The sequence below is a fragment of the Trematomus bernacchii genome, unplaced genomic scaffold (assembly GCF_902827165.1).
Source record: "Trematomus bernacchii unplaced genomic scaffold, fTreBer1.1, whole genome shotgun sequence".
Lineage (NCBI taxonomy): Eukaryota > Metazoa > Chordata > Actinopteri > Perciformes > Nototheniidae > Trematomus > Trematomus bernacchii.
The window spans coordinates 143,033-287,211 of record NW_022987792.1 but is presented as its reverse complement, the minus strand read 5'-3'; the positions used below and the strand labels follow the sequence as shown (position 1 = coordinate 287,211).

Genomic DNA, 144,179 nt, shown 5'->3' with positions numbered 1-144,179 from the left:
CGAGAAGGGAGACTGGGAGGAGAGAAGAGAACAAGTGTGAAGGGAAGGAAACGAGAAAGGGAGACGGAGAGGAGAGAAGAGAACAAGTGTGAAGGGAAGGAACCGAGAAGGGAGACGGGGAGGAGAGAAGAGAACAAGTGTGAAGGGAAGGAAACGAGAAGGGAGACGGGAGGAGAGAAGATAACAAGTGTGAAGGGAAGGAAACGAGAAGGGAGACGGGGAGGAGAGAAGAGAACAAGTGTGAAGGGAAGGAAACGAGAAGGGAGACGGGGAGGAGAGAAGAGAACAAGTGTGAAGGGAAGGAAACGAGAAGGGAGACGGGGAGGAGAGAAGAGAACAAGTGTGAAGGGAAGGAAACGAGAAGGGGAGGAGAGAAGAGAACAAGTGTGAAGGGAAGGAAACGAGACGGGGAGGAGAGAAGAGAACAAGTGTGAAGGGAAGGAAACGAGAAGGGAGACGGGGAGGAGAGAAGAGAACAAGTGTGAAGGGAAGGAAACGAGAAGGGAGACGGGGAGGAGAGAAGAGAACAAGTGTGAAGGGAAGGAAACGAGAAGGGGAGGAGAGAAGAGAACAAGTGTGAAGGGAAGGAAACGAGAAGGGAGACGGGGAGGAGGGGAGAAGGAGAACAAGTGTGAGGGAAGGAAACGAGAAGGGAGACGGGGAGGAGAGAAGAGAACAAGTGTGAAGGGACGGAAACGAGAAGGGAGACGGGGAGGAGAGAAGAGAACAAGTGTGAAGGGAAGGAAACGAGAAGGGAGACGGGGAGGAGAGAAGAGAACAAGTGTGAAGGGAAGGAAACGAGAAGGGAGACGGGGAGGAGAGAAGAGAACAAGTGTGAAGGGAAGGAACCGAGAAGGGAGACGGGGAGGAGAGAAGAGAACAAGTGTGAAGGGAAGGAAACGAGAAGGGAGACGGGGAGGAGAGAAGAGAACAAGTGTGAAGGGAAGGAAACGAGAAGGGAGACGGGTAGGAGAGAAGAGAACAAGTGTGAAGGGAAGGAAACGAGAAGGGAGACGGGGAGGAGAGAAGAGAACAAGTGTGAAGGGAAGGAAACGAGAAGGGAGACGGGGAGGAGAGAAGAGAACAAGTGTGAAGGGAAGGAAGGGAGACGGGGAGGAGAGAAGAGAACAAGTGTGAAGGGAAGGAAGGGAGACGGGAGACGGGGAGGAGAGAAGAGAACAAGTGTGAAGGGAAGGAAACGAGAAGGGAGACGGGGAGGAGAGAAGAGAACAAGTGTGAAGGGAAGGAAACGAGAAGGGAGACGGGGAGGAGAGAAGAGAACAAGTGTGAAGGGAAGGAACCGTGTGATGACTACTTCCATTCTGGAGAGGATCACAAATACATGGATCCTGAGATTGAAGCTCAAGCCGGTGAACCAACCCAGTCTCACGGCATTTTGTGTTATTAGTCACGAAATTAATGTAATCTATTGATTCGTGTTCACCAACACGATTTTCACCTTTTTTTCGTGTCACACAGAACGATTTTAAATGCAATGTATTTCTATTGGTAGTATGTTTCGTGCCTGCAACACGTCTTTTTGTCCGGTCGGGTCTTGGAAGACCAGAAGCTGTGTGGTTCATAAAAACATGTTCTTACTCAATATCTTACCCTAAGCCTAACCCTATCCCTTTTATTTTAAATTGTATAATGTCTGAGTTTTTTTGCCGTCAGTGAGGAAAAGAAATGGCTCAGAGCCTCAGAATACTGACATCTGTATTTTATGTCATCTCTTTTTCCTTCTAATTTGTTATTATTTGGTGCAGGCACGAAACACACTACCAATATAAATACATTGCTTCTAAAATCGTTCTGTGTCAGAATACTTAAATCTGTATTTTTTTAAATGTCTTTTTCCTTCTAATTTGTTATTATTTACATTGCTTTTAAAATCGTTCTGTGTGACACGAAAAAAATGGCGACATCGTGTTGGTGAACACGAATCAATAGATTAATTTCGTGACTATAACACGAAATGCCGTGAGACTGTGTTGGGTGAACAGTGAGATGTTCCTAACAGATACCTTGTACTGCAGTCGGTGCCTCCTTCCCTTCAGGTGCATGTCTTTAGCGTTGGGGTCGTTGAAGCTGCACTCACACAGTTTACAGTGGAACCGGATCACTTTGCCGTCATCGTTTCGGACCTGAAACACACACACAAAATGTCAGGTAAAAACACATCGTGCGAGACAGTGAACGCAACACTCCCAATCCTTTATCATGAGACAGGGACTCAACATATATCATGTAAAAATGAAATACACTAGATTCCAGATTCAAGGCTTTATCATCATGTGCTCAGCAGCTAGTGTAGACTTGGCAATGAAAAACTGAGGTCCCAGGCTCCAACAGAGCAACATGAATATATAGGACATACAACAGATCAAACAGTGCAAGAGAATGTTGTGAGATGTGCAGGTAATACAAATAAAATAGAAATAGTGCAAGAACAGTTTATATACAAGTGAATGGAATTATATAGGGAGGCGTGTGGCGCAGTGGTCTAGTGCGTTTGCGTTGGGATCAGGGGTCACAGGTTCAAACCCCACTGCAGTCAGCATGTCGTTGTGTCCCTGAGACACTTCACCCCACATTGCTCCTGTGGGGATTGTCCACAGTATTGAGTATGTAAGTCGCTTTGGATAAAAGCATCTAACAAGTAACATCTAATGTAATGTAATGGAATATATATTAGATAAACAATGAATGTTTTTGGATGTTCTTTAAAAAGTTCAGGTGTTTAATAGTCTTAGTCTGTTGACTGGTGTCAGCGCCAGAAACACTTTTTAGGAGCAATGCGCTCATGGTATAGATGTGGCGCATACATCTTAGTTCCTACTCTTTCCCCTCACCCTATCCTAAGGGAGTGCATGTACGTAGACACGTTGTGCCTCTCCACCTCTGTTCCTTACTTGCTACCCTCTCCCCTCACCCTGTCCGTCCTGGGAGAGGGATCCCTCCTCTGTTGCTCTCCCTGAGGTTTCTCCCATGTTCCCCTTTAAACTGTGGGGGTTTTCTCTGGAAGTGTTTCCTTGTACGATGTGAGGGTCTAAGGACAGAGGGTGTCGTATTGTCATACTGATATTCTGTACAAACTGTGAAGTCCACTGAGACAAATGTAACATTTGTGATAGTGGTGGTCTAATGGATAGTGAGGTGGGCTGAAGATCGCAAGGTTGTGAGTTCAAATCCCGCCTGGAACACCACCACTAGTGTGCCCTTGAGTAAGGCACTTAGCCCTCAGTTACTCCAGGGAGAATGTCCCTGTAATTGGTAATTGTAAGTCGCTTTGGATAAAAGCGTCAGCTAAATGAAATGTAATGTAATGTTGGGCTATATAAATAAACATTGATTGATTGATAGTCTAGTCCCAAGCTACACAGTAAGCTCATATTAAGTTATAACCACAACTACTTTAACATTATCCTATATTTATATTTAGTTAAAAGTATGTTGGTCTATTAAAAGTGTATACCAGCTTATTCTGTATATCTATATTGTGTATTTGATAGAGATCTTCTATAACATAAATGTTTCTACAGTCAATATGGCGTTTCTACAATTTTATCCTATGTTTTTATTGTGTTTTATTGAGTATTGTGTTTTTAGCACTTCTTAACACGTGGCTTGTGTGGTCATTTATTCTTTTATGATTCCTATGATGTTTTAATGTTTTGTGACTGTCTGTGAAAAGCGCTATATAAATAAATGTTACTTTACTATGTTTGTATTCTGTTTTTAATTCATGTGCAACGCCTTGTTTACATATTTATCCACAATCTCTCCACTGTTCTTCTCACCTCCTCCACGTAGTCGTGTCCCACAGGCTGGATGTCCCCCTGTCCTCCAGCTCTGTCCCCGTCCTCATCGTCGCTCTGAGGCTCCATCTTCTGAGCTGACACCGGCTCATCCACCTTAGAAACAACCACAACCACCGGAGGAGGAGGAGGAGGAGCCACTGGAGCGCTGACCGGCTTATTGGCTGCGTGGCAGGAAGAGATAATGAAGAGAAATTAGGGAATGCATTTAAGGGATGCTAGAGAACTCTTTAGGCTCATCTCAATTGAATATTTCACCTCCTCCTTTCCCTCACTCGCGTCCCTTCCTTGCATCTTAATTCCTTCCGTCTAAACTAATATATTTTACTCTTAATGAAGCACTTTAAACATGTAATGACTCTGATCATCCTTTAACGGTTAGATCAGCTGCAGTGAGCAGAGAATGTGAAGGTGGGGGCGGAGCTCTGAGTCAGCACAGCTGCAGTGAGCAGACGGCTGTGAAGATGGGGGCGGAGCTCTGAGTCAGAACAGCTGCAGTGAGCAGACGGATGTGAAGGTGGGGGCGGAGCTCTGAGTCAGCACAGTCGCAGTGAGCAGACGGCTGTGAAGGTGGGGGCGGAGCTCTGAGTCAGCACAGCCGCAGTGAGCAGACGGCTGTGAAGGTGGGGGCGGAGCTCTGAGTCAGCACAGCCGCAGTGAGCAGACGGCTGTGAAGGTGGGGGCGGAGCTCTGAGTCAGCACAGCCGCATTGAGCAGACGGCTGTGAAGGTGGGGGCGGAGCTCTGAGTCAGCACAGCCGCAGTGAGCAGACGGCTGTGAAGGTGGGGGGCGGAGCTCTGAGTCAGCACAGCCGCAGTGAGCAGACGGCTGTGAAGGTGGGGGGCGGAGCTCTGAGTCAGAACAGCTGCAGTGAGCAGACGGCTGTGAAGGTGGGGGCGGAGCTCTGAGTCAGCACAGCTGCAGTGAGCAGACGGCTGTGAAGGTGGGGGCGGAGCTCTGAGTCAGAACAGCTGCAGTGAGCAGACGGCTGTGAAGGTGGGGGCGGAGCTCTGAGTCAGAACAGCTGCAGTGAGCAGACGGCTGTGAAGGTGGGGGGGGGAGCTCTGAGTCAGCACAGCCGCAGTGAGCAGACGGCTGTGAAGGTGGGGGCGGAGCTCTGAGTCAGAACAGCTGCAGTGAGCAGACGGCTGTGAAGGTGGGGGCGGAGCTCTGAGTCAGAACAGCTGCAGTGAGCAGACGGCTGTGAAGGTGGGGGCGGAGTTCTGAGTCAGAACAGCTGCAGTGAGCAGACGGCTGTAGAGCTGGGGGGCGGAGCTCTGAGTCAGAACAGCTGCAGTGAGCAGACGGCTGTAGAGCTGGGGGGCGGAGCTCTGATGCGCGAGGAAGCGGAGCTCTGGAAGTCTCCTCCCTCACCCCTCCTCGACTCCTCCGTGTGCATTACAGCGATTGGGACGTCCTTCAACATGGCGTGTCTTGATCGATTTCCAGGTAAAATCCCGGAGGAGGGGGAGAGAGGAGTCGAGGAGGGACTTTGAGATGAACCTTCTGAGTCTAGTTTAGCTAATTTCTATGTCTAATTCTATTCAAAGTCTGGTGAATAAACATTGAAATATGAGTTATTTAGGAGGCGGTATATTCCATCAGAGGGTGTAGTATCTTTGGAAAACGCTGACATGAAACCTTAAAGATGTTTGAGGAGGTAGATATTATTATTATTATTATTATTATTATTATTATCGGTTTGATACTAAGACAAACATCAAACCGCTATTCTGAATTTCACCACTAGGTGTCGCAATTTCTTCAAAACCAACAATTAATCATTCCTTCAGTGTTTATTCAAGTCTGATGTAATGATGTAAGTGTAAAGGGAAGGGAATGAGAAGGGAACGAGAAGGGAGACAGAGAGGAGAGAAGGACAAGTGTAAAGGGAAGGGAACGAGAAGGGAGACGGAGAGGAGAGCAGGACAAGTGTAAAGGGAAGGGAACGAGAAGGGAACGAGAAGGGAGACAGAGAGGAGAGCAGGACAAGTGTAAAGGGAAGGGAACGAGAAGGGAGACGGAGAGGAGAGCAGGACAAGTGTAAAGGGAAGGGAACGAGAAGGGAACGAGAAGGGAGACAGAGAGGAGAGCAGGACAAGTGTAAAGGGAAGGGAATGAGAAGGGAACGAGAAGGGAGACAGAGAGGAGAGAAGGACAAGTGTAAAGGGAAGGGAATGAGAAGGGAACGAGAAGGGAGACAGAGAGGAGAGCAGGACAAGTGTAAAGGGAAGGGAACGAGAAGGGAGACGGAGAGGAGAGCAGGACAAGTGTAAAGGGAAGGGAACGAGAAGGGAACGAGAAGGGAACGAGAAGGGAGACGGAGAGGAGAGCAGGACAAGTGTAAAGGGAAGGGAACGAGAAGGGAACGAGAAAGGAAACGGAGAGGAGAGCAGGACAAGTGTAAAGGGAAGGGAACGAGAAGGGAACGAGAAAGGAAACGGAGAGGAGAGCAGGACAAGTGTAAAGGGAAGGGAACGAGAAGGGAACGAGAGTAATGTAATGGTGCTAGATGCAGAGGTAGTAAGTAACAGAGTACATTTACTCAGTACTGTTCTTGAGTAAACTTCTATATAGCGCTTTTCTAAAAACTCAAAGACGCTTGGACCGAGAATAAAACTAAAAACGAAGAAAAATACAGAAAGAGACAAACCAAAACAGACTCACAGATGACAGTTATTTTGGAGGGAGCTGGCCTCTTGACAGGCGCTGCTGCTGCCGTGGTTTTGGCTGCCAGCTGTCTGGGGGGGGGCAGGGTGGGCAGCAGCAGCAGTGGAGACGGGGGCAACAGAGGCTGTGGAGGGGGCAGGTTTCCCAGCTGTCGAGGTGCTGAGAACTGGAGCTGAATTCACCAGCACCGGCTCAGTGGAGGGGATGGGTTTGCCCAGCTTGGTGTGAAGTTTCACCACCTACAGAGAGACGGGAGGAGAAACAAACTTTAAAGCTGAGGCAACTAAGCAGCACTACATCACCATCAGGTCTCATTATTAGGGATGGGAATGATTCATCGAAAATTCAAAATGATTCAGGTATTCGAATATGAGTTAGGAATATTTTTATTATCATTTTTATTTTCATTTTTATGGGAGGGGTACCTAAGTTGATTACCTATTACCAAATGGATTAATTAAATGTATACGACAGTGCCATTTTAAATATCTTAAAGGGGACCTATCATGCAAAATGCACTTTTTGATGTCTTTTCTACATCAACATGTGTCCCCGGTGTGTCAGGGAACTCACGCAGCGTCAGAAAATAAAACCCTCTCTCTTTTCCTCCGTACCCAAATCTCTAAAAACGGGGCTTCAACGGAGCTGATCCAGATTTGCGTCCGATATGACGTAATATCTGAAATGTGGACCCACGGCCCTATCAGAAAGTTGCTATCAGAAACAATGCCCGACTGTTTTGGACGTAATATGTTCGGTGTTCACATTAGCATGGCTAACACTCAGAGCTAACCTGTACTGGAGAGCATGTGTGTAAAGAAGCAGGAAATAAAAAGGAACTCACCTTGTGGTATAACCGGCAAGAGAGAAAGCCTTTGAGCTCCATACTGTTTCAGAAATAATCCTTGATAACCCATGATATGGCGTTTCATCACGGCAGTATTTGCCGGTAGAATCTCCCGCATAAGCTCCGCCCCTCTTTTTTATCAATTTCTCTTTCTTTTCTTTTTTAAAGCTTTATACCCCAAATCAGCACTTTTGAAACAGGAAGTGAAATAGAGGGATATGAGGCATGGCTAGAATGGGTGATCTGTTTGGTATTTTGAGCAAAACACTTCATAGACATGTTTTTTATATATATTTATATATCTGAGACCTATGCTATTGCCTAAAAATAGCATGATAGGTGACCTTTAAGAAAAAGATAAAAGAAAAAAAAACATGTGTAACGTTACACTCTAACGGAGAGTCCTACACAACAAATGAAAATGTATGTTTTTTATTTTTAAACATTAAAAAAAATAAAGAAAATGATAGGATATGTAAATTTGGTTAACGGTTTTTTTGGGGGTCGAATATTCGAATATAAATGCTTTCAAATTCCCATCCCTACTAATTATTAAAGCATGTTAGTTTAATCTTTTCTACAGCACCTCACCTCTAGCTAGAAGAGAACTCTAAGATATTATTTTTAAGGCGAGACACTTAAGGTGAATAGGGTAATTTTTTTAACTTAAAGATATCAGCTAGAAATTTCTCCAGTTAATGACTTACATTAAGACAATTGTTGTTTGTATTACAAGTTTTCTGAAATAGCATGTTTAAATATGCAAATGAGCCATAATCTCATTAAATATGCGCACATTTTAATACATTTCAGGAACACAAATCTGAACATTGGATAAAGCCAGGTTCAAAATTCTTGTTTCATTTTGTAGTCATATTAGAATCTAAAGTTTCTACAGAAGGGATTTTGGATATCTCTTTTTTTATCACACCATAAATCAGAAAATACTGTCAACAGCTCTAAAATATGAATTTTCGCCATGTTTTTAGGTATAAAATGTTATATAATTCAGGCTATGAATGATATATGAACAAACCCTTCTGTAAAAACCTTCAGAATATTGATAGGAATATAACTGGAAGGTAAGTGCTACTGAAGTTAGTCGGGCCGAACCACGGCCCTTAGCGGTGATATAATGAGCATATACCACGGCCTGTCGTGAGCTATTGCTTAAGTATATTTAGCAGTAGGTTGGTTTATCTTAGTGTATTTCATGCTGTGTGCTTTTATACTGTGTACACAAATAAATGTATATTTTTTATTGTTAATATGTATTTAATTAATCCTTTTTTCTCTTTACAGTTTCATGTGCAATGCCTCGTTCACATGCTGCTTGATCCAGATTAAATTACGATTTAATATAGCACATCTAATCTAGTCTACTAACTTTTAGGCACATGAAGACAGCGGTACCACAGCTTGGTTGTCCTCACGTTAAGTAATGATATATTGTAAATAAATATACTGTTTGTTCAACTAAAACTCCTCCTCTCTGCCCTCTTTCTTGCAGTCTTTGCAGTCTTTTACCTTCTGGTGTTTGGCCCCTCGGATGTGAGCAGCGTACGCGTCCACGCCGGTGCAGGCCACGTCACACAGCTCGCAGCGTAACTGAGTCTGAACGCCTCGGGGTCCGGTGCTTCCCCCCGTCTGACCCCCAGACTTCAGAGCTGCCTCCTTCTTCTTATGCTTCTGACCCTCCAGGTGCTCCCGATACGTCTGAAGCAGGAAATCACAATCAAAGGTTGAAGCGTCAAAATGCACATTAAGATAAATATCAGCATGTGAGAATATCCACTCCTCATTCAAGAGGCCGTTCACTCACTTGCTTTCCAGCTTTCAAACAATACATCATATTTGTGTATTTTTATTTACGGCTGTCGTGATCACGATTGTTTTGCACACGTCTCGACTTTAAAATATAATACACTGTAGGATGCCATATACTCATTGTCCTAAGTGTTTTTGTTTTTTTAGCCTTTAAGGTTATTTGTATATTTACATTTAAATGTGGTGTAAATACTTATATATCCTTATAATCCTTATATATTTATTTTGTATTAGTTACTTTGCCACTTGTTTTTTTAGATTGTTTATGCTCCAGATACCAAAGCAAATTCCAATAAACTTGATTCTGATTTTATTCAAAGCGTGCCTTGAGGTTTTTTTAATTAATTTTCTGACATGTGTGCGTTTATATTTTATAACTACATCTTCCTAAAAACAAAAAAGTCCTCAAACAAAAAATGTATTCAATGTGAATCCAGAATGCAGCGGCTCGTCTGGTCTTCAACCTTCCTAAATTCTCCCACACCACACCGCTCCTCCGCTCCCTTCACTGGCTTCCAGTAACTGCTAGAATCCACTTCAAGACACTGGTGCTAGCGTACCATGCTGTGAATGGATCTGGCCCTTCCTACATCCAGGACATGGTTAAACCATACACCCCAGCACGTGCACTCCGCTCTGCATCAGCCAAACGGCTCGCTGCACCCGCACTGCGAGGGGGACCCAAGTTCCCATCAGCAAAAACACGTGGGTTTGCTATCCTGGCTCCAACATGGTGGAATGAGCTCCCCATTGACATCAGGACAGCAGAAAGCTTACACATCTTCCAGAGCAGACTGAAAACTCATCTCTTCGACTCCACTTCGAGCAATAGAATGACTAACAAAGCACTTGTATACTAATAAAGGACTGGCTTATCTAAAGCCTGTTGAGTAGCACTTGAAATGTTTTGGCTCTATGAAACCTGATGTACTTATATGATTCTGTTTTCTTCAAGTTTGTATCTTCTTGGTCGAATGCACTTATTGTAAGTCGCTTTGGATAAAAGCGTCAGCTAAATGTAATGCAATGTAATGTAATGTAATGTGAATAAAACCGACTTTCTTTAATGGATATATACTTGAATGCTTTTTTTTTAAGGCTAAACGACAACAAACAGGGATTGAAGCAAACCATATCCTGTAACGCAACATACAACAATACTATTTAATATATTTTCAATACCATAAATATTGTCTTTTATGCTTTATAACGCTCTGAAGTTATTGGAATTACTCTAGTTGGAAACTATGCTAAGCAGCTGTAACAGGAATGCACGGGTTGGGCTCTGGTCTGCTTTAAACTCACGGTGGGAGCTGCAGAGAAATCTGAGTGGGAGACGAGGCTGTGCTAAAAACTTTTTAAAATGAAAAACTGCATCTTGATCGCTGGCTACTGTCTGAGTGTCAGTTCGCTTGATTTGACAAGCAGTGGCGTTTTCTATGAGCATTTTAAAAGGTCAATTTCACATGCCATCATCCTCATTTAGTTTATAAGAAGCAGAAACGGTGATTGAACAATATGAAGGAGATTTCAGCAACGCCTTGTGCATAATATTGCACCTTAAAGGCAGTCAGAAAAAAGCAACAAAAAACACTTTGACACGCAGAAACAAATCTGCTCCACTCCTTGTGATCGTTTGACCACCTTTTTAAAAACGGAAAACTGCTTTCCATTTGGGAGCAATAATCTGCTGGGCTTGAACCGAGAACCGTACATGTAAAAGGGTTTTGTTGAAGGCTGGGGCGAAATTAGGCTGAGCAATAACAGTCGGGTACAGAGAACCGTAGAAAGTAGTCAGAAGCAGTAGAGCTGACAACGCAGAGGGACTTGAACGAACCGTAATCGCACACTGCTTCAGAGGCATAAGCCATTTGTATGTTGTTTCTTTATACCGGCTGTCAGGTGTATTCAATCCATAGGCTACACAAGCTGTTATATCAGACTGTCACGTTAAGAGCATATTGAAAAACACACTGGTAAAATATGCCGGGATAAAACGGCTTATGCCAAAATGATAGGAACAAGTAGTCAGGATAATGACACTGGCTTCGGTGGCTATGCTAACATCAGCTATGTCATACCAGAGGAACTTTATTTATGGCACTATCTTGACAAACATTGTCAATTAAAAATGAAAACACATTGATTTATGGGGAGTTCTGCATCAGGTAGTGTTGCTTGTGCGAAAGTCAAAATGTGTATTATTGCTTTCCAGCAGCCACTTCTGTTAGCAGACGGTTGGCTAATTGTTCCTGTTGTTATTTACGCTGGAATATCAGCTACGTAAATGGTGACGTCACGACCTGGCTCCACTCCAGATCTTGGTGTTGGAAAACCAAACCGGTTGGCAAAAGTTTAACCAACTGCAAAACAAACTAGCACAGAAACTAAAACGGAAAGCAGGTTAAAACTCGGGCCTTGGACTCAGGTCCACAAGTATATGGTAAAAATACTTCATGCAAAAGTACTATTGAAATTTGAAGTGATGTACCTGGGGAAAGTAGACTTGGATATAATGGATAATGACAATATCCATTGTCATCCATCTGGCCTTAAGACCCTCTTCTTTCGGCAGGCCTTCCAATAAACGTTGAGCATGGTACACCTGGAGTACTGCCATTTTTATCGCTATCTCCGACTTTTGTTTTTATTTATTTATTTTTATTTTTATTTTTATTATATATTTTTATTTTATTTTTATTTATTTATTTTTATTTTTATTTTGTTATTATTATTATTATTGTTATTATTATTATTATTATTATTATTATTATTTGTTTAATCTCTCAAATTGTATCAGTGTCCTTTGTTGTGAAATACTTCGAGATTTGTCTTGGCAGATGAGAAGCGCTATATCAATTAAATGTATTATTATTATTATTATTATTAATAACTACATTTTTAACATTTTAAGGATGGCAACCAAAAAATGTATAACGAGGAAGTGGACGAGCCAAGAGGTTCCGACGGAGGGAGAGTGGATGGACGTGATTCATGAGATATATGTAATGGAAAAGTTGACATATGCACTGATCTCCCCTTTCAAAACCGTCACTCTAAACAAAGCTAAAACTGACTTATTAGATCCGAGGTATGTCTTCTTAAATACTATAATGTGGTACCTGGGGTCCTGCACAGCTGATCTTGCAGATGTCGCAGTAGTGGAGCTGGGGCTGCTTGGGGGGGCCTTTGGGCTTCTGTAGCTTGCTCTGGCTCAGGTGGTAGTTCGGCGGCTTCTTGTAGGTATTTACGGTCGGAGCCGTCACCATGTTGCTGCCCGAGTTGCTCCAGGAAGAGCTGGTCAGCTGTTTGTGAGGCGCCTGCAGGGGGGGCTGCTGCTGCTGCTGCTGCTGCTGCTGGGGGGGCTGCGGCTGGGAGAGGGTCTGCTGGGCCGGCTGGTAGTAGGAGGGGGTCGGAGTGGAGGTGTAGCCGCTGGAGTCATAGCTGGAGTAGCTAATGCCTGAGAGGGAGGGAGAAGAGCATACACTGATCTGTACATATTTATACGTTTTCACAGGATTGTTTCTACTTTACAGGACCCAACTCGTCATAGATTTGTTCCCATCTTGCAACTTTCTTGTATTGTGTCGTTGTAAGTATGTTGTCTTTTGCATTGTTAGAGGAGCCAGAGACTTCAGATTTTCATTGCCAACAACAACGCTGTAGCTTTTGGGTTTTTCATTTCGCAGCTGTTTTCAATTACTGTTAACCGTCAGAAATGCAATGTTATCCTTTTGATTTGTCATTCTCCTGTACAGTGGTAAGTTGACAGTTGACACACAAATGATTAGGAACTAAATGAATGCATTTTTATTTAAATATTTGCTATGATTATGATCAGACTTCAGGTTAAAGTAAAGAGCTTTATAAGGAACGTGTGCAGATTCACAGTTAGTAAAGGCCTGAAAACAGTTCATACTATTTAACAAAAAATATATATGCATTTCCCTGGGACAAAGGAGAATACATTGGCATCGGCTGAGACATTTGACGATGCATCCCTAGTTCATCAGAATTCAGTATCGAATTTTACTAATGTATTCATATGGAGCATATTGGACACAAATGTTTCATAGAGGAAGAATTAAAGGTCTGATCTGTGGTCTGATCTGTGGTCTGATCTGTGGTCTGATCTGTGGTCTGATCTGTGGTCTGATCTCTGCTCTGGAGTTACCTGAGTAGGTGGTGGCGGCCACAGTGGAGGGGAAGGAGGAGCCCAGGGTGTAGGAGGAGATGGGGGTGGGCGGCTGCTGCACGCTGGTGGAGACGGGGTAGATGTTGTAGCTGGTGGAGACCGACGGGGCCAGAGGCTTCAGGGCTGTCACCTGCCTCTGGGGAGGGGGCGGCTGGCTGTACACCGAGGAGGGGGCCGGACTGTAGGCGCTCTTTACTCCCACTGGAGAGGGAGAAGGAGAATATATTTATGTTGCATTGTTGGAGGAGTCTGTGACTTTTCATTGCATATCTACACTGTAGCTACACCTACACACACACACACACACACACACACACACACACACACACACACACACACACAGCACACACACACACACACACACACACACACACACACACACACACACACCACCACACACACACACACACACACACACACACACCAAGCAACACACACACACACACAGCACACACACACACACACACACACACACACACACACACACACACACACACACACACACACACACACACACACACACACACACACACACACACACACACCACACACACACACACACACCACACACACACACACACACACCACACACACACACACACACACACACACACACACACACACACACACACACACACACACACACACACACACACACACACACACACACACACACACACACACACACCACACACACACACACACACACACCACCAACTACAGTATGTGCAATATGTGCAAAATAAATATATTTGCCATTAATAACTGTGCAATATATACCTGGCTGCTAAATTGAACTGATTCTGAATAAAGCCCCTTGAACATTAAAGGTGGAGAGGAAGGGCATTAGAGAGCAACAGAGATCCTTCCTCTGGGACTGTCAGAGTTTTTTGGCAGCACAGGAAGTATCTTCATTTCAGAGCAAATGAGCAGCAGGACACATTTTACATTCTGTGTCTCATATATCAGCCTGCAGGAGGGAATACAGGGAAATAATACCAGAGGACAGACGACCCACAAACACACCGGCAACACTAAGCAGTCGGGATTAATTACTAATGTGGACGACCCACCATCTAAAGAAAAGAGGAAAAAAACGTGATACCACGTGTTTTTTCAACTGGTCAGGCCTCGGGACACACTTTTTCCTTGGTCAATAAATCGCGACCTGAAATGTTGAACCATTCAAATCTATTCAACAAAAAATCGTGCTGATATATATACGTTTTTCAGCATACATTATTAAAGTGAAGTACAGGGCATATATCCCTTCACAGAACTGAAGAATGCTTTTAAAATAAAACTTGGCAGACTTGGCAATCCTGCAAATTCCCCACACGTGAAAAACCTGACATGCTGAAAACCCAACCCAGCAGGGGGTCTGGGGGGAGATTTTTTGAAATACTAACATATAAACTATGCATTTTGGTACACTCTGAGAAGAAAATAAATAAATATATTACTACCCGACATATTAATAATATTTTATGCCATTGTTTGTGTTGTACATTTTTATCTGAAGTTGTACCCATGGATGTATAAAGAATAGTTCTACCGCAAAGTTATTCTCCGTGGGGACTTCCGGCAACAATCTTGATTCTGATTGGCCAGAAGACTCGAAAAAACATCAGCAAAGATGTTTTATTGAGAAGATGATCACTACGTGACAGAAGTTTTCAAAACCGTTTATGGTCTCTGCACGCCTACTGCATGCACATTTTGAAAACGACTGCTCTAGACATTAAAAAGGACAAAGTGACTCACCAGTCTGGTAGTAGTTGTCTGTGTGCGTCCTCTGAGCGGCAGGAATACTCGTCTGGTAGTACTGCTTGTTGTCGTAGGTCGTGACGGCGGCAGGACGCCCGTAGCTGTAGTTGTCCTGCTGGGGATCACAGATAATATCATGAGAAGCATATTAAAGAAGAGAGCTGCAGCACAGACATCAGATTACTGCATTAAAGCCACTGAGTGAACAATTCAAGCGTCCTTTAAATGCTGATGTTATGGAACAATAAGACAATCTCAGAGAGTACGGCTGCAACTAGAGATTTTTTATTATTATATATATATATATATATATATATATATATATATATATATATATATATATATATATATATATATATATATATATATATATTTAATTTGTCAAATAATAATATGCCATAACAGATAAATAGTTTTAGATAAACACAAGAAGGTCAAGTGAAAATGTAAGCACTGTACTGCTTTTTAATATGCGCTTTGGATATATTTTGGATTAGTCGACTCGTGCAGCCCTTTCAAAACAGAAGCTTCTGTGAGATCTGATATGAGCACATCATGTTATGAGAAAGTGAGACACCTCAGAGGAAATTAGATAAGATAAGAAGTACTTTATTGATGCCAAGTTGTGAAATGTTTGTGTTGCAGCAGCTGCAGCATAAAAAGACATGGCATTGTACTATAAAATTAAGAGACTAGAAATAAATGAAGCAAGCAGGAAGCCACTGACCGTGTCGGGGTAGACCTGGTATGTCTGCGGGGTGGTGGTGGGCTGCGGGGGGGGCGGGGGGCTCTGGCTGCCTGTAGGCATACTCGGGGGGGGCCTGGTGGGTCTGGTAGGTCGGGTACGGAGCCGTGACCACGGGCCGGGCCGCCTGCACCGGGGCCGGAGAGTAGGAGGCCGTCACTGCATGAGCCACAGCAGGGGGCTGCTGCACGCTGTAGGCTGGGGAGGGGTGGGAGTACGCTGGGGGGGGCTGAGTACTGAGGGAGGGGAGAGAGGGAGAGAAATTACTTTAGACAATTAGACAGTTTATACATCCCAAAAACAAACTAAATTAAAACTGCGAGCAGTGATGAGCGGGCCCTCGCCTCTTTGCGCCGGTCGCCCCGGTGTTTAGTCGACGCATACATGTCCTCTAAAATGAGCCGTTTCTCATTTCTCTAATTTTAGCCTCCTCGACTCCCCGGTGCTCCGGTAGTGACCCGGAAATCGATGTCAGCGCGCCATGTTGAAGGAAAAATGTTTTCTCTAAATGCACATCGAGGATCGAGCATCGAGGAAGCTCTCTGGAGGAGCTATAACCAAGGATACACTGATGTAGAGGAGAGAGGAGAGAGGAGAGAGGAGAGAGGAGAGAGGAGAGGAGTCTCTCTGGAGGAGCTATAACCGAGGATACACTGATGTAGAGGAAAGAGGAGAGAGGAGAGAGGAGAGAGGAGAGAGGAGAGAGGAAGCTCTCTGGAGGAGCTATAACCGAGGATACACTGATGTAGAGGAGAGAGGAGAGAGGAGAGAGGAGAGAGGAGAGAGGAGGGAGGAGAGAGGAGAGAGGAGGGAGGAGAGAGGAAGCTCTCTGGAGGAGCTATAACCAAGGATACACTGATGTATCCTCCGGAGATGTATTTCAGGCAACAGTGATGTTTAAAAGAGGCGTGACGCACGGCCGGTCTGATCTCAACGAAGCACAGCTCTGCAAACTGTTCCCGTTGTGATAAGTTATTTAAGATGATCAAATGTGAACCAAACGTTCTGCCCTTTAATGTTTGTTTACTCACTAATTACATCTCCCCTGGATGTTAGGCTACTTTTTTTTTTATTTTATTAACGGCTTCTATCGTGACTCGATGTTTGCAGTGAGAACAGCTGCTGAGGTCCGTGCAGAAAGCAGAGCAGTGTGTATAATATATATCACTCATAATATATAACAGGCCTAAATTAGACTCATTATTTGAAGGCTTTAGTAGATATCTACAAATAAACAGTAGATATTTGAATGAGTAGAAGCAGGAGGGCAGAAAGCAGAGTTTATACAGAGGTCGCCCTCCTGTTAGTCATCCAGTTGCAGGATAAAGAAAAAAAAAGATAATTCCGTAATTAAATACTCACACAGATGAACAACATTCTATATATACATACACATACATATGTACACACATACATACACCCATTTCCAGGGTGAAAATAAAATAACAAAGTAAAACAAATTAAAAAGTCATGGTTGGGCCTGTTGTCTTAGTCCTGCTGAGCACAATAGAGCAGTGAGGGATTGAATCCTAAAACCCGGAAATTAGTTATTGTTTTACAATTTCCGGTTCCCTCGTCTGGACCACAGCTTTTTTTGGGAGGGTTAGACGTATCAATTAATGTCTGTGGTTAACACAAGCTGAAGAGATTTTAAGGTTTTGTTCTACGACATAAACGTCAGTAAATACCCAACATTAGCCACCTTTAGCTTAGCGGTGGTGACGTGAAGTCATGTGACCGTGCTGTAGTTCCTTTATAGCCCAACATTAGCCGCCTTTAGCTTAGCTGTGGTGACGTGAAGTCATGTGACCGTGCTGTAGTTCCTTTATAGCCCAACATTAGCCACCTTTAGCTTAGCAGTGGTGACGTGAAGTCATGTGACCGTGCTGTAGTTCCTTTATAGCCCAACATTAGCCACCTTTAGCTTAGCGGTGGTGACGTGAAGTCATGTGACCGTGCTGTAGTTCCTTTATAGCCCAACATTAGCCACCTTTAGCTTAGCGGTGGTGACGTGAAGTCATGTGACCGTGCTGTAGTTCCTTTATAGCAAAACATTAGCCTCCTTTAGCTTAGCGGTGGTGACGTGAAGTCATGTGACCGTGCTGTAGTTCCTCTATAGCCCAACATTAGCCGCCTTTAGCTTAGCGGTGGTGACGTGAAGTCATGTGACCGTGCTGTAGTTCCTTTATAGCAAAACATTAGCCTCCTTTAGCTTAGCGGTGGTGACGTGAAGTCATGTGACCGTGCTGTAGTTCCTTTATAGCCCAACATTAGCCACCTTTAGCTTAGCGGTGGTGACGTGAAGTCATGTGACCGTGCTGTAGTTCCTTTATAGCCCAACATTAGCCACCTTTAGCTTAGCGGTGGTGACGTGAAGTCATGTGACCGTGCTGTAGTTCCTTTATAGCCCAACATTAGCCACCTTTAGCTTTTTTTTTACTTTAAAAATCCTAAAGTTGTGTTAATATGTGGAGAAGTATCATAAACGTTTGTTTGACATTACTACTTAAACAGTATTATAGGTTAAGATACCCAGCAGTATTTTAAGTAATTAAACCATGCCCCGCCATTAAAGCTGCAACATAATGCAGTCATTAAACTATGATTGTGAAATGAGCCATTCTGCATAATGAGTACTTTCACTTGTTGGCACTTTGTTGTTGATATTTTGAGGATAATACTTCTGAGTCATTACTACTTTCACATAGGTAACAGGAATAAATACTGGAAAAGAGCATTTATATAAGGTATGTACAGAGAAAATAATTACATTAGCTCTCTGTAATGCAGGGAAACCGTCTGGTTTTTCAGGTTTAGTTTGTTTTGAGTGCCGTTAAGAAGACAAAACAGCAACGACTAACCACAAAGAATGATGATTACATGATGTGTTAATTATATTTCATATACCTGTCAAACTAACAGCCGACATGATTTACCTGTACCACAAACTTGGCAAGCATCAATGCATGCTGCTGGAGTTTTCTTTATTTTCTACCTAGAATCTATTTTAAATGTTCATTTGTGGGAGCTTGTTGATGTAAAACAAAACGTGCATTGTTTGCAGAGGTGAAAGAAGTACTCAGATCTTGTACTTGAGTAAAAGTAGAAGTACTCAGATCTTGTACTTGAGTAAAAGTAGAAGTACTCAGATCTGGTACTTGAGTAAAAGTAGAAGTACTCTGATCTTGTACTTGAGTAAAAATAGAAGTACTCAGATCTTGTACTTGAGTAAAAGTAGAAGTACTCAGATCTTGTACTTGAGTAAAAGTAGAAGTACTCAGATCTGGTACTTGAGTAAAAGTAGAAGTACTCTGATCTTGTACTTGAGTAAAAATAGAAGTACTCAGATCTTGTACTTGAGTAAAAGTAGAAGTACTCAGATCTTGTACTTGAGTAAAAGTAGAAGTACTCAGATCTTGTACTTGAGTAAAAGTAGAAGTACTCAGATCTTGTACTTGAGGAAAAGTAGAAGTACCAGAGTGTAGGAATACTCTGTTACAGTAGAAGTCCTGCATTCAAAATGTTACTAAAGTTAAAGTATAAAGGTATTATCATCAAAATATAGTTAAAGTAGCGACAGTAAAAGTAGTCATTGTGCAGATTGGTCCATTTCAGAATAATATATATGATATGTTTTATAATGAAAGTGTTCTCAAAGCTGGTAAAGGTGCAGCTAGTTTGAATGACTTTGTATACTGCAGGGTAGCTTGTTGATTTACTCCAGGTGGAACTAAAGTCTGATTTAACACTTGATAATATTTCACATCATTCATCCACATCTGTAAAGGGTATTAAATACATGTAGTGGAGTAAAAGTACAATATTTACCTCTGAATTGTACGTGAGTAGAAGTACAAAGTAGCAAAACATTGAGATACTCAAGTAAAGCACTAGTACCTCATAAATGTACTTAAGTACAGTACTTGAGTAAAAGTACTTAGTTACTTTCCACCTCTGCCTACAGGGCAGCTCCACCAGGTTTAGCCCTCTTTAATCCGGCCAAAATATCTCGTCACAGCTGCAACCGGCTCCGTTAGCCAAATCAGCTGCGTGACATTCACCATAACCGCCTTATTGTTCATCTTTAAGCTATTTTAAACTGGTTAAAAGGGTAAATAAAGATGACCATACTTGGGTTTTATCACCTAAAGCCAGCTGTGTGTCGGCCTGCTAACGTGAGCTAACAGAACTAGCAGGTGAAGCTAGCTGAGTACCCAACGGTACCAACCGCCGACCGTTGCACAGCACGCGCAGATAGACGTGACTCAGAGCACGAGCTGATAGATGTGAGTCAGAGCACGAGCTGACATCGAGCTCCATCACCTGTATTTACCTGTACTGCGGACCGGCACCATGTGTGAAGCCGAAGTAATTGCTTGCAGCCATCTTGGCATCTCCAGTACAGTAACGGGCAGACAGGCAAAGACATAAGGAAGAGACTGACCGGCAAGATAGTTCCCCCCCTCTCGTGCAGCCGTTGGCGAGGACGCTCTGAAACGCCGGAACTGCGTCAGTCTTTTTTGTTTTTTGTATTATTATTATTTTGCATTGAACATATTTAGAACATACAAAAGCTCGGTGAGGATATCATCAGGTTATCAACATAAGTGCAAAGAAAAATCACAATTAGAAAAAAAACATAAATAATACATCCATAGGAGCCAGGGGGAAAGAAAAAGCATAAAAGCACAAACACATTTAAGAGGCATTAAGCTTACTTACAAATAATAACCATTTGGAAATGTCATTGTAAATATTCTTTATAGAAAGAAGATTGTATTTTTCTAAGGGACAGAAAAAAGGACTTAAATCATTCATGAAACAGGGAAGGACGCTGATTTGTTGTACAGTTACCATTAATTTTAGGGACATTTCATATAATAATAATACATTTTATTAATAAAGGCGCCTTTCAAGCGTCTCAAGGTCGCCGTACAAGGTACACAAATCAAAAACAAAAGTCCGAAAAACACGACAATATAATCAATCAATAAAACAGAGGATGTGTGATGTGATCTGGGTGGATATGCTATATGATATATTCATAAAAATATATGGGCTGACTGACTCCATACTTTGTCATTTTTGTATTGTTATTGAATAATAATTAAAAAAAGAAAAAACTGTGAGTGACTCGTTACAAGAAAAGTGACAGTGCAGATAAAGGCATACAAATAAAAAAAGAAAGAAAGACTAATAAGTACACATCCATGGTTAGAAGTAACAGCATTTAAAACGCTGATTGCATATAATGTATGTATTGCAAATACCAGTGATTAATGCTGAGTGAAGTAGCAGAATGCAAAAGAGTGTAAATTGCACATATCAGGGTTATTGCACAGGATTGTAATATTCTGTATTGTGTGGTGGTCTACCAGGGCCCGTGGTGGTTGTACAGTCTTCATATAAAGTCACGTTGTCATTTGGATTGTCTATGTTTTCAATCTTCACACTTATTAATGTGTGATTAATGCTGTGTCCTTGTGATAAATGTTGTTTATTTGACTTGTTTTTTTACCTCTGTAAAGCGTCGTTGAGCAGCTGATAAAGCGCTTGATAACTATTATTATTATTATTATTACACACAACATATATGAGGCAGACAGCAGAGAAACCCCCGACACAGACCGTCAAGATGGTTCCCCCCCTCTCCTGCTGCTGTTGGGGAGGACTATCAATGCTACACCGGAACTGCGTCAGTCAAACATGTGTCTGTGAGTCAGATCAAAACAAAAATACTACACAAAAAATGTAGTGTGAGTGAGTGTATCATTTCAGATTATTTACGGAGACATTTTAGCATGAATTAATTTCTCAATTTCTTCTGGGTATTCAACACAACTCTTCACGCATGAACACTTCAAATTAGAAGAAATAGCTCTGATAAGTCGTTTTTCCTTTATAATTTTGCGTAAGAAAACACATATTCATACCTATAAGTGGAAATGCAGTACTGGATCTCGATACTATTAACTTTACTGCATACTATGAACCACCCACCACATTAGCCCTTTAAATGCCAGTTTGCTTGCTTACCTAATACCAGGTTTTTCTTTTATGAAAATAAATTGTGTACTGTAAATGCCAAGAGTGTTTTAGTCTATCCTGCCAAAATCACTTCACCCGCTAATGGTCTCTAGTAAATATGCTTTATTTTTTGTGTGCAATTGGCCTTCAACCTCTTTGTAAATGGACTGTATTTTAAAGGTGGGGTAGGTAATTCACTTCAGAAACACTTTTTGTTATATTCCATGGAATGCTCTTAACATCCCAATAGCAATGAATACACCAAATGCTTTGACAATAAATATATACAAATATTTCATCTGTGGAAGCCGTGGCGCTGTAAAAAGCATGACCAATCATCTGAGCCGGCTAAAATAACTGGATGGCCTACCTGCCTGTCAGCCTTCCATCTCGTGCCCTCATTGGTCATGTGCGCGTTTGTGTGTGTTGGAGGAGGGGCTCTGTAAGGACGTCTGAAGGAAGGGGCAGATTTTTTTCGGTTGTGTACTTTCAAATTCTAGCGCACTCGAGCTGGTTTCTCCATTCTTACCTACCCTACCTTTAATATAGCGCTTTATCCACTTTACGACCCCTCAAAAGCTCAAATTGCAAACTTAGAGTCATACATATCCAAATGCCAATCGGGATACATTAAAATGTTGTTGCATGGGCCTTCTGATTGATAGACTGCCAAACTCCCTCACAGCCACAGTCGCTGAAGCACACAATACATACAGTAGCCTTGGATACTGTGCGACAACCTATTTAACAAATGTACTAGAACACTAAAGGCGGTCTCCCATCTAAGCATTGACCGGGATCAACTGTGCTTAGTTTTTGTGGAACAAAGGTAAACAATTGGATGTATAACGCCACCTTTTCCAATTGTAATGGAATGTGGATGGCTTTGGCTCAAGGACTAAATGGATGTCTGCCAATCTGAAGGTCAAGGGTTCAAGTCTGATTACAATTGGTAATGGAAAACGCTTCGAACACTTACAATGTGTTAAAATAGTGGCACAACGAGCTTCAACCTTATTTCTTTCAGAACAAGCCAATATATCCTTTTCCCAAACTCCCCTGTTATACCGGGTAGTGCCACAAAAACAACTGTATTCAAATCCTGAGATGGGGTCTCACCAAATATTAACTCGGCCAATGCATGGTAAGATCGTATGTGATGTGAAGTGCACATGCAAACACACCGTCTATAGCAGGTTAACACTGAGAATTGGTGTTTGCACCATTGTTGGGTAATGCACTTTGCTTAATGAAAAACAATTCCGGGCGAAAATTACGGCCCCGCCCACTTTTGGGGGAAAACAACGCTGTCATTTGAATGGCGGTCATTACAGATTCAGAAGTTTTTGCCAATCCGATCAGAATTTTTTGAAAACCGTGGATTTTTGGATCTTCAAAGAGCCCGATTACGATGGCCAGTCAGGCAAACAATTACATTCAATCATTTGAAATCGACAATCGGTCTCGATATATGGTTAAATTAAAATCAGTAGGCGAGACTGTAATGAGCGAGGCGGAAAATAATAATTTTATCATGCCAACAAGCTGCTGTGTCGTTTATTGCACCTAAAACATTAAAACAAATCCAGAGTTACGTTTTTCTGTACTTCCTCTATGAACAGGACAGTAAAAGAAGAGCTCGGTGGCTTCAGGCTCAATCGCCATTCAAATGAGAGCGCTGTTTCCCCCAAAAGTGGGCGGGGCCTTAAAGTGACGTAGATGTTACTCTCATCTATGAAAATCGATAGCCTACTGCTATATTTAACAATATATCGAGCCCGATCATCGATTTCCAATGATTTAATGTAATTGTTTGCCTGACTGTTCATTGTAATCGGGCTCTTTGAAGATCCAAAAATCCACGGTTTTCTTAAATTTCTGATCGGATTGGCAAAAACTTCAGAATTTGTATTGACCGCCATTCAAATGACAGCGTTGTTTTCCCCCAAAAGTGGGCGGAGCCGTACTTTTTGCCCGGAAGTGACGCATTTGTTACTCTCATGCAACAGACCAACACCTATTTTTTTCATTATTTATTCACGAATATATATGAACATAATTTATTTTGTATACAAAATATTTCACATCAGGGATAGACATATAAAGTAATATAAAAGTACATAAAGTTAATAAATAAAAAACCCGAAGCGCTGTGTCACCGGAAACATTGACCGGAAATACTGTAAACGGGCGGGAAGTTGAACATCTTTGAGATTTCAAAACGTTTTCATCACCGACTGAATTAACGTGTATTTAAATAAAGAAGCATATTCTGCAAGAGCGGAGTAAGTACGAGGACTTTAATAATCTCACTGTGGTCAAAGGTTGAAGCTAACTAAGCTATCTGATGGGAATTCAGTAGCTTTAGCTCGGTAGTAGCTAGCTTTACAGGCTAGTATTAGCTCTGTTCAAGTTGTTTACGTTGTGTTTTCTGACAGGATGGTGGACAGAAGTCTTGTTCGGGACTTGAGACGTTGGGCGACCGAGGAGTTCAATCTGCCCCCGGACAGCCTGCCAAATGACGGCAACTTTAAAACGTGGGTATCATTTTTACTGTCTTAAACGTACACTAAGGGGCCACTTTATTAGGTAAACCTGAAGAATAATGCAAAGCAGTGCAACAGCTCTGATATCAATTGTACTTGGTAATATTCAGTTTGTGTTGACATTATAGGGAACGTGGGATTTATTTGTAGTTGTCAGTGTTGTACAGGATTACATTATACTGAGAGGTGTTTCTATTTTTGATGTTCTCCATATTTTTACGAATGAATGGAACAAAGTTATGGAAACACCTCTCAAGACAATGCAACAAACTACAACAACACCACCATGACCATATTATCACCTCTATGTAAAATGAACATGACCCTTATTGGCATCATAAAAGAAAGCAGAACATATCTGAATCAGAAATCAGTCAGAAACAGGTTTATTGCCAAGTAGGTTTACACATACGAGGGATTTGTCTTGGTGTATATAGGGCATACATGAACCCAGTCAAAGAGGATATGTATTGGGTTATAGATTGTATAAGCTTATAATGTGGCCACTGGATGTATGTTAAATGTTCTCACAGTTTAAGCTACATTTTGCATTGTTGAACAATTGTAAAGCTGATCTTTTGTTCTCCAGGCTCTGCATCGGACAAGGGAAGTCAATATGGAAATATGTCATCCAACATGTTTTTCAACAGAGGTAAGTCTTCCAGGTCTGATGTTCCTCAATACATTTCCTAGTAATGTAGCCATGCTGATCATCCCAGAGCTCACTCAATCCTCATTAGTCTTGTCAGCAACTGCTTAATCTCTATAATAAACTACAGTCTGGCAGTATTACAATGGGTTAAAGATTTCTGACGTTTTGTTTGTTTTCCCAGGAATGTCAGGATCATGCGTGGCAATCTGCAGTGGTATCCTTTCTTGTCCACATTTTAAGGATTTTAAAGCCACCTTACATTGGCCGTGGCAATTCATGCGCACATGTGGGAAATCTAGCTGCTCTTTTAAATGTGAGTGAGAGATAACATAGACAGAATAGAGTCTTGTTGATGGTGTTTGTACCTGTCAATGTACAGTGTGTGTGTGTGTTTCGCATTTCCAGGGTGTCCGCGGGGTCTTAAAAAGTATTAAAAGTTGATCAATCAATTTAGCAAAAATGAAGGCTATTCAAAAGTATTAAAAAGTATTAAACGGCATTTCCCAAGGTATTACATTTTGTAGCTTGTTTTCAATAAGTATATGAATTGTCCAAAGAGGTTGTATTCTACAGTCTGCCTGAATGTAATCATTGCGTAGGTGTGTAGTGTGATTCTGTGTAGTTTATTTATGGCATCCCGTTGGATTTGACGTCATCTGAACAGGACATCGCACGCTCACTGCTTGATAGCGCGCAAAGGTCCGTTTACGCCGGTTGTTAAACAACATCGTTATGGGGAAATGCAAGTCTGCGTCCAAATGGTTGGAAGATAAGGAGGAAGGACAATCAATACTGTATATAGTCAATGTGAGGTAAAGTGTGTCGCCAATGTAACCGGTTAGAACTCAAAGTGGCGATGAGGTCTTAAAATGTATGGAAAGGGTCTTCAAAGGTAAATTTGAGTTCAGGATTCCTGCATATACCCTGATTTATTCATTGATGCCCTTAACATAATGATCTTCAAGGTACAAAGTTATTCAAGACAAAGAGGTAAGCTCAAACTTGATTTTCTTTCTTGTTGCTATTTTCTATTTCATGTTATCCCTGCTTAAAGTAGTACTTGATTAATCTTGATTGATAGTGTAGAATTTTGAATTTCCAGTCAGAAACCCACAGATAAAGTGACATGTGTTTTGATCTGCTCAGTTGAAGCAGGCTGAGGGCCAGAGTGAGGCCGCTAAGCAGAAAGACCTTCAGAGGAAGATCGAGCAGCTGAAGTCCGAGATCAGTCACCTGGACTCTCAGATCAGTGGGACAGAGGAACAGCTGGCTACACAAGGTGAGTTCCTCTCAGTGTCTGAGCGAACCACAGTACTCTCAAACAGAAAGCCTACACTGGTGTTGTTCTACTCTTCACCAACAGAGCAGTCCGTCAGCCGTACCTGGGCTCAGGTGGAGGACAGCCGGCGCAGAGAGATGCTGCTGCAGGCCTTCAGGCAGCGTTGCATTGTGGGCCGCCAGGAGCTCTCTGATGACAAACAGAAGATCAGCGGGCACTGCCAGACTCTGGAACAAATGTCCAGGTAAGCTAGATCATTAAGAGTTGGGGGTGTGACGTCACGTTGTGTCACGTGACTTGAATTTTGAATTGAGCCATCCCTTATAGATACTATCCCTTAACGTATGTATGCACACACACACAATTTTGAATTGCGCCTTCCCTTATACTATCTCTTAACCTCTCCCTGCCGACAGGGACACCCCTCCTGGCATGGTCCTTGGAAGATTTCCGTCACAGGAACGCGCTTTGCTGGCGGGCGAAAATTTGCCCCTCCAACAGAGGGATGTCCTTGTCCTTTTACCTTTTCGTCATTTCAAGCGATAAAAACTCGATCTTCTCTCAAATTATTTATTTTTTTGGACGCCCTCGGCTCGAGTTCAGGGTGTTCCGAGCTGAATAAGAGCGTCAAATGACGGCAAGACGCCCGCCTGGCTGAAACGCTACCAGAAGTTAATACCTGTTTCCTTGGGTCTTCCTGGTTGAGAACTAATTCTAATCTTGAATATTTACTCACATTAATTAGTGATGCTTAATGCTTGTATCCTCGCCGTTACTCGGATCCACTCCACACTGTAAACGGTTCTTCCTTGGACCATGCAACACTCCACCATCATGAACAACTGTGCCAGTACGTTAGTAAGAGTTGTGTTGTGTTTTGCAGGAAAGCAGAGGTTGAGGTGCTGTTTGATAATCAGCCCTCCAGCAGCAGTGATGGTGACAACGTGAACTCCAAAGCTGCAGCAGAGGCACAAGTCCTGGTAAGAGCTGCTTCAGTCTGTGGGAACAGGCCGACTCACACAAAAGCTAAACATGGGTTGTGTGAGGAATGTTTAGTTACTATATATTGCACTCTATTCACATCCCTCATTTGGTTTGAGTGTCTGAATTGTTTGGGAAATGTTTTTATTGTAGTGCCTGCAATATCTAATGCAGTTTTACGTGGGAAACGGCAATGCATAACTTCTGGTTGTTTCTTTTTGCATCTGATTCCATCTCCTACACAATAGATTGATGTCAATTTGACAGCTGTAAGATAGATGATAGATAGATATGTATTCCTCCCAAGTTGGAAAATTGTTTTGTCATGGCAGCATTAAGACAGTCAATCTCCAAGAGTTACAAAATTACTTAAAAATAGAATAAAATAAAGATGAAACATTTAAATGTAAAAACAATTTATACATATTCTCAGTAAAAAATACATATAATCAGAGAGAGGAGTATCTAAACACTATAAAATACACAGTATAATTAGAATACTCTGTAATATACCAATCTACTAAACGTATAAATATAGTTTACTATATACATTTAACAATTGTGTTCAGTAGCTTGAAATTAGAAGTATAAAAAGCTGGAATCTAAATATTTTGGACGAGCAACCTGTAACCTAAATATGACAAATGTAGACCCATATCTTTCTTAGCTGATTAAAGGAGTCATCATATTTAATTATTCTTTGACAGCGTGAAGTGAGAGAGCTGTGTGACGGCAGGGTCCGCTTCTACCAGTCTCTGCAAGACAGTGAGCTGAAGACAACGTCCAAACAGTAAGAACTACCACGAGAGATACAGTATTGAAAAAACTATTTAATACTTTTGACAACTTTTTTTATTTTCTTGAATGAATTCTGTCTTTGTCTCTTGTCAGTATGACCAGAGAACAGAGGACTTTTGTGTTTCAGTACTGGCTGAGTGCTGTGGAGGTTTGTATATTTTGAGCACATTTCTCTACATATTTTGCCCTCTCGTTTACTGTCAATAGAGTGCCACAGTGACGCGTCCTAAAACCCGGAAGTAAACTCCTTCCGGTTCCTTCGACAAAAACGCAATGCAATGTCTCCATAGGATTTTGGAAAATAGCTGGAAATCAGGTCTGTGGTTGAGACACATTGAAGAGACGGATTACGTTTTGTTCAGCCGGATAATCTCCACATGTCTACCCTACTTTTATCATTTTCTAATCATAAATCTAGTCGCCAGAAGCTAACGTTATGCTATATACGAACTACAGCCGGGTCGCTGCTTCAACGTCACGCCAACTTAAGATCCATATTCAAACATACAGATTCTAAATGGTACGAGTTGAAGCGTTTGTTTGAACAGTTTGCAGGAGGCAGGTACTTGCTCTCAAGCAGAACAGGGCAAACTAACTTAGAGGAGTGTTTACGTGTTCGGCGTAATGACGTACAACGTCCTCGACAACTTCTGTAGTCCTATTCAGCCACTTGGTAACAACCATCGTTTTTCAGACACGTCAACTCTTCAGAAATCACCAGTGGGGTCACTGCTGATGGATTTAATGTCCTAGAACAAAACGTGACCCGTCTCTTCAATGTGTCTCAACCACAGACCTTATTTCAGCTATTTTCCTAAACCCTATGGAGAAATTGAATTGCTTTTTGTCGAAGGAACCGGAAGTGGAAAAAATGCTAACTTACTTCCGGGTTTTAGGACGCGTCACTGTGGCACTCTATTGACACTTTGAATAATAATGTTTCTCGTCATGTGATCAGAACCTGTTGGGCGGTTATCCTCCGAACCACATCCTCTCAGCTTTACAGTATTTAGCCTCCAGAGAGCAGGAGGAACTGGAGGAGAAACTCTCGGCTCTGAACGTGATGCGCGATGTGAAGAATCTAAAGTAAACTCTTTATTAATGTTCTCTCCTGCTTTTAAACTAAGAAACGTTTTCGGTGTTAAAGTATACATGTTTTATATTAATCGCAGGTTCCGCTATGAAAGCAATCACCTTCTGGACATGTCAGCAGAAGAGGATGATCTGCCATCTGTTAGATGTCTCTTAGAGGTAACACACACACACACACACACACACACACACACACACACACACATGGACATTGCCGTGTCAAATTCAGGCATTTAAAGTCAAAGAAAACATGCTCTTGTGTTTTCTGTGCTTTGTGATTAAAACACTCATTTGTGGAATTGCATGTTTGTTTGAGCTGACCTCCAGCGTACCTGTTGTCTTTAACATGCAGCGCCTCTCACTCGGGGACCTCACACTGCTTTGTACACACATTTATTACATCTGTATGTAATTCATATATGCCTAAACCCTGCACGTTATCCATATATGCTTATCCCCCCCCATGTGCATCAAGTATACGTGAATATGCTGTAACCTCATGCTCTTTATCTACTAAAGGGCATTTAGTTACACTATGGGCAATGACAGGTGCCATAATTACAGGGTTATTAAGGAGAAACTCTTAATTAATGGCCTAGTACCTGTAGAATATGGTCCTGTAGAATAAGGCATTATTAAGTATTTTATAATGACGGATAAAGAGCCAATATACTGCTAATATGCATGTTAATTAACAACTAGTTGATGGTGAATATGTACCTTTTTTAAAGGTCACCTATTCTGCAAAATCCCCTTCTTCATGTCTCTTCTACATCAACACGTGTCCCCTCTTCTTCATGTCTCTTCTACATCAACACGTGTCCCCTCTTCTTCATGTCTCTTCTACATCAACACGTGTCCCCTCTTCTTCATGTCTCTTCTACATCAACACGTGTCCCCTCTTCTTCATGTCTCTTCTACATCAACACGTGTCCCCTCTTCTTCATGTCTCTTCTACATCAACATGTGTCCCCTCTTCTCCATGTCTCTTCTACATCAACATGTGTCCCCTCTTCTTCATGTCTCTTCTACATCAACATGTGTCCCCTCTTCTTCATGTCTCTTCTACATCAACATGTGTCCCCTCTTCTTCATGTCTCTTCTACATCAACATGTGTCCCCTCTTCTTCATGTCTCTTCTACATCAACATGTGTCCCCTCTTCTTCATGTCTCTTCTACATCAACATGTGTCCCCTCTTCTTCATGTCTCTTCTACATCAACATGTGTCCCCTCTTCTTCATGTCTCTTCTTCATCAACATGTGTCCCCTCTGTGGAAAGAGACTCTGAAAGTTTCAGGAACAAAGATTCTCTCTCTTTTTCTCCTGATCCATTTTTATAAAAACCTGTCTGAAAATGAGCTGATCAGATTTTGGCCACTTTATGATGTCATAACGATGTGTTGTCTTGTGTAACCATTAGCCAATCAGCAACCAAGGTAACCCCCCCCCCCCCCCCCCCCCCACCTTATCTCAGAGGGGCGTGGGGAGGGGCTCCTTATTTTCATCTAAAGTAACAGACAGAGAATCAGCACTTTGGAAACAGGGCTGAAACAGAGGGGATTATGGGTAATGCTGCAATGATCTGTTTGGTGTTTCAGCCAATCAGAGACAGGTTCTGGATATATCTGAGACCTGTGATATATTGATGAGAAACAGTATAATAGGGGACCTTTTAATATAAAGTGTTACCAAAATCTGATTTCAGGATGCTTGGGAGGAGGTGGAGCAGAGTTTGGTGCAGCTGGCCCTGACCCGCTCCAGAGTCCAGCTGATCCAGAACCAGCTGCAGGTTCGACGGAGGGAGGCGGAGCAGGAGGTGTCCGGCATCACTGAGGAGCTCCACAACGACACCTTGGCTCTGTAAGCAAACTCACTGACAATACCAGGAGTATGAAGAGGGGATTATCAAAGTCAACTTTATTGTCAATCTTTTAGTTTGTGTGTACAGACGGAGAGATCAAAATACCGTTTCCCACAGGTTGGGCAGCATGATTTGGAAATAATTACTATTTGCGATATTGCAACTGCGATATGATTTACAATATGGGAAGGCATGATCATTTTTGCATCATTATCATTACAAAAGTATATTGAAATGATCATAGTGCGATCCTTACCAATCAGATGTGTTTTGTTTAGTCTGTAGAATATGATTTGAAGGCCATGATATCTCTTAATCAAAATGTTATATTACCACATGTTCAGCCTTTAACAAATATAGTGTCACACACACACATACACACACACTCACACACACACAGACACAAATATAGTGTTTGAATATTGCACTAATCCATATTATATTTCTCTTAATTATTGTGCAGCCCTGATCCCAGTAGCTATATTTGTTTTTATGGAAGTTCATAGTACACACACACACACACACACACACACACACGCACACACACATACGCACACACACACACACACAGACACACAGACACAGACACACACACACACACACACACACATATAGTGTTTGAATATTACACTAATCCATATTACAATTTTGATTATATTTCTCTTAATTATTGTGCAGCCCTGATCCCACTAGCTATATTTGTTTTTGTGGAAGTTCATAGCCCAAATGCCAGGATGTAGGTACATAATTATTTTGTAGTAGCAGCTCATCATTGTCAAGCATTTCCACTGCTTCAACATTTTTCATTTTTCTCAATTAAGTCTGTTTTTTGGGGGAATTTCTTGTTGCTTTTTTAGTCAAAGTCAACTCTCTTATCAATGTATCTGTATTCGTGGTACAAACAGGGGGACCGTAATGACGTTTCTCACTGTCCCAAAGAATAATAATAATTAAAAAAAAAAGGCACTTCAATAAATATATAGAAACAGCAGTCTTCACACAATTTATACATTTATACACATGCACACATTAAGACATAAATACAAGCACAACAATCAATATATACAAAATAACAGTCACTTCAATATCTTTGAGAATTAGTGCAAGACTGTCCATAGCAGTGTAAAAAGTGTCTGGTGCTGGATTTGAGTGTCTGAGTGTGTGTGGTAGACTAGAATGGATGAATATACGACAGCATTTCTTACATTTGCAATCCATTTGAATGGCTGACAGGGAAATGAGTGACTGATGTGATCGTCCTTTCTTTCTTCCATGCGGTCAGGTCGGCTCTGGAGGTGGAGCTGCAGGTTGTGATGCAGGCTGCAGCGCGGGATCACATCAGAGAGCGCTGCCTCCAGCTGGACCAGCAGGCCAGGAGCCGGCAGGAGGCGCTCAGGAGTCTGCACAGCCAGTGGCAGAGCATCCTGGACTTCAGACAACTAGTGGTGAGAGCATGGACGACAGATCTTATCTTAATAAAGACGGGACAATCTGAAGGCTGGCGGTCATATTTTAAAGGATTAGATCACTGACTGAGAGCGATCCATCGTAACTTTAATGTGGTTCAGTTTGTCTGCAAAAACAGCTGGTAATTCAGTCTCCAGCGTTGAAAAAAAATGCAGATATAATCGCTTCAAATAAGCCAGACCATTTTTAAAGGTTATTTGTGTTGAATTGAATGCCAAGGATAGAGGTTGGTTTTCAGTTTGCAGTGGAAGAGATCTAGACATTCTTTTTTCTAAGATATTTCTGGGCCAGAGAGAGTCTTTATTGGACATTCGGCGGGGTCGGGAGTTTCTGCTGACATTACATATTATATTTTATTTTGTAAAATGTCATTGTTCAGATTGACCGGTTTAGGCACAATGCAGGGTTCGTACGGGTGCTGGAAATCCTTGAAAATGCTTGAAATTGTATGAGGTGTTTTCAAGGTTTGAAAAGTGCTTGAATTTTGGGAATGGTGCTTGAATTTGGGATAAAGTGCTTGAAATTGTAAATGCTTTACTTCGCTTTTTAGATTAAAAGAAAATAAAGAAGTCTGAGCGCGCTTAATTGCTTCGCTTTTACATAAAACAGCTCCGCTCCGGCCTGATGACAAGTACCTCCGGATTTGAGCTGTGAACGAGTACTTTTATCTGGTCAATTTTTGGCAGTAAGCTTCTAGTATTTACATGTAGAAAACCTAAAGCTTTACGTGAGCAGAAGTCAGGGAAACTCAGATCATTGTGACAAAGATTGACATCAGGGCACAGGTCAGAACTAGAGCTACATACAATAGAAGGTCCAGGATGAACATGCACATTGCCCGATATCATCAGTAGTAATGCAATCAGAGCACGGCCAAGAGCTAGCAGTGAGTCACAATGCCTAGTTTGTGTTGTGCGCACATTGACAGTGGAATGTAACGTAATCATCTTGTGTAGAGACCTCATAATCACACATGATAGTAGTGGCGGTTTGCATTTGTTATGCGCAGGAGGGGGTAGGGAGGCGGCGAATAACGCAAGGAAAAAGCAGTACAGTTTGGGATTAGCCATTGTTAGTAAGTCCAGTGAAGGTAGGAAGCAGCACTCACCCAGAGGTCAACAGTCCTTGGTTGTTTATAGCATAAGGAACATCTGATTTAATGTGAGGTAGGGAAATAATCATTTGAGTATAAGTATGTGTATATAAATATGTAATTTACAACAGCTGTAAGATGCTTGAAAAGCTTGAAAATGCACCTTGAAAATGCTTGAAAAGTGCTTGAATTTGACTTTGGAAAAGGTGTAAGAACCCTGTCAATGGCAGCTGCATTTTTTTTATAAAGTCCACTGTCACTGCAGGAGGAACAAATCTTCCATCTGCACCACATGATGTGAAAAGTTACTGCACTGTGAGTAAGTGGGGTATTGCGGCAGTAATATTCCAAACAAAGTGCCGTGAGGGACTAAACAAGAGAAAAACATTGTGGACGCGCAAAAACTCAGTCTTTCCACCAGTATGCGTTTGACCTCTTATTTCCAAAGCAAACATTCAATAGTCCATATCCATATCCATATGCGTGCATTCGTGCGGTCAACACAAATTGTCCTTCTCCAGCTCACTCCCCCTCCATCTATCACAAAGTGCGTAGGTAAAAGCAACCGGATATAACCGCAAACGTCACCACACAAATCCAATGACACGCCCACCACCTATAGTGACTCAAAAACATGTACCGTAACAAACACAGAAAAATACTTCATATGTGGCTCCTACATGGGGGTTAACAGATTATGACAGATGGTGATAATGTAGTCCGTTACTCACCAGGCTTGAGAGTATGTTTGTAGATAAAGATCTTGATTTGCCCAAACCTTAAAGGTGGGGTAGGTAAGTTTGAGAAACCGGCTCGAGATCGCTAGAATTTGAAAATACACAGCCGGAACAAATCTGCCACTTCCTTACAGAGCCCCTCCTCCAACACACACGAACGCGCACATGACCAATGAGGGCACGAGATAAGTCTGTGCACAGATGGAAGGCTGACAGGCAGGTAGGCCATCCAGTTATTTTAGCCGGGCCGGCTCAGATGATTGGTCGTGCTTTTTACAGTACTACAGCTTCCACTGATATTTTTTTATGGATTTTTTGTCAAAGCACTTCAGATATTCATTGCTATCGGGATGTTAAGAGCATTCCATGGAATATAACAAGTGTATCTCGAGCCGGTTTCTCAAACTTACCTACCCCACCTTTAATTGTGCCAAAATAACTCAGAATATGTTCACTAATAAGCTAGAAGTTTGGCTCTAATATGCATGTTAGTTAGCAACTGGTTGGTGGTGAATATGTGTAACTTAATCTAAAGTGTTAACCAGATTTTATGTCATTGCCCATAGTGTAACTAAATGCCCTTTTAATCCAACCAGAAAGTGCAAAGAGTAGATAAAGAGCATGAGGTTACAGCATATTCACGTATACTTGATGCACATGGGGGGGATAAGCATATATGGATAACGTGCAGGGTTTAGGCATATATGAATTACATACAGATGTAATAAATGTGTGCACAAAGCAGTGTGAGGTCCCCTACCCTACCTTTAATGAATTTAAGGTGTCAGTATTTCTCCAAACGTATATCATTGAACTTGTTGTTGTTGTGTCTGCAGGTTCTCAGACAGGAAGACATCAGAGGTCTGATTAAAGGAAACTCCACGGCCAAGACGGAGCTGATCCGTCTGCATAGAGAGGTGAGGAGGCAAATGCTTTTCTTTTTGTCTGTCTTCTGCACAGTCTCAGGAAACTTCCCAGCTGAGGGGAAAGCATTTCTGATTCTGGTGTAGAGAGATTATTTATAAGAGCTGCTTCATTTTGTGGTGAAAGAAAGGCTATGGCTTCTTTAGGCCAAAAGTAAGTGAAGTTTATTTATGAAGCGCTTTTCACTAGGGCTGTGCGATTATGGCAAAAATCATAATCACAATTGGTGATTTGGTCAATAATTGATATCACGATTATTAAAAACGATTATCCATTTACTTTGAAAACATCCATTTATTGAAAAAGAAAATGTGAACAGTATATTTTTAACAGTTGATTACCCTGAACTTTAAGGATAATTAAACTGAAAACACAATAAAAAAAAATTCGCATCATCAGGGGAGAGCATCTGGAGGGAGAGTGAGTCTCCTTCCCTCCTCTCTCCTCAACTCTGGCCTCCTCTAATATGTCTCCTCATTTCCTCTTTTGGTCGTCTTCCCCCTTTTCTCTCCTTTCTCTTCTCCCTTTGTTCCCTGTTCCCTCGTCTCCTCTCCTCTGTCTTTCTTCCTTTCAACTTCTCTACCCTTACCTTGTCTCCTGTCTCTTCTCCTCCTTACCCCTCTTTTGCACCTTTTTTTAATACAAATAATAATCGTTTTATTTCGATTACGTTGTTTTCGTAATCGTTGCAAGCCAAAATCGTAATCGAGATTAAAATACGATTAATTTCACAGCCCTACTTTTCACAGACAAAGTCACAAAGTGCTTGACAAGACAATAAAACATCATCATAGGAATCGTACAATGATAAATGAACACACAAGCCACGTGTTAAGAAGTCATAAAAGCACCAAAACACAATGAAAACAAAATAAAAACGTAGTATAAAATCAAGCTCACCGGTTACCCAAACTTTAAATGAGCTTTTAAAGGAGTCAGCAGACCGTAAAACACTTTTCCCACACAGAAAAAGCTCATTGTTGAACATCTCTTGAGCGTTTTCTCTCCCTCTGTTTTGATTCAGCTGCAGCAGTTTGTCCTCGCTACGCTGGTGCCTCAGTTTGAAGTCGTCTCCTCTGCAGCCAGCAGTCAGAGGAACTGCATTTCAAAGGAGGCGCGACAACTGGGAACCATTTCCTTTCCTGCTCTGGACCGGAGGACTACTGAAGGGTGAGAAGCCTGGGCTGACTGTAAGAACACGTGGCCTGATACCTGAAGGGGTGAACCGTACTCATTCCACATGTTTCTGTTGTTTCAGAGGACAGAGAATCGCTGCATCGTGGCTGTCCATCCATCGCCTGCAGGCCCCGACCTTCGGCAGCCTGTGTCAGAGTCTGGACTTCCCGCTGTACAGGGTGAGTCCGGCAGAGATGGCCAGGGTCATTACAAACCTGGAAAAGTCATGGAAATTCAAAATGCTAATTCCAGGCCCTGGAAAAGTTATGGAAAACAATATCCTTCCCAAGGTTTTGGAAAAGTCATGGAAATGTAACTAAAGTTGCATCAAATATAATTTATATTTTATCTAATCGCCAAAATAGTAATACTATAATTATAATGATAATAAAAACTGTATCGTAATGAAACGTAAAATGGCATTTAATGGCGCGTTTCCACTACAGCGCGGAGCACGGTTTAAGAGGGCTGTGACGTCAGCGGCCCGTCTTTGGTTGCGTTTCCACTTGGCCTAGTACCGGCCGGCGGGTCCTAATTCACAGTTTTTCTGGCCTCATAAAATCGTGGTTCTAGGGCCAGAGACAACGAGGCTGAGTCGGGCTGAGTAAGCTAAACTAGAGAGAGAATCGCTGGCAAGGGGGCTACAACTACAACAAGATGGACATATTTGAACGTGATTTAATTGTAATACACGTTTCAAAATGATGCCGAAGTAACAACATACTGATACCGGTTAGTAAAAACCATGAATTAATGCTTTGTCAAGTCTGCAGACAGACGGCAGGCGAAAAACCTTTTAAAATGCGTGTTTTCTAAATGGAGATTGGCTAAGCTAACGCAGTATATGCTCCGACCGTCCACACTCACAACAACGGCCTATACAGACATAAATAAACCAGCGACTGTATTCACCATGACACAGGCAGTCTGTGGTTTGTACTTGTTTAACTTTTGTCTAGTTTCTGAACAGATATGAGGAGCTGTGAGCTCTGAGTGCTAACAGCTAACGGCTGTGTTGTTTTTCTGGAGTTCTCTGAAGATGACGTCACGGCTCCGCCTACACTGCGTTACTATAGATACTACCCCAGTTCCTAAACTGTAATGGAAATGCGCCATAAAGTGAGCCAGTCCTAACGAGGCCCAGCCATACCGAGCGGGGCCGAGCGAGGCCGTGTAGTGGAAACGTGCCATAACTGTCGAGGTATTTTGCTGGTGAGAGATTTCAGTTGCTTTAGCGTGTAGAAGCTAGTAAGCCTACTATTTTATTTGTTTTAGATCGGCACAACATGTTTTATATGCAGACCTTATTTTCCTGTTCCATGTTAAAATAAACCATTTTCAGTGGTACCGCTGAGAAAGAGTCATTTTTTTGGTCGTGGAAAATTAGGTAAAGGTCATGGAGAAGTCATTGAAAATCATTGGTGAAAAAGTGTGTGCGTGTGTGTGTGAGATTGTGTGCGTGTGTGTGATTGTGTGTGTGTGTGTGTGTGTGTGTGTGTGTGTGTGATTGAGAGAGATTGAGTGTGTGTGATTGAGTGTGTGTGTGATTGAGAGAGATTGAGTGTGTGTGATTGAGAGAGATTGAGTGTGTGTGATTGAGTGTGTTTGAGATTGAGTGTGTGTGATTGAGATTGAGTGTGATTGAGTGTGATTGATTATATTTTGGTTCACACTAGAAGTATTTTATATTTAATTTTTTCACTATTTTGAATTTTTGAATTTTTTTTTACATTTTGATCTCTGCTATTCTGAGACCCTCACAGTATTCCAGTGCCTTTTCAAAACTCATCTCTTCTCCTCTTGTCTACTCATAGGCCCACCCCCCATCAATCCATGCCGGTTGATCAAGTTTGATAGTCCTATACCCCCCACCCTAACCTTCCCTTATATTGTAAAGCGATTTTGAGTCCTTGAAAAGCCCTATACAAATATAATGTATTATTATTATTATTATTATTATACTGACAGGTATCAGATCTTGCTGTGTGAAATAATCTTCCTGAGAGGTGTCACTACAGGTGATAAGAATCAAAGGTTCCCATAGGATTCCATGGAAAATGCGTGCGGGTCATTTTTGACCCACTTATGGAAGCTTGGGGTAGTTAATACAAAAACACAATTTCTTAAAATTTAAATTTAAAATTTGAATGGCGTGATATCCAAAACATGTTTTTTGAGGAATAGCTGGAATATGAAATGATAAAAAAATGTAATTACAAAGACACTTCAAGAAAACCACCTCACCGGGTCAAAAAAGACCCACTTATGCATCTCAGGGCAAGCATTTAATACATTCTACAAAACTGTTAAATAACTGTGGAAAAAAGACCATAACATTGACTACTGATGATTGATATTAACATTTATTGCTTTCCTATGAAGGTTTTGGTATCAGCTTCTCGAATACCCACCCTTAAACGCTACATGAGTGGTTCTGAATAGCGAGTTGACCTTTTATCGGCTGTTGTGAATGAGTTTTTATATTATATTTGATCGTCTCGTGAACCCTCAGTTTGTTTTGCATCTTTCTCTGACTGAATCGTCTCCTTCTTAAACTTCAGGCTCCAGAAGAGCTGTGTTCCCAGGCTCGCTCCCAGCAGCTAGAGTTGCGTTTTCTCCGTCAGTTACTGCAGCTGCACTCTGCTACTCTGCAAAACATACAAAAGGAAGTGGAGCTGCTGCATGCACCGGATCAAAAAGGTAACATGGGTCATTTTTATCATGATTAAAATACACACAAGGAAGGGCTGTATCGCTCTGTTTGTACACATGTTATTCGTAACACCCCCTGTTGTTAAATACCAATTATCTGTGGGACGAAACAAGGTATTCTGATTCTGATGTCCCCTGAAATAAAAGTTTACAGAATGATTTCAAAACATCTCAAACTACTGTTTCTCTACCCTTTTGCCTCTTAGCTCTGCTGTCCAGAGTGATGGAGGAGGATCAGAAGCTTCTGGAGTGTCTGGTACCGAGAGTCAGAGGCCTCACGCAGCGAAGCGCCCAGGGCCTTTCTTACGGGGTCCAAGTGAAAACTGCCATCTCCTACTGGTAAGGGGCATCACAGATCACATTGTGCATTTTTACAGTGTGTCATTTCATAAAAATGGAAGTTAGCGTTCAGTTATGGCTAAAAAAAAGTGTATGAAGATAAGTGCCTGGCTGTTTAACTTCATTGTTTATTCATTTTAAACTTTAAAAACGTTACCTTTACTTCAGTGTTAATTTTGGCAGCTATTTTAGATTTAGTCTTAGTCTTTAGACGAAAATGGTTATTAGCTTTAGTCACATTTTAGTCCTTTTTATCCTTCATAGTTTTAGTCTAGTTTTAGTCGATGAAAAATCATTACATTTTAGTCAACTTTTAGTCAAAATGTTTTCTCTTTAAACTAATTCAGTTAGGCAAATACAGGAATCTGAAATCTGAATCAAGGTGACAGCACCAAGTGTTGAAATTCATAAAGCAACATTTCACTGTCTTAACACTTCACTTGTGTAATATCTAGGGATGGGTATCGTTAAGAGTTTTTAACGGTACTACTACTCTTAAAAAATCTGTGTGCACGCCGCTGCAGCGTGTCTGTTAGGCCCCGCCCCCCGCACACACAGAGAGAGAGAGAGTTAGGCCCCGCCCCCCGCACACACAGAGAGAGAGAGAGTTAGGCCCCGCCCCCCGCACACAGACGAGACACAGGGAGATCGCTCTTCTGGAGTGAAGAGAGCGGAAATAATGATATTGCAAGTTAGAAACGTAAGATGCATTTTGACAGACAAGACGGACAATTGGGGGAAAATATCCTGCATTTTGAAAGTCCGATAGTCCACCATTAACATCTTAGTCCCGTCTCGTCTCGTCAACGAAAACTAAATATACATTTCGCCATAGTTTTTATTCTCAAGAATCTATTTTTAGCTCGTCATCGTCTCGTCTTAGTCGTGTAAAAAAGGTCGTTGGAGAACATCTTTCGTCATAGTTTTCGTTAACACTGCTATACTTGCATGTCTGTCTGATGATTTTGAATGATCACCTCAAAGTCAGTCAAAGTCAACTTTATTGTCAATGTTTCAGACAGAGATCGAAATACCGTTTCCCACAATCCCAAATACGAATATATATAAATATGTATATCCTCCTGTATACAATCAACAGACATATGCACACGTCAAGACATGAATAAAAGCACAACAATCAATATATACAAAACAAGAGTCACTTCAATGTCTTTGGGAACACCTTCACTCAGGAGTCTGGAGCATTTATCTGTTTTGTGTTTTTACAAATGTAGGTGGGATCAGCCAGCGCAGCATGTCCTCCCTGGGGTCCAGAAAGGAGGGATGACTTTCCAGCAGTGGCTTCAGAGGTGGAGACTTGCTGCCAAAGCCTCTTAGGGGAGGACCCTCATAGATTTTAAAGTATAAATGAGATTTCTAACTGCACCTTTCTGTATCATAATGACCATGCACACTTCTTTGTTCTGTGTTTATCATGCACATGGCTGCTGTTGATGTTTTACCATGTAAAATAAGTCACTAATAAATCATTTTGAATCCAGTTATGTGCTCATGTCTTCCTTGAAATGCATTTAAAGAAACAATAAAGTTGTTGAAAGCGGAATCTGTTCTGTATGTTGCTCTCATGCCCCTGAATGATCTGCAGAAATCCATTATTAGCACGGTTTCAGTTTCTCACACAGTTATGAATATTTATACTTGTGGTGGAACAGTGTAGAAGAATGCAGAGGTGAAGGAAGTACTCAGATCTTGTACTTGAGTAAGAGTAGAAGTACTCAGATGTTGTACTTGAGTAAAAGTAGAAGTACTCAGATCTTGTACTTGAGTAAGAGTAGAAGTACTCAGATCTTGTACTTGAGTAAAAGTAGAAGTACTCAGATCTTGTACTTGAGTAAAAGTAGAAGTACTCAGAGTGTAGGAATACCCTGTTACAGTAAAAGCATTCAAAATGTTCCTCAAGTAAAAGTAGAAAAGTATTCTCATCAAAATATAGTGAAAGTAGCGACAGTAAAAGTAGTCATTGTGCAGATTGGTCCATTTCAGAATAATATATATGATATGTTTTATAATGATTGATGCATTAAAGTGTTACTCTACTCTAGGTGTAACTTAAGTCTGATTTAAGACTTAAGTTACACCTCTGAATTGTAGTGGAGTAGAAGTACAGAGTAGCACAACATGGAATTACTCAAGTCCCTCAAAATGGTACTTAAGTACAGTACTTAGTAAACCTACTTAGTTACTTAATACCTCTGGAAGTATGTAGCTATCATTTAGCATGAAAGTGTTTTTGTTTTTTTCAACTTTATTGAACAATTGTTTCAAAGACATCAGAAAAAGGCACATCACATCACTGTTAAATCAATGAATTAAATCTGAGGGTATTATGAACAAAAAACAAAATACAAGTGATCAATCAGGAATGTAGGTGTGTAGAAATTGGCAGAACTGTTAGGCTTTTTTTAAATTATCGTGGAAGAAAGTTAGGAAATTATACCTACCTATCCTTCAGCTTTTAACCCTTGTTTTATTGTGTATTCTCTTGTATTAGGAATGAGTTATAATTCCGTGCATTTCATTGAGTCTTCGTATAGTTCCATGTCATTGAGAACACCGATAAACACTGGAGACATTTGGAGGAAGCGACATTTGTGGACGACATGTTAGGATCATCATTTCGCACCAGCGGTGTACTCAAGTACTGTACTTAAGTACTATTTTTGTCCTACTTGTGCTTTACCGGAGTATTTTAATTGTGTCGTTGTATAAACAACTAACTGAAGGCCAAATGTTGTATTTTATGTGTATATGCTTTATCACGGAGTAACATGGTCCCTTTGTAGCAGTGAAGGGGGAGTGTGTCTTTCTATCTGAATCATGTGGAAACTCCTCCCACTGTCGCGCATGCGCAGTTCAGTTTTCACCCCTCTTTTTTTTCACTCCTACTCTGGCTTCCGGACGCCAAGACAGACCGCTGCCGCCGAATTTAAAGAGACAGGCGATAGTTATTTAAAATACGATAAACGGCAACCATTGTCCCTTAGCTGATTTTTTTTTTAGCCTCTGCTTGTTTAACTCGATGGTGGTGGTGATGTTGACTCAAAGTCTGTCACCTCTTCCGTCATTTCTCTTCTCCTCCGACTGTACAGTCCACAGCTCCAGCTAAAGGCAAAGGAAAGGGTTTACTGCTCCAGCTAAAGGCAAAGGAAAGGGTTTACTGCTCCAGCTAAAGGCAAAGGAAAGGGTTTACTGCTCCTCGCTTTTTGGGCAGGCTGGCTTCCCGACCGAGAGGACGGTTTGTCGGCTAGCCAACAACCAGGAGGAGGGTTAATAACACCGAAGGAAGAAAAAAAGCTCTCAAGTTGTGGCTCTCTCAAAAAAGCCTCCCTCCTGTCGCCGGGATAATGGCGAAGATTCAGGCGCACAGCACCGCCAAGCAAATAAACCAAATCCAAGAGAAGCCTTACGTTATCACACAAAAGCAAGTGCAGCAGCAGCAGCAGCAGCAGCACTTCCAGAAGCTGAAGGTAAGACAAGGGGGGGAAAGTAGTCCCTCAGAGTCACTACCATTTTGTTCCTGTGTGTCGAGAGTAGTGAGACCAACGGCTGGCTGCTGGCCTGTTAAAAGTAATGCTGCAGAACATTGTAGAGGTTAAGATGTCTGTGTGTTTTATTTAATTCATTAACGAATGTGTACAGTTAGTGCTAGTTTCTTTATTTACGGTGCCTGCTAACTCAGACCCCGGTTGTGGGAAGTTCCTTTTTTTTTTTTTCACCACCCTGAACAAAGTGGAGGACGTCAGCCAGGCTAACAAACGGCTAAAATTCAGCTGATTAGCTGCTTCATTACACATCTCTTTGTTATCGCGATAGTAGGATATTATCCTGTTGTTTTTGTTTTACAGTCCAGCTGAGACTAAACGTATTTAATGAGTCAGTATGTAGGTTATTATCGACTGGCTGTTGGCTAACGTTAGCCTGAATAAACAACCCCTCTCTTCTACATGTTAGTCACAACGACCATTATGTCCTAACATAACATAGCTTCAGATGTAGTGAAAAAAACGACAGGTCCAGTAAACAAAAGCAGCCTAGTGTTTCTTTTATTTATTTATTTATTTATTTACACTTGGACAGCTTGTACAGCTAACTAGTGCATTTGTTGATATAGCACTTCAGATGACAATGGAGACAGAAAACATTGTCTATTTATGTAACTTCATATGAACCCGTGTTTTTAATGGCTGGTCCACATATAGTATTCAGGATTGCTAATATATAATGGCAGTATTACAGTGACTGAATGTAACTAAGTACATTTACTCAAGTACTGTACTTACATACTTACTTTACTTAAGTATTTCCATTGTTATGCTACACAAACTCTTTATTTAACACTTATAGTTACTTATCACATACAAAACACATCATATGAGATAAATGCAGTACTGTATTACTAATACACCCAGTATTTTAACTACCACATTTAAGTGCTCCTACATGTATATGTTAGTTATGAGAACAGGATAGTTTAATATTCTTTAATGATTTATTTATGTATACTTCGACAGCTTGTGCATTTGTTGATAAAGCACTTCAGCTGACAATGGAGACAGAAAGCATTGTCTCTTCATATAACTTTATATGAAACACATGTCCACATATAGTATTGCAAATATTTAATGGCAGTATTACAGTGGTGGAAAGTACTGTACTCACATACTTGTACATAACTTGAGTATTTCTATACTTCTACTCCAATACATTTTGGAGGCAAATGCAGTACGTATCTCTCCACTACATTCATACAAACACATGATATTTGATAAGATGCAGTACTGTACTGCCAACACACCCAGTATTGTACATGCTAAATTGGCTCTGCATTAAAAAACAACAGCATTTTAAAAGCCTCTACATGTATTTGTCACAATGGTATAATATTCTATAATGATATAATACATTTAAAAGAGTACTTTTACACTGAAGCTTGAAGTATATTTTGTCCATGATACTAATGCACTTCTAATTAAATAACATTTTCATAACAGGACTTTAATAGTATTACTACTTTTACTTAAGTAGACAATCTGAGTACTTCTTCCACCACTGCAATGTCACTACTTAAAGAGACACAATGAAAACAAGCCATTGTTCTTTTCAACATGTTAGAGCGGATTCTGTCATGAATGAAAAACTGATAACGTTATTTAAAAAGAGCTGTATTGACATCCCTGTGAAGTCCTAATTCATTAACATACACAAACAGTTGTTGTAAAGCTTTCTCCAAATATTACAAATGGTACTGATTGTTCTTTGTGCTCCTTTACTGATTGTATTTCGTCCTCTTTTCTCCTCTGTGTTCAGGTTGAAGATGCCTTGTCATATCTGGACCAAGTCAAGATCCGCTTTGCAAATGATCCCGGCATATACAACAAGTTTCTCGACATCATGAAAGAGTTCAAGTCACAAAGGTATTTATATAAGAAGTTACTAACTAAAGTAGTTTTAGCAATACTTTCCCCACCCTAATACGGTGTCTTTGGATACTGAATACAGACTACTGAGGGAACACATTTATCAATAACTAAGAAACAGGCGAACTATTCAGCCGTTTACTTCATCCTGAAATGTAATTGTGAGATTACAGAAGTTATTACGAGTAACTCCTATACTCGTTTTCTCTAAGTCATAGCAAGTTTTGTTTTATAAAGAACATCTCAGCAACAAAGGAATTTAAAGGGTTTACTTAAAACCTGAAAAGCAAGGTGCAAAAGTAACACATTAATATACTATTGATAGTCATTACTAACACAAGAGAATACACAATTAAAGGGGAATCAGCTTAAGGACAGTTTTCATTTCCTAACTTTCTTCCAGGATAAATAAAGTTTTTAGATAAAGGACTAAGATACTTAAGTACAATTTTGAGTGCTGTACGTTAACTTTTAAGGGTGTATTTGTTACACTTCAGTATTATTACTTTTACTTAAAGGTGGGGTAGGTCATTCACTTCAGAAACACTTTTTGTTATATTCCATGGAATGCTCTTAACATCCCGATAGCAATTAATATCTTAAATGCTTTGACAATAAATACATAAAAAAATGTCATCTGTGGAAGCCGTAGCGCTGTAAAAAGCACGACCACTTATCTGCCTCGGCCCGGCTAAAATAACTGGATGGCCTACCTGCCTGTCAGCCTTCCATCTCGTGCACAAACTTATCTCGTGCCCTCATTGGTCATGTGCGCGTTCGTGTGTGTTGGAGGAGGGGCTCTGTAAGGAAGTCTGAAGGAAGGGGCAGATTTTTTTCGGTTGTGTATTTTCAAATTCTAGCACACTCGAGTTGGTTTCGCCATTCTCACCTACCCTACCTTTTAAGTAAACATACACAAGTATTAGCAGCAACATTAACTTAAGCACTGAATCTAAATACCTCATTATCCAAAGTGGCCATTTGAACTATTCAACTGTTTATTTTATCTTGAAATGTTGAAATGTTGAAACTATTTTTCTATTAGTCAAGGCAAGTGTTTGACGTAAAACCTCAAAAAGCATAGAGACAAGGTGCAAAAGAAACACCTCATAAAAGGATCTTAATATACAGTTAATACACATTAGTAAGCCAGGAGAATAGACAATAAAAACAAGTGAGAATGGGTTCAAATGGGTTTAATCTCCTCCTTCTACAACACTCTTTTCCTATTAGTCAAGGCACGTTTTACTTAATACATCACAGTAACAAAGAAATTCAAGGTGTGTTAGATAACACCTCAAAGGCATCAAGTCAGGTGCAAAAGAAACGCCTCATAAAAGCACATTAATATACAGTTAATACTCATTAGTAAGCCAGGAGAATAGACAATAAAAACAAGTGAGAATGGGTTTAATCTCCTAATTTAACCCCAGAATAAATAAAGTATTCTGATTCTGATCAAGTACAAGCAGTGCTGGAAGAAGTACTCAGATCTTAAAAGTAATAATACTGCAGTGTAGAAATACTCTTGTTACAAGTAAACGTCCTGCATTCACAAATTATTAATTCAATTATGATTAGTTTCTTTTTTAACTCCTTCTACAACACTCTTTTCCTATTAGTCAAGGCACATTTTACTTTCTCAGTAACAAAGAAATTCAAGGTGTTTTAGATAACACCTCAAAGGCATCAAGTCAGGTGCAAAAGAAACACCTCATAAAAGCACATTAATATACAGTTAATACTCATTAGTAAGCCAGGAGAATAGACAATAAAAACAAGTGAGAATGGGTTCAAATGGATTTAATCTCCTCATTTAACCCCAGAATAAATAAAGTATTCTGATTCTGATCAAGTACAAGCAGTGCTGGAAGAAGTACTCTTAGATCTTCAAGTAAAAGTAATAATACCGCAGTGTAGAACGTAAATGTGCTGCATTCACAATGTTACTTAAGTAAAAATATAAAAGTGTTAGCAGCAAAATATACTCAAGCACCAAATCTAAAAACTACCCAAAGTGTCCATTCTAACTTTTCAGCAGTCTTGAATTGTAATTTTAAAACCACAGACATTAATATTGGTTTCTGTTTTTAACTAACAAAACTATTTGTCTATTAGTCAAGACAAGTTTGACTTTTTTATACACCAAAGAAATTCAACGTGTTTTTACATGAACACCACAAGAGCATTTTTTTTTAATAATCTTTGTACAGCTTCTTTGAGCACTTGTTAAATCGCCTGATAAATAACATGTATTATTACTCTGATTATAAGTACTATAATACACATACAGTTCTTCATGCGGCATATGACTGAGAAGCATACCTTTTTTATAGTTTTATTTATGTATACTTTGACAGCTTGTGCATTTGTTGATAAAGCACTTCAGCTGACAATGGAGACAGAAAGCATTGTCTCTTCATATAACTTTATATGAAACACATGTCCACATATAGTATTGCAAATATTGAATGGCAGTATTACAGTGGTGGAAAGTACTGTACTCACATACTTGTACATAACTTGAGTATTTCTATACATATACTTCTACTCCAATACATTTTGGAGGCAAATGCAGTACGTATCTCTCCACTACATTCATATGTTAAGATGCAGTACTGATCTACTAACACACCCAGTATTTTACAAAACAACAGCATAAGCATAGCTTTTTTTATAGTTTCTTTGCCTCCATCATCCACATCCTAATATGTCTCTTTCTGCGTCATGTCTGGAGCAGCATCGACACACCGGGGGTGATAAACCGAGTGTCGCAGCTCTTCCACGGACACCCGGACCTCGTGCTCGGCTTCAACGCCTTCCTGCCCCCGGGGTATCGGATAGAAGTCCCCAAGAATGGAGTGGCTTTCCTCCAGTCGCCCTTCTCTGCACAGGTGAGGCACTTTTAAAGTCACCTATTATACAAAATCCTCTTCTTCATGTCTCTTCTACATCAACATGTGTCCCCTCTTCATCATGTCTCTTCTACATCAACATGTGTCCCCTCTTCATCATGTCTCTTCTACATCAACATGTGTCCCCTCTTCTTCATGTCTCTTCTACATCAACATGTGTCCCCTCTTCTTCATGTCTCTTCTTCATCAACATGTGTCCCCTCTTCTTCATGTCTCTTCTACATCAACATGTGTCCCCTCTTCTTCATGTCTCTTCTACATCAACATGTGTCCCCTCTTCTTCATGTCTCTTCTACATCAACATGTGTCCCCTCTTCTTCATGTCTCTTCTACATCAACATGTGTCCCCTCTTCTTCATGTCTCTTCTACATCAACATGTGTCCCCTCTTCTTCATGTCTCTTCTACATCAACATGTGTCCCCTCTTCTTCATGTCTCTTCTTCATCAACATGTGTCCCCTCTTCTTCATGTCTCTTCTACATCAACATGTGTCCCCTATTCTTCATGTCTCTTCTACATCAACATGTGTCCCCTCTTCTTCATGTCTCTTCTACATCAACATGTGTCCCCTCTTCTTCATGTCTCTTCTTCATCAACATGTGTCCCCTCTTCTTCATGTCTCTTCTACATCAACATGTGTCCCCTCTTCTTCATGTCTCTTCTACATCAACATGTGTCCCCTCTTCTTCATGTCTCTTCTACATCAACATGTGTCCCCTCTTCTTCATGTCTCTTCTTCATCAACATGTGTCCCCTCTTCTTCATGTCTCTTCTACATCAACATGTGTCCCCTCTTCTCCATGTCTCCTCTACATCAACATGTGTCCCCTCTTCTTCATGTCTCTTCTACATCAACATGTGTCCCCTCTTCTTCATGTCTCTTCTACATCAACATGTGTCCCCTCTTCTTCATGTCTCTTCTTCATCAACATGTGTCCCCTCTTCTTCATGTCTCTTCTACATCAACATGTGTCCCCTCTTCTTCATGTCTCTTCTTCATCAACATGTGTCCCCTCTTCTTCATGTCTCTTCTACATCAACATGTGACCCCTCTTCTTCATGTCTCTTCTACATCAGCATGTGTCCCCTCTTCTTCATGTCTCTTCTACATCAACATGTGTCCCCTCTTCTTCATGTCTCTTCTACATCAACATGTGTCCCCTCTTCTTCATGTCTCTTCTTCATCAACACGTGTCCCCTCTTCTTCATGTCTCTTCTACATCAACATGTGTCCCCTCTTCTTCATGTCTCCTCTACATCAACATGTGTCCCCTCTTCTTCATGTCTCTTCTTCATCAACATGTGTCCCCTCTTCTTCACGTCTCTTCTACATCAACATGTGTCCCCTCTTCTTCATGTCTCTTCTTCATCAACATGTGTCCCCTCTTCTTCATGTCTCTTCTTCATCAACATGTGTCCCCTCTTCTTCATGTCTCTTCTTCATCAACATGTGTCCCCTCTTCTTCATGTCTCTTCTTCATCAACATGTGTCCCCTCTTCTTCATGTCTCTTCTTCATCAACATGTGTCCCCTCTTCTTCATGTCTCTTCTACATCAACATGTGTCCCCTCTTCTTCATGTCTCTTCTTCATCAACATGTGTCCCCTCTGTGGAAAGAGACTCTGAAAGTTTCAGGAACAAAGATTCTCTCTCTTTTTGATCCATTTCTATAAAAACCTGTCTGAAAATGAACTGATCAGATTTTGGCCACTTTATGATGTCATAACGATGTTTTGTCTTGTGTAACCATTAGCCAATCAGCAACCAAGGTAACCCCCCCCCCCCCCCCCACCTTATCACCTGAATCTCCTCCTAGAGCACCATTGAGTTCTTTGTAACCAAATCTCTCTCAGAGGGGCGTGGGGAGGGGCTCCTTATTTTCATCTAAAGTAACAGACAGAGAATCAGCACTTTTGAAACAGGGCTGAAACAGAGGGGATTATGGGATGCTGCACTGATCTGTTTGGTGTTTCAGCCAATCAGAGACAGGTTCTGTATATATCTGAGACCTGGAATTTATTGATGAAAAACAGTATAATAGGGGACCTTTAAATATTTGTATTGAAGTTTGGTACATTGATAGGAACCACAGTTACAAATGTCCAACAGTTCAAAGCTACTAGTGTTCAGTTTAGTCTCTACTATTGTACATCAATTGACAAGCCATACATAGTTGATCTTCACTTGAAGGCGTGCAATATTTAAACCACATTTATAACCAAAACAGACCATGTAGCCAAAATGTAAGAGAGTGTTGTACAGACTAACAGGACAACACAAGGTGAGACACTTGAATTGATAAACTCTCAACACTACTGCTGTATTTATCTTGAAGCTATCAAACGTTCAGCAGGTGCATCATTATTATTAACCAGTGTTTCCCATACATTGATTTATTTGTGGCGGGCCACCACAAATAAATATCGTCCGCCACAGATAATAATTTTGGTGGTCGAATGGATAGCGAGGTGGGCTGATGATCGGAAGGTTGCGAGTTCAAATCCCGCCTGGAACACCACTACTAGTGTGCCCTTGAATAAGGCACTTAGCCCTCAGTTACTCCAGGGAGAATGTCCCTGTAATTGGTCATTGTAAGTCGCTTTGGAATAAGGCGTCTGCTAAATGCCTAAATTATATTTTTGGGAGAATAAACCCCACAAATCCTCAACTCCGGTGTGTCTCACTCATTATGCAACAACACAGAACAACAAGAACGTTGCCTGCTGGGGGGGGGGGTGCGGTGCGGTGCCCCCACAAATAGAATTCAAATTCTGTGGGAAACACTGTTAACTCATGATGTGTAGAAAGGTACATTCTTAAGGTGCAGCTGCTACTTCTGCTTTGGATTTCAATTGCAAGCTTTTTAAAAAAATTGATAACATGGTTTTGAGAAGATGCAAAATGTGCATTGCTAAGTTACACACATACACGCTCAGTTGATTGGTAATTTATCACGTTGAAACAACACCTATTCAGAAACGGTTTCAACATAAAATTAACATTATAACTCCACAAAGCAAGGATAGTCTGAAGATTGGGACCTCGTTATTTGTAGTGGGGTATACCAAATAAACTGTAAAGTTGACAAAAACAAAATCATGACAAATGCAGGATCACCAAATTTGTATTTATGGTAACTGAAGTGCTTATGAAGACGAAAGAAAGTCACAAAAAGAAACTTCTTCAGTCACTCTTAAACACGCCACTGATGCTTGTTGTTGTCCAATAGCATGATGAATGTACCGTTGATTTGGGCATTCTCACAATAAGCAAGTGGAATGGATTTGATAATGAAGCACTGACACAGCGCTCTACAGAGAGTGGCGAGTGGATAGACCGATTCACGGACTTTCCGCATAGTAAAAGTGGGGGGGGTCTAAACTAATCATTTTAAAAGGTCCCACCTTGTCCCACCCTCATATAATGGCTGCGACGCCCATGGGTTGGTTACATTTTTAATAAACAAAATCCAACACACAACAACTTAGAAGGACCAAAACGGTCAACAGAAAAAATATCAGCACAAGCTCACCCTCTGTCATCCGCCCCCCGACAGGTAACAGGTGACCTAAAGTGACACTATTACTGGACATAAAATACACACTGTTTTCACACACACATGTAAATAATATGTACACATGACCAAATATGTATATATGTTCATTTGAATTCATTTCTTATTTTATCATTTTTGATTTGTATCTTTGATTTTATCCTTAATTGTATTAATCTGTGCTGTCCTGTTTTTCAATCTCACTCTGTTGTTGTTTAAACTCCTGAATTTCCCCACGGGGATTAATAAAAGGTCCATCTTATCTTATCTTATCTTATTTTAAATACACAAACCACGACCATGTGACGATTGCCGGAAGTGCTCAACAAATAAAAATAAAAGTGACGTAAACAAATAATAATAATACAAATAATAAACTCAGGCTAAGTAGCATTTAGGCTCCTGCACTCACTTCTTAACGTCCTTCTTCTCGCTCTTTCTGTGCAGGTGTCCCCCGGCCATCAGGGGAAGAACGCCCCCCTTTCTTCCGTGGTGGCCCCCTCAGGTAGTGCCTCTGGACCCAGCGTTGAATCTGGACCCGCTTTGACCTCTGAAATCAAAGTGACTCCATCAGAGTCCCAGTCCTCTTCCACCACCACCACCACCACCACCGCCACCACCCCCACAGGACCCCCAGACCCCCCCAGCAGGCTCTCCCTCCCCCTCACCAGCAGAGAGAACCAGCCCACCACCTCCTCTGTGTCTCCCCCCGCCTCAGAGACCAGCCCTGTGGAGTTCGACAGTGCCATCAGCTACGTAAACAAGATTAAAAACCGCTTCCTGGATCACCCCGAAATCTACAGAGCCTTCCTGGAGATCCTCCACACATATCAGGTAACTTGAGATTACACTTTGTGATTTAAGATGCTGGAGTGGTGCAGGAATGAGTCATAAAACCTGGAAATTACTAAGTGTTTTACCACTCATTACCGGTTTCCTTATCTCATAGTCAATAGTTTTTCGAACGCGTTTGTAGTTAGATGTCTGATGTCCTTTTTAAAAATGGCGGTTGCTTAAAAGTTTCTAAATGAGACGACTAAACGTCATCATTCCCAACATTAGCCGCCTTTAGCTTAGCGGTGGAGACGTGAAGTCATGTGACCGTGCTGTAGTTCCTTTATAGCCCAACATTAGCCACCTTTAGCTTAGCGGTGGAGACGTGGAGACGTGAAGTCAAGTGACCGTGCTGTAGTTCCTTTATAGCCCAACATTAGCCGCCTTTAGCTTAGCGGTGGTGACGTGAAGTCATGTGACCGTGCTGTAGTTCCTTTATAGCCCAACATTAGCCTCCTTTAGCTTAGCGGTGGTGACGTGAAGTCATGTGACCGTGCTGTAGTTCCTTTATAGCCCAACATTAGCCACCTTTAGCTTAGCGGTGGTGACGTGAAGTCATGTGACCGTGCTGTAGTTCCTATTCACCAGTGGGGTATTTACTGCCGTATTTTATGGACTAGATCAAAACGTTAAAATCTCTTCAGCTTGAGTTAACAGACTAACAACCAAACACACATTCTGAAAACTTGAGATAAGGGGACAGGAAGTGATACAATGTGAACTAATTCCTGCACCACTCTATTATGATGTATAAAAGTTCATGTTGGTATTTTTAGTTACTGATTTATAGTTATTTTTTGTACATTTCTCTACCGTATTGATCAGACTGTTCTTAGATTTTAGCATTAGTTGTTTCAGCTGTTAAACTAGTGATAACCTTTGCAAACATAAATATCATATTAAGCGTAAAGCGTGTAACTTGTTGCCATAGTTTTTCAGTTTTCTCTTAGCAGTGTGTTCCCATGAGAACAGTGTATATATATCCTCTGTACCCTGTCTGTATTTGACTTTGATTAAGTTTGATCCCTCACCTCTCATCAGCATTTTTTTACCTGCACCACCCCCCAGAAGGAGCAGCTGGAGGTGAAGGAGAGCCGGGGCAGCCGGGGCAGCAGCGGCATGACAGAAGATGAAGTTTTTTCTAAAGTTGCCAGTCTTTTCAAAGGGCAAGAAGACCTGCTGGCTGAGTTTGGTCAATTCTTACCTGACGCCAAAAGATCATTGGTGAGTGGAGCAGCAGCTGATGTGCAATGTAAAAATAAAAATAAAGGTTATTGCACAATCAGTCGTCTGTCGAGGATCAGAAAACTATTTTAATAACTTCTGCTTTGTTGTGTTTTGCATGCTAATGCTAATTACATTTTTTATTTTCTTGCAACAGCTTAGAAATGCTATTATGTTATATATATTGAAGTGTGTTAAGTAGGAATGTAAAACTGTAAGTAGTTGCAGGGGTGTCAAACTCAAGGCCCGAGGGCCAAATCCGGCCCGTGGCTTAATTTGATGCGGCCCCACAAGAGCTTGCAAATAATGTAATATGTTTATTATACGGTTACATGCCGATTTACAGAAGCACGTTGCCCATAAACTACATGTCCCACAATGCATCTCAAATATGACTTTTTTTCTCAGAATTTGACTTTTTTCTTAAAAATATGATTTTTTTTCTCAGATTTTGACTTTTTTTCTTCAAAATATTCCTTTTTCTTAGAATTTGACTTTTTCTTAGTATCTGACTTTTTTCTCTCTCAAAATGTCATTTTTTTTCCCTTTAAAATGGCACTTTTTTTTCTCAAAATGTCACTTTTTTTATTTTGACATTTTTTCCAGAATTTGGCTTTTCTTTTTAAATCATTTTGTGACATTCTCACTTAAGAGACTTATGAAGTTATTACCCTATCCGATAATAATCCAATGCAAAGGCAATAATGTAATATAATACATTATTTTATAAATATTAAATGTTTATATATGTATTTTTATCTAGTCTTATATATAAAACTGGCCCTTTGAGTGCAACCATGATGCTGATGTGGCCCGAGATGAAATTGAGTTTGACCCCCCTGAGTTAGTGGATCAACAGAATACAAATTGTAGTAGTTTGATGATTTATTTCAGTATTTTAACACAAAAACGGATTGAATTCTTGCTCCATGAATGCTAATATTTGCTGTTTTAGATTGGTTGTTAGTTAACGACATACCCCTTTAATTGGTCTTTTAATCTTTATTGTTATACCTATTTCTTTTGTATTGTTGAATGTAGTTTTTAATATTAGACTGTATCTATTAATTTAGTCTTATGCCTGTCTTACTTTTACTGACTTACTCTTACTTTTGGATTCTTATAACCACACTTTTTTCATTCTCCTGCCTGTTTTACCTCCTTATATTCTTTAAAATCTTATATATCAAATACAAATGCTGCATGTGTGTTAAAGGGTTTTAACATTTGACTTGATCTGTTTATCCTGAGTTGTGTGCCATTTCGTCTAAGCACTCAGCTGTATGAAAAGTGCAGCTTTATTATCATAAATATTATATATTTGTATCAAAAATCCCTAGAATTCATTGAGTTTTCTCCCTAAATGCTAATATTTGCTGTATTGTTTAACAGTTTTGGTGTTAAGAGTTGGTTGGTTGCATAAAACAAGCTACTCTAACATGTCAACTTGCACTCTAATAATAACTGAATGTGCATCTGACACTGTTCCCGTTTGCTTCATCTCCGTCAGTTCACAGGAAGCTCACTGACAGGAGGCAAAGAGCAGCTAAAAAGGCCGGAGGACGATGATTTGATATCCAAGCAGAATAAAAAGAGACCCAGGCCGATCCTTCTGCAGCACATGTCCCCCCTGCTCAAGGTAAACTCTCCATTTAGAATAAACGCCTCGGGGAGAGCAGCGATGTATGTATGCACGTCCTTGAAAACACTCGTATACACCTTATGCTTCGCCTGCTTTATGGCGCTTTCACATTGCCTCATTATGTGTTCCAGTTAGAGCGTTATTGCTATTATTGCATAGCGTTCCAGCTTTATCAACCAAATAAACTGCTCTTGAGCTTCTAAACGAACTGTAAAAACACTTTTAAAGCGAGAAACTAAACATTTAGCTCATCATATGTGATTAGTTTGTCCAGATAATGCTTATTTGTGAATTTACGGGGGTAATGTGGTGATGTGAAGAGCTTCTGACTGTATGAGAGCAGCTCAAAAAAGCCCAACACATCAACAACGTTTTCATAACTACTCTCACTGCCAAACAGGTAGACACATGTCCGCACTGTAGGTCTAACTTTAGGGTATACGTAGCTATAACTAGTTGGATAGATGGCAGATGTTAGTTGGCTTGTAAAGTAGATAATTAACTAGCTAGCTTGTTGAGAAGAGCTCATAGCTAGTGTCATAGATAGCCATTGTTTGCCAGCCAGCTTGTTGGCTAGATAGCTAACATAGCTGGGAATGATCCCAAATTAAATGAATTGTTTACAAAACTGTTCGTGCTTAACAGGAAGATCCACATTTTTGTTTGAACCGGAAGTGAGAAAAGGGGCAGCGCTACAGAAGGGGAATAAGCAACAAGTCAAAAGCTACTCATACAATGACTTCAATAACTAATGTACATATAAAGGTCTTTAACCATGTGTTCCCTTGTCTTATTTAGAAGAAAATGAAGTATTCCTGTACCAAAGATCAGTCTTTTGCTTCTGTCGGCAAACATGGCGTCTTAAGAGAATTCTCCTTCTTTGATAAGGTGAGCCTCCACTTTCTTATTCTGGTTTGTTGATCCACCGCCACAGATTTTGTCTTTTTATTTTTTAAATAACTCATTTTAGGGTTGTGCAATTAATCGTATTTTAATCTCGATTACGATTTTGGCTTGCAACGATTACGAGAACAATGTAATCGAAATAAAACGATTATTATTTTAAATTATTTTAATTTTAATTTTAATTTTTTATAGAGAGGCGAAGTCACGCCCATCTACTTCCGACCCATGGGACCTTATTTCGGAAAAATTATGTATTGAAGTCAATGGAGAGAGAAATATTATCTTTCGATCCCGTTTGAATTGTGCCACGAATTACACATATGATGTTTGTCAATCTTAAATAATAATTTCCATGTCAAAAAAGTCACAGTTTGTCGTAAAACTGTTGAAATATAAGACTATGAAAAGTACGCAACTAGAAAGACTACAAATCCCAGAGTCCCGGTCCCGCATGCTGGCTCTTAGGAACCGACTAACTCCCCTTGTGTGTATGCACAGCTCTCAACATGCCCAGACTTGGAGTGATTTTCATCTCTTTTAATACTTTCCGCCTCATTCTGAAAGAAAGAAGTGAAATGTGCCAACGTGACGGCCGTCTGGGTGTGTGGTGCGAGACGGGAGATGTAGTTCATTGAGCGCTTTCACACAAAAAAAGTGTTACTTCACAGTTTTACGACACATTTGTATTTTTTTGACTTGCAAAATTATCTTTTAAATTGACAAACATCATATGTGTAATTCGTGGCACAATTCAAACGGGATCGAGAGATAATCTTTCTCTCTCCATTGACTTCAATACATACTTTTTCCGAAATAAGGTCCCATGGAGGTCCCCCGGAAGAGGAGGGACTTCGCCTCTCTATTGTGTTTTCAGTTGAATTATCCTTAAAGTTCAGGGTAATCAACTGTTAAAAACATACTGTTCACATTTTTTTTCAATAAATGGATGTTTTCAAAGTAAATGGATAATCATTTTTAATAATCATGATATCAATTATTGTCCAAAATAATCGTGATTATGATTTCTGCCATAATCGAGCAGCCCTAACTCTGATCTGACGTTCCTCTCCATCTTCTCATCCTTCAGGTCCGCCGCCTGTTTAAAAGCCAGGAAGTCTACGAGAACTTCCTGCGCTGCATCGCCTTGTTCAACCAGGAAGTAGTTTCGGGAGCGGAGCTGCTGCAGCTGGTCACGCCTTTCCTGGGGTGAGTGCACGGGAAGATGATGGAGCTGAATATCAGTGTTCAGTGACAACTCAAAACGTTTTAGTCAAAATGTTTTCTCTCTTTAAACCAATTCAGTTAGGCAAACACAGGAATCTGAAATTGGAATCAAAGTGACAGTATCAAGTGTTAAAATTCGCAAAGCAACATTTCACTCTCTTAAAGGTGGGGTAGGTAATTCACTTCAGATACACTTTTTGTTATATTCCATGGAATGCTCTTAACATCCCGATAGCAATGAATATATTAAATGCTTTGACAATAAATACATAAAAAATGTCATCTGTGGAAGCCGTAGTACTGTAAAAAGCACGACCAATCATCTGAGCCGGCCCGGCTAAAATAACTGGATGGCCTACCTGCCTGTCAGCCTTCCATCTCGTGCACAGACTTCTCTCGTGCCCTCATTGGTCATGTGCGCGTTCGTGTGTGTTGGAGGAGGGGCTCTGTAAGGAAGTCTGAAGGAAGGGGCAGATTTTGTCCGGTTGTGTATTTTCAAATTCTAGCGCACTCGAGCTGGTTTCTCCATTCTCACCTACCCTACCTTTAACACTTTACTTGTGTAATATGAGTGACGTGTGCAGATTCCCAGAATCCCAACTAATTCAACCAATAACAGGGATGCTTTTTGACGGACAAGACGGTCAATTGGGGGAAAAATATGCTGCATTTTGAATGTCTGATAGTCCACCATTAACACCTTAGTCCCGTCTCGTCAACATAAACAAAATATACATTTCGTCATAGTTTTTATTATCAAAGATCTATTTTTAGCTCATCATCGTTTCGTTTAGTCGTGTAAAAAAGGTCGTTAACGAACATTTTTCGTCATAGTTTTCGTTGAGGAAATTAACACTGCTGAATATATGATGTGAAAAAGGTTTAAATAAAATGAGAAAGATGGATGCAGTAGCTGCAGGGAGCTGACATAAAGTTGCTAATATCTGTCGTTGTAGAAGAGACATTATAGTATTACTGCCGGATACCACTTATAATAATGTTGTGACCATTTAAAGAATTGTTTTAAGATACATGAACAACACTTTTAAAATAAAATCATCAATAGGCGCTTTCACACCAAGTACTTTGCCGTACTTAGTTCATGAGAACTCTTTAGTAGTTAGCAGATCGCGTTATAAGTCCCTGAGGGAGGGTTAGGTAAATGAGCCGATGACGTCACTTCTTCTTCTTCTGCTTTGGGTTTACTGGCAGGCCGCAAACAACTTCACGGCGTATACTGCCACCCGGAGTCCCCGGCCGGAAGTCCCCGGAGTTGGGGACTGGCTTCAGTAGAAGCTGCTGGGACTCCCAGCAGCTTCTACTGAAGCCTTCCGAGTAAATCGCCAGAACGCCGACACCTCCTCATCTCCACCGCTCCCATGTTTTCTTTTGTGTTGCCATAAGTTAGTCTCACTCCATTGGTACGCTGGGCTAATGCTAATAATGCTAATGCGAGCAAATAAAATGGCAGCTTCACAAACTTTTTGGGAGTTTTACGGGGCGTGGTTTGCAATCCGCCCAGCCAATCAGAAATGGGAACCTTTTTCTCCCATGAAAGTACCTGCTCTCTAGCAGGGACTGAAAAGGGGGTGGAAAGGGTTCTCATGAACTAAGTTCTAGTTCCGGATTTTTTTGGTGTGAACGCACATTTTCTGAACTATATCGGAACTATACTGGGAAAAGTACTCCGGTGTGAAAGCGCCTAATATTGTCTATAAGCCTGAGCTTATTGTTAGCTTATTACTCAACAAAGCGTGATCCCAATTAATCCAAAACAGCAGAAAATAGATTTAAATCAAGAACCACAACATCATAAATAGGAGGTTGATAAAGAAAACAGACAATAATTATCAGTCTTTTCTCAGCATTGGTAGGAAAAAACAAAAACATTGGTCAAAGTCTTTGTATCTTTAAACTATGTTTCTGTACAGTATTTCACAAACTGATCCCTTTAAAGAGAGAGATATATGATATATGATGCTGTCGGTTATAAACCTCTGCTAAAATAAACTAAACATACCATAGTTGAGCTCTTTGTGAGGATTCTTCCCTCATGCTTTCTGATCAGCTGTTCTTCTCCTGATTTATCTGCCATTCATGATTATATTTCCTCCTTCTCCTTGCAGGAAGTTTCCCGAGCTGTACACACAGTTCAAGTCGTTTCTGGGGGACAAAGAGCTCTCTCATGCGGTGTCCGGGCTGTCGGATCGCTACATGGAGGGGGGGGGGGGGCCGCGAGGTGGATTACGCCTCCTGTAAGCGCCTGGGCTCCAGCTACCGAGCGCTGCCCAAGACCTACCAGCAGCCCAAATGCAGCGGACGCACCGCCCTCTGCAAGGAGGTACAACTACTGCTCTTTACTTTATTTGCCATTGTAATTTCAGGCTGATATTTCCTCACAGCAGCAGCCGCACACCTTTAGTTAAACTGCCAAAAAGGCCACATTATTAACCCGAAAGTACACAAAAATTACACTTCAGATACTCAACTTCCTTGCCATGCTTCACGTTTTGAAATTTCACAGATATCTGTTACGGTTCTTCCACAACACGTTCACATGTAAGAGGTTTATCTCTCATTCAGAACAATGGAAACCTTTGATCTCTGCAGAGCTCGTTAGCTCAAATATAAACACCTGTGTCATGGAACATGATGATGTCATCACTCCAACTGACATGCTCAGAGCAGCAGACTTCAGATAAAGGTTAATGGTCCTGCCCTCAACAGCTCTACGTCAATTATGGGGTGTCATCATCATATGCCGAAGATCAAAAGGGCGATCAAGAGAAGAGAGAGAGTAATGTAACCTCCTAATGTAATGTATAACTCCTATGAAAATGTTCAAAAAGTGCTCAAACTTCACATGTGTGCTAACAGTCCAGCCGTGAAGACATCTACGGGACAGTTTTGAGATTTCTTCAAATGCCGTTGCCATGGCAACACAATGCTCGCCTTGAAACACGGTTTTATCATAACTTCAGTGAAAATACTCCAAACAGCCCAAAACTTCACAGGTTTGGTAACGATGCAGCCATCAACGCATCTAAGCGTATTATGGGGTGTCATCAAATGCCGTTGCCATGGCGACAGACAACTCGCCATGAAACACGATGTCGCTGTAAGTCCAATCGACACGGTCCAATCGTCCCCAATCTTCACTTGTATATCACCGGTCCATGCCTCAACAGCTCTACGCCAAATCTGAGATCTCACCATATGCCGTTTCCATGGAAACGCATCCCTCGCCATAAAAGACGATGTCGCTATAACTCCTATGAAAATGTTCAAAAAGTGCTCAAACTTCACATGTGTGCTAACAGTCCAGCCGTGAAGACATCTACGGGACAATTTTGAGATTTCTTCAAATGCCGTTGCCATGGCAACACAATGCTCGCCTTGAAACATGGTTTTCTCATAACTTCAGTGAAAATACGTATTATGGGATGTCATCAAATGCTGTTGGCATGGCGACAGATCATTCGCCATCAAGTTAGTTCAAAAGTTTGCAGTTCAAATATTCTGCTGCTTTTCCAAGCCTTTTACTTTCTTTTCTTCTCTCATCACACATTCAAGCCCCCAGTGTTCATGTATCATTTCAATCTAAATTATTCACTTTCTTCTTACACATTACATTTCGGCATAGCAGTTTAGCGTCAGCTTTTCAGCATAAAGCATTCCCACTAGCAATTTCTTCAGGAATTGCATTCTCTAGTTTATTTATGGCATCCCGTTGGATTTGACGTCATCTGAACAGGACATCGCACGCTCACTGCTTGATAGCCCGCGAAGGTCCGTTTACGCCGGTTGTTAAACAACATCGTTATGGGGAAATGCAAGTCTGCGTCCAAATGGTTGGAAGATAAGGAGGAAGGACAATCAACACTGTATATAGTCAATGTGAGGTAAAGTGTGTCGCCAATGTAACCGGTTAAAACTCCAAGTGGCGATGAGGTCTTAAAATGTATGGAAAGGGTCTTAAAAAAGGTCTTAAAAGGTATTACATGGTATTACATTTGACTTCAGGATTCCTGCATATACCCTGTCCAGTGTGTGCACGGGGCACAGAATGTGCAGAGGGGAGTCTCCCTCCGCAGCCGGTTGGCGTAGTTTTGGGACAATTCCGTTTTACAGACAGACGTTAACAGATGCCCCGCCCCGTCTGTGCACACGGAGTCCGACTCTAGAAAAGCTTCACAAGTACGTCGGTACGCAAAGGCGCTTAGTGACACAAGTGATGGTATGCATTTCAGATTTTTGACGCGCAAGTAGGTACGCATTTTGCGTACCTGCTTACCAGTTAGGTGCACCCCTGGATATAGGAGTTACAAGACAAGTGCATACAAGTACAGTGTCACAGATACACAGAAGACAGTAAGGTGAAAGTAAAGACAAATAAATGACAAAATATACATGGAGACAAAAAAGACAAAAAAAACAAAAAGAGAGTAATACATGACAAAATTATAATTAAAATGATATGAGTAACAATATAATAGTCATGTTATTGACCTTAAAGGAGTAGAAAGGGGTTTTACTTTTACTCGTTAATCAACCGTTAGGACGGGATCGGGGGAGCTTTCCTCTTCAATATGTTTTATTTTCAGCAGTGATTCAGCTACGATACGAGATTTCTAGTAAAATAAACAAGTTTTCTAACCAAGACAATCAGTATGCCTCTTAAAACATTTGCAGATTTTCATTTGAGCTTTGATTCAAATATTTACACAAGGAGTTTTCTGATAATTAATCCTCAGTAATGTGGATTTAATGACTTATTAGGTGAGGACAAAAAATACAAATGACAGAATTACACCACTTTACTTTTACAAGCATCTTGTTTTGGTGTCTAATGGTGCACACAAACACAATTAGAGGAATTAAGTTGTAAAAAACATGGCTATTTATCATTTATGGATCTGTACCAAACAAATGTATTTTATAAATTCTGTAGAAAATATATTTTTTAAAACATATCTATTGAATATTTAATATACATTTACAGAATGAACGTCACTGATATGTCTGTGTTTTCTCGATGTTAGAATAGCATGTCATTGTGAAATATTTTACTGTAAAAGGTACGTTTTCCCATTGATGATTTTACATTTCTGTGTGTGTGTGTGTGTGTGTGTGAAGGTGTTGAACGACACCTGGGTGTCATTCCCCTCTTGGTCGGAGGACTCCACCTTCGTCAGCTCGAAGAAGACTCCCTACGAGGAGCAGCTGCACCGCTGCGAGGACGAAAGATTCGAGGTGAGATTTAATTTACTCTTCTCTCCGCAGAGGGAGCTTTGTGTAAACATCAAAACTCACCCGGTGTGTGTTTTCACCTTTATCGAGGAGATGATAGGCTTTCACGCAAAGCAAGGGTTTTCCTCGCAACCTAGAGAAACATGAAAACATTGAAAACACTTCGAAAAAAATAAGACAATAAGACAAAAATAGTTTTCTTGATTTCAACATTCTCTTATTTTCTTTTAGCTGATAATGAGCTACTTAGCTATCAAACCCCCCCAAAAAAGTTAAGTTCAGTTCAGGATCATATTAGCGTTCAAATGATTGTTTATTGCCGAAAGTATTAATATAATAACTTTACATACATCGGCTTTCTTTCAGTTTTTAAACAGTTGCTAAATGTTAACTTTTGTGATTCAGCTCTGGTTGGGAGCATTTCAATCAGGAGAGACAGTGTTGATGTAAGAATACATATTTATTGACAGGAATATACAAATGAATGTAATGGAGTTTTGGCGATTAGGCCCCGTTGTGCGGGAGTATCATTCGGGAGGGGAGAACCGATCCGATGAAACCCCCCGGGGTCTAGAATCCATGGTGAATGGATAGTTGGGTTCGGTCTGAAGGGGAGGGGCTTAGCTTGACCCTGGTGGTGGTGAATGGATAGTTGGGTTCGGTCTGAAGGGGAGTGGCTTAGCTTGACCCTGGTGGTGGTGAATGGATAGTTGGGTTCGGTCTGAAGGGGAGGGGCTTAGCTTGACCCTGGTGGTGGTGAATGGATAGTTGGGGTCGGTCTGAAGGGGAGGGGCTTAGCTTGACCCTGGTGGTGGTGAATGGATAGTTGGGTTCGGTCTGAAGGGGAGTGGCTTAGCTTGACCCTGGTGGTGGTGAATGGATAGTTGGGTTCGGTCTGAAGGGGAGGGGCTTAGCTTGACCCTGGTGGTGGTGAATGGATAGTTGGGGTCGGTCTGAAGGGGAGTGGCTTAGCTTGACCCTGGTGGTGGTGAATGGATAGTTGGGTTCGGTCTGAAGGGGAGGGGCTTAGCTTGACCCTGGTGGTGGTGAATGGATAGTTGGGTTCGGTCTGAAGGGGAGTGGCTTAGCTTGACCCTGGTGGTGGTGAATGGATAGTTGGGGTCGGTCTGAAGGGGAGGGGCTTAGCTTGACCCTGGTGGTGGTGAATGGATAGTTGGGGTCGGTCTGAAGGGAGGGGCTTAGCTTGACCCTGGTGGTGGTGAATGGATAGTTGGGGTCGGTCTGAAGGGGAGGGGCTTAGCTTGACCCTGGTGGTGGTGAATGGATGGTTGGGGTCGGTCTGAAGGGGAGTGGCTTAGCTTGACCCTGGTGGTGGTGAATAGAGTGGCGAAGTCCCTCCCCTTCCGGTTGAGCCCCATGGGACCTTATTTCGGAAAAGTTATGCATTGAAGTCAATGGAGAGAGAAAGATTATCTTTCGATCCCGTTTGAATTGTGCCACGAATTACACATATGATGTTTGTCAATTTAAAAGATAATTTTGCAAGTCAAAAAAATTAAAATGTGTCGTAAAACTGTGAAGTAACACTTTTGTTTGTGTGAAAGGCTCAATGAACTACATCTCTGGTCAACCACACACGTCACCAAGATGGCCGTCACTACTGTCTTGTCAACAAACGATTGACTACCCTCACTATCACCACAATGAAACACGTCCTGAAGAATGTCATGCAAAGCCTGCCTTCCTTTGATTCTCTCTGAACTGCCTGGTCGTTTTAATGTTTAATGTCAACCATTTGTGCAGATAGCATGAAGTAGAAAAGATTGCCGATGCTAACGTTAGCGTTAGCATTTCTCCCCCGGAATTAAATGGTGTATTATAGAATGATCACACCGGTGACAGTACTATTCAAAGGGTTCACGAAATATGACTACTACTCTTACTGTTTAACATTTTGGGTTACTTAATGTTACTTCATGTTAAGGGCTAATAAAAATGACAAGGCTGTAATGCTAACTAACGTGCTAGCTACTAGCTAGGTAGCTAACTTGATCAAGCCACTCCTGGTCCTTTCATCAGACGGGAAGCGAAAGAACGAGCAAGACCCATTGCTGGTATGATAACAACCTGGTACTAAGCACACAGGCATCTTGTTAAAGTTATCTTATCTTAGCCAGCGCCATATAGATAGATTATATCTATATTGCGCTGATCTTAGGTATCTGAATGGTGGAGGTAAACAATTGTGACATCACTTACTCTGGGATTTGTAGTCTTTCTAGTTACGTATTTTTCATAGTCTTATATTTCAACAGTTTTACGACAAACTGTGACTTTTTTGACATGGAAATGATTTTTTAAGATTGACAAACATCATATGTGTAATTCATGGCACAATTCAAACGGGATCGAAAGATAAGTTTTCTCTCCCCATTGACTTCAATGCATAACTTTTCCGGAATAAGGTCCCATACCCCGGAAGTAAGTGGGAGGGACTTCGCCACTCTATGGATAGTTGGGGTCGGTCTGAAGGGGAGGGGCTTAGCTTGACCCTGGATTCAGAGGGACAGGAGGTGAAAAGGGGTGGAGAAGGGTTGTGTCGAGTCACCTGAAATGACAGCTGTCAGAGAGGAGAGAGCAGATTTAAAGGTTTAGCGGAGCGCTGTGATAGGCTTGTGAGAATAGAGCGAAGTGATTGGTTAAGCTGGGGAGTGACGCCCCCGATCACTTATTGAGAGGAGAGAGAGTAGTAACATGGACATAGTAAATGAATGAGAAAAGACGGTCTTCCTGGTTGAACTTGCGCTGAGCTTCATTAGTTTCAATTGGAGATGGATAATAACTAATGAGAAGCTGGGGGTCTAACACTGGCTAAATACTGGATTCATGGTACCTTGTTTACTTTGCCAGCACTTTCTCTTTGAAAACACAATGCTGGATTGTTAAGTTTAACGGACCGTGACATGACATTTGTCCTGTAAGAGATGATAGATAAGTTAGAGGAACATGTTTGGTGCAGTTCTTGTTTTGGAAACCAGCTAGATCATCTCTCATCATTCCTCAAAATGATTTATAGAGAAGAGAGGGAACCCAGATGGAGAACTTCACTTTATACTGTAGTTGATGGCACATTTTGACACATTTTGAAATTAAAACATGAGCTAAATGTCCTGAAATCTACTTTCAAATGTCCCAGATTTAACAACCAATGTCCCAAATTGAAGTGTGTATTTTCCTTCTACATTATAAATATATTAATGACTTGCAGAACTTGTGGTCACTTATTCCCTGCACCTAATTCTGAATTAAACATATAAATTATCCTAGGTGTTAGGTCACAATCAGGTATCATTGTTTTAATAATTGGTACTTACCCTTTCTTGCGTATTTCTAACTGTTCGCCTCAAATTACATCCCTTTTAAACCTGGTTGATTCATGCTGGCCTCAAAGATGAAGCCGTGCACGTCTAAATACACACAGAACCTGTACAGTGCAACTTCAAAATAGCTCATTAAATCAGAGAGTTTGTCACCTGCTTTTTCAGTTGTCCTTGCTTTGTCGCCGCCTCGATAAAGTTTAGCCACCTCAACGCTTTGATGGCCTTGAGGCTGTCGAGTGTCTCTCTGTAATTGATTTAGTGTGTGTGTGAGAGTGTGTGAAAGAGTTTGTGTAGGAGTGTGTGTGTGTGTGTGTGTGTGACGTAGCATAGCGCTCAATCTAAGCAGCACTTGTTTCTGAATTTGAACACTGAAGTATTAAAGTGATTAATATTCAGTGATGCAATAATCATTTTCAATTTTCTCCCCTATTTAATTGTGGGATTCTGTTGGAGGGTCTTAGTATTATTTAATTTGTAATAAGAAGTGTATTTACTATCCTACACACTGTATCTTTGTGTCCTAAGTGCTATTTCTTCTATTACTCACCTGTTCACCATGGCCTTTGACCCCTAACCCATTAGTCGCCCTGCTTCCACTCCCACTGCTATTTATTACATTTTGACTTTATTTTTTGCCCTTCTTGTTGGTTTGTTTGTTTGTTTTTCACACCATGTAAAGCGGCCTTGGGTCCCTTGAAAGGCGCTATACAAATGTAATGGAATATGTTAGAAAAATCTCACTGGTCCCCGGCTTGAGCTTCAATCTCAGGATCCATGTATTTATGATCCTCTCCAGAATGGAAGTAGTCATCACATACAGAGCATCAACTAGTTCCTGAACAGTGTCCTTCACATGCTACATAGTTCCTACAGTTGTCCTTCACATGCTGATATCCAAGAGAAGGGAGTTACACAGTCACAAGATGGAGGAATAGAAAGCAGTATTCAATGTTTACTTCAGATTAGCTCCACGTCAGAAATGATCATGCTTGTCATATGTCTATCTCCATAGAGGCTGAATCATCATGTTAATCACATAGCTATCATATGCCTCAAACAGTCCTGATGCTCTTCTAGGTAATCACACATCCTGTCATGCACACAGCTACAGTTGGGATACCTTTGTTATCATGTTACTCTCATATTGGAAGAGGACATTCAGTATTTTCCCAACATATTATTATTATTATCCTTAATACCTGTAGCAGTTTGGTGCCTGTCTTCTAACAGCTCTGTGTCTCTTTCCAGCTGGACGTGGTTCTGGAGACGAACCTGGCCACCATCAGAGTTCTGGAGAGCGTGCAGAAGAAGCTGACCCGCCTCTCCCCGGAGGATCAGGACCGCTTCCGGTTAGACGACTGCCTGGGCGGCACCTCGGAGGTCATCCAGCGCCGCGCCGTGTACCGGATCTACGGAGACAAAGCGCCCGAGATCATCGAGGGTCTGAAGAGGAATCCTGCCACCGCCGTGCCTGTGGTGCTCAAGAGGTCAGGACCATGTCTTCATTTCAATGTATTCAGTAGATGTGTTATGAATGTAAATAATATCCTACTTTTATATTGTGTAAACTGTCATTTGGCTCTGGATTATTTGACAGATAGTCTCCAGACTTTCACTGTCAACATGTATATATTTTACTTTTTAGTCCTGTTAAGGTGTAACTTAAGTCTTAAATCAGACTTAAGTTACACCTAGAGTAGAGTAACACTTTAATGATCAATCATTATAAAACATATCGTATATATTATTCTGAAATGGACCAATCTGCACAATGACTACTTTGACTTTTGGCACTTTAACTATATTTTGACTTTTCTACTTTTTCTTGAGGAACATTTTGAATGCAGGACTTTTACTGTAACAGAGTATTCCTACACTCTGGTACTTCTACTTTTACTCAAGTACACGATCTGAGTACTTCTACTTTTACTCAAGTACAAGATCTGAGTACTTTTACTCAAGTACAAGACCTGAGTACTTCTACTTTTACTCAAGTACAAGATCTGAGTACTTCTACTTTTACTCAAGTACAAGATCTGAGTACTTTTACTCAAGTACAAGACCTGAGTACTTCTACTTTTACTCAAGTACAAGATCTGAGTACTTCTACTTTTACTCAAGTACAATATCTGAGTACTTCTACTTTTACTCAAGTACAATATCTGAGTACTTCTACTTTTACTCAAGTACAAGATCTGATTACTTCTACTCTTACTCAAGTACATGATCTGAGTACTTCTACTTTTACTCAAGTACATGATCTGAGTACTTCTACTTTTACTGAAGTACAAGATCTGAGTACTTCTCCCACCATATTTCAGTAACACATGAATGCAGTATTCAGTGAAGTATTTGTATTAAAGTGTGTGTTTGTGTGCAGGTTGAAAGCGAAGGAGGAGGAGTGGCGGGAGGCTCAGCAGGGCTTCAATAAGATCTGGAGGGAGCAGTACGAGAAGGCGTACCTGAAGTCTCTGGACCACCAGGGGGTGAACTTCAAGCAGAACGACATGAAGGCTCTGCGCTCCAAGAGCCTGCTCAACGAGATCGAGAGCGTCTACGATGAGGTGAGAAAACGCTATTCCCCTCTGTCATCCCATAACAACCTCAAGTAGCGTTTATTTTATCTGCTATTCTCATTTATTTAGACCTAGTGTCCAAATGTTCTTGTTAACCATATTTAACTTCATAATGTTTTTTTCATTCAAGTTTTAGTCTGAGTGTTTTTAGGCAGAACATTTGAGAGGTCTTTAACAAGCAAGCAAGTAAAGAAGTGTGAAATAATATATGTTTGTACAGCACAACATAATAGCTGTGTATATATAGCTGCAACAAAATTGCATTTTTCCCTTGAACTTTACTCTGAGACGCTTTAAAACACATTTTTTGTCTCGGTGTGTGTTTCTGAAACAGCTTCACTCACCTCGTTGTGTTTCTGTCTCTCAGCGTCAGGAGCAGAGCACAGAGGGAAATGTATCTTATTTTCCCTTAAAACTATTCTAACATCTCGGAGATCAGTGAAGCACATTTAAAAAGATTATTTGTCCCAGTGCGTGTTTCTAAAGTATCCTTCCTGTCGCTCAGCGTCAGGAGCAGAGCCATAGTCCTGTGTCCATTTCTTGTTAGTTTAAACCATATTTAGCTTCATACGGTTTTTTTCATTTTAGTCGGAGTCTTTTTTGGCAGAAAAATCGAGAGCTCGTTAACAAGCAAGCAAAGAAGTGTCAACAAATATTTTGTTGTTGTTGTTTTTGTGCTGTTTGAGAAAAACTTTATAGCAGCAACAAAATTGAATTTTTTCACTTAAAGGAGACCCATCATGCAAAATGCACTTTTTGATGTCTTTTATACATAACTATGTGTATAAAAAATAAATATAAAATAAACCCTCTCTCTTTTCCTCCGTACCCAAATCTCTAAAAACGGGGGAACAACGGAGCTGATCCAGGTTTGCGTCCGATATGATATAATATCTGAAATGTGGACCCGGCCCTATCAGAAAGTTGCTATCAGAAACAATGCCCGACTGTTTTGGACGTAATATGGTCGGTGTTTACATTAGCATCGCTAACACTCAGAGCTAACCTGTACTGGAGAGCATGTGTGTGAAGAAGCAGGAAATAAAAAGGAACTCACCTTGTGGTATAACCGGCAAGAGAGAAAGCCTTTGAGCTCCATACTGTTTCAGAAATAATCCTTGATAATCCATGATATGGCGTTTCATCACGGCAGCATTTAGTTTAGACAGTAGCTGCCGGGTCCCGCATGAGCTCAGACCCCTCCTTTTTTATTTGTTATCTAATTCTTTTACCCCAAATCAGCACTTTTGAAACAGGAAGTGAAATAGAGGGATATGAGGCATGGCTAGAATGGGTGATCTGTTTGGTATTTTGAGCAAAACACTTCATAGACATGTTTTTTATATATTTGTATATATCTGAGACCTATGCTATTGCCTAAAAATAGCATGATAGGTGACCTTTAAACTTAATTTCTCTGAGACACTTTAAAACAGATTTTCTGTGTCAGTGTGTGTTTCTGAGACAGCTTCACTCACCTCGTTGTGTTTCTGTCTCTCAGCGTCAGGAGCAGAGCACAGAGGAGGGTGGAGTCGGCCTGCAGAACCGAAACGGCTCCGGCACCTCCGTCACCAGCGAGCCCCACATGGTGTTCACCTACAACGACAAACAGATCCTAGAAGACGCCGCGGCGCTCATCATCTACCACGTGAAACGCCAGCCCACCATCCACAAAGACGACAAGGACCACATCAAGCGCATCATCCAGCACTTTGTCCCCGATCTGTTCTTCTCCCGCCGGGGCGAACTCAGCGACACCGAGGACTGGACTGACGACGAAGTGGAGCCAGAAGAGGGTGGAGAACGAGTAGAGAGAGGAGGAGAAAGAGGTGGAGAAAGAGGAGTAGAGAGAGGTGGAGAGAGAGGTGGAGAAAGAGCACCAGAAAGAGCGCCAGAAAGAGCGCCAGAAAGAGCGCCAGAAAGAGCTCCAGAAAGAGCGCCAGAAAGAGCGCCAGAAAGAGCGCCAGAAAGAGCGCCAGAAAGAGCACCAGAAAGAGCGCCAGAAAGAGCACCAGGAGGAGATGGAAATAATAATAATAATGTATCCTCAGCAACAGGAAGTCAGCCTCAACCCCAACAACCACAGCATCTGAACGGAGAATCCAGGCGGAGGCGATGCAGCCCTTCTCAACTCGTAGAAACTGAAGCTTCCACCACCTCCATCACTTCCTCTACCATCACCTCCACCATGACCTCCAGCCAGCCTTTAGGCCCCGCCTCCTCCTCCACCCCGGGGTCAACTCCCATGGGTGGAGTTGGAGGTGGAGGTGGAGGAGTGCCGGGAGAGAAGGTGGACCTGCGGGACCCCGAGGCGGAGCACCAGAAGGAGATGGACGGCGTCTACAACCTCTACTTCGTCAACAACAACTGGTACTTCTTCCTGAGGCTGCACCAGACGCTGTGCTCGCGGCTGCTGAAGGTCTACAGGCAGGCGGAGCGGCAGCTGCTGGAGCATCGGGCGGAACAGAGCCGCGAGAGGCTGCTATTGGCCGAGGGGAGGCGGGAGAAAGCATGTGACCTCGCCATGGAGCTGCGCCTCAAACAGCCCAGTGAGTACAGCTGATTGTTGGTTATACCCTTCCCTTACCTTAATCTGTCCTTTTTTGATATGCATCTTAAAAAAAATACAAGTCTGCGTGTACATACAATCTTCACAGAGGGATGTATAGTTACACAGGTTTATATTTAGATAGTGCGAGACAATCCAGCACATTTTAATACAGGGAGTTTCTCTCCCACACACCCCTACTTTGGACTACGTTTACTTCTGTAACAGAGTGAAATCAATATGGAACGCTCCTATTGGCTAGCGCTCCAACACATTGTACGTGATAGGCTAAGGCGGGACATCTCTAAGCGGTTGACCAATCACAACAGAGCCGGCCAGCTAACCAATCAGAGCAGACTGGGCTCTGGTTTCAGACAGAGGGTGAAAAGAGGTGCAGCAGCACAGGCAGTATGAGAAAAATAAAGAGCTTTTTGAACATTAAAGCATGGAGACATGTAGAGACACTACATACTGATATACACCTGAACATCAGCAGGAGAGGACTCTTTAAAGTAGAGACACTACATACTGATATACACCTGAACATCAGCAGGAGAGGACTCTTTAAAGTAGAGACACTACATTACTGATATACACCTGAACATCAGCAGGAGAGGACTCTTTAAAGTAGAGACACTACATACTGATATACACCTGAACATCAGCAGGAGAGGACTCTTTAAAGTAGAGACACTACATACTGATATACACCTGAACATCATCAGGAGAGGACTCTTTAAAGTAGAGACACTACATACTGATATACACCTGAACATCAGCAGGAGAGAACTCTTTAAAGTAGAGACACTACATACTGATATACACCTGAACATCAGCAGGAGAGGACTCTTTAAAGTAGAGACACTACATACTGATATACACCTGAACATCAGCAGGAGAGGACTCTTTAAAGGTCGAGACACTACATACTGATACACCTGAACATCAGCAGGAGAGGACTCTTTAAAGTAGAGACACTACATACTGATATACACCTGAACATCAGCAGGAGAGGACTCTTTAAAGTAGAGACACTACATACTGATATACACCTGAACATCAGCAGGAGAGGACTCTTTAAAGTAGAGACACTACATACTGATATACACCTGAACATCAGCAGGAGAGGACTCTTTAAAGTAGAGACACTACATACTGATATACACCTGAACATCAGCAGGAGAGGACTCTTTAAAGGTCGAGACACTACATACTGATACACCTGAACATCAGCAGGAGAGGACTCTTTAAAGTAGAGACACTACATACTGATATACACCTGAACATCAGCAGGAGAGGACTCTTTAAAGTAGAGACACTACATACTGATATACACCTGAACATCAGCAGGAGAGGACTCTTTAAAGTAGAGACACTACATACTGATATACACCTGAACATCAGCAGGAGAGGACTCTTTAAAGTAGAGACACTACATACTGATATACACCTGAACATCAGCAGGAGAGGACTCTTTAAAGTAGAGACACTACATACTGATATACACCTGAACATCAGCAGGAGAGGACTCTTTAAAGTAAAGACACTACATACTGATATACAACCTGAACATCAGCAGGAGAGGACTCTTTAAAGTAGAGACACGACATACTGATATACACCTGAACATCAGCAGGAGAGGACTCTTTAAAGTAGAGACACGACATACTGATATACACCTGAACATCAGCAGGAGAGGACTCTTTAAAGTAGAGACACTACATACAGATATACACCTGAACATCAGCAGGAGAGGACTCTTTAAAGTAGAGACACGACATACTGATATACACCTGAACATCAGCAGGAGAGGACTCTTTAAAGTAGAGACACGACATACTGATATACACCTGAACATCAGCAGGAGAGGACTCTTTAAAGTAGAGACACTACATACTGATATACACCTGAACATCAGCAGGAGAGGACTCTTTAAAGTAGAGACACTACATACTGATATACACCTGAACATCAGCAGGAGAGGACTCTTTAAAGTAAAGACACTACATACTGATATACACCTGAACATCAGCAGGAGAGGACTCTTTAAAGTAGAGACACTACATACTGATATACACCTGAACATCAGCAGGAGAGGACTCTTTAAAGTAGAGACACTACATACTGATATACACCTGAACATCAGCAGAATAGGCCCCTTCAATAGTAATGAAAGACTGTCTGCACAGTATCAGATGATCTCATTGTAACGTCCCTCTCCTCTCCAGGTGAGGTGGAGCTGGAGGAATATTACCCCGCCTTCCTGGACATGGTGCGCAGCCTGCTGGATGGAAACCTGGACTCCACTCAGTACGAGGACACGCTGAGGGAGATGTTCACCATCCACGCCTACATCGGATTCACCATCGACAAGGTCATCCACAACATCATCCGCCAGGTGAGCCAAGTTTACTCGTTACAGACACACGGAGATCTACTGCCTGTTGTGATTTGGATGTAGTTTGGTGCAGGGAGGAGTCCTAAACTGGTGTTGGGGTTATAGCCATTCCCTCATCTGGAGGTCAATGGTTTTCTGAATGTGTTTTTGTTGTTATTCTGAAATAAGGTATGTGGTTAACTCAAGCTGAAGAGATTTTAAAGTTTTGTTCTACGACATAAAATACGTCGGTAAATACCCCACTGGTGGATTTAGTGTCTAAATGAGACGACTAAACGTCTTCACGCCCAACATTCGCCACCTTTAGCTTAGCGGTGGTGACGTGAAGTCATGTGACCGTGCTGTAGTTCCTTTATAGCCCAACATTCGCCTCCTTTAGCTTAGCGGTGCTGACGTGAAGTCATGTGACCGTGCTGTAGTTCCTTTATAGCCCAACATTCGCCTCCTTTAGCTTGGTGGTGCTGACGTGAAGTCATGTGACCGTGCTGTAGTTCCTTTATAGCCCAACATTCGCCTCCTTTACTTAGCGGTGCTGACGTGAAGTCATGTGACCGTGCTGTAGTTCCTTTATAGCCCAACATTCGCCTCCTTTAGCTTGGTGGTGCTGACGTGAAGTCATTTGACCGTGCTGTAGTGCCTTTATAGCCCAACATTAGCCTCCTTTAGCTTAGCGGTGCTGACGTGAAGTCATGTGACCGTGCTGTAGTTCCTTTATAGCCCAACATTCGCCTCCTTTAGCTTAGCGGTGGTGACATGAAGTCATGTGACCGTGCTGTAGTTCCTTTATAGCCCAACATTAGCCACCTTTAGCTTAGCGGTGCTGACATGAAGTCATGTGACCGTGCTGTAGTTCCTTTATAGCCCAACATTAGCCACCTTTAGCTTAGCGGTGCTGACATGAAGTCATGTGACCGTGCTGTAGTTCCTTTATAGCCCAACATTAGCCACCTTTAGCTTAGCGGTGCTGACGTGAAGTCATGTGACCGTGCTGTAGTTCCTTTATAGCCCAACATTAGCCTCCTTTAGCTTAGCGGTGGTGACGTGAAGTCATGTGACCGTGCTGTAGTTCCTTTATAGCCCAACATTCGCCTCCTTTAGCTTAGCGGTGCTGACGTGAAGTCATGTGACCGTGCTGTAGTTCCTTTATAGCCCAACATTAGCCACCTTTAGCTTAGCGGTGCTAACGTGAAGTCATGTGACCGTGCTGTAGTTCCTTTATAGCCCAACATTAGCCACCTTTAGCTTAGCGGTGCTGACGTGAAGTCATGTGACCGTGCTGTAGTTCCTTTATAGCCCAACATTAGCCTCCTTTAGCTTAGCGGTGGTGACGGGAAGTCGTGTGACCGTGCTGTAGTTCCTTTATAGCCCAACATTCGCCTCCTTTAGCTTAGCGGTGCTGACGTGAAGTCATGTGACCGTGCTGTAGTTCCTTTATAGCCCAACATTAGCCACCTTTAGCTTAGCGGTGGTGACGTGAAGTCATGTGACCGTGCTGTAGTTCCTTTATAGCCCAACATTCGCCTCCTTTAGCTTAGCGGTGCTGACGTGAAGTCATGTGACCGTGCTGTAGTTCCTTTATAGCCCAACATTAGCCGCCTTTAGCTTAGCGGTGGTGACGTGAAGTCATGTGACCGTGCTGTAGCTCCTTTATAGCCCAACATTAGCCGCCTTTAGCTTAGCGGTGGTGACGTGAAGTCATGTGACCGTGCTGTAGTTCCTTTATAGCCCAACATTCGCCTCCTTTAGCTTAGCGGTGCTGACGTGAAGTCATGTGACCGTGCTGTAGTTCCTTTATAGCCCAACATTAGCCACCTTTAGCTTAGCGGTGCTAACGTGAAGTCATGTGACCGTGCTGTAGTTCCTTTATAGCCCAACATTAGCCACCTTTAGCTTAGCGGTGCTGACGTGAAGTCATGTGACCGTGCTGTAGTTCCTTTATAGCCCAACATTAGCCTCCTTTAGCTTAGCGGTGGTGACGTGAAGTCATGTGACCGTGCTGTAGTTCCTTTATAGCCCAACATTCGCCTCCTTTAGCTTAGCGGTGCTGACGTGAAGTCATGTGACCGTGCTGTAGTTCCTTTATAGCCCAACATTAGCCACCTTTAGCTTAGCGGTGCTAACGTGAAGTCATGTGACCGTGCTGTAGTTCCTTTATAGCCCAACATTCGCCTCCTTTAGCTTAGCGGTGGTGACGTGAAGTCATGTGACCGTGCTGTAGTTCCTTTATAGCCCAACATTAGCCGCCTTTAGCTTAGCGGTGGTGACGTGAAGTCATGTGACCGTGCTGTAGCTCCTTTATAGCCCAACATTAGCCGCCTTTAGCTTAGCGGTGGTGACGTGAAGTCATGTGACCGTGCTGTAGTTCCTTTATAGCCCAACATTCGCCTCCTTTAGCTTAGCGGTGGTGACGTGAAGTCATGTGACCGTGCTGTAGTTCCTTTATAGCCCAACATTAGCCTCCTTTAGCTTAGCGGTGGAGTTGTGACCGTGCTGTAGTTCAGAAATCATTAAGTCGTGTTAATATGTGAATAATTTCCTGACATAATCCAAAATCACATGGAGAAAATCCCATTGGACCAGGGAGATGCTGCCTTCAGGGTCCAACAGAGAAATACAACATCCCTGCAATACTCTAAAGCAGTAGTTCTATAAAATGTCGATGACTCGTTCATCCCTAACCCCAGTGTCTCTCCGTCCTCAGCTGCAGCACCTGGTGAGCGACGAGGTGTGTCTGCAGGTGGTGGATGTTTACCTGGCGGAGAGGAAGAGGGGGGCAGCGGGGGGGAACCTGTCCTCGCAGTGCGTTCGCTCAGCCTGGGAAACGAGCTACCAGTGGAAGGCTGAGAGAGTCATGGCGGAGGAGAACTGCTTCAAGGTGAGTCACGCTGCTGCTGGAGGGAAAATCCTGTTCGCTTTGAGACGTTTCTTTTATTCGTCCCTCAGAGGGGAAATGTACATTTGTTACAACAGAAAGGATCCAAAGACAGCTTAATGTTAACTCACTGCATGAGTGTAATCTAGCATATTCATCATCAACAAACAATTTGACCAAAGCTTTTTATTTTTTTGAGATTTCAGCAGCTTTATTCTCCTGGTTTTGTTCTGCTGTTGTAAGTTGATTTTTGTTTTGTAATTTAAATCTTTATTGTCACATTATACAATAACATGCAACATTTTAATATTGTAACAAAAGGCCAGCAAGGCAATACAAAATAAAAGGCTAGGGATATGCCGTCATGAAGACACATGTAGCTATTGTTCCAGTCTAATGTCTTTGTTTTGAGTCTTTTTCCCACTTTCTGTTGAGTTGTGTTTTTTTGCAATCTCAATTTATGTCCGTTTTTCCATCAAAAAGATTTCTTCCACAATTATTGTTGTTGTAAGTTCATTTAAATCTGTGTGTCTTTGTGTCTCCAGGTGATGTTTCTCCAGAACACGGGTCAGGTGACGATGACGGTGGAGCTGCTGGACACAGAGGAGGCTCAAGCCGACGACCCGTTAGACGTACAGGTAAACACGCACGCACACACACGCACACACACGCACACACACGCACACACACACGCACACACACGCACACACACACGCACACACACGCACACACACGCACACACACACGCACACACACACGCACACACACGCACACACACACACACACACACTGACACACACACACTGACACACACACACACTGACACACACACACACACACACACTGACACACACACTGACACACACACACACACTGACACACACACACACTGAAACACACACACTGACACACACACACACACTGAAACACACACACTGACACGCACACACACACACACACACATACTGACACACATACTCACACACACATACACACACACACACTGACACACACACACACACACACACACACACACTGACACACACACACACACACACTGACACACACACTGACACACACACTGACACACACACTGACACACACACTGACACACACACTGACACACACACTGACACACACACTGACACACACACTGACACACACACACACACACTGACACACACACACACTGACACACACACTGAAACACACACTGAAACACACACTGAAACACACACTGAAACACACACACTGACACACACACTGAAACACACACACACACACTGAAACACACTGACACACACACACTGAAACACACACACACACACTGAAACACACACACACACACTGAAACACACTGACACACACACACTGAAAGACACACACACTGAAACACACACACACTGAAACACACACACACTGAAACACACACACACTGAAACACACACACACACACTGACACACACACACTGACACACACACTGAAACACACACGCACACACTGACACACACTGACACACACCCTTTCTAAATAAACTGTTACACATGTATTAATGTAAAACACACACACACACTGACACACACACACACACACACACACACACACACACACACACTCACACACACTGACACACACTGACACACACTGACACACACACACACACACACACACACACACACACACACACACACACACACAGACACAGACACACACACACATACTGACACACACACACACACACTGACACACACACACTGAAACACACACACACTGAAACACACACACTGAAACACACACACTGACACACACACACATACTGACACACATACTGACACACACACACACACACACACACACACACACACACACTGACACACACACACACACACACACACACACACACACACTGACACACACACACACACACACACACACACTGACACACACACTGACACACTGACACACACACTGAAACACACACTGAAACACACACTGAAACACACACACACACACTGACACACACACTGAAACACACACACACACTGAAACACACTGACACACACACACTGAAACACACACACACTGAAACACACACACACTGAAACACACACACACTGAAACACACACGCACTGAAACACACACACACTGACACACACTGACACACACTGACACACACTGACACACACCCTTTCTAAATAAACTGTTACACATGTATTAATGTAAAACACACACACACACACTGACACACACACACACACACACACACACACACACTGACACACACTGACACACACACACTGACACACACACACCGACACACACCCTTTCTAAATAAACTGTTACACATGTATTAATGTAAATGTGTGTGTCCTCAGTGCCTGTCGAGCTACATGGAGCAGTTTGTAGGAACAGAGTCCAGTCTGTGTTCTCAGGAGGGATACTTCTTCAAACCTGTGTTCCTGCCCAGGTACAACACTTGTTCATCTCATTTTAACATGTGCATGATCAAATACTACAGCTCATGTCTTTAGGAGATAATAACAGCCATTTGTATCAACATCTAGAGGAAGTGTGAGTTTCCTGAACCTTATCTGCACAGAGTTTATTGAACGTTCAATGTTTGATGTGTTTTTGTGGCTCACGATGTGCAGGAATTCATTTTACAATGCACCTGTCTGATGTGGTGTTATCCAGTAGCTTATATAAAACTTACACACAAAGAAACACAGAGTAAACACACTTTAATTTATCCCAACATCAAGTTTTTAACAATCCAAAATATCTCTAAATCCCAATTGTATGAAATAATAGGAGACAATAAATAGATCCCTCACATTCATTACATAACAGTACACATTGAAAGTAAATAATAAACTAATACAACTACTACTGTTAACATTACCTTGGTTACAAAGATATGCCCCCCCTTGTGGTCACTGAGTGTATGTTCAAATGGAGGTATTGCAAATGTTAGGTATTAAAAACACTGCATTTGATGATGAGTTAAACCAAAACCCGGTGAGGTGGTTTTCTTGAAGTGTCTTTGTAATTACATTTTTTTATCATTTCATATTCCAGCTATTCCTCAAAAAACATGTTTTGGATATCACGCCATTCACATTTTAAATTTAAATTTTAAGAAATTGTAGTTTTTGTATTTCTACCCCAAGCTTCCATAAGTGGGTCAAAAATGACCCGCATGCATTTCCTATGGGATCCTATGGGAACCTTTGATTCTTATCACCTGTTGCTGTCAGGAATACATTCACTGTAGACCACACAGACTACATCACAAGTGACACCTCTGAGGAAGATTATTTTACACAGCAAGATCTGATACCTGTCAGTATAATAATAATAATAAGAATACATTATATTTGTATAGGGCTTTTCAAGGACTCGCAGTCGCTTTACAATATGAGGGAAGGTTAGGGTGGGGGGTATAGGACTATCAAACTTGATCAACCGGCATGGATTGATGGGGGGTGGGCCTATGAGTAGACAAGAGGAGAAGAGATGAGTTTTGAAAAGGGACTGGAATACTGTGAGGGTCTCAGAATAGCAGAGATCTTTGCATCAATATGTTCAAAACGTTTTTTTTCAAAATGTAAAAAAAAAAATCTAAAATTATAAATAGTGAAAAATTAAATATAAAATATTTCTAGTGTGAACCAAAATATAATACTAAATATTATACAAGTGATTTTTCATAACCAAAATGACAAAAATGGCATAAAAACACATATTATTCTAATACGGGTCCTTTTTGACCCTCTTATGGAAGAGAGTAGTCACTCGGGCATCTAAGGGTTAAGAACATAGCGTTAAATTAAAAACCTATTTCTAACAAAGGGCTGATGTGTGTGATTAAATTAAATTCCACAGATCTTATCATTTAAATGTGTGTCAGTGTTAATCTAAAACACATGGAATTTGCACATTGTAAAAATCTATTTCTTATACACTTGCATTGATTGGATTTAGGGACAGTTGAGCCATCATGAATCCAACGTTCAGTTTCCTCAACAAATATAAAAATGAATATTCTAAAAGTATTCCACAGTGATTTCTGATGGAAAAAACAAAGGTGTTTTTATTGGTGTTTTAAATTGACCGGACTTCTTTCTGCGGATTGATACGACTGCATATAGTCCCTTTTATCCTCCTTAGCAACAGTCTGCTATCATTAGCAAAAGATAACAGACCTCTGGAATCTCCGAACTGACCAATCAGTAGAGACACTACATACTGATATACACCTGAACATCAGCAGGAGAGGACTCTTTAAAGTAGAGACACTACATACGGATATACACCTGAACATCAGCAGGAGAGGACTCTTTAAAGTAGAGACACTACATACTGATATACACCTGAACATCAGCAGGAGAGGACTCTTTAAAGTAGAGACACTACATACTGATATACACCTGAACATCAGCAGGAGAGGACTCTTTAAAGTAGAGACACTACATACTGATATACACCTGAACATCAGCAGGAGAGAACTCTTTAAAGTAGAGACACTACATACTGATATACACCTGAACATCAGCAGGAGAGGACTCTTTAAAGTAGAGACACTACATACTGATATACACCTGAACATCAGCAGGAGAGGACTCTTTAAAAACATTCTACGTTGCCGGTTACAACAACATTACAATCATGTAACAAAAGGCCAGCAAGGCTATACAAAATTAAAATTAAATAAAAGGCTAGGGATATGTCGTCATGTTATTATACTCTTAAAGATACATGTATCTATTAGCTATTGTTCCACTCTAATGACTTTGTTTTGAGTCTTGTATAGAGTCCATTTTTCCCACTTCCTGTTGAGTTGTGTTTCTTGCAATCTCAAATCAACCCAGCTTTTAACACATTTCATTTAATTTCTCTCTTCTCAGGAATCTGCGGCGTTTCCGGCGCTGGCAGGTGCGCCAGGTGGAGGCGATGCGCTGCCGGAGGGAATGGCACCGGCAGCTCGGAGTGGAGAACGCCGGCAGCCTGGACTGCCGCTTCAAACTCAACACTCACAAGATGGTGTTCGTCATGAACTCCGAGGACTACATGTACCGCAGGGGGGCGCTGGTCAAGGCCCGCAAGGTACGAGGACGCTTTTTAAATAACTAGGGATGTGTACTTCATCTGCTTTTTAATCCCGTTTGTCCTGGTGGTCATCGTTTGGTTATTTTCAAAATCTTTTTATTTGGTTTCTGGCAGACATGCCGCTTTCAGCACATTATACCAAGTACAGGACACTTTGTCTGTTAAAGGAAATACAAATACCCATCCCCTATCCCCACCCCCACCCCATTAGGTCAAGGTCACAGAAAAAATTATAATAATACAAATAAATAAAATAATAACTCAGGTAGCAGGAATACAAAAGTTCACATTGAGTCGAATAATAAGGGATCCTTTTAGCGAGAATCTTAGCTTCTTCTTTGAGAGCCTACCAACGTTAACATATCACTTTTTATTTGGGCAAAGGAAATCTTATTTGATTGACAATTTTGATTTCTCTTAAGAAGTGGAAAGTGCATTTTCTGCTATTTTTATTTTAATAGTTGCTAATTATTTTCCTGCTAATCGACTGTTTGAACACTTCCTACCTGTTGGATCCTCTTCAACGCGTTCTCCTTTTTCTCTTATTTTGGATTTTTCAGGGACGTTTTATTTATTAGTTTTGACTGGTTGTTTTTTTGGGAAGATTTTGACTGAAGAAAATGTTCCTTTTAATTTTTTTAAATACATTTTTGCAGTTAACTATCATAACAATTATTATCCTGTGATTTAACTTATCCTTACTGCTCTATTTGCACTCTTTCTACCTCTTATCCCCTTCTCCCTTTCCTTTCATTTTGTTTTTTTTGGTGGTTTCTTTTCAGATTTTGACAGAAAAAAAGTGAACATTTGTATTAGATTTAAAAAAGAAATACCTCGAATCAATAACCAATATACTTGTTCTATTGATCTCCACTGCAGCTCTTGAAAGGTGCAAGGTTCAAAGGGCTTTATTGTCAAATCCAATGAAAAACATCCCAGGCTCCTCCAGGAATGAAACCTAAATATATATAAGACATAACACAAGACTAACGTGCAGGAGAAGTTAAATACACGCCAGTAAAATAGAAAATAAAATACTGCTTATTGTAATAATAGATACATTTGTGAGATGCCGACAGATCACACTTTCTCCTCTTCCTCCACAGTCGCAGCACAGAGTGGCAGCCAATCAGCACGACCGCTTCGACAAGTGGCACCAGGGCTGGCTGGCCAATCACGTGACGGCGCCGGCGGATCGGGCCGTTCAGAACTGGCTTCTGGGAGAAGAGACGGACGACATGATCCCCTGCAAGACCACCTGCCTGCAGACCAAGCTGAAGGGCCAAGCTGTGAACAGATACCAGGTTCATTACAGCGGTAGCAAAGCCCCCGCCTCCCCGTAGACACACACACACACACACACACACACACACACACACACACACACACACACACACACACACTTACACACACACACACAGACACACAGACACAGGTAAATGCATGGACGTACAGGACATTCACTAAACAGACAGTTCTCTCTAAGAAAAAATAACGGGACAAACACAGACAGTGAAGTAATCACGGAGCGTGGACTCGGCCCTGTTTACGGCACGAGTCGGCACAAAATGGCGACCTTCATCATCCTCCTTATCGTCCGGCTTCTCTGGCGGCACTCAAAGTTGACGGACACACAGACGAGAAGTTATGAAATCATGAAATCATGAAATTTGTTTCAGAAAATGTGAATGTCTGTTTCTTTTTTCTCCTTTTTTCTGTTTTATTTTTTTAAAGTCGTGTAGTTTTTAGCTTCTAAAGCCGGAGAGCCTTCTGTGTGTGGGTTGGTTGGTTAATGCGTGTTTATATGGAGAGATAATGGTAAACGTGTGTATGTGTGTGCTGCTCTCTTCCTCTGTCTGTTTGTATGCCCAGTACAGGCTCTACAACTCTAGTAATTGCATTATTACTGTACTGTATGTGCATATATATATATATAACAGGGATCCTGTATTTTTATATATGCATCTACACATCTTAAGATCACGTGGTTCTTTACAGTGTTTGCTGTCAGCCAACTCTTGATGTTTTGCATTATTTTTGTTTTCCTTTTTTGTGTTGTAGCTAAACAAGTTATCACCAAGGCAACAAGGAGTCCTTAAAATGATTGGTTTAAAATGGACGACGCAGTCAGATTATGTATCATGGTCATGATACTCAATGTTTACTTTGTACTGTCTTTTTTTTGCATACTGACATTGAAAATAAAAGCAAAATATCAGTGTTAAAATAGAATGTATAACATTTATCCTGTATCAGTTATCATGAAATAAACAACCTGGTTGTGACCTTCTTAGACGTGGACTGGCAGGACGTTTGTTTGTTGGCGTGAGAAAGATTTCATGTACAAATGCAACACGTTTCACTACAACAGGGTGTCCGCGGGGTCTTAACAAGTGTTACAAGTTGATCAATCAATTTAGCGAAAATTAAGGCTATTAAAAAGTATTAAAAAGTATTAAAAAGTATATAAATTGTCCAAAGAGGTTGTATTCTACAGTCTGTCTGAATGTAATCATTGCGTAGGTGTGTAGTGTGATTCTGTGTAGTTTATTTATGGCATCCCGTTGGGTTTGACGTCATCTGAACAGGACATCGCACGCTCACTGCTTGATAGCGTGCGAAGGTCCGTTTACGCCGGTTGTTAAACAACATCGTTATGGGGGAATGCAAGTCTGCGTCCAAATGGTTGGAAGATAAGGAGGAAGGACAATCAATACTGTATATAGTCAATGTGAGGTAAAGTGTGTCGCCTGGTTAAAACTCGAAGTGGCGATGAGGGAAAGGGTCTTAAAAAAGGTCTTGAAAGGTATTAAATTTGACTTCAGGATTCCTGCATATACCCTGTACAAACACCCGGGTTCATATTATTATATAAACTAAACATATTTAGTTTTTGGATTGTTGAATGAACAAAACAATAGAAAACATTTTTTCTGTAATATTTTTCCCAATTTTCCAATATATTTTCTATAATTTCCAAACTTTAGTGTCGTTGAAAAAGTCAAAGTGTAGTGCATCATAAATAAAAAAATATTGTAAAAAACATAAACAGTATGCCAAAGAAAATTACATAACATACAATTACCTTTTGTATAAAAATATATAACTTTTATGGCATACTAAACTATGATAAAACAAAAAAAAGTATATTTATATAATTTTTAATTGTGTTTTTTTGATGTGATTGTTAGGGAATAATTTGCTTAGGTATTCGACCTTCGACCCAGTTCATCGTTTTCTCCTCTCACTGTCTCCTTTCCCATGGCATAGTTCTACGGCCTTGGGTTCTGCTGCTATCTCTCTTTAGGAGGAGCAGCTTGGGCGCATTGTTGTTGCCAGTCTATGACAGAGCACAAGCCGCCATGAGGTAGTTTACTGTTCAGACGAAGGTTCCCTGGCGCACATTCTTTCCTATGGACGAGAGCTCTAGTTAGATTCAGGGTCCAGGGTCTCGCTGATGAAGAATGTTGATTATTACACTCTGAACTAGTTAAAACCTCGAGCTGCAGAAAGAGTTCTTCAGAATTGGTTTGGCAACCGCTGTGTGAACTCGTGACACACCACCTGTCTCGTCAATTCTCCGGCCGTAACTCCAAATAAACCGTCAGTGTTTGCCATCAAAGCTCCAGCTCTCCTCGTGTCTCTCTGAGTCCTGACTCTCCATTGCTACAGAAGTTTCCCCCACAGTATTATTATATTATTATATATATACTGTTGTATATTATAGAAAACTTAATATATTTAGTTTTTGGATTGTTTAATGAACAAAACAGACTTTTTCCCCAATTTTTCAAATATTTTCTCTATAATTTCCAAACTTCAGTGTCTTTGAAAAAGTGGAAGTGTAGTACGTCATAAATAAAAGAATGTTGTAAAAAACATAAACAGTATGCCAAAGAAAATGACATAATATACAATTACCTTTTGTATAAAAATATATAACTTTTATGGCATACTAAACTATGATAAAACAAAAAAAAGTATATTTATATAATTTTTTATAGTTTTTTTTAAAAATGGCAATTTCATTTGGACTTTTTTGACAGTTTAAGAACATATAATACTTTGACATTTGTATAGATATTTTTATAGCTACTTTATTATTTTGTATGGCATACCATACTCAATGTTATGACATTTAATGATATGCTTTAATATGACTTAATCATGACTTTTGTGTAAGAGAAGCAGAAAAAACGAGACGAGAGACAGAGCGAGTTTTAAAAATAACCGTGGTTTATAAAACCCAGATATGACAGGATCACCAAAGTGTTTACAGAAATACAAATACCATCAGAACCATCGCAGGACGGAGTTTTACACGCAACATGTACAAACTACTCTGGAAAAACTGACTCTTTAAAATCACATTTAGCCACGATGTATTTATCTAATATCTGTCTTATCAAAGTACAGCCTACCAAACTACAGTACTATCATTACTGGATTAGAGAAACAACATCGAGAGAGGAAACATCGAGCACTTTAACATCATAAGGGGGAACAACTGTACAAAATAACCCTGTTTTAGTTTAGTCACAGGGCTACACACACTTTGTTTTACAGAGAAGCACCTTTAGAAATGCTTCTGATAAAATCCAGGCAGGTTTTTTTGGAGTTGACAGCATGATGTGGGTCAAAGTGCTTCTGCTTTTACAACACAGTATTTTTTTTCATGCACATTCACAGATGTACACACAGTATCACAGCTCCTCCTGGACGTAAAAGCTTTGAAAAAAGACGACGAGAAAAACAACCAATCACAGTCTCCACTTCTCCATGGATCTATTTTTTTTTTATACAAACACATTGTCAACAGATTTCCACATGAGTGCAGGATCAAAAACAGAAAAACCTCTTCGTTCACCTTAAAAAATACTGCTTGTCTCGAAGTATGAAATCAACCATTGTCACGGTGGCCACAATGATCGCTAATATACATGTAATAAATTAAGAACTATGTACAATGGGGAACTAAAGCAGCATGCAGGCAAGACAACAGCCTTTGTACAAAACTATCTGCTGTGTGTGTGTGTGTGTGTGTGTGTGTGTGTGTGTGTGTGTGTGTGTGTGTGTGTGTGTGTGTGTGTGTGTGTGTGTGTGTGTGTGTGTGTGTGTGTGTGTGTCATGGTGTGTGTGTGCAGTGTGTTATAATGACCCTTCTTCTACATTTTTTACATATTTTTCTGGCTCTTTGCACACAGAAGCTGTTCAGTTTTTTACAAACAGAAGTATTGTTGTGCTGCAGCTGGGGGGGGGGGGGTCAAACAGGAAGTCAAACAGCATTTAAATTAGCATCTTTAGCCAGATAGCAGGAAAACACTTTGAAATGATAAGAAACAGCTCTTTACGTTTGAGCTGCTGGTTTAAAAATAACTTATAGGGGCTAATAATGGATATCAGATGTACAGCACGTTTCTCCTGGTTCCTTATCTTTAATCTAACATTTAACAAGACTTAAAATTGTTTAAAAGTGCTAACATGAGTGAACATTAGCGACAAACAAACAAACAACATGATGTGGTGAAAACGTGTTACAGTTTTTACATATTTTACTGTTAATGAGAGATTGGATTGCAACCGAATGTATTGAAAAAGAGCCTCAAAGTTGCCAAATCCTCAAAATATTAACCACATTGTTTTGTTTCAAATATTGGCTGGGAATATTGTGCATGTGCATTTTGTTTAAAATCGAATTGGGTGAATTTATTTTAGTTATAGAGGTACGTTTTGTTGGAGCCAACCACCCATGTGCTACACAAATTAGCCGTAATTAGCATTAGCTTCCCAAAAACGTTTTTTTAATACGCATAATTAAATAAAAAAGTAGCCCATTCTGGCAACACACACTACAGTCTTAATATACAAATGGCTCTTTTCTGTCATGTCACACTTTGAAGATTCATTTTGGGGAAATTAGGGATAACATTTCAATGTAATTGCTAACAAGGCTAGCTAACTTATGCTAGCTAACCTTGATAGCTGATGCTAACAAAGCTAGCTTGCCTTGGTCGGCTATTTAAACCTTCATTAATCAGACTAATTCAATAAAAGCGCTCCAAATGTGTGAACCATTGGCATGTTAACAATTAAACTAAACATTTAAAGCAGTAAATCACATAATATTTGACACATTTCTCCTCATATTACTGGGATTTCCAACGATACAGCTGCGTACATTAGTAAAAACAACAATCATAAACGAGCGTTGTGCAGTCTGCATGGATTGGACACATTCATAAAAATAAAGCTTTGGTAGTTAATGCAAAAGAAAAGCTAACGGGCACTTTAAGATGATTCACAGGTCGCTTCAATCTGAGGTCTAACTATGAGCGTATTAAAAACGTGGCGGAGAAAAACATTCAGAAGTTTAAAAAACACATCGACAATCATCGTGCGGACGCTCGACACAAGTCTCTCTAGTACAAACAACACATGTAGAAGAACAACAGAGTAATAATGCATGTTAAAATGTATTAAATATATTACAAAGCAACTTCACAGACATGTTTGAAGCAACCTTTTGTGTACAAGTTGTTGTTTGTTCGTGTGTTAAATGCACTTTTCCTGCAAGTGCCTCCAGGGTGTGATTGTACTCTGAGGTTAAAACTCAAGAAGAAACAAAGATGGAGTATAAAAGAATCAACAAGCTGAACGCAGTTGATTGGTTTTGATATGCTGTAGTTTCTTCCTCGGGTGTTTAGAGGTTAATATCCAGTGTTTTGATTGGCTTGACTTCTCCCTGTTGATCCTAGTGTCGTTAGAAAAAAGGCGTGTAAACAGTCGTCAATGCAGCTTCAGGAAAAGAAAAGGAAAAACCTAAAGAAATACAAATATCTCAAAATAAAAAAAGTCCTTTAAAAAAACAATCCCAGGCAGTGTGTGTTTCCCTTCTCGTCCGTCTGTAGCTATTACACCGTGTTTGTGCTTCAGCAGGTTTATTTTCACGTGTTTCTACATTAAAGTGTGTGTGTGTGTGTGTGTGTGTGTGTGTGTGTGTGTGTGTGTGTGTGTGTGTGTGTGTGTGTGTGTGTGTGTGTGTGTGTGTGTGTTTCTCTATACTTATAAAGACCGAGGATACTCAAAGGGATGTAGAATGAGGTACATTATTCAAAGATACTTAAAGGTTTTAGCTGAAGGTCACTACTATCACTATAAAGGAGGTCTTTATAAGTATATCATGTGTGTGTGTGTGTGTGTGTGTGTGTGTGTGTGTGTGTGTGTGTGTGTGTGTGTGTGTCTAATGTTGACTCAGCTGAAGGCCTCATCATCCGTATCTTCGATTAGCACCTTTGTGTCCTTTTTTGATCTAGAAGAGGAGGGAAAAGCATTATTATTATCCTTCATTTCAATGCATATTATTAGCATTTCTACAAACATGCTAAAGGGTACATTTGCTACCTTGAATGTGGATAAAGTTATATATATATATTCAAAAGTTTGCAGCTGCAGAATCTGTACTTCTTGCTGCATCCAGCTCTGTTATTTCAGATGATGGTTATGTGTTTGGATGCAGAAAGAAAAACACAGTACTTCAGCTTACATTTCTACTCTCTCTCTCTCGCTTAAAATCATAAGTCTTGTTCGCTTCATTTGCATTTCAAACTAGCTACGTTTTCATCTATATATAGCCGACAGTGTATGGTGTTTGTCAGTCTACAGCTCATAATAACTCTGAAGGGAGACAGAGGTCAACAGTGATGACATGAAAACAAGTTAACCTAGAAACTCAACTCCAGCTAACGAGCAAATGATAGCTATATTTAGTCAATGCTATATAAATGTAAAAGTTACAGAGATGTCAAAAGTACACACATCCTTTACTCAAGTAGAAGTACAGATACTCGTGTTTAAAAATACTCTGGTGAAAGTAGAAGTACTGACTAAACTTCTTTACTCAAGTCAAAGTAAAGAGGGCTTTGAAATGTACTTCAGTAAAAAGTACCCATAACTAGCAGCTGTTTTAAAGAGTACCTGACCTCCCTTTATATTAATAGAACAATAATGTCATTGTTAGCTAATGAATGTTTCCATGCTGAACAACGGCAACATGACAACGTTTTCATTGGTCCCTCTTCTTTAGAGAAGACCAGGAAATGATGGATACACGGATCGTGTTCAAATCAATAGGCACGCAATGACTCTAAATAATAATGATCACGCCACCACACACACATTCAAACTAAAGGAACCAGCCTGTTTGGGAAATGTGAGAAGTAGAAAGTACAGGTATTTGGGTTCAACATGTAAGAAGTAGAAAGTACAGGTATTTGGGTTCAACATGTAAGAAGTAGAAAGTACAGGTATTTGGGTTCAACATGTAAGAAGTAGAAAGTACAGGTATTTGTGTTCAACATGTAAGAAGTAGAAAGTACAGGTATTTGTGTTCAACATGTGAGAAGTAGAAAGTACAGGTATTTGTGTTCAACATGTAAGAAGTAGAAAGTACAGGTATTTGGGTTCAACATGTAAGAAGTAGAAAGTACAGGTATTTGGGTTCAACATGTAAGAAGTAGAAAGTACAGGTATTTGTGTTCAACATGTAAGAAGTAGAAAGTACAGGTATTTGTGTTCAACATGTGAGAAGTAGAAAGTACAGGTATTTGTGTTCAACATGTAAGAAGTAGAAAGTACAGGTATTTGTGTTCAACATGTAAGAAGTAGAAAGTACAGGTATTTGGGTTCAACATGTAAGAAGTAGAAAGTTCAGGTATTTGTGTTCAACATGTGAGAAGTAGAAAGTACAGGTATTTGAGTTCAAAATGTAAGAAGTAGAAAGTACAGGTATTTGTGTTCAAAATGTAAGAAGTAGAAAGTTCAGGTATTTGGGTTCAAAATGTAAGAAGTAGAAAGTTCAGGTATTTGGGTTCAAAATGTAAGAAGTAGAAAGTACAGGTATTTGGGTTCAACATGTAAGAAGTAGAAAGTACAGGTATTTGTGTTCAAAATGTAAGAAGTAGAAAGTACAGGTATTTGGGTTCAACATGTAAGAAGTAGAAAGTACAGGTATTTGTGTTCAAAATGTAAGAAGTAGAAAGTACAGGTATTTGGGTTCAACATGTAAGAAGCAGAAAGTACAGGTATTTGTGTTCAAAATGTAAGAAGCAGAAAGTACAGGTATTTGTGTTCAACATGTAAGAAGTAGAAAGTTCAGGTATTTGTGTTCAAAATGTAAGAAGTAGAAAGTTCAGGTATTTGTGTTCAAAATGTAAGAAGTAGAAAGTTCAGGTATTTGTGTTCAAAATGTAAGAAGTCAAAGTAAAAAGTCGTCAGAAGAATAAGTAGTGGAGTAAAGTACTGATACCAGAAACATGTGCTTAAGTACAGTAACGAAGTACTTGTACTCCACTATTTCCCACCTCTGAAAAGTTATAGTTAAGTATTATATGAAAAAGAGTCAACGTATAGTATGTTGAAAAAATGTAATGTAATGTTATACATGTATTTATAAATCTATCAACATGTTGACAATAATCTAAATAAAGTGTGCTCTGTCTTACAGTGATGTGCCCAGCAGGGGGCGCCGCAGCGACAGGCTGTACGACCTTTTCCACGTCTTCTTCCCGGAGCGGTTGCGGACGCCCTCCTCAGAGTCCATCATCTGCTCCAGCAGCGTCTGGTCGTCTGCGTTCAGAGGAGCCACCGAGATGTCCCTGACGGCCCTGAACTCACCGCAGTTATTCAGGTGTTCGTTCTCCAGCCGGAAGAAGTTCCACACGAAGCGCCTGCAGGGAGAGACGGTATGTTTTATAGATATATTATATTAGGTATTATATCAGGGCTGGGAGGGGCACTTTAAACATGTGTTCCATTACCTGACGATATCCAGATATATCCTGCACAACAACCAAGAACTCACCTGTATGATTTCTGAGGTTTGAGAGGCGCTGTGTGTGTGTGTGTGTGTGTGTGTGTGTGTGTGTGTGTGTGTGTGTGTGTGTGTGTGTGTGTGTGTGAACTTGGCTTACTGCAGCATTTCTAGTGTTTCAGGATGTGTTGTCATGAACACGTCTCATTAATGTTTGCCATAGATACACTGTATTGAGGTACTGAATAAAACAGTGTCCTTTAATGAAGCTGAATGGTCTCGTTGTCCAGTGTGATGACTTAAAGGAGTGTCTTCAGGTGTGTGTCTTCAGGTGTGTGTAAACAGGAAGTAGTGTGACCCCACCTGAAGACCTCCATGGGGGCGAGCACGGTGGAAACGATGTCTCCCACAGAGTGGATCTTGGTGGTCGTGGAGAGGGAGATCTGGATCGTCCAGGCGAAACGCAGAATCACATCTTCGATTATCGCACAGTAGTAGTACGCCTGGAGACACAGGGGAGGGAGTATTATAGTATGTAGAAAAGTTTAAATACATGTTAAAGGTCTCCTATTATACTTTTCTTAGGCATATATTATAGGTCTCAGATATATGTAAAACATGTCTCTGAAGTGCTTTGCTCAAAATACCAAACCGACCACCCATTCTAGCCTCAAACCCCTCTATTTCAGCCGTTACTAAAGTGCTGATTCTGGGTCTGTAGCTTTAAATGTAACCAGAGCTGCTGCTGGCCACGCCCCTTTTGGAGCGCCCGCATGCAAGCAGTGAGCTCTGTGAAGAGAGCAGTGTCTACCAGCAGATACTCAGCTAAATGCTGACGTGATTAAACGCCATCATGTTCCAAACCACATCAAGGATTCTCTCTGAAACAGCATGGAGCTCAAACTCTTTCTCTCTCTCAGGTTTACCACAAGGTGAGTTCCTTCTTATTTCCTGCTTCTTCACACACACTCTCTCCAGTACAGGTTAGCTCTGAGTGTTAGCGATGCTAATGTAAACACAGACCATATTACTTCCAGAACACGTCTCATTGTTTCTGACAGCAACGTTTCTGATTGGCCCGTTGGTGTAAAGCCCGCCCACATTTTAGTAATGTTGTCATGACGCAGCAAATCTGGATCAGCTCCGTTGTTCCCCCGTTTTTAGAGATGTGGGTACGGAGGAAAAGAGAGAGGGGTTTATTCTCTGACACCTTGTGAGTCTGCTGACACACCGGGGATACACCGGGGACACATAGTGATGTAGAGAAGACATCAGAAATGAAATAAATCATGCTTCAGTGTGTTGAAACTGTCCTCTCTGTACCTTGTGAGGGTAAACGATCTCCTCCCTCAGGAAGGTGTTCTCTCCGGCTCCGCGGTCGAACAGACCCCAGTCCATCCGCAGATCCCAGATCAGAGTGTAGAGCGAGCTGATGCTGGAGAACACGATCAGCAGGTAGAAGAACATGTCAGCGTCCGTGTGGCCCTGCTCTGAAACACACAGGAAACACACACGATACAGATTACACCCTCTGAGTCATTTAAATATAATCTCTTTTTACAGATTCTTCATCAAGAGATTTTCTTCGGTAACATTGATCTGTCTTTGGCTCTTCTCTGCTGTGACAATGTAAATGTCTCCTCTGTGGGACTAATGAAGATTCTGATCATTACTGCAGAAACACTTTGACCACTAGAGGGAGCCCTGCTGCCACCAATACACTGTGCTATGATTACATTACATTTTAATAGTATGTCAGAAAATATTTTAAAAAGGTAATGGTAAAGTATGTTACATTTTTTTTGTCAAAGTGATAGTATGGCCATTTTAGAAATGTCAAAGTATAATAATGTCATTTTTCTAATTTCTCTTATAACTTGAACTTGTAAGCCTTGAAATCCCTAAGACATGCATGTGTAGCATCAAAGGAAACTATTTCAACATACAAACTCTATCATGTTAGACATGTTATGTTGCAACACCACCTTTAACACCGGTTTGCCCAGAATGCAGAATTGCAAGACTCACACCCCTTATTAGCAATGCATGTGTGTGTCTGTCTGATTGTGTGTGTGTGTGTGTGTGTGTGTGTGTCTATCTGAGTGTCTACATGTGTGTGTGTCTGCATGTGTTTGTCTATCTGAGTGTCTACATGTGTGTGTGTGTCTGTTTGTGTGTGTCTGTCTGTGTGTATCTGTCTGTGTGTCACTGTTTGTTTGTGTGTGTGTGACGTATGTGTGTCTATCTGTGTGTGACGGGATGTGTGTGTCTTCAAGTGTGTGTTTGCAAGTGTGTGTCTGTCTGTGGGTGGGATTTGTATTGCAACATAACTCAGCACCATGAGGCCTTACAGACTCTCATACACATAGTGACTCTCTCACACACACACACACACACACACACACACACACACACACACACACACACACACACACACACACACACACACACACACACACACACACACACACACACACACACACACACACACACACACACACACACACTCTCCTCCAGACAGTCTCCAGTAGCAGTGTTAACATTTCTAACGTAGAGTTACTGCCTGCTTTATTCTCCTCTGAGCGATGGAGGGTCTCCGGCCGTAGATTAAACTCCGTCCTGAACAAAGACCCTTCTCACCGGAGAATAATCAACGATGAGATTCCCTTCAGCTCGGAGAGGGGGGGAGTAGTTCAGTATTTAACCCTTCAGTGTGTGTGAGGCTGATGTGACGGTTACCCACCAGACCACTAAAGGTTAAACACCGGGAGAGGGGCATTGATTGGACGCTCAGTGAGGGTTAACTGTGGTCACTTAGTCCTGTCACACACACACACACACACACACACACACACACACACACACACACACACACACACACACACACACACACACACACACACACACACACACACACACACACACACACACACACACACACACTCTCGTTGTCCACAGGCCCTTATGAGTATAAACACTAGCAACGGTAGTACATGTCACAGTGGAGGCAGACAAATACATCAGCAGAATAGGGGCCCTTTAATTATAAAAATGTTAAATATTGATAATCTAATATTGGTAATAAGAAGCGGGTTATACAGTTATCTGTCACCAGCTGGTGTTAATATGTAAATATATGAAGAGCAGCAGGAGTGTGTTTGGCTCAGCAGGTGAATTAGAGTTCAAGCTGAGAGCCGTGTGTGTGTGTGTGTGTGTGTGTGTGTGTGTGTGTGTGTGTGTGTGTGTGTGTGTGTGTGTGTGAGCATGAGCTGAAGTTATGAAGCTGTCAGCTCATCTCTATTCCAGCCGAGTCCAGCAGACATGTGTTCAGACCTGCGCCGGTAATTACTCTTCCTCCTCTTCCTCCTCTTCATCCTTCTCCTCACGTCTTATTTCCTCTCCTCTGTCCTCTTCCCTTTACCTCTTCGTCTCTCCACTTTTCCTTCTCTTCAAATCTTAATTAAATCCTTTCTCTCCTCTCATTCCCCTCTTCTTCCGTCTGTCTTTCTTTCCAGTTCCTCCGTCTCTCTCCCAGCCTCTCCTCTTCACGTTTCTAGTCTGTCCTCTCGTCTCTTTCCTCCTCTTCCTCTCCTCTGTCCTCTTCTTCCTCACCTCTTTGGTTTCCTCCATTAATGTCCCTCTTCATCCCCGCTGTCTTCCTCCCTCAGCTAGGTTCTGATGTACACACTGAGGCATGTCTCAGCTCAAACCCTCTGTGTCCCCTGCAGACAGCTGCCTGTCAGAGGCTTGCTCTCCCCACACTTCTACATCCTGGTCTCCTTCCTCCGCCTGTCCATGAAATAAATCCTGTGGGGTTGAATCAGCATTAAGGCTGTAACTCTGCATCTGAAACAAGCACTCAGTCTGAAGCCAGTGAACATAGAGCTGAGTCTGAATCGATCCTTCAATGTCAGGCCTTTGAATTTATATACAACTGAAAACCTGGTTAGTGAGGAATCAGCTCAGAAACACTGACTCCATCTCCTGCTCCTTACAACGCTCCGTCTGTGTTTCAATGTTCAATTTTGTTTTGTTTTTGTTCTTTAGGGTGACTCTCAACATCTGTCCAGGGACTACAGGTGAAAAGTAGCATTTACAGAAATGTTGATTAATGTGAACTGTCCCTGTTCAAATACATGAATAAACAAGGCCTCAGCAACAGGGTTTCTGATGTTCAACTAAACCAGGAAGTATCCTCCTCCGGTTACAGACAGGCCTCTGCTGGAGTACAGTTTAATAACTCCAGAAACAAGTTTATTCCTACAAAAAAGCATCATCATTTTACAGATTTAGATTTACTAACGGGAACACCCCGACTCCTTCCTCTGCAGAGACACACAGGATCAGTTTTTATGATTGAAGTATTCCTGGTTTCCTGGAGCAGTGTGTGTTCAGTTCCTGGCAGAAGTGAAGCAGTGAGGTGAGGTCACACACACACACACACACACACACACACACACACACACACACACACACACACACACACACACACACACACACACACACACCATGAGGGCTGTGAGCGGGCTATTAATGAAGGTGACACATCCAGACAGAGTGGGAGCGCTGCCAGAGACACACACACACACACACACACACACACACACACACACACACACACACACACACACACACACACACACACACACACACACACACACACACACACACACACACACACACACACACACACACACACACACCTAACAGCTGGGTGACACGACCCTGCAGAGGCTGCTGAGCATCATCTGTCCTGCTGAAGTTTACACTGCAGACGACAGTGAACCAAACCTGGTTTTATCGCCCCCTGCAGACACAGGGATCTTAGCCTCTGCAGACCATTTACATGCACTAAAACCTACAGTACTCACTACAGGAGACGGAAAACCCCCCAAATCATAACAGGGCCTCTTTAAAAAAAAAGACAGTAGTCCCAAGTAGTATTTGTGTTGCAGTGTGAACAGCGTGAGGTTCAATACAAAAAACATGGCAAAATGTCTTGGAGATAAGCCCCGCCTCCTCTCCAGCTCCAAGTAAACACAAATGATGCCACGCTAAAACTCGAGCGAGTAACTCATCAAATCTTCACTTCCTGTCCGCTGTGATGCCTCTTAAGACTACAGTAGAGGGTAATGTCATACTTCTATTGCATTGGAGGCCGTCAAATCATCATTTACTCATTTGGATTGAAGATTTGTCTTTATCTAAGGCTAAAAGAATTCACCAGATCTTACATTTCTGCAGCAGAAACATCAAATATGTGCACAGTGGGATATTTCCTCTCCTCTACTCCTCAGTTAACCAGCGACAGGTCCATTATGGTGCAGGATGAAAGACAGCTTCTTACAGAATAAGACATGAAGAGAGGCCATTAGTCTGCCGGCCGGAGGAGGAAGGAGGAAATGGTTTAATGGACGCCTCTCCTACCTTCAGAAACCTCTGTCTGTCTGGGTCTCTTTCCTGCTTCATTTAATACCAGACCACTGGCGGTCAGAAGAGGAAACATTGATTTAAACGTGTATCGGAAAGGAATAAAGTCAAGCTGGGAAATAACATTTAGCGGTTTAAAGGTTGAAGATGAATATCGAGCATTTTGCTGCAAAATAAATATACAATCTGGCGCGTGAGGAGAAGAGCTTTCAAACGGATACATATCTGAATCACTGCCGCTGTCTTTGAACATGAATCCCTTTGTGATATGGGAAATGAATCAGAATAATTACAGGCTAATTGAGAAGCCGTCACAGAGAGAGAGAGAGAGAGAGAGAGAGAGAGAGAGAGAGAGAGAGAGAGAGAGAGAGAGAGAGAGAGAGAGAGAGAGAGAGAGAGAGAGAGAGAGAGAGAGAGAGAGACTGGAATGGTAACCACTCTGTGTTTTTGCACTTCTTAAACGGGAGAATGTCTCTTTCTTCCTCTCTGTTCTTTTCCCCCTCCGTCTCTGCTTCACACATTGAGTTGTGAGAGCAGAGCCTTGTTTTTATCCGAGTCGCTGTTTGACAAACCTTTCCCCCCCGTTTCCATTATAAAGCTGCAGGCTGACAGGAAACACCAAGGCCAACTTTCAGAGTTTGCTCTGAAGGTCACCTCTGAGCACACACGGCTCAATTCAAAGCCTCCAAACGGCTACACACACACACACACACACACACACACACACACACACACACACACACACACACACACACACACACACACACACACACACAGAGACACAAACACACACACACACACACACACACACACACACACCTTTTTTGATGTCTTAAGTATTGTTTGTTGCAATGTTTTGGGGGCCTGGTACTTAAAATGTGCACTGCCAATTCTATGCCGTAGCTGTTGTACGTAAGAGAATAATAATAATTAACATAAATAATCATAATTATTAGAAAAATAACAATAATAATTATAATAATAATAATTTACCTAGGGGGGTACATGACACATAAAACTGTTTTCACACACACACACACACACACACACACACACACACACACACACACACACACACACACACACACACACACACACACACACACACACACTCGTTGTTTGTAAATGTGGGTGCTATTCCTTATTCTTCCCATTTCTCAACATCAACTTCTTATTAACTTAAAAAAAATACATGTATACATTATATATTTTGAGTTCCTTGTGTCCTACCTCTGTGCGTGGCGTACAGCGCGGCGAAGGTGACGACGAAGAAGGTGGTGGAATATTTCCCAGCGTTCACCAGGTGGGGGAACGCCCTCTTTGTGTCTCGGTAGCGCCTCAAACACTGGACGAAGCGGAACCAGGCGGGCAGGCACTGGATGACGGCGCGCAGCCCGTACGAGTAGCTGTGGCACACGTGACCTGCAGAGTCTGAAGAGAGGTAGAGAGGTTAGGGTATTATGGTATTTAGAGGATTTAGAAATATACAAAACAGAAACAATTATTAACAGTAGAGAAAGAGGCAGCAAACACACTCGGCCTATTCGAACCCTCCACTTAAATAATTGCAATTTTATAGAAACCACAAGATCAATATGCAAACAATAGCTTACATTCAATAGTGATGGAGAACTTTAATGCACTAAAAACATAACAAAGACAGGAAATGTCAATATGAAAAGTGTTTTAGTGTGATTATATAGAAAGACAGTTATTAAGGGTGTTTGCAAAAATCTAAAACACACAAAGATAACAGAAAACAAATGACAGAGAAAGAAAAGAGGCAGCAAACACACTGGGCCTACTTGAAGCCTCAACCTTAATCATGTTAAAACTCACAATTTTATAGAAAACACAACATGAAAAGTCTATTAGTTTTTGTGTTTATACAGAAAAGCAGTTATAAGATACGATAAGATACGATAAGATGTACTTTATTGATCCCAATTTGGGATATTTTGTTAAAAACAGCAGATACATCATATTTCAGGCCTTTTTTGTGATTGGTCAACCAGCTTAGCGATGTCCCGCCCCTTAAGCCTATCATGTACAATGTGTTTGAGCGCTAGCCAATAGGAGCGTGAGTGTTCCATAGTGATGTCACCATGTTCTGGAAGTAAATATAGGAGTCCAATGGAGGCGTTTCAGGCCATTGACATGCACTAAAAACCTATATAACTCACTAGAGGAGAGGGAAAAACCCAATTAAGAAAAACACGGTCTTTTTTAAACTCATAAATGATAGGAATCTGAAACATCTGAAATAAAGGGGCAGATGATATTTAGGACTCCGAGCAGTAGGGAACGTTTTAACCCAAACGATATGACAGTATTAAAGATCGTGGATTAATTGGATTGTAATAAAGAGTAAAGAGACCACCTGTACGACATCTCCGTCTGATACCATCCATTCATTTATTTATTTATCTCAAATAGTTTCCTCCTCCTCTCTCCATTCTCTTCATTATGAGAAGCACACATTGACCTCTGAGCGGCCAAACACAAACGATCCATTAGCTGCGTGTTAATTGGCTGCTGGAGGCCGAGGTGTCGCTGTGGATGAACAGCAATTAAAAGCTCGTTCACATTTCATCCGCTGACAGGACACGTCCACTTTCTGGCTCGCTGTCAACTTATTCTGACAGGTTTATAACCAGGAGGTCCATGACTTTCTCTCCTGCTGTAATGGAGGCATCAGGTAGAGAACACACTGTTATTCAATATATATTAGTGCATTAAGCAGCTTTTTAAGAGTGATATTTAAGCACTTTAAAAGGTACCTTAATGAAAAACGTTGAGACTCTCAAAGCCTTTTCCTTAATACAGTACATATTGATCAAAGTGTATTATTATGATTGTTTTAACCGGTTTTCACTTGACTTTGAGTTCTGATCATGATTATTTAATGCTTAGCTCACTTAGCTTCTCTTAAATGTTTAATGAAATGCATTTATTATTGTGGTTTGGCCATTAACATCAGTTTGCTTTCAGCGTAGGGCAATTTGGATTTAGGACTTTTTAATGTCATTTATTTGAAGAGCAAGACATTTGAAAGATTGATTTAAAGAGGTCCTAAAGGGGGTTTCCCCTTCCTGTGTGTGTCCTATAGTTTTTTGTGAATGTAAAATGGTCTGCGTTACTTTGTACGTGATAGGCTAAGGGGCGGGACATCTCTAAGCGGTTGACCAATCACAACAGAGCCGGTAGAGACACTACATACTGATATACACCTGAGCATCAGCAGGAGAGGACTCTTTAAAGTAGAGACACTACATACTGATATACACCTGAACATCAGCAGGAGAGGACTCTTTAAAGTAGAGACACTACATACTGATATACACCTGCACATCAGCAGGAGAGGACTCTTTAAAGTAGAGACACGACATACTGATATACACCTGAACATCAGCAGGAGAGGACTCTTTAAAGTAGAGACACTACATACTGATATACACCTGAACATCAGCAGGAGAGGACTCTTTAAAGTAGAGACACTACATACTGATATACACCTGAACATCAGCAGGAGAGGACTCTTTAAAGTAGAGACACTACATACTGATATACACCTGAACATCAGCAGGAGAGGACTCTTTAAAGTAGAGACACTACATACTGATATACACCTGAACATCAGCAGGAGAGGACTCTTTAAAGTAGAGACACTACATACTGATATACACCTGAACATCAGCAGGAGAGGACTCTTTAAAGTAGAAACACTACATACTGATATACACCTGAACATCAGCAGGAGAGGACTCTTTAAAGTAGAGACACTACATACTGATATACACCTGAACATCAGCAGGAGAGGACTCTTTAAGTAGAGACACTACATACTGATATACACCTGAACATCAGCAGGAGAGGACTCTTTAAAGTAGAGACACTACATACTGATATACACCTGAACATCAGCAGGAGAGGACTCTTTAAAGTAGAGACACTACATACTGATATACACCTGAACATCAGCAGGAGAGGACTCTTTAAAGTAGAGACACTACATACTGATATACACCTGAACATCAGCAGGAGAGGACTCTTTAAAGTAGAGACACTACATACTGATATACACCTGAACATCAGCAGGAGAGGACTCTTTAAACGTATAAAGAAATATAAAAAACAAAGTGTGCTTCAGAATCCTTCGTAACTGGGCAGAATTGACCTCTCTATGTTCCATCTGTTCACAGACAGAGGAGTTGAAAGTCTCACCCTGGTCGCGGGGCAGCAGCCCTCTGCTGTTGCTCCACTGCAGCTCGAAGATGTAGTAGCAGACGAGATACTCCAGGTCCATCAGGACGAACACCAGAGAGTTCAGCTGGTCGGCCAGCCAGAAGTCTGCAAACTCCACCCGGTGGAACGGAGCCGTGACCACACGGAACTGAAGAGGAGGGAGAGAGTCACGTCAGTCAAAGTCAACTGTATTGTCAATCTCAAAATATGTTTGTACACACAGAAGGATCGAAATACTGTTTCCCACAGTCCCGAGGTATAAAAAACTCACACATTAAAATGCAAGAGCACTCAATAATTTACAAAAAAAACACAAAATGACCGTTTACTTCAGTAAGCAGGATATATATAAAAAAGGATGATAGCAGCGTAAAAGTGACTGGTGCTGGATGGGGAACATATTTATCGTTATTTATAATAACATTTTGTCACGGTGTTAGGTTTTGTGTTTATAGTTTCCTGTTTTATTTAAAGTGGACCAATCATGCTATATTTGAATAATATATTGTAGGACCATACCTATATAAGGCATATTTATACGTTTTCTTTTTCAAAATACCAAACAGATCATGCATTTTAGCCATGCCTCATTTCGCTCTATTTTGCTCTCCTCCACCCTGTCTTTGCATGCGCTGCAGCTGACCACGCCCCCCTGCAAAGGAGGGGGCCGAGTTACGAGCGTCGTGTTACCATGCTGTTACCATGCCACGGCAACCTCTCATTCCCCTGATAGGTGGAGAGTTGCCCATATAGGCGGAGCTCCTCCGTCCTGACGTCAGAGAAATGTTCAAATCTGGATCAGTTTTTATCAGATCCGTTGCAGCCCCTTTTTTAGAGATTTGGGTATGGAGGAAAATAGAGAGGGTTGTGTTTTCTGACACTTGGTGAGTTCCCTGGAACACCGGGGACACATATTCATGTATAAAAGACGTACAAAAGTGCATTTTGCATGATAGGTCCCCTTTAACATGTATTTTCTCCTGGTTTCTTACGTCCTGTGTTTTCCCTCCTGTGTGACGGTGTGATTGTGTTTCACCTCCCCTCCCCAAGGTGTGTCTTCATTACCCTTGTGTGTATTTAGTCTTGCTTTCACCAGAGTTTCTTTGTCTGTCCTGTCTGTGATCCTATCTCGTGCTCTCCGGTTTGTACCTGTTTAGTTTCTCAGTTACCAACTTTTACTTCTAATAAAGCTCGTCTTTTGTTTATATTCGTTTATCTGCCTCCCCTGTTTCTGTACGTCTGGGTCCTGCATCCTTAGCCTCCAACGCACACTTTACTATAATTAGCTTTTCCCTGTTCCCTCTCACAACGTCATATTTGACTGCTTTCTGTTCTCATGTTTCTTTGTATTTTCTCTTCATTCATGTGTTTTTTGTCATTTGTGTATTTATTTGTGTTTAAGGCTTGTTTAAAATGTATTTGTAAAGAAACTATTGTTATCAAGTGTTTAAATCATACATCCTTCCAACACTTGAACCTAATTAGAAACTATGAATTAGTGTGCAGTTAATCAGTAAAGGAGGGTAAGGCGTGCAACAACCTCCTTTAATGATCAGTAACACATGAGAGGTCTGAGCCTCCTGCAGGACGCCCCGATAGTGTGTGTGTGTCTATGTGTGTGTGTCTATGTGTGTGTGTCTATGTGTGTGTGTCTATGTGTGTGTGTCTATGTGTGTGTCTATGTGTGTGTGTCTATGTGTGTGTCTATGTGTGTGTGTCTATGAGTGTGTGTCTATGTGTGTGTCTCTATGTGTGTGTGTCTATGTGTGTGTCTATGTGTGTGTGTCTATGTGTGTGTGTCTATGTGTGTGTCTCTATGTGTGTGTGTCTATGTGTGTGTCTATGTGTGTGTGTCTATGTGTGTGTCTATGTGTGTGTGTCTATGTGTGTGTCTCTATGTGTGTGTGTCTATGTGTGTGTGTCTATGAGTGTGTGTCTATGTGTGTGTCTCTATGAGTGTGTGTCTATGTGTGTGTCTCTATGAGTGTGTGTCTATGTGTGTGTCTCTATGTGTGTGTGTCTATGTGTGTGTCTATGTGTGTGTGTCTATGTGTGTGTCTCTATGTGTGTGTGTATGTGTGTGTCTCTACGTGTGTGTCTACGTGTGTCTCTGCGTGTGTGTCTATGTGTGTCTACGTGTGTGTCTACGTGTGTCTCTACGTGTGTCTCTACGTGTGTGTCTACGTGTGTCTCTGCGTGTGTCTCTATGTGTGTGTCTATGTGTGTCTACGTGTGTGTCTACGTGTGTCTCTGCGTGTGTGTCTATGTGTGTCTACGTGTGTGTCTACGTGTGTCTCTACGTGTGTCTCTACGTGTGTGTCTACGTGTGTCTCTACGTGTGTGTCTATGTGTGTCTCTACGTGTGTGTCTACGTGTGTGTCTACGTGTGTCTCTATGTGTGTGTCTCTACGTGTGTGTCTATGTGTGTCTCTACGTGTGTGTCTATGTGTGTCTCTACGTGTGTCTCTATGTGTGTGTCTCTACACAAACACAGGGTGTGTATCGTGCTCTCATGTTATTTGGGATTTGACTTTTGGCAGCAGCTCCGTTATTGACCGAGCTTTGTAAAATGATCTGTTTCCATTCCCCCCCTCAGGCCACATGTGACATTCAGGAGCCACTGCACGCCTCTCACCATTCAAACACTTCTGGAAATGTCAGAGAAAATGGATATTTTTTCTCTTATACATATCCACCCATTACCCATCTCTCTCCACCTGTCAATCAGAGGCTGTATTGATCTCTTCTATACTCCATCTGTGTCTCAAGGCTAAGTCCTCTGCAGAGCTGGAGGGGTTTCATTCCTTCAGCAAACAGCAGTAATCTGCAGTTTGTCCTATAAAGAAATCTCTGTCCTCTGTCTGGTGTTTATGATCAGAAGAAATAATCACGCCTGGCATGAAAGCATTTTAAAGCACCGCGAGAAACAACAACAGATTGTTTCATCGGATAATGAACATTGCTTCTAAAGTGTCGTAATGAAAGGCATATTTACATTGTGACAGCGGCACAATATGACAACAAGGTAAGTCATCAATTGCAATAGGAGACACATATAACCCTTAATTGTTTTCCGAGGCCTCAGTGATGAGATTTCAATGTCCTGTACCCTTTGAACTTTGTCAATAGAAATTATTCTTAGTGCCTATTTTGGTATTTATTTCTTTAAGTGTGTTCAAATGTTAATATTCCGCGAATCTGTTCAACCAACGCTTAAAGATTCCGAAAGCCAATAACAATAAATAATTGTAATAACAATGTGGTATTGAATAGATAGATATATACGATAAGATTCAATAAGATACGATCTGACACGATACGATATGAAGCAACACCGTACGATCCGATACCATATGATAGAATACGATATGATATGATACGAAATGATACGATGCATTACGATATGTTCTGAAATGTTACAATATGATACGATATGAGACCAGAAGAGGCGATACACAACCGTTTGATACGTTACGTTACGATATGATGTGATACGATTGATATAATATGATCTGATACGATACAATCTGGTACTACGACACAAAACGATACGATACTGTACGATACTATCTGGTACAATACGACATCGAACAATACGATACTATACTATCTGATACCATACAATGCGATATGACACAATTCGATACAAAATGATCTGATACGATACGGTCTGATTCAATGCTATACAATCTGATCATAACACAACATCAAAATAACTGAAGGCAACATGTTCAAGACCCCCTCTAACGTCCATTTGATCTGGGATTGAACCCTGTATTTATTCTCAGATTGATCAGTAGGACAGGATACGACTCCTTTAGGGATTGTGTACGACGGCCTTGAAAAAGAAACAGCTCCTATCAGCTTTTACGATTACTGAGAGCCAATAAAAACTGAGTATGATTATGAAGCCGCATGAGTGGAGGAGGGCTGAGGGAGCGATATTCTGAGGAGGATGGGGAGTTGTAAAGGGAAGGACAAGAATATGAGGAGGGGGAGGAAGAAGAAGAGGAGGAGGAGGAGGAGGAAGAGGAGGAGGAAGAGGAGCTCAGGGCATCAGCATACTGATAGATCTGTGCCTGTAATGATTGCACAGTCACAACCCTCCACCTCCCCTGGGACCAGGCTGCTTTCTATTATCTCTCAACCCTCTGCCCTCTGTCTCACTACACCCCCCCCTACACACACACACACACACACACACACACACACACACACACACACACACACACACACACACACACACACACACACACACACACACACCCTGCAGCTCGGCTTAGACAAAGAACAGTCACACAGGAGGGTTTTGTAAACATGAGGCTTGAGATACATATCTGAATTTTACATGCGTTCATTGTGTCTGATAAAGATACAAACACAAACACATGCACACGCACACGCACACAAACACACACACACACACACACACACACACACACACACACACAATATTCAAATTGTGTCAGCAGCACAGTGCAGCAGCTCGAAAACAAGATAACAGGACACATGTATCTCCAGTAATTGTTTTCTGGGGCCTCAGTGACCAGTTTTAATATCTTTTAATCTAACATACTAATTAAACTCTGTGACAGAAATTATCTTTTTTTAGTTTTTTAATGCTTGTTTTGTTTTAGGAGTATCTTTAAATGCTTCATATCCCTAACAATTAATATAGAAGATAGAATGGGAGGGATGAACCCCTCTCTAATGGTCACACATGCAGAGCACACAGCACACACAGTGACATGTGTTCTCTGCTTTTAACCCGTCCTAGTACAAGGAGTCTAGTACTAGGAGCAGTGGGCAGCTATTGTACAGCGCCCGGGGAGCAATGGGAGTGGGGGGGGGGTGAGGGGGGTGTCTGGTGCCTTGCTCAAGGGCACCACGGCAGGGCAGGAGGTGAACTGGGACCTCTCCAAGTAGCAGTCCACACTCCATATTTAGGTCTGGTCGGGGACTTGAACCGGTGACCCTACAGCTTCCAGTCCAAGCCCCTACTGACTGAGCCACTGCTGGACATCGTAATAGATACAAGGATTCATCACATTTCACAAAATAAACACAGAACATAATGATCTAAGATATTTCTAAATCTTAAGACATGAACATAATATTTCTTAACATTTAAAAGTTATCTCTATATTTTAAGATGATGATGACTTTCTAATCTATTGTATGAGTTTCTGCAAAACGCCCTAATACAGTTTTGTGTTATGGACAAGAGAATTGATGCTGATCATGTTTATTTTTACACTGTATACCCTTTTTTTGAAATTGTATAGTCGTATCATAATTGGTGAAGTTTTCTGTCAGTTATTTGAGCGTTAAAAAGGTGGAAATATGACTTGGTTAAAGGTCCCATGTCATGGCAATTTCTACTGATCATAATTCCATTGTTGAGGTCTACTAACATACATTTACATTGTGCAATTTTCCAAACTCACAGCATCTCTGTATAGTATGTGTATTCACTCTCTGTCCTAAACGGCTTGTTGGAGCTCCTGCCCCCCCTCCTCCCTGTGAGCCCAGTGGCCGTCTGCGAGACAGAGAGACACCGCGGAACTCTGCCTGGGCACACACACACACCCGCAGTCTGGCTGGGAGTTTGTGTGTGTGCCCAGGCTGAGTTCCGCGGTGTCTCGCCGACCCCACACCAGTGAGCCAGCTCACAGTGTCCCGCTCCTCGCAGCAGCGAGCCTCGCAATGTCCCGCTGAGTGTGTGTGTGTGAGGAAGTCCGCGGATTGGGCCAAACCTAACGGATTGATCCATTTGGACCAATCTGCGGAGCCGTTACGTTACGTCACTATAGTCGAAATACGTCACTATACCCAAGAAGTAAACAATGGAAAAAGAGAAATGTCCAACGAGGCGTTCTGGAGCAGCATAGACAGGTATTTTCTGTGTTAGAGTTTTACTCCCTACAGAGTGTACTTTGAGGGTTTGTGACTCTGCAGAAAAACCTTCATAACACACAAGGGGACGGGTAATAACCAGAAAAGCATGACATGGGACCTTTAAGGTAAATTATCTGATTAAAAAGTGGGGTTACTTTTGTTTGAGTAATTGTGCTGCAATTCAAATTTACTCCGTGTTATTACCATATGCAAATCTCCAGCCCACACACTGATCTGTTATCTCACATTGTCTCATCTTGTTTGCATTTATTTTGGTATGGCAGTCCTATAAAAAGCCTGTTTACATCTGACTCAGCAATTCCCTTTGTGTATCCATTAACCCTGACTGTTTGGCTCAGCTTTAATTAAATCCTTCCTTTTACCACGGCCATATAATTGAATTACGCTGCAGTAAATAATCGTGCTACTGACCAATAGCTTGAGGAGCCAGAAGCGAGACTTGTAGTATCCGGTCTTGAAGGGGTTGATGAGGAAGAGCAGCATGAAGCCGTAGAGGATGAGCGGGTTGATCTGCATGGGGAGGTAAGTGTAGTCCGAGTAGAGGCAGGAGAGGATGCTGAGGCACCACAACACTCCCAGGAAACCCGCAATCTGCACAGAAACAACACAAAGAGGTATTAGGAGAAAGCACTTTTTGATTGAAGACACATAGAAAATACATTTGGTACATTGAGGTTCAAAGCTCAAAGGTACTAGTGTTCAGCTTAGTCTCTACTATTGTACATCAATTGATCATCCATACAAGAAGAAAGCACTTTTGACAAATAATAAAAATAATAATAATACATGACACTTATATAGCGCTTTTCTAAAAACTCACAGACGCTTATCATCACAATTAACAAGGCAATCTGAATAATTATATGCAAACCATGTTGTGATTTGTTATTCCAGAGTATAAATCAAACCCTGTGGACATTAGGTATGTTCAGCTGAATGGAATAAAATCTGCATATTTCAGAAAATGCATGATCACTCATTTTTAACTAAAAAAACAAAGCTGTGTTTCTTTATGTATCCCATAAGACTGTTAAACACCTGAACCTTTGAAAGAACATCCATAACACTAATCTGTTTGTAACTTAATACATCAATATTCCAATTACTTGTATATAGACTATTCTGCACTATTTCTACTATATTATATTTTATTTTATTTACTTGCACTATTTTATCTGTGTTATTGTGTTGCTCTGTTGGAGGAGTCTGTGACCTCAGATGTTCATTGACATATCTACATCGTAGCTAATGCACACATGACAATAAAAGCCTTGAATCTTGAATTTCAGAGTAAAAAACGTTCCAGTCCTGACCTCGAACAGGTGTTGGTGTGAGAGGTTGTTTCGGGGGTTGATCTCGAAGATGAGCACGTGGTTGACTCCGGCCTGCCGCCATCCGTAAGTGTTGATGCCCAACAGGAAGAGGAACTGGATCAACAGGAAGCCGCCGCGGTAGATACGCACCAGAGGCCAAACGTTCTCAAAGCGGACGAACACAGCACCTGAAAAAACACAGAGGATGCTTTCATTTGATATATCTCAAACCCTGAAAAGAGTCAGCATTTCATTACTTCCTGTTCCCTCTTCAATGTGTATTTGGTTGTTATCCTGAAATAAGGTGTGTGGTTAACACAAGCTGAAGAGATTTTTATTCTACAACTTGAAATACGTCAGTAAATACCACACTGGTGAATTAAAAAACGTTGGTTGCTAACAAGTGTCTGAATGAGCTTAGCGGTGGTGACGTGAAGTCATGTGACCATGCTGTAGTTCCTTTATAGCCCAACATTAGCCTCCTTTAGCTTAGAGGTGGTGACGTGAAGTCATGTGACCATGCTGTAGTTCCTTTATAGCCCAACATTAGCCTCCTTTAGCTTAGCGGTGGTGACGTGAAGTCATGTGACCGGGCTGTAGTTCCTTTATAGCCCAACATTAGCCACCTTTAGCTTAGCGGTGGAGACGTGAAGTCATGTGACCGTGCTGTAGTTCCTTTATAGCCCAACATTAGCCACCTTTAGCTTAGCGGTGGAGACGTGAAGTCATGTGACCGTGCTGTAGTTCCTTTATAGCCCAACATTAGCCACCTCTAGCTTAGCGGTGGAGATGTGAAGTCATGTGACCGTGCTGTAGTTCCTTTATAGCCCAACATTAGCCACCTTTAGCTTAGCGGTGGAGACGTGAAGTCATGTGACCGTGCTGTAGTTCCTTTATAGCCCAACATTAGCCACCTTTAGCTTAGCGGTGGAGACGTGAAGTCATGTGACCGTGCTGTAGTTCCTTTATAGCCCAACATTAGCCACCTCTAGCTTAGCGGTGGTGACGTGAAGTCATGTGACCGTGCTGTAGTTCCTTTATAGCCCAACATTAGCCTCCTTTAGCTTAGCGGTGGTGACGTGAAGTCATGTGACCGTGCTGTAGTTCCTTTATAGCCCAACATTAGCCTCCTTTAGCTTAGCGGTGGAGACGTGAAGTCATGTGACCGTGCTGTAGTTCCTTTATAACCCAACATTAGCCGCCTTTAGCTTAGCGGTGGTGACGTGAAGTCATGTGACCGTGCTGTAGTTCCTTTATAGCCTAACGTTAGCTTTTTACTTCAGAAATCATAAAGTGGTGTTAACATGTGGAGCGTATCCTGCTGAACTAAACGTGTAAATATCATAAACGTTTGTTTGCCACAGAGATTATTTTCTGCAATAATCCCAAATCACATGGAGAAATCCCATTGTCTTTTTATAGAGAGTCATGCTGCCTTCAGGGTCGGCCTAAATAAATACGTCACGGCAGCACAGGATTTCCTGCTTTTAAAAAAATCTAACATTAAAAAAATTAATGAATGTCAACGAGATTTTTGCTCACCAGAGAGAATGAAGGCGATGGCGAGGATGATGAAGAAGCCGCAGTAAAGTCCAACACGAAAGGTCGTCCAGGCCAGAGCGGGCTGCAGCAGGAAGAGAGCAAACACAGACATTAATAATGGAAAAGACATCAAATAATAACACATAATGTATTGTATTTTACATATTAACACATTATTATGCAACTACAACTCTTCATCAAACACATCTCCATATAGAGCTGCTTTTATCTGCTTGATCATATGTATATTATACACACGCCTGCAGGGTGGACGTAGAGATCAATAGTCACAAAGCACATATATTTCAAAGCTGACAGTAATTAATGCATTAATAACAGTAGATATTACATATGGAGGTAAAGTGCCACTAGCTTCTGAAAGATATCCTGTTCAACATTAAGAAGGCACTTATAAAATCAATGAAAGCCTCTTATGGTTTCTCCTTCTTTCCATCTCCATCCCTCTCAAAACAAACCTCTCACCTTCTGTTTTCAACCTGTACTCACCAGCAGCGTCTTAAAAACAACGATACAGTGAGACTCAGATATCAACGGTGGGATATTCAGAGACATGGAGAGCATACTGAGGTCTTTTATAACTATCCAGTAACAGATGGAGACTAATAATGTCATGATGAGAGTGACAAATATGACACACTATTGCTTCAGTTACCTAATAGATGAGAGTAACACACTTTTGGGGGAAAACATTCGCTGTGATTTGAATGGCGGTAAATACAGATTCTGAAGTTTTCAACAATCACATCAAAAAATTAAGAAAATTATGATGGTCAGACAGACAAACTATTAGAAAATGTCCCTGGAGATCAATGATCTGCGTCGATTTTTTGTTTAATTTAAATAAATAGGGAAATTATGTCAGGCACTGAAACTGAGATTTCTGAGTTTCTTTTACTGTCCTTTTTTCTGTAGAGGAAGCAAAGAAACCGTAACTCTGGATGTATTTGTTATTTGAGGTGCAATATATGACTCAGCAGCTTTAAGACATGAGGACACTATTATTTTCAGCTTCGCTCTGATGCAGTATTGTCCCCCGAAAAGTTGGCGGGCCGTAAATTCGCCAGGAAGTGTCATATGTGTTCCCTATTGATTCAAATTAACACAGATGATGGATACCTAGTGACATTTTTTAACAGTTCGCATGTATGACCATCACAATTGGGCTTCTTGTAGATAAAAAAAAGCGCGTTTTTCTTAATTCTTTTATGTGATTGCTGAAAACTTCTGAATCTGAAGTGTGTTTTCCCCCAAAAGTTGGGCGGGGGCCGTAATTTCTCCAGGAAGTGACGCATGTGTTACTCTCATCTATTGCAGCATCCCTGCCTACTTGTAAATGAACCAAATGACACACAGACAGATGGCGGATAGTACTTCCTGTTGTGTATCAGCTGAACTGACCTGAGCCGCCCCCAGAGGAGGAACTCTGAGCCTCTTCATGGCCTTCTGACGGTCGCCTCCCTCCAGCTCTGTGGTCACGATAGTCTGCAAACACACACAACAACATATCATGAGTTTATCTGTGTTTAATAGTGTGTGTGTGTGTGTGTGTGTGTGTGTGTGTGTGTGTGTGTGTGTGTGTGTGTGTGTGTGTGTGTGTGTGTGTGTGTGTGTGTGTGTGTGTGTGTGTGTGTGTGTGTGTGCACCTCTGTCTCTGAGATGAGCTGAGTGATCTTCTTGCAGGTGTAGAAAGGCGCCACCTCCACATGAGCCACGCGCCAGTCGGCCCCGCGGGGGGTGTCCAGGATCTTATCGTGCTTCTTCAGGATCTTACGGAAACCCGTGAAGTTCAGATTCTGTGGACGACAACGAGGATTCAACAGTTAGAAACTCACTCAGAGATAGGAGGGTTTATTTCATTTCAGACCAGGGGGGAACAATACACTTACTAAAAGAAGCCCTGTATGCTTTTTAGGGATTTTTGGTTTCCTGTATTGTGTTTTATAGGTTTTTGTGCAAGTAAAATCTCTGTGTTCCCTCCAGATTGAGGACTCTTTAAAGTCGAGACTACATACTGATATACACCTGAACATCAGCAGGAGAGGACTCTTTAAAGTAGAGACACTACATACTGATATACACCTGAACATCAGCAGGAGAGGACTCTTTAAAGTAGAGACACTACATACTGATATACACCTGAACATCAGCAGGAGAGGACTCTTTAAAGTAGAGACACTACATACTGATATACACCTGAACATCAGCATGAGAGGACTCTTTAAAGTAGAGACACTACATACTGATATACACCTGAACATCAGCAGGAAAGGACTCTTTAAAGTCGAGACTACATACTGATATACACCTGAACATCAGCAGGAGAGGACTCTTTAAAGTAGAGACACTACATACTGATATACACCTGAACATCAGCAGGAGAGGACTCTTTAAAGTAGAGACACTACATACTGATATACACCTGAACATCAGCAGGAGAGGACTCTTTAAAGTAGAGACACTACATACTGATATACACCTGAACATCAGCAGGAGAGGACTCTTTAAAGTCGAGACTACATACTGATATACACCTGAACATCAGCAGGAGAGGACTCTTTAAAGTAGAGACACTACATACTGATATACACCTGAACATCAGCAGGAGAGGACTCTTTAAAGTAGAGACACTACATACTGATATACACCTGAACATCAGCAGGAGAGGACTCTTTAAAGTAGAGACACTACATACTGATATACACCTGAACATCAGCATGAGAGGACTCTTTAAAGTAGAGACACTACATACTGATATACACCTGAACATCAGCAGGAAAGGACTCTTTAAAGTCGAGACTACATACTGATATACACCTGAACATCAGCATGAGAGGACTCTTTAAAGTAGAGACACTACATACTGATATACACCTGAACATCAGCAGGAGAGGACTCTTTAAAGTAGAGACACTACATACTGATATACACCTGAACATCAGCAGGAGAGGACTCTTTAAAGTAGAGACACTACATACTGATATACACCTGAACATCAGCAGGAGAGGACTCTTTAAAGTAGAGACACTACATACTGATATACACCTGAACATCAGCAGGAGAGGACTCTTTAAAGTAGAGACACTACATACTGATATACACCTGAACATCAGCAGGAGAGGACTCTTTAAAGTAGAGACACTACATACTGATATACACCTGAACATCAGCAGGAGAGGACTCTTTAAAGTAGAGACACTACATACTGATATACACCTGAACATCAGCAGGAGAGGACTCTTTAAACACTACATACGGATATGGCCCAGAATAGGGCCCCTTTAAACCACTAAAACCCACATGTATATATCTGGACATATCAGTGTTTGTTCCTCTAAAGGAGGTGTTATCGTCCTGGTACCTGGTAGTTCTGCAGCAGGATGAGGCTGAGGTAGAACTCGCTGAATGCCAGCTTCAGGTCCTTGATGTTGTGGTGTTTGCAGCGCTCCTCCTGGGACAGGTGGAACATGGTCTTACGTCTCCGCAGGCCGGGCGGAGCGTTGCTCTCGCGCTGAGCGTCCAGAGACGACTGCAGCTCATTCTGCAGCGTGGCTGAGCGACGCTGAGCCTCGGCTAGCTTCTCTGCAGGGAGGGAGCACGAGAACATGATTAAAAAGAGGTTTTAGACCAAAAGATTGAAGTCTATAGTTGCATATGGAGATTAGTCTGCCCTGCTGCTGTCTGTTCCAGGAAATGAAGCGTGGAGACTCTCAGGCTGAGCTGACGTGTAAATGTTGAGAGAGAGGAATCATTACCTGGGTCAGAGACAGGTTAATATACCCAGAAGAGAGGAAAAGAGAGGGCACACACACACACACACACACACACACACACACACACACACACACACACACACACACACACACACACACACACACACACACACACACACACACACACACACCCACACACACACACACACACACACACACACATACATACACACACACACACACACACACACACACACACACACACACACACACACACACACACACGGTTTTCTCTACATGTTAGTGACAGTGATCCTCGGATGAACACATGTGAGCAGCTGGAGGCGTGAGAATGTCCTGAGCTGTAGATTAAATCTGAAGACGAGGTGACTCTTCACAACAGAGTTCGTGTGTGTATGTGTGTGTGTGTGTGTGTGTGTGTGTGTGTGTGTGTGTGTGTGTGTGTGTGTGTGTGTGTGAATGTGAGTGTGAGGCTAATGGACCATAAAGGGGCAGGTGTGGGGGGTCAGGTTTCACTGGTGAGAGGGGAGTTGGGAAGAGTCTGTCCTTCCTTTAGCTTTTAGGAAGATATTCAATGGCAGTCTGCAAAAATGTATTTTCTTGTGCCTATTTTACCAAAGGGTCTTCATCATTTTCATGCAAAAGGTTTGTAAGTGAAAGAGAGACAAATAGCGACAACCTTTCCCAAAAGAAACCCACTTAAACACATCGGTTATTTTCAACTTTTGAATAAAAATAACCTTTTAAAACATGATCAAACAATCATTTGGTGCCCCTGAAACCCCCCTGGTGAACACCACTGGTAGATCTAACCCGTGAAGATGGAAGTGTTGTGCAGCTTTTAAAAGTCAGAGGACTCTTTCATGCTTTTTTATAATGCTAAGGTATTTAAATAGAATTAGGTAGGTGTAGCTAACCAGTTTTTCAATATAGATAAGTGCAGCACGGTGATTTAGCACAAGCTAGCTTTTCTTTTCACTTATAAGCTGATTTAAGGTCCCTTAAATGTTGGATTTGGATTACTTGGATGTGTTTTCTTATACACATTTTGATTTCTGAATAAAAATACACTTTCATGCAGTAACTCTTCGGCCCCCTGTTGAAGACCCCTGGTTTTCTTTAACTCATGAAGAAGGAGGTCTGCAGGATTTGAGCGCAGCGCAGCTTTCAGAGGTCAGAGACCCCTTTCAGAGCAGAGAGCCTTATGCATAGTCAGCACACCATCTATCTGCCACACACACACACACACACACACACACACACACACACACACACACACACACACACACGGTGAGTGGCATCAGATAAAGAGTGTACAGTCTGTGGAGGGTAAACACGATGCTGAAAGCAGGAGATGTTTTTATGAACAACACAGCGCTCACACACTGATGAGGATCTGCTGACCACAGATTCAACATGCAGCGCTGAGATCAACATTACAATAACATCTATATGTATCTGTTTTTATTCATATGCACAGACTCTGACATCAAATATTTACTTTCGAATGTAAAAAATCTAAAGGCTCACAACTCAAGAGTGATAGGTTGAGCACTGATTCATATTTTTCATGCAACAGATGTCAGAAAATGTGTATTTGTTAGCCTCTATAATATGTAGATTAAGTCCTGCCTTTTTCTATTTAACATCATATTAAAGTGAGAATGTTTGAGCTTTGGACTTCGAGAAACAGGGATGGACGATTTTCACTCATTTCTGATATATTAAACTGTTAAATATTGTGTTTTCCACAGATTTTCTCATTACTTTCTTGGAAGAAGACGACGAATCAACTTGATGTACTGAACACCAAAATGTACTGATTAGTCATATCATTGATCAAGGGGCGTCGTACATTAGAGTGTATGAGTAACCCACAAACACATTTTTACTAGGCAAAGGAATGTCCTCTGCAGCAGGAAGCTTCTGGACTTTCTTAATAATGAAAATATGTATAAAACGTAAGGGTCAAACCTTCAGTGTTTCGGTAAATAAACCCCCCCGCTAACAAGATCTGTCATGATTTATATCTGGTTTATTCACTGACATGCATCTGCCCGTTACGTCTCTTTGAATACACTCTATGGTTATGATGTCCCATCATTAAGAGCTGGGACGATCTGTCCAGTTCACCTTGGACCTCAGCTGACCTGCAGTTCCTCTGACAGCCTGTAGAGGATGTCATCACACACACACACACACACACACACACACACACACACACACACACTCAAACACACACACACACACACACACACACACACACACACACACACACACACAACCCAAAAACTACAGTGTTATGTATGCTAGTTAAAAACCTAAGTCCCTTACTTCTGCTCCATGCAGCATACTGTACTTAAGACGTACAATGAGAAAATAAGAGTGCAAGACACATAATGGTGCAAGTAAATCCCAGTTATAATGGAATATGCACGTATACAGTATAATGAGAATGTACATGTAATACAGAACAGTAGAACAAATACTGTTTACTGTGATACTGCCCTTCTGGAAGCAGAGCAACACCATGATGTTTTATGGCTTTCATCTCAGGTTACACACACACACACACACACGCACGCACACACACACGCACACACACACACGCACACACACACACACACACGCACGCACACACACACACACACACACACACACACACACACACACACACACACACACACACACACACACACACACACACACACACACTGATCCCTGAAATACACCGCGCCTCAACACGACAACCACTGGCGACTTCAATCACACCAACACAAGACACAACGTAAAGAGAGTACATCATGCAACAACTCTGAAATATATATATTGTTTAAACCTGATAGCTTATGCCATGTATATTAACATTTAAAATATGATTAAACGCCACATGTTGAATGTTGAGGCAATAATAAGGTAATTAAATAAGATTTAGGATGCAGAAGGAGGGTTATTGCAAAACAAAATCAACCAAATATTGAAATAAAAAGGTTAGCATAGAGTAAAATCTCCAATAGTAGTAGCTTATAGCAGTAACAGTCTTTATATCAATATATTATGTTACACCATATGTAAAATGTTGATGTTTTATACAATGTTAAAGTTATTTAAGGTGATTTTGGAAAGCTTATTTGCAATAAATCATAAAGTATTTTGTTTATATTAAATGATGGTTTGGAATTTGTACAGGTTTTAATTACATACTTAATTCAATAGTCTATTTAACTACGATCTCAATTACAACACTTTAACGATTTCACAAAAACCATAATCTAATTATATATAGTTGTTCACTTCTGGAGTAAAATAATGCAACGTAGAAAGAATAAAATAAAACGTAAGGTGGGAAATAAGGGAAAATAAGAAATAAGGAAATAAAATAAAACGTAAGGTGGGAAAAAGCTATTATTGAATCTAAAAAATGACGTGTATAGGAAACATAAATATACAAAAAAGGGAATTCAATCAACATCTGAAACGGCCCTTCATCCTTGATTTCACTCATGAACCGTTATGTTATAAATAAAGTAATAAGTACCTGAGTAGAAGGTGTTGATTTTCAGCAGCTCCTTCTCGCAGGTCTGGAAGAAACGCTCCTCAAACTTAGCGTAGTATCTCTTCACCGCGTCTTCATCTGTGACTGGAGAACAACAACAGAGACAGAAACTTAAACCTGATGCATGATGAAAGGCATGTAAACATTAATAGCACTGCTGCACTTTAAGTCCTTCTAGGTGTCAGGCTTTTAAACGTTTATCTGTACAGAGACATCAACACCATGCTTAAATTTGATCAACAGCTTCCTGTCCGTCTGTCTGCACTCTGCCCAAACCCTGCACGTCTTTTTTCAGGACATAATAAGGAATACAACAGCTAGAAAATGTAGATAAAGTGAAGAAATGTTAGCACTTTACTGTAAAGCAGCCTGTGCAACGAGACTACACTTATTTCACATTAGAATATCACCATATCTCATATCACTAAAATATAACATCCATATATTCCCTGGCTCTACGGTGTGCCTCACATGTTATTTCCATGATCAGCTGACCTTCTCATCACTCAGACCCGTGTCTAAATGTCGAATAAAGACCTCAGAATAAAGAGAGCAGTGTGTGTGCAGGGTAAAGGTGATCCAGTAGTGATACAGAAGCGGTGGCAATTATATAAAGTGAGGCCTGACTGGACGCAGAGGTTTTTCTATTCAACACGGTAATAAGAAAGTGACGCCGCAGGCAGCAGCTTGTCAATATCACTGTTTCACACACACACACACGTACACACACACACACACACACACACACACACACACACACACACACACACACACACACACACACACACACACACACACACACACACACACACACACACACACACAAGCGCTGTGATGAAAAGGTGAGAGAAACTTTAAAGTCCAACAGTTTAACAAGAAAAACAAATGAGAAACCGCCTCCACCAGCCGTGAAGATAATCAATTATGAGTTAATTAAACTGCGCTGTGCAGGAGAAACACTGTGAGGTGTTCTGTAGAAGGACACATCATAAAGGAACATAAAGATCCTGCAGCAGACGAACGAGACAAAACACCCTTCACTCATCGTTAGATAAAGGAATCTAAGAAGTGCCCATTAAACATCCAAACAGGATCATTATGGTGAATACAAATGGGAAATAGGACGACATTATGGGAGAAGTCTGTAGAGAAGAACAAACATCCACTTAGCATCAGCAGTGACCTCGCAGTACAACGATTATTGTACGAGAAAGGAGAGCAACCATTCAGAAAGACGTTTATCCTGCATGTATAGGAGCTCAAAGCCACTTAAATACAGCGCAAGAGAAGAAGAAAAGTCCAGGTTATATAGGAGGACAATAAAGCTACTGCAAGAGGAGGTGAAAGAAATGTAGACTGATGTGAAAAATGTGAAGGTCGATTGCTTTTGTCGTGTCAAATGATCATATAATCATTTAAAACATATAGTCTTATACTCTGATTGCCCTTTACTCTGTTAAATTGTATTTGTAGTCTTGTATGTGTTTAACAGAGACATATGTTTAGGGTTTATAGGTGGATTTGCAAATGGGTAAGAACTAGGGGGTTTTATGGTTTAATGATGGGATGTTTACAAATGCCTACAATTATTTATGGGACCAGTTGGCTGTTTCCTGTCATGAATATGTAGCGGGACTGTAAGCTGTGTTCTGGGGGCAGAACTTCTTTATCCTAAGTAGCTCTGTTCCTGCATTTGAGATCGATTTCAATTGTATTACTTTAGTTCAGTCAGACAACTCACGTGTTTCTTAATATGTTTATTAGAAGCAGCATATAGTTTGGGTTTGGCGTCTAGGCTCGGGCCTCATCACTCCACAGATTTACAAAGAACATTGAGTGATGATTAGATAACTATCCCCCCCGAGCCTACAGATGGGAGCTGGGGTGGAAGCTGGGGTGGGAGCTGGGGTGGAAGCTGGGGTGGAAGCTGGGGTGGAAGCTGGGGTGGAAGCTGGGGTGGAAAGCTGGGGTGGAAGCTGGGGTGGAAGCTGGGGTGGAAGCTGGGGTGGGAGCTGGGGTGGAAGCTGGGGCGGAAGCTGGGGCGGAAGCTGGGGCGGAAGCTGGGGCGGAAGCTGGGGCGGAAGCTGGGGCGGAAGCTGGGGCGGAAGCTGGGGCGGGAGCTGGGGCGGGAGCTGGGGTGGAAGCTGGGGTGGAAGCTGGGGTGGAGCTGGGGTGGTGGTGGGGTGGAAGCTGGGGTGGGAGCTGGGGTGGAAGCTGGGGTGGAAGCTGGGGTGGAGCTGGGGTGGAGCTGGGGTGGTGGTGGGGTGGAAGCTGGGGTGGGAGCTGGGGTGGAAGCTGGGGTGGAAGCTGGGGCGGAAGCTGGGGCGGAAGCTGGGGCGGAAGCTGGGGCGGAAGCTGGGGCGGAAGCTGGGGCGGGAGCTGGGGTGGAAGCTGGGGTGGAAGCTGGGGCGGAAGCTGGGGCGGAAGCTGGGGCGGAAGCTGGGGCGGGAGCTGGGGCGGGAGCTGGGGCGGGAGCTGGGGCGGGAGCTGGGGTGGAAGCTGGGGTGGAAGCTGGGGTGGAGCTGGGGTGGTGGTGGGGTGGAAGCTGGGGTGGAAGCTGGGGTGGAAGCTGGGGTGGAAGCTGGGGTGGAAGCTGGGGTGGGAAGCTGGGGTGGTGGTGGGGTGGAAGCTGGGGTGGTGGTGGGGTGGAAGCTGGGGTGGAAGCTGGGGTGGAAGCTGGGGTGGAAGCTGGGGTGGAGCTGGGGTGGTGGTGGGGTGGAAGCTGGGGTGGAAGCTGGGGTGGAAGCTGGGGTGGGAGCTGGGGTGGAAGCTGGGGTGGAAGCTGGGGTGGAAGCTGGGGTGGAAGCTGGGGTGGAAGCTGGGGTGGAAGCTGGGGTGGTGGTGGGGTGGAAGCTGGGGTGGAAGCTGGGGTGGAAGCTGGGGTGGAAGCTGGGGTGGAAGCTGGGGTGGTGGTGGGGTGGAAGCTGGGGTGGAAGCTGGGGTGGAAGCTGGGGTGGAAGCTGGGGTGGAAGCTGGGGTGGTAGCTGGGGTGGAAGCTGGGGTGGAAGCTGGGGTGGAAGCTGGGGTGGTAGCTGGGGTGGAAGCTGGGGTGGAAGCTGGGGTGGAAGCTGGGGTGGAAGCTGGGGTGAAGCTGGGGTGGAAGCTGGGGTGGAAGCTGGGGTGGAAGCTGGGGTGGAAGCTGGGGTGGAAGCTGGGGTGGTGGTGGGGTGGAAGCTGGGGTGGAAGCTGGGGTGGAAGCTGGGGTGGAAGCTGGGGTGGAAGCTGGGGTGGTAGCTGGGGTGGAAGCTGGGGTGGAAGCTGGGGTGGAAGCTGGGGTGGTAGCTGGGGTGGAAGCTGGGGTGGAAGCTGGGGTGGAAGCTGGGGTGGAAGCTGGGGTGGAAGCTGGGGTGGAAGAGGGACGAGGTGCGTCACGTGTTAATGTATCATTGGTGCCCGAGTTGACTGCCTGAACTAGCTCGCAGGCTTCGCCCCATTAATTATAACAATAGACAAACATTGTCCATTAACCATTTATCAGTTTCTCTCCCCAAAAGCTTTTACCTACCTGCTATAACTAAGAGGCAACACATGCTGTGTGCTTGTTCTGGAAGTGTCTTTCAAGATTAGATTTTCTTGTGTTTTGTTTATTTCTCCCAATATATCAAGCATGCAGGTAAGTCAGCATGTTGTCAGTAAAAGCAAAGGAATCTAAACACGCACAATAAACGTTCTATTTCCTAAGTGTTCCTAACCATTACATGGAAGGATATGATGCACATACGTTGAGAAAATGAATACAACTTTTTTAAATTCAGTGTTACAGTATGACCTCGTCTCCAATGTACAAGGTGTTCCTTTCAAAACATTGTCTACCGTGCGACAAAAAAGAAAAATAGCTGTTATTAATTCCAGATTTTTGTCAGCAGAGAGGCTGAAAAAGGCGTGGGTTGCTTCCACTTTAGAAAGAGGTATTTCTGCTTAAATTGTAGACCAATCAGCTGAATGTCTGGTCAGTGAGTGTGTGTGATGACAGAATGAATAATGGTCCAACATGCAGACCTGCAGGCGAGCAGCAGGCTGATGCTGTGATTTAAAGTAAAAGGTTAACCCTCTTATGAACACTGTGTGAAGGAGCACTGAGGGAACAGAGAGGAGGAGCAGTGGAGCATGTAACATATGTCCCCTATATATCAGTATTTGTTTAATTCTAAATGTCCAGGAAATTACTGTCTATTCACCTTATGTAGCCTGTGGAGTCTATTTTTATATAACATTACAAGAGGGATTCTTATTATTACATGATATGCTTATTGTGTTCATGAGATTGCTATGACTATAAAATAAATAGACACAATCACTAATCCCAAGTTCTGATGGGTTAGATACCAACGAAGGGAATAGTCAGAAGAAAGTTTTCAGCTTGCAATACTAATGTAGCAAAGCCAGGTGTAGACGCAGTAAGAAGACAGTGAGTTACTGAGACTCTGACCTTGAGCTGTGGGTGAGCTCCGCTCCCACACATAGCCAGGAATCAGTATAACCAAGATTCCACTATATCTGCAGAAAGCTTCAGCAAAAACAAATTACGTATGATGGTGCCAGAGTAGGGAGGGACTTTCACAGGCCGGCCGAATGCTGATTGGAGGATTGTGTTGCCAAGAGACTTTTTTCAAAGTCTGTGCACCTACCAAAGAGAACCAAGTCTAAACCACGGTATCTCTTCAGCTAGTCTTGACCAATCATAAATGTACGGGCAACGCCCTGTGTAATACAAATGTATGCACGCACAAGGTTCGGGGCTCTTCCCGGAAATAGTGGTTACAGATTACAGCTTTGCTGCCTGTGATTTCTATGACGTGACGGAGTCCTTGGCCAAGTGAATATATATCTTTTGCTACCTTATAATAAATAGTTGAACTTAGAAGTTGTTTGTCTTTCCTGGAATTTTGAACACAACTAGCCCCGCCTGTTTCCCCACTTCCTGTTTAAATGCTTGTGTGTTAGTTCTTCCAGCAGCTTTGTAAACGAGGAGTTTTATTCAAGATCATTGTCAGCTACACTGAGGCGATTGGATGGTTTTACAGCATCAATTCTCTGTTAGTGACTACAGGATGACATATGACAAGCTAGCAAAACGTTAGCTATCTATCTAATTAGTTAACTAGCTCACATTAGCATTAACATGTCAGCTATCTATCTAATTAGTTAACTAGCTCACATTATCATTAACATGTTAGTTATCTATCTAATTAGTTAACTAGCTCACATTATCATTAACATGTTAGCTATCTATCTAATTAGTTAACTAGCTCACATTAGCATTAACATGTCAGCTATCTATCTAATTAGTTAACTAGCTTACCTTAGCATTAACATGTTAGCTATCTATCTAATTAGTTCACTAGTTTACATTAGCATTAACATGTTAGCTATCTATCTAATTAGTTAACTAGCTTACATTAGCATTAAAATGTTAGCTATCTATCTAATTAGTTAACTAGCTCACATTAGCATTAACATGTCAGCTATCTATCTAATTAGTTAACTAGCTTACCTTAGCATTAACATGTTAGCTATCTATCTAATTAGTTCAATAGTTTACATTAGCATTAACATGTTAGCTATCTATCTAATTAGTTCAATAGTTTACATTAGCATTAACATGTTAGCTATCTATCTAATTATTTAACTGGCTTACATTAGCATTAACATGTTAGCTATCTATCTAATTAGTCCAAATTTGCGACTCTCGTAATTCAAATTAGAGTTTAATTGAACACCCTAGGTCAGACTTAAAGTGCTGACCTGTGTCTGGAGTTACGGCAAATCAAATCAAATCAAATCAAGGTTTATTTATAAAGCACATTTAAAAGCGATTTTTGGTCAGGCCAAAGTGCTGTACATGTAATAACTACAATCACATAAAAACACATTTCTATAATCACAATAAAAGACAATAAATTACAACAGATATTTAAAAAGAAAACACAGGGTTAAAGTCAGGAGTCGTGCTCCGCTCTGACTAAAAGGCCAGGGAGAAGAAGTGTGTCTTAAGAGTAGACCTCACATGGAGGGGCAGAGTGTTCCAGAGCCTAGGGCCAGCTGCTGCAAAGGCTCGGTGCCCTTGGGTTTTGAGCCTGGTCTTGGGCACTATCAGCAACAGCTGGTCAGCCGACCTTAAAGCTCTTACGGCAGTGAGAGTCTTTATAAAAACACTGTTTTACAGATTGTCAGTGGGATGCATTTACATGGATCTTTCAGAGGAATACATTTCTATATATGAAACACCTTCCTTTATGCTTACTGACAGAGTGTGTGTAGATTTGATATAACAGAGGTTATGAAATGGCCTTGCCCCCCGTCTCTTTGTTCCCTGCTGACCTTGTGCACCACTGGGAACATCAGTGGAGGTGTGTGTGTGTGTGTGTGTGTGTGTGTGTGTGTGTGTGTGTGTGTGTGTGTGTGTGTGTGTGTGTGTGTGTGTGTGTGTGTGTGAGGTGTGTGAAGTGAAGAACAAAGCCCCCAGTCCTTACATCCTCACAGCTGTTTGACTGAAACTGAAAATATATCCATGCCACTCACTGTAGCTTCATCCAGGTAACATAAGCATCAACATGTCATAATTAAAAACTCCTCACCTGTCTTCTTAATTGAAAACAGTCTGAATGCATGCAGCTTTATGGTGTTCTCTGTGTCTTTAATTGAATCTAAGGCGTCAGTGCTCATGTGAATCTGAAGGCTTCTCCTACAGACAAACAGTGTGAGTTCTCATTATCACAGGTCTGGGTGGATCACAAGAGAAAAGGCTTTCTAGAGTCCAACAGCGCTCACAAAGGGATTCAAAGGCAGGTAAAAGCTTGGACGTCATGGGAAAGGAGACACTCAAACTCAGTGACAAGATGGAAAAACTTTAAGTCATTTTCTAAATCTACAAATGAGTTCAGCCACAAAATGTAGCATTTATTATTTTGTAAAACAGATACCATAAAACCATCTGAATTTCACAAAAAAGATAAATCTAGGTGTACGGAGCGGCTGAAAAGTTTCTATGTACATCAGCTGGTCTGAACTTCCACTTCCTTCCAAGGTGTTTATTAAACTATAATTTACTTTATTAGGGCCATACAGTTGATGCATAGACTGTAACGTTGCTACTGTAAACGGGTGCTTGGATTTACTTCGAAACACAAGAGGCAGAAGAACATTTCCAACAGGCACTGCACTACTATTTGTAGTTTGGTTTTCTACTACAACGTGTTTACATGTTCAAAAAACACATTCATTTTCACATACTGTCTGAATGTACCTCTATTTACCCTCTGTCTGAATCTCACTTTTTTGGTGCCTGTCTCTTTAGAACCTCCTTGTCAATCTTAAAAAATTATTTCCATGTCAAAAAAGTCACAGTTTGTCGTAAAACTGTTGAAATATAAGACTATGAAAAATATGCAACTAGAAAGACTACAAATCCCAGAATCCCGGTCCCGCATGCTGGCTCTTATGAACCGACTAACTCCCCTTGTGTGTATGTACAGCTCTCAACATGCCCAGACTTGGAGTGATTTTCACCTCTTTTAATACTTTCCGCCTCATTCTGAAAGAAAGAAGTGAAATGTGCCAACGTGACGGCCGTCTGGGTGTGTGGTGCGAGACGGGAGATGTAGTTCATTGAGCGTTTCACACACAAAAAAGTGTTACTACACAGTTTTACGACACATTTAAATTTTTTTGACTTGCAAAATTATCTTTTAAATTGACAAACATCATATGTGTAATTTGTGGCACAATTCAAACGGGATCGAAAGATAATCTTTCTCTCCCCATTGACTTCAATACATACTTTTTCTGAAATAAGGTCCCATGGAGGTCCCCCGGAAGAGGAGGGACTTCGCCTCTCTATTATGATCTGATCGGCTCGTGGGGTTAATTGCAGAGGTGGTTCTCTTGGAGATACTCAGATAAGGGGAGGTATTTTCTAATGACCCTGCATGTGATACAGTAAGGGGCAGGGCAGCCACAGTTTAATGGCTTGTTGAATCCAGTATTATCACAAAACATGACTGGGATGTCTTACTTCACAGTTTGTGGGTTGAAGGCACTCCACATGTGCACAAAAACTAAATGAAATGTCCCCTTTAATATTTCTCCTGCAGTCCTAACACGGATGCTGAAGGAAGCAGTAAATCTCACTTCATCGACAAATAAACTGGACCTTAAATACAGTTGTGTGTGAGTGTGTGAGTGAATGTGTGTGTGTGACGAGATGATGATGAAGCACCTCAGTAGAGTAAAATGGTTTTGTCCCTGAAGGGCTTTGAGGTGATTTATGTTTCCTCTGTGTGTGTGTGTGTGTGTGTGTGTGTGTGTGTGTGTGTGTGTGTGTGTGTGTCTTTAACCTGTATGTCAACATTAAACACTGTCCCTCTTCGCCCTCAGAGAACTGAATAAACCTGTATCTGTGAGGACATTTAGTCAGTATGATGTTTATAAACCTGACAAACTGGGGCTGAACAGTAACATCAGCATCTTGCTCTAGGCGACATAAATAGGATTTTATTTATATGAGGCTGCAGGAAAATCAATATGTGGTTTAATTAGGTTAAATATTTAACGACTGTAAATTACAACCATGATAAACTAACAATAACAGCGAGCAGTGAGGAGGCATGCGTTCTGTTTTATCACCTTCAAACAAGTTGATTAGTAAGTGATCAATTATTTATTAAGTTGAAATGACAAACAAACAAGAGACCTTTCCAGTTTTGTCCATTTTGTATCATCATGAATTGAATTATTCAGGTTTCTTGACTTCAGATCAAACAAAAAAACAATATGCTGCGGATCAAATGTGATTTATTTGTAATTTCAATTAATGAACCAATTAAAGGGGCTGTATTGTAAATAAAGAAACCCTATATATTCAATTAATATACAATTAAACCCGCATATGTTTGCAATTTCAACTCAGTAGATTACATATTGATGTCTATCTTCTATCTAATAGTCAGACAGTAAACCAGGCAGTTCACACCTGTGCTAACGGGAGGTATCTAGGTGCAACGTGCTAAGAGAAAGTAGATCCAGTTCAGTTCAGTCAGTTATTGTCTTCACTTTTCCAGACAAAGAATTGTGCTGCTAGCTAGAAAAACAACTCTTGACCTACAGTATTCCCAGGGTGCCCCCCCCCCCCCCTTCAATGCTAACCCGTTCTTCTGCAGATTGTATTAATAAATGATGAGACAGCTTCCCATACGACTCTAACCCCCGAAACCCTACACACACACACACACACACACACACACACACACACACACACACACACACACACACACACACACACACACACACACACACACACCACACACACACACACCCCACCCCCAACTTCTTATATTCCCATACAAGCATTCTGGGAGGAGACCCCATAAAAGCAGCACATAAATCCTTCAAGAAGCCCCTCTCCAGTCTGATAACAGGGAGGGGGAACAACAACCAACACAAACATGTTACTCTGAATAACATCCTGCAGAACGAGGATCTGAATTCGTATTTTTGGGAAGTTTTATCATACTTTTATTGTATTATTCTCTTGTTTTATCACCTGTTTCATTCCAGAAATATGTGTTGCTGTTGGGTAGAAAAAAGAAAAGCATTGGTTTCCTCTGTGAAAGGAATGTGTCCTTCTGCAAACCAATGACAAGCAGTCACTTCAATAGAGAGGTGACGTATTTTTGAAAGCCGACCCAGAAGTAAGCATAGCAAGGGTTCCTTTGACAAAAATGAATGGGATTTTTCCATTGGATTTTGGAAATGCGATCTCTAGAAGTAAAAAAGCTATTGCTGGGCTATAAAGGAACTACAGCACGGTCACATGACTTCACGTCACCACCGCTAAGCTAAAGGCGGCTAATGTTGGGCTATAAAGGAACTACAGCACGGTCACATGACTTCACATCACCACCGCTAAGCTAAAGGAGGCTAATGTTGGGCTATAAAGGAACTACAGCACGGTCACATGACTTCAGGTCACCACCGCTAAGCTAAAGGTGGCTAATGTTGGGCTATAAAGGAACTACAGCACGGTCACATGACTTCACGTCACCACCGCTAAGCTAAAGGCGACTAATGTTGGGCTATAAAGGAACTACAGCACGGTCACATGACTTCACGTCACCACCGCTAAGCTAAAGGCGACTAATGTTGGGCTATAAAGGAACTACAGCACGGTCACATGACTTCACGTCACCACCGCTAAGCTAAAGGCGGCTAATGTTGGGCTATAAAGGAACTACAGCACGGTCACATGACTTCACGTCACCATCGCTAAGCTAAAGGCGGCTAATGTTGGGCTATAAAGGAACTACAGCACGGTCACATGACTTCACGTCACCACCGCTAAGCTAAAGGTGGCTAATGTTGGGCTATAAAGGAACTACAGCACGGTCACATGACTTCACGTCACCACCGCTAAGCTAAAGGCGACTAATGTTGAGCTATAAAGGAACTACAGCACGGTCACATGACTTCACGTCACCTCCGCTAAGCTAAAGGAGGCTAATGTTGGGCTATAAAGGAACTACAGCACGGTCACATGACTTCACGTCACCACCGCTAAGCTAAAGGCGGCTAATGTTGGGCTATAAAGGAAAGTTTAGTCGTCTCATTTAGACACTTTAAATTCAACAGTGGGGTATTTACTGACTAATTTTGCTGACTCATTACCAGGTTTAAGGACCCATTCCTGCACCATTCTTTATGCATTATATGCTCTATCAGGGTATATGCAGGAATCCTGAAGTCAAATGTAAAACCTTTTAAGACCTTTTTTAAGACCCTTTCCATACATTTTAAGACCTCATCGCCACTTTGAGTTCTAACCGGTTACATTGGCGACACACTTTACCTCACATTGACTATATACAGTATTGATTGTCCTTCCTCCTTATCTTCCAACCATTTGGACGCAAACTTGCATTTCCTCATAACGATGTTGTTTAACAACCGGCGTAAACGGACCTTCGCGCTATCAAGCAGTGAGCGTGCGATGTCCTGTTCAGATGACGTCAAATCCAACGGGATGCCATAAATAAACTACACAGAATCACAATACACACCTACGCAATGATTACATTCAGGCAGACTGTAGAATACAACCTCTTTGGACAATTCATATACTTATTGGAAACAAGCTACAAAATGTAATACCTTGGAAAATACCCTTTAATACTTTTTAATACTTTTTAATAGTCTTCATTTCCGCTAAATTGATTTATCAACTTTTAATACTTTTTAAGACCCCGCGGACACCCTGTCTATAAACCTACAGGAATATATGAACTGTGATCTTCTTTGTCCTGGTGAAACCTATAACTGCTTGGTCATTCTCTGTATTTACATGTCGCTGTAGTGTAGCTTATCCATTAATGCTACACGAGACAAAAGCAGTAGTGCGTTCCTGTAGTGTATTTCCGTCATGAATCTGGAGGAACCATCATCTCTTCACGATCCTTCAGCAGAAACAAGCCTTCACACTCAGAGACAAATAGTATTTTCCTATTTCCACGCTCCATTTATCTCCTTTAATGACACCTCGGTGCTCTGATGGCATTACAGTCGGGGATCTGAGGAGACATTACATTAGGATCGTCGCTGTATTAGTCCCACTTATCTCTTCCCTCCCAGCACACAGGTGTAAATCACAAATAAAGACAATAAAAGAGAATTGGATTGGGCTAACATTTATAACTTGATTGAATACTACAAAAACAACTTGAATGTCTTTTTCACTGCACGCTGGTTTGTGTTCAGTTCTGTTTACCTGCTGTCTACACATGTAAATATATACATAGTATGTGTATGCATAATATATAGGCACATGTGGATATATATGAACATGGATAGGCCCTCATGAAGCATGAATTGATAAATGGGATACCACATGGAAGACTTTATAAGGACATATCTTGGTCCCCTCTTAATATTACTTGGATTTAAAATATATAATAGTGTTTTCATCATTTGGATTAATTAATATTGCTTTGTTTTTTTATTTATTGTGAAAACATTCATTTGTAATCTGGGAAAAAGTCCATCTGTGAATGATTTAAGTTTAATTGTACCTTTATTTTTTATTATTATTACTTCATTATTTTTGATTCTTATTATTATTATAATGTTTTTGTTTCTTTATTTTCTTTGTCTCATTGTTTTATTGTATTCAGTACAAATCTGTGGATGAATTGGGGCAATAAATAAACAAATAAAGTATCAAATAAATGTTGAACAAGGCGTCTAAATCTAGAGAGATGTGTGTGTAGTTCCAGACGGTAAGAAAGGAAACACAGCCCTATAACCAGCCAGATAACACCCCCCCCCACCCCCCCCTCCCTCCATTCCTTTTTTTACTCACTTTATTCCCATTCGGCCCTCCAGCCACAATTAAGTCTACCAATCATATCTCTCATGGAGGCCATTAGGACTGCAGACTCACTGAGGAGGGGGGGGGGGGGGGGGGGGGGGGGGGGGGGAGTGGCGGGGGGGAAGATTGACTCTGGGATATTCATACTGCCAGATAAGCAGATCCCAAAAATATATATACTACAGCGGTGAGGAGTGAAAATGATACGATGGAAAGAATCACATATTCAACACGTTCTGGGAGGTGTTAATATCTCTGCTGTGTGAGTGTGAGTGTGTGTGTGTGTGTGTGTGTGTGTGTGTGTGTGTGTGTGTGTGAGAGGTGATGGGTTTATTATCGGCAGCCAAGCAAATACATCATGAGAGAGAGAGAGAGAGAGAGAGAGAGAGAGAGAGAGAGAGTAAAATAAAGAGGCCAGATGGGGTGTGAGACGCCCCAAAAACACATAGAATGAAGAGTAAAATAAGGAGATTTAAGACCGAAAGCTTGAATGGGAGAAAGATGTATGTTGCATGACTGTAAAAAGCGATTAAAAGAAGAAAATATGGTGCTCCATGAGTTGATTTAATAGTCAAAGCTTACTGAGTGTAGAATACAGTCAAAAAGCTTCTTTACTGGACGTGCCTTCTGTTATTTATACGTTATTACACGGCTTGGTTGAATACCGGATGCTGATTGGTCAATACGGCATTCCAGATGTCTGCTATTTTTTTTACAACAGACCGTTGCTAAGGATAGAAGACCGTTGCTAAGGGACACGGAACACGGTATGGTATCTGGCAGTGTTTAAAGACCGGTTAATGGAAACATTTAATGTGAACGTTGGCACGCAATGGAACGGACTATTTATATTTAGCGGAGGCAATACGATCATTGTTAAATCAATCAAATAATTTTAAATCAGTATTGTGAGTCAGGTTGTTGGTTTATTTGATATGTATACTCTGCTATTAGCGGGATAATGTGCATGGTTTGTGAATGATCGTTTTGAACATCTTGGGTTTTTGGTAGTTGCCATCAAACAGAAAGGAGTATTCCACAGTAACATCAATTACTTTAGTGAGTCAAGACATTAATGAGGAGCCGCTAACAGGGAAAGTTCCTGAGAACCATAAGAAGTGGGTCATGTTGTTAAACGGGATTATAGTATATCCTGTTTAAAGCCCTGATAAGATAAGAAGTACTTTATTGATCCCAATTTGAGAAATGTTTGTGTTGCAGCAGCATAAAAAGAGAAGATAGTTCCTGTATCCATTAAAAGCCGTCATGTACACACTGTAATTGACTGCAACATACAAACACACACACACACACACACACACACACACACACACACACACACACACACACACACACACACACACACACACACACACACACACACACACATCATTTTGAACACAACAATAGCTTGCCAAAATGCTTATGTTTTAAACATTACGCTTATTACTGTAAAATGATCAAATACAGGTTCACAGTGTTTACTCAGATGAATGGGGTTCTTCCCAGGGAAAGATGTGCAGGCCTTAACAAGTTTATTACAAATATTTTCATACAATCATACTTAAAGGTGGGGTATGTAATTTTGGAGAAACCAGCTTGAGTGCGCTAGAATTTGAAAATACACAACCGGAAAAAATCTGCCCCTTCCTTCAGACTTCCTTACAGAGCCCCTCCTCCAACACACACGAACGCGCACATGACCAATGAGGGCACGAGATAAGTTTGTGCACAGATGGAAGGCTGACAGGCAGGTAGGCCATCCAGTTATTTTAGCCGGGCCGGCTAAAATGATTGGTCGTGCTTTTTACAGTACTACGGCTTCCACAGATTACATTTTTTTATGTATTTATTGTCAAAGCATTTCATATATTCATTGCTATCGGGATGTTAAGAGCATTCCATGGAATATAACAACAAGTGTTTCTGAAATAAATGACATACCCCACCTTTAAGAGTGGATTCACTTGTGTGGACAGGAGGGTGAAAACCTAATGTTGGGCTATAAAGGAACTACAGCACGGTCACATGACTTCACGTCTCCACCGCTAAGCTAAAGGTGGCTAATGTTGGGCTATAAAGGAACTACAGCACGGTCACATGACTTCAGGTCACCACCGCTAAGCTAAAGGCGGCTAATGTTGGGCTATAAAGGAACTACAGCACGGTCACATTACTTCACGTCACCACCGCTAAGCTAAAGGCGGCTAATGTTGGGCGTGATGACGATGAAAATCTCTCCAGCTTGTGTTAGCCACAGACCTTATTTCAGGATAACAACCAACATCACATTCAGAAAACCATTGAACATGGAACAGGTATAGCTAAAAATGCTGATTCATTTCTGGTTTTAGGACTCATTCCTGCAGCCTGTATTGGACACACAGTTCCAGTGTAACAGACAGGAAGTCCAGAGAAAGCCGTGTCATGGACCTGATGGGAAAGTTAATTACTGCTGCTCTTCATTCCTCAGAGGGCAGTATTTCTCCCTCCCTTATTTCCATCTCTCTTCCTTTGACTAAGCTGTTCTGTGAAGTGTTATCTCCCGCTGTCAGAGCGTTTGGCCCGGACCTTTCCGTCTGCTTCCAGCTCCACGCCGGCCTTCAACATCAGAATATCTTTCCTCTGAACGCCTTCCCCGACTCCCTGCATCTTCATAGAGGTAGATAGAGCACGCAGGAGAAGGCAAACTGATAATAAAACGCTGCTGGATCGCATCGCATGAACCTTTCCGCTTCTGTTCAACTTTGTCAGACATCTGAAGCTCTTTGAGATTCAGAATGGTTGCAGCTATTAGTCTGTCTGCAGCTCATAGAGACCTATTGTGAACCTGTGAATGTTGAGTACCCCAAAGTTTTATGTTAGAAATGTATACTAGGGGTCCCCAGCATACCAAATCTGAGTGGTTTTGGAGATAATGGAGGATGCTGAGTCTATTTCTGACACTTTCAGAATCGAAAATTGCGGTTTTCATATTTGTACTCCCGGTGAGGTGATTTTGATGAATTTTGGGTTGATTTTAAAGTTTTAAGGCCCGGACACACCAATCTGACAACAAAGAACTGACACAGACGGACCCCGACAGTTGCGTCGCCTTGCGTCTCTGCGTTTTGGTCATGTGTCGCACTGGAACACACCGCAAAGACTTCAGCCGACGGCCAAGAAGCACGTACAAACTGCGCATGCGTGAGTGGCAATAACTCTCCTTACCAGCAGGCGGCGGTAGTGTGCGTTCCATTTTCACTCTACAGCGAGAAGCTCATGGGGCTTTCCCGAACCTGTGTCGAGAGCTGGAGTTAAATGAAATCTCAGATTTGCCTTCTTAATAGTTTGTTTGGGTCCCTCACTTCCGTTTCGCTTCTCATGCACTGATTCGCTAAGCTGAACAGCCAATCAGAGTGATTTCTTTTGCCGACTGCCATTGGCCGACTGCCGAAAAGGCGTCGGCCCGGCTGAAAAGACACGACGGTGCGGGACACACCAATCTGAGTAGGGCGTGTCGACGCTCATCGTCGGCCTGACGCCCACCGACGCCGATATTCGGCCTGGTGTGTCCGTGCCTTTAGGGGACCCAAAACTGCCATTATTGATCCTAAACATTTCAGAAATAGATTAAACCTTCTCAATAACCTCAAAAAACACACTTAAATTGTCCAAATCGGCAAAGTATCTACCTATCTATCATCTATCTATCTATATTTCCCATTTCAAAGCCAGCGTGAGCTCTTTAATGTGATATTTTGTGCTGATATCATGTTTCCATGCACACTCTGCGTTGGCTGGGATAATCCAGACTTTAGGCAATAGAGGATGTGGACGAGTATCGATGTCTCAGTATGCAAACTCACGCTCTGCACACATCCCCTATTAAACATTAATTGAAGCAAATCAAATCCTCAGAGATCAGGTCTGATTTCATGGAGCCGCTGAGGAAGAGGTGAGAGTCATGTGACTGATCTGACTGTCTCTGGTATACAGTTATTACTAACGATGAAGACTAATCTGTGTATCGTTCGATTCAAAACAAAGTCTACTTTTATTTCCCCTGTTCCCACATTACGTTCACCACAGCAGACAGTTATTTCTGAAGTTTAATGTTTAACTCTCTGCAAGACTGTCTTTTTTTGTCTTGCACCAAATATATTAACTGGTACACTACAAATAATCATCTGAATGAATGTGTGCCTTTTACATGAGAACAACCAATCCAGTAATTGCCCTCTACGTCATGGCCCCGCCCCTTTTTGGGTGAAATCACTGTCATGTGACTGGCGGTAAATACAGATTTCTGAGGTTTTCGCCCAATCACATCAAAAAATGTAGAATACAGTGAGTTTCTTTATCTACAAGGAGCCCCGTTACGATGTTGAGCCAGGCAACAATACAATAATTCAATTGGTGATCCATGATCAGCGTTGATTTATGGTTTAGTTTAAATCAATCGCCAGTCGATGTCCTGCAGGCAGCAGCTAAAACTGAAACTGGGATGTCCTTGGTTTCTCAGTGTTCTATATTTTAATGCAGCGTGTACAGCCACTACTTTGACCTATAACATTACAACTGTTTACTATGGCGATTGTCGTTAGCCTCGTTAGCATCATTAGCTGTAATGAAGTGATACGTACATGTATTAACAGATGGGTCTCATTGGTTATGATCTCTGTCCTCTCTAACCCTAACCCTAACCCTACCTTGAAGACACAGATATTATTTTTTTCTAAATTAAAGCAAAGAAAATCGTAACTTTGGATATTATTTTGCAAGACACGACACAGCAGCTTTTAGGGACGAGAAATCATGATATTTTTTATCTTTTCCGCTTGGTGCTAATTCTTTGTTTTCACCGGAAAGTAGGCGGGGCTGTGATTTCGGCAGGCTGTGTTTTAGTAATGCTCTCATCTTTACAGGCTTTTTTATAACTATTAAACTAAAGGACAAGGGGCACCATGAGTATGGATTCCCAGAACATGTCCAGTGTTTGAGTCTGAGTCAGAGAAAAGTAATACATTGTGTGAAACCTGTGAGTAGATTGAGTGTTCCCAGTGTGCCCAGCAGCTTTAACCCCATTAGTCAGAGCTGGTTAACATGGTCACGGCTCATTGAGATAACAATAAGGTTTATGTTCTGCTCTCAGCGCTACGCAAACATGATTGATATTAATCATCATGAGGACAGGGAGCACCAGGAATCATTTAATGTGCTGCTGATGTCTCTTTTTACCGCTCTGATGGAGACAAAGGGAGGACAGGACAGTCTAAACGCTTTCTCTTGTGGTATATATATATATATATATTTAGGGCTATATTATTATGAACAAATGACAATAACGATTAATTTTAGTGACAAAAAACGCAGAGCACAAGAACTCAGATCTTGTACTTCAGTAAAAGTAGAAGTACTCAGATCTTGTACTTGAGTAAAAGTAGAAGTACTCAGGTCTTGTACTTGAGTAAAAGTAGAAGTACTCAGATCTTGTACTTGAGTAAAAGTAGAAGTATCAGAGTGTAGGAATACTCTGTTACAGTAAAAGTACTGCATTCAAAATGTTCCTCAAGTGAAAGTAGAAAAGTATTATCATCAAAATATAGTGAAAGTAGCGACAGTAAAAGTAGTGATTGTGCAGATTGGTCCATTTCAGAATAATATATATGATATGTTTTATAATGATTGATCATCAAAGTGTTCTCAAAGCTGGTAAAGGTGCAGCTAGTTTGAATGACTTTGTATACTGCAGGGTAGCTTGTGGATTTACTCCAGGTGGAACTAAAGTCTGATTTAACACTTGATTATATTTCACATCATTCATCCAGATCTGTGAAGTAACTAAAGGTATTCAATACATGTAGTGGAGGAAAATTACACCATTTACCTCTGAACTGTAGAGGAGTAGAAGTACAAAGTAGCATAACATGGAAATACTCAAGTAAAGTACAAGTACCTCAAAAATAGTACTTAAGTACAGTACTTGAGTAAATGTACTTAGTAACTTAACACCACTGGAAAAAGGTTCATTGTGTGCTACAGTCCTGCTAACTGCCTTTAACATATAGGCCGATTGCTATGGGAATAAATACAGCAATATTCACCCTATTTTTTCGAGGTGACATTTTAAAGTGAATGCATCGATCGATTGCATTTTGAGAGCAATATCTAGAGTATAGACCATTGTGTGCTCTTGTAAACAATTTATATTTGCACCAAGAAGTGTTCTCTATGATTGCAGTGTGCATTTTAAACGTCAATACATGTTCGTGTTCATTCAGTCGTAAGAAGCCAATATTGTGATTAATATTAAATGAGTTTTGCAGCCACAGTTTGTTGTTTCTCTCACTTCTTCCTCCACTCTTTCTGAGGCATGTTTACCTCCTCTTCCTCTTCCTCTCTCTAACATGTTTCCTCTTCACTGAGCTTGTTCAGATGATCCATGTGCGACCGAGTGGAAGGAATAAGGGCGGCATCCCACACTCTCTGCACTCAAACAGAAAAACAACAGGTCCACGTCGGCACCGAGGAGCCATCAGTACATTGCACTTCATGTACTGTCAGAAAGAGGGGCTGTACAAATCAAACTGTGTCCTATATTCAAAGCCATTTTACAGTAGATGTATAGATATAGAGGTTTCTGACATACTGTATATTATCATTTCATCTTTGTACGGTTCATTTTGCGACGATTTCCATTCAATATTAAGCAAACAAGCTCTGGATATGCACAGCAGAGAGTCGCTGTCCTGCAGGTTTTACACCATCTTACATCAGCTCCATTGTGATGTTGGCCTGCTCTCACAACACCACACCAACATGCCATGAGAGGCTTTTAAAGGTCTCCTATCAAGCTATTTTTAGGCATATATTATGGGTCTCAGATATATACAAATATATAAAAACATGTCTATGATGTGTTTTTCTCAAAATTCAAACAGATCATGCATTTTAGAAATCCCTCATATCCCTCTGTTTCAGCCTTGTTAGAGAAACGCGGATTTTGGGTCCTTAGCTTGAAAAAAAAGAAAGAGAGGAGGCGGAGCTAATGCCTGATCAGAATTCTACCGGAGATAAAGTTAAAGGGGACCTATCATGCAAAATGCACTTTTGTACGTCTTTTCTACATGAATATGTGTCCCCGGTGTTCCAGGGAACTCACCAAGTGTCAGAAAACACAACCCTCTCTATTTTCCTCCATATCCAAATCTCTAAAAAAGGGGCTGCAACGGATCTGATAAAAACTGATCCAGATTTGAACACTGTCCTGACGTCAGGACAGTGGCGCTACGGCTATTGGGCCAACTCCACCAATCAGGAGGAGACAGCCACGGCTATTGCCGTTCGAAAGCGCTGGAGACGCTGTAGTACATATGCCAGGCCTGTAGATGGTGCTGTTCTCACTGAATCAGCCCTTGCTAAAACAGGGATAAAAAATGTCAAATTGAGCAAAATGAGGCATGGCTAAAATGCATGATCTGTTTGGTATTTTGAAAAAAAAAAAGTATAAATATGCCTTATATAGGTATGGCCCTACAATATATTATTCAAATATAGCATGATAGGTCCACTTTAAATTCTGCTTTGATAAAACGCCATCCTGTTCTAAACCACATCAAGGATTATTTCTGAAACAGTATGGAGCTCAAATTCTTTTTCTCTTGCGGGTTTATCACAAGGTGAGTTCCTTTTTTTATTTCCTGCTTTTTAAACACATGTACAGGTTAGCTCTGAGTGTTAGCGAGGCTTGCTAATGTAAACAAAGACGAGATTACGTCCAAAACACGTCAGGCATTGTTTCTGATAGCAACTCTCTGTGGGTCCACCTTCCGAGATTACGTCATATCGGCAGCAAATCTGTATCCGCTCGTTGTAGCCCCGTCTTTAAAAGATGTGGGTACGGAGGAAAGGAGAAAGGGTTTTATTTTCTGACGCTGCGTGAGTTCCCTGACACACCAGGGACACGTATTTATGTAGAAAAGACATCAAATAGTGCATTTTGCATGATAGGTCCCCTTTAATACTAGTTGAACATGACATTTTGACATTTCTATATGTTTTTATATGTTTCTAGTTATTGTGCTTTTTAGCTTGTTTTCAATTATTGTTTTATTATTTTACTTGTGTTATTCTATATTGTATTTGTTCCCTGTACAGCACTTTGATTAACTGAGGTTGTTTTAATTGTGCTATATAAATAAATAAAGATTGAGATTGAGATTGATGAGACGGAGGAGTTCATCCGGTCAATCTGAATCATAGATTTGCAATAAAGGAACAGAATGAGACACTTTTTTAGATAAATGAGTAGATGCGTTTGTGTCTGTGTTCCACATCTGCTTCTTTTGGTCTGCTTGCTGCCGTCTGATTTATCGTGCACTTTGGAAACATTTGACCCAGCTGATGGATGGAAGAAGGAAATTAACTGTCGCACAACTAAAGCACCCATAATGCACCAGGGCAGACACTCCCCCACTAAAACAAAACAACCATTATCGCTTTGATACGGTTAAAAGAAAACAAGATTCAGTTTGACCTTGAAATTGAAATGAATATTTGGGGAAATCACATTGATTATAGTTCCTAGAGCAGGGCTCTCCAACACGGGCAGCTTTTCAGTAGCTCGCCACTCGATTATCGATTATAGCGTAGTAAGGTTGCTTCTTGATTTTTCGGCCGCGGCTGGACAATAACGTATTTTATTTTAGAATTGTTTCTGTCACACGAATATCAAATTGGTCGGTGACGCAGAGATCAAGGAACAGACGTGACAGCGGCACAGCGACACCACACACGGAGCAGTCTGCTTTCTCCACCAACACCAGTCCAGAAGTCAGGCCCTGTCGCTGCGGCTCAGAGACACACAGGGAGGGATTTGTGTTTTTTGAAAAACACTCGTTATCGTCATGTCAGGTTTTTGGTGGATTGATTCAAGTCTTGGATTGCAGAGTATGAATGTCCTCTTGCTATTTTCAGTTGATAAATACTTGTGTAAAGTTTGTGAAGGCAGGAGGAAAGCTTCCTCGATCACCGTCTCCTCTCCGTTCCTCCAAACCCCGCCCCCTCCCTGAAAATAATGAGTGACAGGCTGATAGTGACCCGATAGAAACTTTATTATTCACTTAATCACTGATTGAGATATGATGAAGCTAACTTAATCTCATACATTCATGGCATTTATGTAACAGTAAGACAGAGAATGTACTATTGCACTATTTTTGTTTGTATATGCTATTGTAAATACTCCTGTTGTCTGCTGTGTTCAGACTCAAGTCATGTGTGTGATGCCACATTCAGGACATTCAGTGTCTTTTTTTAAACAGAAGACCGTAGCTAGAAGCTGCAGCTAGACTGCAGAAGCATTAGGTTTTTGTTTTTGAGGATGGAACAATTTCACACACAGATATAGGGAGGCTAGACCTATACAATTGATTTATTATGGTTTATCATTTAATGTCAAGACGAAGAAGAAGAAGATGACTGAACTGTTCAGTGTCAATCCTGTGGAGATGGAGGTTATAAATCTCCAAAATAATGTTCAGCTTAAGTCTCAGCAACACTCACAACATTTCTGGAGCCTTGTAGACCCAGAAAACTATAAGAACATTCACCAAGCAGCACTGAACATGTCTGCTTTATTTGGCTCAACATACCTTTGTGAAGCAGCTTTTTCTGACATGAATGTCATGAAATCTAAATACAGAACAAGACTGACTGATGGACATTTAAATTACTCTATTAGAGTGAACCTAAGTGGGTCCAGCATACACCTCTATGGTGGACTCCATGCAGTGCCATTCATCTCACTAAAAAAGAGTGAATGCACTTATTTTACACATGTGCCATAAGATGCTTGTAAGGTGGTGATTAAGGTGATGTACTTACTATGTGGGCCATAATAATATGTGAGACATTTTCATTTTCTTGGACCTTGATGTGAAGTTAAGATTTGTGATAAGCTTTAGGTATTGCAATTTCACACGTGTACAAAAGCATAGCTTAATTCAACTGATGAGTGCTATGTGAATAAATGTAAACGATGTGATGCAAGTAGCTCTTGGCCACTTTCATTTTTTCAAAGTAGCACTCAGATGAAGAAAGGTTGGAGACCCCTGCTCTAACCCTAGAGAATGAAACAGCGAAGAAAACTCTTTATTCAAACGCTGAAAAGAAATCTCCCTGTGGAGTTGCTTTTTGACGGCTATGATTACACAGAGGCACCTGGTTGGACGAAAATTGCTCTGCTATTACAGTGTCTAGTTGTGTGTGTGTGTGTGTGTGTGTGTGTGTGTGTGTGTGTGTGTGTGTGTGTGGGTGTGTGTGTGTGTGTGTGTGTGTGTGTGTGTGTGTGTGTGTGTGTGTGTGTGTGTGTGTGTGTGTGTGTGCACTATAAATGCTCCAGTAGACTAGCATGTGTTCTGGTAAGTGTGTGTGTGTGTGTCCTGTCCCATTTTTTTGAGAGCTGGTTGGCTGGGAGTGACATTGTCATTATCGACATCTCCCCCCCCCCCCCCCCGCTCCCCTGGATCCTGTAGCCATTAGCAACCGAGCTGCAGCCAATTGCTTTCACATCAGTGTGTGAGCGTGTGCATGCATGTGAATGAGCAGGTGTTCTGTTGCGTGTGTGTGTGTGTGTGTGTGTGTGTGTGTGTGTGTGTGTGTTCTCTCATGTCTGGATATGATAGCAACATGATTGAGCGTTGATTATTTGATCAAATGCAGCCTCACTGTTACTCATTTGATCCTGATTTATTCCTGCATTGAGACAAATGTTTCCTGACAGCATTTAATCTGAACACAGCCGGCCTCTAACCCTCCTCAAAAAAACAAGTGAGACAAAGAACATGTGGAAATGAGATGAATTAATGGTAACGAAAGTATACCTATGATATGGAGTAAATCATTATATAATTCAAGCACTATAACCCCTCCTCCCCGTTTTATGTGTGAGCCTTTTTTCTTGTTATGTAAGTCTTTGAAAATATACAATCAAATCTAAATTATACAAAAATAATATCCTGCACACAGCGAAAGCAGAACAAAAGCTCACACACATTTCAAAGCCAGGCACAGCAGAGGGAAGCGGTCAGCGTACGATAATCAATATGTGTTGATTAGGCCTACTCAGTGCCTTTGTATTGCACAGCAAGCAGCAGCCCTTTTTCTGTCTGCCTGGAAATCAATAGTGTGATCTCTGATTAGGCCGCGCTGCACATCTCACTGAGCAGCACACACACACACTGACTCTGAATGAGACTGGGAAAAAGCACCAGGCCGTGATAGATGGAGGAATAAAACATTGTTTAGGCGTATAGCTTCCCAGAACACAAATCAAGCTGAATGCATGTGGAAGGAGTTAGATCTGCAGACGAGGCTTTATGTTTACTTACAGATTGAAGCATCTAACGAGAAACCTCCGTCTCTTTGAACATCACAATTGATATTTGCAAAGATAAGCCACGCTGTGCATATGGTTATGTTTCTTTATAATGGAGTTACATACGTATCACTGCACTCTTATTACTGATACTCAATTATAGACTTGATGCATTCATGCACATCATGTGAGCCATCCCTCATATGCCATACTGTCAATGCACATTTCTGTTCAATTGCTGCCTCTTTATAACTGCGCACCTCTGTCACTTTTAATGTAGATGTTCACCTTATGCTTCTCCTGCTCTATAGGGCGCTTCCACATTGTCTTATTTTGTGTTGGCACTTCCTGTAAGTGCTTTTACTGTGCATAACGTCACTGCTTTATCAACCTCTACTTGCCAAAGAAACTGCTTTTAAGCTTTTTTATGAACTGTTATTAAGTTATTTCCTTGTTTAAGGCGAGAAACTAACAATTTAGATTAGGAATATGTGATTAGTTTATTCAAATAACGCACATTTGGGATTTTACAGCGATGTTTGGAGCTGTGAGGAGATGCTGGTTGTAGCTTACTGACTTTATTTAGATACCAAGTGAACGATAGCTAGCTTGTAAAGTAGATAGTGAACATTAGCTAGTAAGCTTGTTAGAAAGGTAGCTAAGGCTTTCCGCCAGGGGGGCGTCTTGGCTTCATTTGACGCCCTTATTCAGCTCGGAACGCCCTGAACTCGAGCCGAGGCCGTCCCAAAAAATAAATAATTACAGAGAAGATCAAGAGTTTTTATCGCTTGAAATGACGAAAAGGAAAAAGGACAAGGACATCCCTCTGTTGGAGGGGCAAAGGAGTCTGGTGGGATTCTTTTCGGAGTATTGAAGATCGTTTCCCCGACATCGGCGGTGGCTGCTACAGGACAACACGGAATGTGCGTGATATGGACGCGATGAGCGGGGGGGGGGGTGCTAGTGGGGGGTGCTAGTGGAGCACGCGCGTGAGCTGCGAGCACCAGAGGCTGAGGCTCCGTGGTAAACTGTGGTAACATGAAGAGCCAAAATCGAAACAGCCGGCGCTTTAAGAGAGCCGAGCCAAATGATCCGGCTCACTAACGTAAAATGGTATAGATAGCTAGTTAGCTTGTAGGCTAACGTTCAGTATATAAGTAGCAAACGGACAGGTTAATTTAGTTTGTCTCTATGTTAACTTGTTTTTATAGAAGTCAGCCCTCTGGACCTTTGTCTTCTGGCAGTGAGAGATGATATGTTCTGGTTCTTTGCGTAGCTCCTCATAGCAGAGCATCTAGACCACTCGACACTACAGAGTTATAATAAATGTCCTCATATGAGATTTTGGTCCATTTTCATGTCCTCCTGCAGCCACTAACAGAGGATGCTGTTAAACCATCAGATTACGGCGATATAGCTGTGAATATAGTATAGTAGAGTATACAACGCTGCTAGTGCTGAACTGGAAGAACACATTTGCCTTTTAACCAAAGTATAGTAGTCTTTAAATAAATACATTTGCACCATCATACACACATTCCTCGTACGTGTGAACCTTCTTGGCAACAGACCTGATTCTGCCCCTGAATGAAAAGCTTCTTTGTCTAGGCTCCCACAGACAGATTTGGAGATATTGTAACCTCTGGTCTGCTGCGACCCCTTCACACAGCGAGCCAACACTCCAGGCACTCGTTGGCACAGAGACATGAAAACACTTTTATATTGAAGGCCCCGCTGGGAGGATGTGTTTATAAAAAACTCATCTGTAGCCGACTCAATCTCCGGCTGGGATGTAGGAAATATCACTCTCTCTAGATGTGAGAGAATCAACTTGTACAGCTGCTTTCAAAGAAACCTATTCTGATGTTTAGGATAGAAGAAAACAGCTCAATATCAATTAACATGAGGACTGTCTATGAGAGAAGAGTTGTTGGTGTTTACTGATGGACTGCAGCTTGTATGAATATATTCTCCTTTTCACCGTCACAGCTTAAATGGTTAACACATATTTAAATATAAGGCATTTCATCCATTGCAATGTATAAATAGAGACACATATACAGCATTTATTAAGTATGCTAATTAGTCTTTGTTACCATGGGAGCTTGTCCCATGGTAACAACAGGGGTGTGTCCATGCTGTTCTAAGAATACCTGTGAGAGTGTGTGTGTGTGTGTGTGTGTGTGTGTGTGTGTGTGTGTGTGTGTGTGTGTGTGTGTGTGTGTGTGTGTGTGTGTGTGTGTGTGTGTGTGTGTGTGTGTGTGTGTGTGGGGTTGGGGGGTGGATCATATATTATAGCTACATTACAGGCTGCTGGCGGGTGTGTTTAATCAGGCCCTGATGAAGAGGGTCCTCTGGGAGATGCAGCTCTTTGTGTCTCTCAAACCCCTCTGGACCGGGACAACCCCCCCCCTCATCACCCCTTTAGCCTCAACACCATCTCCCCCATCTCCCAGCCCCCTACTCACATTCCTATTCCCATATTTCTCCCAATTTGTCCTCCCTTCTTCCCCGTTGTTCCTAAAAATCACAGAAAGATATGTCTACTAAACTGCAACTCTGGGGTGTCCAAACAACAACGGTGTCCATTTGTAATTGGCCCGAAGCAATAAGTATAATCTATCTGTGTGTCTGTGTGTGTGTCTGTTTGTCTGTGTGTCTATATGTCTGTCTGTCTGTCTGTGTGTGTCTGTGTGTCTGTCTGTCTGTCTGTCTGTCTGTCTGTCTGTCTGTCTGTCTGTCTGTCTGTCTGTCTGTCTGTCTGTCTGTCTGTCTGTCTGTCTGTCTATCTATCTATCTATCTATCTATCTATCTATCTATCTATCTATCTATCTATCTATCTATCTATCTATCTATCTATCTATCTATCCATCTATCCATCCATCTATCTATCTATCTATCTATCTATCTATGTATCTATGTATCTATCTATCTATCTATCTATCTATCTATCTATCTATCTATCTATCTATCTATCTATTTATCTATGTATCTGTCTATCTGTCTATCTATCTATCTATCTATCTATCTATCTATCTATCTATCTATCTATCTATCTATCTATCTATCTATCTATCTATCTATCTATCTATCTATCTATCTATCTATCTATCTATCTATCTATCTATCTATCTATCTATCTATCTATCTATCTATCCATCCATCCATCCATCCATCTATCTATCTATCTATCTATCTATCTATCTATCTATCTATCTATCTATCTATCTATCTATCTATCTATCTATCTATCTATCTATCTATCTATCTATCTATCTATCTATCTATCTATCTATCTATCTATCTATCTATCTATCTATCTATCTATCTATCTATCTAACCTTGTTCCAATCACATTTCATGGGTGCCACTGACCCTAATAAAATGAATAAAAACCTTCAAACACACACACTGACACACACACTGACACACACCTGTACCACCCTCCTTTGTGCCGAGCGGCCCCCCAGCATATGATGGATGTGACAGGGAGGGCCCCTGCACAGCT

At 41.5% G+C, this 144,179-nt stretch overlaps 5 protein-coding genes across 5 annotated transcripts in view; 2 read left to right on the top strand and 3 right to left on the bottom strand.

Moving 5' to 3' along the window:
- Window positions 1-20,308, bottom strand: part of zfr2 (zinc finger RNA binding protein 2) — a 36,186-nt gene extending 15,878 nt beyond the window's left edge. Inside the window, 11 exon segments of the mRNA XM_034149700.1 lie at window positions 2,025-2,144; window positions 3,801-3,982; window positions 6,486-6,579; window positions 6,581-6,727; window positions 8,863-9,051; window positions 12,285-12,622; window positions 13,337-13,558; window positions 15,122-15,239; window positions 15,852-15,902; window positions 15,904-16,105; window positions 20,203-20,308. Of these exon segments, the coding sequence (XP_034005591.1) occupies window positions 2,025-2,144; window positions 3,801-3,982; window positions 6,486-6,579; window positions 6,581-6,727; window positions 8,863-9,051; window positions 12,285-12,622; window positions 13,337-13,558; window positions 15,122-15,239; window positions 15,852-15,902; window positions 15,904-16,105; window positions 20,203-20,255 (1,716 nt within the window). The 5' untranslated portion in view covers window positions 20,256-20,308.
- Window positions 20,309-24,068: 3,760 nt separating this feature from the next.
- haus5 (HAUS augmin-like complex, subunit 5) lies at window positions 24,069-41,119 on the top strand. Its single transcript, XM_034149691.1, has 20 exons — window positions 24,069-24,181; window positions 24,335-24,433; window positions 25,032-25,094; window positions 25,276-25,308; window positions 26,060-26,084; window positions 26,241-26,373; window positions 26,458-26,617; window positions 27,257-27,353; window positions 28,062-28,144; window positions 28,246-28,300; window positions 29,111-29,238; window positions 29,325-29,403; window positions 30,952-31,106; window positions 32,390-32,552; window positions 35,241-35,321; window positions 36,353-36,498; window positions 36,587-36,683; window positions 39,066-39,204; window positions 39,423-39,555; window positions 40,791-41,119. Exons 2-20 carry the CDS (start codon window positions 24,336-24,338, stop codon window positions 40,891-40,893), a joined length of 1,971 nt encoding a protein of 656 aa, XP_034005582.1. The 5' UTR covers window positions 24,069-24,181; window position 24,335; the 3' UTR covers window positions 40,894-41,119.
- Window positions 41,120-42,481: 1,362 nt separating this feature from the next.
- On the top strand, window positions 42,482-83,687 carry sin3b (SIN3 transcription regulator family member B). Its single transcript, XM_034149714.1, is given in 21 exon segments — window positions 42,482-43,043; window positions 44,884-44,990; window positions 47,734-47,887; window positions 51,910-52,296; window positions 53,365-53,520; window positions 55,031-55,159; window positions 55,961-56,050; window positions 57,156-57,274; window positions 59,419-59,520; window positions 59,522-59,633; window positions 62,429-62,545; window positions 67,132-67,370; window positions 68,264-68,447; window positions 68,827-68,855; window positions 70,023-71,008; window positions 73,236-73,405; window positions 76,107-76,280; window positions 76,823-76,915; window positions 78,655-78,746; window positions 81,187-81,385; window positions 82,495-83,687. Coding segments are annotated over 21 exon segments (3,999 nt in total). The 5' UTR covers window positions 42,482-42,920; the 3' UTR covers window positions 82,732-83,687.
- Window positions 83,688-86,504: 2,817 nt separating this feature from the next.
- LOC117497699 (xenotropic and polytropic retrovirus receptor 1 homolog) lies at window positions 86,505-117,437 on the bottom strand. The gene is made up of 14 exons (XM_034149704.1): window positions 117,425-117,437; window positions 116,936-117,037; window positions 113,025-113,245; window positions 111,310-111,459; window positions 111,065-111,148; window positions 109,646-109,727; window positions 108,104-108,291; window positions 107,202-107,381; window positions 100,851-101,019; window positions 97,857-98,057; window positions 92,520-92,686; window positions 91,560-91,699; window positions 90,889-91,113; window positions 86,505-88,697 (listed from the first exon to the last, which is right to left on the bottom strand). Exons 1-14 carry the CDS (start codon window positions 117,435-117,437, stop codon window positions 88,640-88,642), a joined length of 1,980 nt encoding a protein of 659 aa, XP_034005595.1. The 3' UTR covers window positions 86,505-88,639.
- A 445-nt stretch (window positions 117,438-117,882) lies between these two features.
- On the bottom strand, window positions 117,883-120,239 carry LOC117497698 (myrosinase-binding protein 2-like; the record flags this gene model as incomplete). Its single annotated transcript, XM_034149703.1, has 3 exons — window positions 117,883-117,924; window positions 119,334-119,456; window positions 120,183-120,239. Coding segments are annotated over 3 exons (222 nt in total), but the record flags the coding sequence as incomplete, so codon positions are not given.
- Window positions 120,240-144,179: the final 23,940 nt, after the last annotated feature.

Coding starts and splice junctions, on each gene's coding strand:
- haus5 (XM_034149691.1), top strand. CDS start 24,336: ATGGTGGACAGAAGTCTTGTTCGGGACTTGAGACGTTGGGCGACCGAG. Junction 29,404..30,951: donor CTGTTAGATGTCTCTTAGAG/GTAACACACACA, acceptor ATCTGATTTCAG/GATGCTTGGGAGGAGGTGGA. Junction 35,322..36,352: donor TGATCCGTCTGCATAGAGAG/GTGAGGAGGCAA, acceptor GTTTTGATTCAG/CTGCAGCAGTTTGTCCTCGC.
- LOC117497699 (XM_034149704.1), bottom strand. Junction 101,020..107,201: donor TCTGGCTCCTCAAGCTATTG/GTCAGTAGCACG, acceptor CCTCCTCTTCAG/TTCCGTGTGGTCACGGCTCC. Junction 98,058..100,850: donor GCTGCTGCCCCGCGACCAGG/GTGAGACTTTCA, acceptor ACCTCTCTTCAG/ACTCTGCAGGTCACGTGTGC.